At 40.7% G+C, this 144,179-nt stretch overlaps 4 protein-coding genes across 8 annotated transcripts in view; 1 reads left to right on the forward strand and 3 right to left on the reverse strand.

Moving 5' to 3' along the window:
- Positions 1–38,254: 38,254 nt before the first annotated feature.
- On the reverse strand, positions 38,255–69,278 carry LOC124862232 (regulator of G-protein signaling 9-like). Of its 3 annotated transcripts, none has more exons than XM_047356046.1 (17): positions 69,090–69,278; positions 64,323–64,419; positions 54,148–54,198; positions 52,898–53,004; positions 52,292–52,343; positions 51,005–51,063; positions 50,456–50,532; positions 48,558–48,639; positions 47,869–47,931; positions 46,136–46,165; positions 45,879–45,940; positions 44,511–44,624; positions 44,061–44,176; positions 43,165–43,252; positions 40,895–41,033; positions 40,588–40,670; positions 38,255–38,754 (listed from the first exon to the last, which is right to left on the reverse strand). In XM_047356046.1, the coding sequence occupies exons 1-17, from the start codon at positions 69,156–69,158 to the stop codon at positions 38,598–38,600; spliced, it is 1,446 nt and encodes a 481-aa protein (XP_047212002.1). In that variant the 5' UTR covers positions 69,159–69,278; the 3' UTR covers positions 38,255–38,597. The 3 variants fall into 3 exon arrangements, with proteins under 3 accessions (XP_047212002.1, XP_047212004.1, XP_047212003.1); XM_047356048.1 differs by having other exon boundaries at positions 64,323–64,415; positions 69,090–69,268; XM_047356047.1 differs by lacking the exon at positions 47,869–47,931.
- Positions 69,279–70,332: 1,054 nt separating this feature from the next.
- LOC124862732 (guanine nucleotide-binding protein subunit alpha-13) lies at positions 70,333–101,383 on the forward strand. Its single transcript, XM_047356813.1, has 5 exons — positions 70,333–70,656; positions 84,307–84,536; positions 85,270–85,320; positions 95,548–95,748; positions 98,906–101,383. Exons 1-5 carry the CDS (start codon positions 70,374–70,376, stop codon positions 99,275–99,277), a joined length of 1,137 nt encoding a protein of 378 aa, XP_047212769.1. The 5' UTR covers positions 70,333–70,373; the 3' UTR covers positions 99,278–101,383.
- Positions 101,384–109,019: 7,636 nt separating this feature from the next.
- On the reverse strand, positions 109,020–123,540 carry LOC124863402 (monocarboxylate transporter 7-like). 2 transcript variants are annotated; one of them, XM_047357764.1, is made up of 6 exons: positions 123,522–123,540; positions 119,097–119,344; positions 118,657–118,800; positions 112,867–112,995; positions 110,543–111,496; positions 109,020–110,458 (listed from the first exon to the last, which is right to left on the reverse strand). In XM_047357764.1, exons 2-6 carry the CDS (start codon positions 119,326–119,328, stop codon positions 110,205–110,207), a joined length of 1,713 nt encoding a protein of 570 aa, XP_047213720.1. In that variant the 5' UTR covers positions 119,329–119,344; positions 123,522–123,540; the 3' UTR covers positions 109,020–110,204. The 2 variants fall into 2 exon arrangements, with proteins under 2 accessions (XP_047213720.1, XP_047213719.1); XM_047357763.1 differs by lacking the exon at positions 123,522–123,540 and adding an exon at positions 122,236–122,573.
- A 4,916-nt stretch (positions 123,541–128,456) lies between these two features.
- LOC124863408 (WD repeat domain phosphoinositide-interacting protein 1-like) overlaps positions 128,457–144,179 on the reverse strand; it is a 33,762-nt gene continuing 18,039 nt past the window's right edge. The window contains exons 6-13 of one of the 2 annotated variants that reach the window (XM_047357772.1): positions 139,744–139,836; positions 138,569–138,639; positions 136,862–136,969; positions 135,760–135,924; positions 134,232–134,339; positions 133,934–134,073; positions 131,419–131,519; positions 128,457–129,038 (exon numbers count right to left, since the gene is read on the reverse strand). In XM_047357772.1, coding sequence (XP_047213728.1) covers positions 128,997–129,038; positions 131,419–131,519; positions 133,934–134,073; positions 134,232–134,339; positions 135,760–135,924; positions 136,862–136,969; positions 138,569–138,639; positions 139,744–139,836 — 828 coding nt within the window. In that variant the 3' untranslated portion in view covers positions 128,457–128,996. Of the gene's footprint in view, positions 129,039–131,361; positions 131,520–133,933; positions 134,074–134,231; positions 134,340–135,759; positions 135,925–136,861; positions 136,970–138,568; positions 138,640–139,743; positions 139,837–144,179 lie in introns of both variants that reach the window. The other variant, XM_047357773.1, reaches the window with a different exon arrangement.

Here is a 144,179-nt window from a genome sequence, read left to right on the forward strand (position 1 = left end):
GAGAGGTAAACCCGAATGATCAAGTTGAAGGGATCAGCGGCTGGAATCGACAGTCAAAATTGAGAAGGCAAATTATTTCCAAACAAGAAAAACCCCCAACAACATCTGAACTTTCTTCTAACAAAGAAATTAAAGCAGAATTGTTAAATACGCCTCCGCAAATTATCATCATTTCCCCTGAAGACACACCGGATAAGTTTCTTTGAGAGTGAATGTATTTATTTATGTGTTATTAGAGACTTGTTTTAAACCTCAGATAAAACTGTTTACAGATTCGACGGTGAGTGTACTTCTGGAAGAAGCAGCAGCACCAGCTGATCTGATCGATCAGACTAAAGCCGAACTTCGAATACTGCCATCAGCTGTCGAGCAGCAAGGTGGCTAAAAATAAATAAAAAACAACAATATATATATATATATATATGTGTGTGTATTTTAAGCATAGTTCAATAAAATATCATATAAATCTGTTTACAGATACATCCAAAGATGCCACACTGAAACCATCCACCAGAAGGTCGCTTTTCAAAGATCAAGACAGCTATCAACAGAAACGCATCGGTCCTGTACAGCAAGAAGCGAAATCTGGAGGTTTTATCGCACAGACTCGGAGTAAGACAAAAATTTGTTTATAAACCTACAAGTAATAAAGTTATAAGGGTTCACTTCCCCCTTAAAAAACTTGTTTATTTTAAAAACTATTATCGTTTATTTATGAACGCTGTGCTGCGCAGCGTAAGGTCACTTTATTTTATTCTGTTTTTACAGAATATTTAACCCCGGCCAAAAGACAGCAACTCTCTGCTCTGCATACCAGACCAACGCTTGTGAGAGGTTTAATGAGCGGTACGTTTAATTCATACCTGCTGAATTAATTTGAATTCCCCTTTTTTTTTTATCTTAATGTGTTTATTTCAATATATATATATATTTTTGTTGTTGTTCATTCTCCTTATAGAGGTAACGTTGATGGTAGGACAGATTGGTTCCAGACCCGGACAGTGCAGAAAGAAAGGTTCTACAGCCGCACGGATCCATCGAAATAAGGCCTCATCTTTAACGCTTCTGGCTGCATGTCAGATTCTGTTACAGAAGCAGTTTGGTGACATCAAGGTGATTTTAAACTGAACTGATCACTGTGTTTTGTTTTGTTTTTTGCTTGGTTTGTTTGATTTTTCTTATGCTCATATAAATGGATAACCGAATCACACTTGCCCTGGATAAAATAAAAATTTTGGAAATGAGCTTAACGAAATCCCTATAGCTGTACATGTTTCAGAGGATGAAGCATCTCTTGTTAACAGTGAAAATGTAATAAAACAAAATCAGCACGGTGACTTTTTAAACTTAATTGACCAGGCTCTTGAAGATTTAAATAGGCCGTTACCACCTGACCAAAATTTAAACTTATTAGAACAGGCTGTTGAAGATTTAAATAGAACACCATCTCCACCCAGCGTTCAGCAAAATGAATCAGCTGACTTACAAAATCCTTCAACGTCACACGCCGCAGATCATACTAATCAGCATGGGGGTCATTTCAATCCAGAGGTAGCGGTCAGTTCTGATCAAATAGGGCGAGATCCTCTAGCGGTTGTTGAACGTGAACGTTTTAATAACCATGAAATAAGGAGACCTTTTACCATCCCGCCGCCCTGTCCAGAAAATGTTTTCAGATCTATCTGCATTCTATACAAACATCATGTGTATCCTCATTGAATTAGCCGACGCCGCGAGATGTTTAACCAGACATAATGACGTTGTGCAGCTGGAATTAGTGGGTGAAAATCTCAATCGTCACGTCACATTTACTGTTACTGATGATGGAAATATGATCCTGCCTGCTTTTGAGAACTTTCTAGATGATTTAATACAATCGAATGCAGATGTACCTGTAGATAATAACATGGAATTTGTTCTTCAGGTAGTTAATGATCCAGCTGGAGGGTCTAAACGTAAAGCTGCAGGAACGTTAGACTGTGAACTGATTAATAAGAAAATGCGTCACCTGTATGTTGTAGATAATACCGGTAATCAGTTATGTTTTGCAATCAGCCTCGCACACGTCTTTTATCCTGAGCTTACTGATGACCGTGCTGTAGAACTGGGGAGGAAATGGCAGGACCAGGCAGACCTTGATGAGCAAACAGCAGTTACTTTTAGTGATATTGATAAATTTGAAACCATTCTGAAGAGAAAAATTGTAGTGTTTCACAGAACCACGGGCTCTACTGCTCTGTGTAAATTTGACACCAGTTTCCCTGATCGTTCAAACCCTCTGTTTTTGCTGTTATTTCAAGGTCATTACTATGGGATAAAAAATCTCAAAGGTTTTATGGGGTGCAGATATATTTGTAATTACTGTTACGCCAGCTATGATAATGCAAACACACACCATTGTGAAGGTTATTGTCCAGTGTGTCAAACATATAAATGTATGCAAGAGATTAGCAATCCTGTAAACTGTGCAGGCTGTGAAAGAATCTGTCGTAATTCTTCATGTTTCAGCAGACACAGGGAACCGCGCATCAGAAATAGTGCTGAAAAACCTATGAGTGACTGTGAGTTGGTAAAACTGTGTAAAGTATGCAAACGGATATACGTTATTCCAATCAGTAAACCGAATAAACCACACGTGTGTAATGTAAAATGCAGTATTTGCGGTGAAAATGTACCCCCCAGCCTAGACATTACATGCGATGATCATAAGTGTTACATTCAGCCTTGCAGTGCAATTAATCAGCTTGATGATGAACTGATTTTTTATGATTTTGAATGCTTCATCAATGAGAGCGGCGTGCATACCCCCTTTCTGGTCTGTGCTAAAACGTTGAAAGGTGATGAATGGTACGCTTATGGACTGAATTGCACCCAAAAATTTCTCCTGCATTTCAGGAGGCCGAAGTACAGAGGCTTCACCTTAATAGCGCACAATGCGCGGGGGTACGATGGTTACCTGATTCTCAATGCAATGCTGCAGTTAGGGATTAAACATCATCTCATCATGCAGGAAGTAAACTTCTCTGTTTAACCGACCCTGATTACAGGTTAAAATACATTGATAGCCTGTCCTTCATGTGCATGAAGCTTAGTGCCATGCCGAAAGCGTTAGGCTTTACCGATCAAAGCAAGGGTTTTTTCCCCCACCTATTTTCCTCTGAACAACATCTCCAGTATGTGGTGCCTTTTCCTCCTCCATCCTGCTACGCTGTAGAACGCATGAGTCTTCAAGAACAACAGGTGTTTAGCAGCTGGTACAGAGAAGCGAGCAAAGAGGTCTTTGACTTTAAGAAAGAATCTATTTATTATTGTAAAAATGACGTTGAAATTCTTCAAGGATGCTTAAAATTCAGAGACGAGTTCTTTAAGGAGACAAGTGTGGATCCGTTTAAATACATCACGATAGCATCAGCGTGCATGAAGGTTTTTGTAACCAATTTCCTTCCTCCTCAAACCTTAGCCATTCCATCACCTCTGGACTACAGACGTAGCAGTAAAACGTTCTCCAGCGCGTCCATTCAATGGCTCGGCTGGATTGCAGACAGCATAGCCATATTTATCGAGCATGCATTAAATAGGGGTGAAAAGAAAATCGGCCCATATTCAGTGGATGGGTATGCAGAGATTAACGGTGTCAAAGTTGCGTTTGAATTTTACGGCTGTTTTTTCCACGGCTGTAAAAAGTGTTACATGCCTCATGACAAGTGTCCGTTGAGAGGGGTCGCATTTGAACAGTTTTACGCAGCCACTGTTGAGAGAAGCAAGGTGTTACAAACTGTGTACGGCCTTCGCCTCGAGGTCATCTGGGAGCATGAGTGGATTGAAATGAAAAAATCAGACCCAGGGGTGATCAGCTTTCTTGAGAAAGTTAATGCACCCGAACCGCTATCCCCCCGGGATGCTCTGTATGGTGGACGCACCTGTCCTATGAAGTTGAGGTACACAGCGGAACCGGGTGAAACTGTACACTATGTGGATTACACATCTCTGTACCCTTATGTAAACGCCAACTGCGTTTTTCCCCTCGGACACCCCACCATCATTTACAAAGATTTTGATGACCCCAGCAGCTACTTCGGTATAATCAAAGCTGTGGTCTACCCACCACGTAACCTGTTGTTCCCTGTTTTACCTTACAGAACATCCCAAGGTAAACTTGTGTTCACTCTCTGCCGCACATGCGCTGAAATAAATAACCAGTCAGGTCCCTGCATGCATAATGATCAAGAAAGAGCTTTGATGGGAGTTTGGACGAGTGTAGAACTCTGTAAAGCGTTGGAGTGTAGTTATCGTCTTGCCAAAATCACTGAAGTTTGGCATTTTGAAAAGAGCAGTGACACAATCTTCAAAGGGTATATCAACACCTTCCTGAAGAGTAAGCAGGAGGCTTCAGGCTACCCGTCTGAAGCAGTGGATCAGGAGAGCAAGTCAAAGTATGTAGCAGACTACAAACTGCATCAGGGCATCCAATTAGACCCTGAGAAAATCGAGGTGAATCCTGCCAAAAGGCAGGTGGCAAAACTGTGTTTAAACAGTTTTTGGGGGAAATTTGCGCAAAGAAGTGATCTGTCTCAGACCACAGTCATCACTAACCCTGAAGACTTTTTCAGCTTCATGTTCTCGAGTAAATACAGGGTTAACTATTTTCATTTTTTCAACCCTGAAATGTGTGTAGTGCAGTGGAATTTCAGTAAACGTGTCATATATCCACCAAGTAAGACAAATAATGTGTTTATAGCAGCATTCACCACCGCTTATGCACGTTTAAAACTTCTCAGCAGCATGGAGAAGTTACAGGACAGATTGATTTATATTGACACGGACAGTTTGATTTATGTGACAAAAAGTGGTGAAACTCCTCTGGAATTGGGGAATTATCTGGGTGATCTTACTGACGAGTTAGATGGTGACAGCATTTCGGAGTTTGCATCGACAGGACCCAAGAGTTATGCATACCAAACTAAAAACCGTAAAAAAGTAGTGATACGTGCTAAAGGCATCACTCAGACGCATGAATGCAGCGAGAGGGTCAATTTTGACAGCATCAAAGGGCTGGTCGAGGGCTACTTACAGGGGTCAAGTGAGGGTGTCATTGAAATCCCTCAACACACGATCAGGAGGGATAAAAAGAGATTCCGTTTGACAAACGCGACATTTCTTAAAAAGTTTTGATTGGTGTATGATAAGAGACGTCTTTTTTCTGACGGGACAACTCTGCCTTTCGGTTATTGTTCGGATATTGTTCCAGAAAATATTGTATGGATTTACACATCTTTTCAACCCATGTATGCTGAATTGCAGAAGATGAATAAAAATATTACCTTTGTGGAAGGATTGCCTCATTCTTTTGAAGATGAAAACCTGTTTCCTCCTGATCAGAATCATCTGATTATTCTAGACGATGTTATTGCTCAAGCCTCAGATGATGAAAACGTGATGAAAGTCTTTACCCAGTATCGACATCATCGAAATATGAGTGTTATTATGCTGACTCAGAATGTTTTTCATCAGGGGAAGTTCAGTCGCACTATTAGTTTGAACTGTATTTATATGGTGTTGTTTAAGAACCCGAGAGATAAACTCCAGCTGAATATACTGGCCCGCCAAATGTTTCCATCTCAAAAGGGTCTCTTCTTGGAGAGTTTTGAAGACGCAACGAGAGAAGCTCATGGATATTTAATCATCGATTTTACGCCTACCGGCCCAGAACATTTCAGACTGAGAACGGGGATACTTCCTCAGCAGTGGCCTGCTGTGTATGTGCCCAGAACAAAGTAAGTCATCATGTCTGCGCGTATAAAAAGGAATTTACCATTATTCAGAGCTTTGTACCAGGCCTGTCCACAGAAACGTAAAGATATTCTCGCACACTGCTCTCCCGACTTTATTCAGGCTCTGTGCGAGATTGCACTGAATATCCTAAAAGGTAACATTAAACTATCACCCTCTCAACACCGACAATTGAAGAAACAAATAAATATCATCAGATTGTTGGGTGATAAAAGAACCGGGATAAAAACTAAACAGTTGGCTCTCAAAAAGCAACGAGGTGGTTTTATTCTCCCCATCTTAACAGCTCTTGCTCCCTTGATCGGTGATCTAGTGGGTGGAATCATCAGGAGATAATGTCTCTCAGAACATAGCAGAAGATGTTTCTCATTTCACCTCATCAATTCAAGCGTCTGACCCAGTCAGACACGTCCATCAGACAGACGGCGGAGGAGAATTTGGATGCTGAAATGAGAGCGATATTAAACGAGCCCGGTTTGACTTCTTATGAAAAAATCAAGAGATACGATGCTCTTCTCCAGAGGTATCTGACTTTACTTAAGCAAGGTGTCAAAGAAGAAAAACAGCGGGTCAGTTTAACGCTGCAGCGTGACACAGAGGTTCCTGAACATGAGCGGGTCCCAAGAAAAACAAGGCCCAGGGCAGGACGAGGCCCCTAAGGATCAGGTTCTTACGGAAGTACTGAAAAGCCTTCCTAAACACAACCGTAAAAATGCCGAGTACATTTTGAAGAAATTATCCGAAAGAAGTGAGAGTTGGACTTCGCGAGGTGAATTTGTATTTAAAGGAAATGTTATAAAGGGTCCCACATGATTGATTTGTTGAAAAATCTCATCCTTCCGTTTAAAAAATCTGGAGCATCACAAACCCGAGGATGGTCTGATTTTCTACACACCTTGTCAGAAGTAAACATACCTATATCTTCAGTCATTAACCCTTATGCTCGTGAAGAATATAGACGTTTCAAAACAGAGGGTACATCGATTGAAAATGGGGGTACACCCCCCAGCGTTAAGCAGAGAAGAAAAAGAAGAAGAAGGCAGATAACTCATTCTCCCTACTGGTCGAGATCTGAGCTGGAAGATCCAAAAAATGCTGATGGGAGATCAAAAAGGTCTCTTCGTAAGACGACACTACCACCCCCCGATGGATTACATTTTCACCATAAACCGTTATAAGAGAATGAAACATGTAGCCTATTTCTTTTATTCAATAAAATATTTATTGATTATATTTTTCAAGTCTAACTTCGTTCTCTACTTCACACACTAACATATGATATCATTACACAAATATTAAATCATAAGAAGAAAAAAAAAACAAACAATGAAAAAAAAAATAAGACATTTTAAATTCCATAACAATCCAGAAACATCTCCAAAGAGCATGTTCCGTGAGTATAAAATGTACAACTTTGATTAATGACACATTTCTGATATTTTTTCACAAAGTTAGATACCATTAAATCATTCTTAATCACATCTCCGGTGTATTTCGACAACACTTGCTGCATTGATAATCCGCACGCTCTATGACATAGATAAAAAATGCAATGGTGACCGCACACAGTGGACAGAGTGTTTTGAAGCTGATTATTATGATACAATATTTTTGAGGATCTGTCTTCTAAAAATGTTACGATGCTTGACGGGTAGAACTCGAAATCCGGAGAGAATCCATAAGAGTCAAAAAAGCTGGATTGACCATTCTCATCCAAAGTCAGAGCTAGCCAGTGTTCCCCCGGCATGTGTGAAGGATGTGTATTCACGATAAAGTAGGCCGGCCCTGGGAATTTGTCAGCTAGCAGCGGCAGCTGGTCGCACGGCCACACACCGCAAAACAAATCTCCCAGCAGATGACGCATCAGGCTCTCAATTTCATGATTATTCATGTCTGATTAGATTAATAATAATCCACCAGCACACGCCTCTTTGAATCAATCTCTAAAATAGAGTCATAACAAGCGTAGATGATCAGCGTGGTGGTATGAGGCAACGGGTTTCTGAAGCGCATTTCCAATCTTAAATTTCCACTGGAAACTGGAGATAGAGCATCTGTGTCCTCACCCGGGTTAAGATTAAATGTGAATAGAGAGTATCCTTGATTAAATTCCTGACGTGTTATACTCAGTGGAAGATCTTTTAGATGTCGTCCTGTAGCCGTAAACAAGTTGTAATACTCTCTCACTGAATTACCTTGGTTAAAATTGGGCTGGAAGGCTTTAGCAGGAATTTGTCTGCCATCCTTACACAAAGCTAAATATTCCATATCAAAATGATTAAAGTCAAACGGCCCAGGACACGCTGGAGGGACTATGTCTCTCGGCTGGCCTGGGAACGCCTTGGGCTCCCCCTGGAGGAACTGGAGGAGGTGTCTGGAGAGAGGGACGTCTGGGCGTCTCTGCTGAGTCTGCTGCCCCCGCGACCCGGTCCTGGATAAGCGGAAGACGACGAACGAACGAACGAACGGATTGAGATTGCGTGTTCCTGTAAAAGCGTCATGATCCAGTAATGCAATCACCACATACTTGGGAAAGACGCCTAAGAAAAGATTCTCTTGGTTGCATACCCTTGAATTTTCAGGGATGGAATATGTTTTTACATTCACACGTGAAAGTGGATACAGAGCATTTGCTTTCATTAAAGCTGAAGCGTGCCCCAGTCGTACAGCTGGAGAGACAGTAACTTTTTTGATAAAAAGAGATGCTCCTAATATCCTGAGTTTGTAAGTGGAGTCTCTTGCGGCCATGAGACAAAAGGCATCGTTGGCTCTTGTAAGTTTAATTTTAAGGTCAACAGAGTTTAAAAGAAGTCTCTCGCAGAAAAATATGTCGGCATGCAGGGGGCCTAGGAGATGTACCTCCCTGGAATTTGCCGTAAAGCCTGCTCTGCTGTTAAGACCTTGGTTAGGGCCATTAGTTGTAACAATAGAGTTCAGAGCACCTGCAGTGTCTTTATAAAAAAGACCAGAGCTAAACTGGGTTTTTAAAGAATCCTCAGAAAAGTTTAACAATGTCTCAATCATGGCTCTATATGGATGTGTGGTGCTGGATTGTGAAATCAATCGATCTCTGAGAGTGACGTCACACTGACTGAAGATGGTGTTTAACGGGTAGTTGATGAGCCCTACAGGTGCATCATCTGGCAGGTTTGTTCCATCCTCGTTAGTAATTTTCACTCTGAGATGCAACAGCGTATCGTTGAGATCCAGATACTTTTCTCCGTCTCCCGGAATGAAAAACTCGATCGGGCCTCCATCGGTGATTGCTGATAAAGGCTGGATCTCGGTGTAAATTTTATCTTCGATCGATAGCTGCGTCATCGGGGTGAAAAATAAGTCCAACTCTGCCAGCGTGCACTCTGATGATTTGTTATGTAAAAGAGCCATTATTTAAATATATCAAAACTTGCGGATGACTTCCTTCCTCTTCGTTTGTCAGCTGCGACTGATCTCCTTTTTCGCGTTTGTCGTTGTTTTTTAACCGTCCTTAAACGATCACCAGGGGGTCTTGTTCTGGGTCTTTTGGATAAAACCATAATTCCTGAACCTTCTTGACCATCGGTGTGTGTAGAACCACTCATTTTACTCACGGCTCTACCGATGACATCCGAAGCGATATTTGATGCAGCCGTTTTAAGATGGGGTTTTGCAATTGCAAATCCTTTTTAACCAGAGGGGATACGAAGCGGAATAATTTTGAAAATAATGATCCAATTCCACATCCGTACATGACCGGGGCCCCATAAAACCCTGGCAGATTACCGCCTGATTGACTTACATAGTAATTTACAAAGCGATTTGGATCACGTCTCAGACTTAGCTGTGCCATGTTCTCACTTGCCTGCTTGATGCAGTGTTGAATGACCAGCGTAATATGAATGATAACCAATCAGTCTTAGAGGTTATATACATATCTCTGGAATAGTTTATACAAATAAAATTTATCTCAGGCTACGATATCACCGGTCTGAAGTGTAGTCTTATGACGGTCTTTCCATAGACGAAATTTACAGGAACGTTTTGGTCCGATTTAATTTCTATATTGATATTTTCAATATGTCTTCTGGAAACTGGAAGGTAGTGGGCGGGGTTAAACGTCAGAGTAATCATATCACTGAAGTCGCCTTGTACTTTGACGGTCCGCAGTAAAGGTGCAAAAGTGTCGCCTACTATTTGTGGGCTGACCACGTCGCTGTAACAGTATAGGTGATAGAAACCAGCCTTTATATCCGCTGGAAAAGGAGCCAGTTTTGGTTCAGAAACATGAATCCATTCCCCTGATTTCACGCCCATCATATAAGCTAGAGTGCTGAAGAAGAGTATTTCATACGGACTGTTTGCTTGAAATGCAAATCTCTTTTGAACTTTGCTGAATTTAATGCGTAAACCCGATTTCAATTTTTTTGAAAAACAGTTCCATCTCTGTCTCGAGTTGAATAACGTTGTTATAGTAGCCACTTCTGATCCTTTGCGTATTGATCTCCACATCACCAACCTTCCTCCATTCAAAGTAGGCATCATAATCCGGTAAATTATGCCATGTATGAGGGTATGAAATCTCGGCTAATGCAACCATCCATTGGCCTTCTAAATCAATATGTTGAGCTAAATTTACACGGAAACTTGAACTGGTATTATTTTTAAACACTTCCATGCTAGCATTAGATGGAAGAGTAACGTAAAAGCCATCATCCTCTACCTGACGGTTCGTGATGCTGTGTCAACTGTGAGGTTTAGTGCAAACCTTTTTATACGTTTCGAAGTTCATCAAACTTGATCCAACTGTTGAATTTATCAGGCCAGTTTTTCCAGCTTACAAAAACCTGTTTGACTCCCTTGACCGTACGTCGTTTTAATATTTTTTCCACTTGATACATCTTGTCGTTAAATATTTTTACTTTTTGAAGTTCCTCAGCGTAAAAGGAACCCTCGATAGGTTCTCCATCCAAATCTTTGAGTTTGTATACAGGAGGAGATCGGGGTATCCGCTCATACACTGTAAACACTTCATCCGTAAAACTCTGTTCGTATTTTTTGTCAAACACTCCACGGACCTTGGATATTCTGACAAGATCCCCTTGTTTAAACGTTGTCACTGAGTCCTTGCAATATCTGTTGGACTTGACATCATACAGATTCTGAAACACTTGAAAGGCATTTTCTGGGGTCACTTCCATAGGGCTCATTTTAATGCTGGAGTGGTAGGAATGGTTGTAGCTTCTAGCTAGGTTTTGCAGGACATCGACGTACCGCCAGGTGTTGTTACCTGTAAAATATCTCCACATCCTTGTTTTTAATGTGCGGTTAAATCTCTCGACCACTGAAGCTTTTGCTTCACTCACTGTCGCGAAATGTTCAATACCGTGTTTCTCCATTAAAACCTTAAATTTCTTGTTAAAAAATTCTTTACCGGCATCAGTCTGAAGTTTTTTGGGGATCTGACTTTCTGTAAAAACTGATTCAAATGCCTTTACCACCTCAGCGGCTGTTTTCCTCTTCAAAACTCGTACATACGCCCTTTTGAAAAGATGTCAATGACTGTTAATAAATAATTATAACCATCATTTTCCATGGCCAGAGCTTGCATGTCACAGAGATCAGCCTGGAACTGCCTCAATGGTCTGGTGACAAAAACTCTGTTTCTCGGGAATTTTATTCTTGCAGGTTTATGTAGAGTATAGGTATCTTCTCCTGATAAAAAATCTTTAACTTTTTCAACCGCAACCTTCTTTCCCGTTTCATCTTGCATAACCCTCCTCAACCTATCTACACCCCCAAAACTTCCCGGATTTGAAGGGCTATAATATACTTTCTTCAGCAGCCGTCTTCCTGCCATCTCTGCCTTATGCTCACTCTGCCGATTACTTGTTAAATAATGAGAAAAAACACACCGGAGGGTAGATTTATCCCTTTTTTTTTTTTTTTGTATTTAATAGTAAAAACAAAACAACCAAAAACAAAATTAGATAAAATGCAGATTAATGCAGATGAATTCAAACACTACTAGCTTTTAAACAACACTTTTGGGAAAGGTTACTATGTTCCTACTTTAATTGTATTTAATAGTAAAAAGAAAAAAAAAGAAGAAAAATCATATAATGCAGATTAACTAAAGTACTGGAATACTAAAAAAAAAAAAAATGAAACAACAAGTCATCAAACATGTGAGATCAGTTTGTCAGTCCATAGCACTCTGAAACAGAGTTAAGTTGTTTGAGATGTTTCTCATCGACCATGCGATCATAAACGTGCGCTATTGCACTGTGGATGCCTTGTACCGATTTCAGTTCATAGAAAACCGTCTCTGCAATCGTCTTCACTCTGAAGTCATCCGCTTGTATGCGTTGAAGTACCAGAAGATTCTGAATAGCAGGAACGAGTTTGGGGGTTACGAGTCGTCGTACGATGCGTTGAAAGTTGACTTGGTAATAATCCTCCCCCAATACCTCCAGGCAATGGTGTTGACGCTGGCTTGGGTGGTTCGTTATACATCCATAGCAGGTTTCTCTGAGATAGTTCAAAGAGGTTATGTTGAATAAATGAAGTATCGCTGTTTTCACCGTATTGATGAGGGTGGTTGAGAACCAACCATCAATTTCGTCCACCTGGTTACTCTCATCCTCTGCTGAAGGCTGAGGGTCCTCCATCGGTTCCAGGGTTTGTGTAGGGGCTTCGGTAGAGGGTGAGTAGCTGGTAGCTACCTCCTCCTCCACGACCACCTTCTTGTCTTCAGGCAGGACATTCGCGTCTACAGACTCAGCCATGAATAGCGGTGATGGTGAGCAGAGGTCTGGAGAAAGCGGTAGATATTTCATGTTGTATCCTGTAGGTGATGCAGGACTGAAGTGGTTCTCTGAGAATGAGGACGTTGAGGTGGATGGTGAGAAGAAGTCCGGGGAAGGCGGATGATATGGTCCAATATTGAAGCTTTCATCATGCTCAGGAGAGAAGTGGATCTCTGCTCGGTGGTTGTAGAGATCCCTGTATGGTGTCGGTCCACTCATTCTCATGATACGATTCTCAGTGTCTGTGAGCTTGCAGTTATCCCCCCGTATATATATCATAGGAAGGGGCGTGTCCTCAGAAGAGGGTTCGTTCTAAACGTAAAACAGGAAACGTCAGGGTTTTTTTCACTGACATGACATCGATCCAACTGTGTGAGTTGTGGAAAAGGTCGGAAAGACGATGTCCAATTTCACTCATCTTCTCTACCCAAGCTTCAAACGGCAGAGCCAGCATTGTCTTGAATACGCCGCAGTCCTGATTGAAAGCCTCCAACACAAACAGATCTGAGGGGTTCGTCCAGTTGTTCCTGCATCTGCTTGCCCGAAAAGACCAGCGGCCATTTGCTGTGGTTTTTGACCCCCACACTGCGCTAAAGAGAGGTTCTCTCTCAGCTATTTCAACATCGGATGGTATATGAAACATTCTCGCCCGTTTTACAGGTCGAGGAAACAGTTCATTTTCTTCTTCTTCTTCCTCCCTCTCCTGCCTTGAGACTGTTTCAGGGCTATCATTAAGGTGCAGGATTGCAAGCTTTAACACAGCCCAGTCGCTGTGGGTGAGTGTACACAGAGCCAGTGATCCATTAAATACCTCATCTTGATCCAATTGATACAGGCAAAGCTCTCCTATTTCATACATGAAAATATAACCCCAGCTGCCAACCAGGCCATATGGCTCCAAAGACCATTCTTCCTGCAGAGTGTCGAACGGGGGTCTTTGTACCCTGCAGATGTAGTATGTTGATTTCTTAGGAGCATTCAATTCACGGGATGAATGCTGGTAGACGGTCACTGGGGTTTCGCACAGAACTGACGTACCTCTTGGCCGAACCGAGGTCTGATTTTCAACCGTGGTTGTTGAAGTTGATGTTGGATCCTCATCATCGGTAGAGTATGTTATGACGGGAATTCCGATAGGTATCTCAGATGAGGAAGTAGATGATATAGATGATGCAGTTGCTTGTTCATCATCATCTTGGCATGCGTTGCGTTTCTCCTCCGCTTGACGATAAACTCACTTAACTCTAGCCATTGCTGAACGGGTGTTCTTTTCCAACGAATGCTGCATGTAAAGTGCAGAGTTTTATGCCTGTATTTAAAGTAAACACTAAAGCATGCCCCGTTGTTTTCATTGGGTTATTCAAGGTTTAACGATGCTTACAAACACACCCCCTCTATTTTTAATTGGTGCTGATGCCAAACAGTTTCTGATAATACCATATTTGTCTTGTTCTATTTATAACAAACACACCCCTGTGTTTTAATTGGTTCATTTAAGGCCTTCCCCATAACACCCTTAAACACACCCCCTGTGTTTTAATTGGCTCATTTAAGCCCTTCCCCGTAACACCTTTAAACACACCCCTGTGTTTTCATTGGCTCATTTAAGGTATCGCCCCTAATGACGACAACCAGGCCCTGTCCCAATACTCGCACTTCCACCCTTGTGTCCCTGAATTGCGCGTTCCCGTTGATGGGTTCAAGTGCGTAGTGTGTCCCAATTCTCCAGAGTGGTCCTTAGCCCCGCCCCCTTTGTGCCCCACATCTGCCCTTCGGCGAAGCCCGCATCGAAGCGGACTTCGCCGAAGTATATTACCCACAATTCACTGCTGCAGATGACGTTCTAAGCAAAAACCAATCACAACCGTCAACTTAACCAGCCATCAAATCAGAATAATAAGAACTGCGTAAACTTTAGACAGCAAGCCGACAAATATATATTTTTTACTGGTTTTCCAGGCTCAACATTGTAAGAAACCACTGGGTTCAGAGTGAGTCTGGTCAGTTAGTAGATAATAACACTGAAGTTACCTTACAAACAAACACTGGCGCGGCGAGAGTCTGGTGTATAAACCTCCTTCACTTCCTGCACTTTTTTCTCCTCAAAACAATTGCTTGTTGCAGTTTTAAATAGTTTTTATAGCAGCAAGACTGTGAAAACAGCGCTGGTTCACACCCTTTTTGATGTTGCAGTTACGGTGCAGAGGTGCAAGTCGATGACGTAACCCCTACTGTCCCAATTCTCCAATTTTGCACGCTTGTAACCTGCGCACTTCAACCCTTACATGCACTTGTACAAAGTAAACACTTCATAGAGGGGTGTAGTGTGGGAATTGGGACAGGGCCCCAATCAGCATCCACTGTTACGCCCCTCGGACACACCCTGTTGACCCCATGACCTCCCCGCCCCCATGGCGACATGACCCCCCTTAAGATCAAAGGTCACCTGTCAAAACGTTTGATTGAATGGTGTACTTTAGTCTCTCCCAGTCCACAAGGATTTTGCTTCTACAGAGATTTTTAGATTTCTCAGAAGGATTCATAGATTTTTTGATTTCTTAGCATTTGATTTGTTTTTCTGTTCTTTGTGACTGTATTGTAATTGTATGTACAGTGCTTTGAGTGTCTCGTTACTGAAAAGCGCTATATAAATAAACTTACTTTACCTTACAGGCCTCCCTGCTTACCCCTCTCGTCCTGTCACCCTCTTCCTGCCCATCACAGGCTGGTGCGTCAGACAATGACCATTCTAACCTCGATCCCATCAAGCGGTCTCCCAGCTAACGGCCTTGGAAGAGCACCTGCCAAATAATCAGCTCACCCATGGAGGACTCCCGAGAGGAGCTAACATCTCGAGATCCTTCTTCTGGAAAGGAGTCTTCTGTTAAAGCCTAAAGTGAGAACTAAAATATATATTTATGAAGTCTCTTTCTTCTATTAGAGCCTTACTTCAGTCTGGATTTTAGCTAAAAGCTATGCATTATCTCATACTTGAATATTTTAAAGTTAGCAACAGTTATCTATTAATATGCTAGTTTATTGCTGTTTAAGTGACCAAAAATCACAACAAGTACTGGCATTTGTTTTGTTGATAATGTTCTTTACTATTCTAGATTGTATTGTTTACTATGTATGGCAGTAGGTTATAGGCTGCATGGTGGAGCAGTTGTTAGCGCTGTTGTCTTGCAGAAAGAAGGTCCTGAGACTAAATTCCAATCTGAGGTTTCTTTCTAGATAAAGTTTGTTTGTTCTTCCTCTACATGCGTTGGTTTCCTCTGGGTTGTTTGTCCTGTGTGTCTCTGTGATGGACTAGGGACCTGTCCAGGTTGGACATCACCTCTCACTAGTGTCAAACAAACCTTTGAAAAAACCAAACAGTGGATCTCCTGTAAACCAAACTCAGACTATGTCCTCCACAATGCCCACCTGAAAGCTGAGAGAAGTTTAATCATTCTGTGTCTTTCTGTCCAATATAACCCACCTGAGTACTGTCACTCATCTGCAGAGTTTAACTGGTCATTTAACGAACTACTGGGGATCATCTACTCATGGATAATGTCTGGGTTTTTTCTTCGCATGTCTGGACTAAACCCCAACAGGTTGGTCACTCATAAACTGAACAAGGCAATGCTAACCTCTCTGATCTCAGTTACTCACCCACCTCTCTGTGCTCCAGATCTGTGCACGGTTTCTGAGATCTTGAATCCAGAGCTTTTACCTTAATCTCTACAGTCCAGGAAACATGGCTGTTGTCCTCCTGAGTCTTTATAGGGATGATGGAAAAAGCCAGGAATTTATTTTAAGATTTTAAGAGATAACGCCAGCAACATGCACAAAGCCATGGATGAAATGGGAGTGAGGAGCCTGGGCTGCGTTGCCCACACGATTCACCTTATCGTACACGAGGGTCTCCTTTCACAACGCAGCATGGCTGACACTAGTCAAATTGTAGGTCATTTTAAGCATTCCCCCCCTGGCCTACTCACAGCTAGAGGACATTCAGGTTGAGCTTAAAATGCAAGCAAAACACCTGAAGCAGGATGTGCAAGTAAAACGGAACAGCACTCTGTACATGCTGCAAAGCCTCCTGGAGCAAAAACATCCGCTTAGTCTATATGCAAGTGAGCACAACCTTCCTTCTACTCTGACTATAAACCAGTGGATGTTGGCAGAGAAGATTGCATTAGTTTTGGCATCATTTGAAGAGGTCACAAGGGCAGTAAGTGCACAGACTGCAACATGTGCTGATGTGATACCTGCCATCAGTGCTGAAGCGTGCTCTTTCTCGAGATGAAGAGAATGATACGTGGGTCAAGACTATGAAGACCACTCTCCTCGAGGCTGTGAAATGGTGCTTCTCCCATATTGAGACATAGCCATTCTACTGCATCGACACTTTGGATGTGGATCAGGACATTCAGATGTTCAGGCACGTTGTCCCTGCTACACAACCAGTGGTGGCTGTGGGAAAGAGGGGGAACAGGGATATTCACCAGAGTTTTGTACTATAATGTAATTGGGATTCCAGCTGTGACTCTTCCTTCCTGGGGCTGTCCGGAAAGTAGGTTTATGCCGTGCATTCTGGGATTCAGAGTTTTTCCAATCTCTTTGTTTGTGTAGTTCAGATGTTGTTCTCCATCCATGGCTGGACCTAATAACTGTTTCAAGTCAGTCCTTGCATGTTCCGGATGAGGCACTTAATAATACATGTAAATATATACACTAACCAGCCATTAGGTACACCTGTTAAATTGCTTGTGAACACAAGTGACTCAGCCAATCAAATGGCAACAAATTGGTTTAGGCATCTTCATGTGGTGAAGATGACTTGCTGAAGTTCAAACTTAGCATCAGAATGGTAAAGAAAGGGGATTTGAGGGACTGATTGTGGCATGGGGGTTGCTGGATTTCAGAAATTGATTAACAACTGAGACACAAAAACAAGCATCGCTAAGATTAATGAGAATGAGCAAAAGGAGAAAATATCCAGACAGCAGAATTTGAGGCAGCAAAAATGTCTTGTTGATGTCAGAGGAGAAAGGACAGACTGGTTTGAGATGATGGAAAGGTAACGGTAATTTAAAAAAACAATGGCAACAAAAGGCTCCACCAGTTGCTACATTTGTCAGCTAAGAACCATAAACTGAGCCAAGAATCCACAGGCTCACCAAAACTGGATAATTAGGGGTTAAAAAGTTGTCTAGACAGATGAGAGTCTGTTTAAACCTCAACATTCAGATGGTTGGGTCAGAATTTGGAATGAATAACATGAAGGTATGGATTCATCCTGCATGGCATCAACAAGTCAGGCTGGTGGTGGTGGTGATATAATGGTGTGTGTGTATGGGTGGGGGAGGTTCTTGGCACACTTTGGGCCTACTTCCAGCAGGATAATGCAACGTGTCACAAGTCATCTCAAGCTGGTTTCTTGAACATGGCAATGAGTTCACTTTGCTCCAATGGCCTCCACAGTCTCCAGATCTCAGTCTAACTGAGCACCTGCTTTTCACATGGTGCAGCAGGAAATTTTCAGTATGGATGTAAATCTGCAACAAATGTGTAATCCCATTGTGGCAATATGAAGCAACATCTCTGTTCAATCTATACCATGAAGAATCAAGGTAGTTCTGATGGCAGAAAGGAGTCCCGCCTGGAGCTTTAAAAGTGGACACAATAAAGTAGCTAGTTAGTGTATAGATTCCTGAGTGAACATAGGACTATACCTACAAAACATAGTGTAAGTTACAGGAAAAACTGTGTCTTGCAAAACTATTCACACCCCTTTATATTGTGTCATTTCCAACCACAAACATTTAATGGCATTTCATGTGACAGACCAACACAAAATCATTTAAAATTATGAAGTAGAAGGAAACTCATAACATTTTTTAACAAAACAATCTGAAATCTATATTTAACCCTACTCCATAGTCAGTATTATGTAGAGCCACCTTTCTCTGCAGTTCCAGCAGCTTTAACCATCTATATACTTTTTTGTACATTTTTGCTCATTCTTCTTTCAAAATAGCTTAAGCTCAGTCAGACTGGATGGAGATCATCTCTGAAGATCAGTTCTCAAGTCTTGCCACATATTTTCACTTGTATTTAGGCCTGGACTTTGACTGGGCCTTGCTAACAGATAAATATGCTATGACCTAAATCATTCCATCGTAGCTCTAGCTGTATGTTTAGGGTCGTTGTCCTGCTGGAAGGTGAACCTCCACCTGCAGCCTCTAACAGGTTTCATCTGGGATGGTGCATCTTCATTGTCCCTGCTGAAATAAAGCATGATGTTGCATCTCCATGGAGATGGTATTTTCATTGTGGAAAAGTGAACATGAAAAAGTTGATTACCTGTTCTTGGCACTGTAAACAGCTTTCCAGTCCACTGTGGCCCTGACCAGTGCTGGTGTCACTGTCCATGATGATGCAGCCAGCTAGTCTGCCACCATTTTTAAGTAGAAGAAAATCCATGATTCAAAGATGCTACAGCGGAAAATAGTTATTTTTCAAACATGAGTGCTTCAGTAGCTGCTTAACGTAAAAAGTGTTTTGTATAGAACTGACTGAGGTTTTATCACTGAAGTAAACACCATATAGATCAGTAAAACCACCTGGAAACTGTTGCATATGATGTTCAGGAGCTGCTAAAAGAGGCTCTGCTGAAGTTTGCAGATATAAAAAAAGTATTTAATCACTTTAGACTTCAATGTCAATAATGTACCAGCAGATGAATTTTAATTAAGCATGCAGCTATGATACCTGTGGCTACAAAACGCTTTGTAGAAATACAATCCAGTTTTTTAAAGCATGGATGGTGAGCCTGCAGACCACTGAAGCCCCTGATGAACAGCTACTGATGGAGAAACGCATCTGGACACAGCAGCCACCATCCCGCAAACAGCAAACCAGAGTCTTTTTAAACTATGACCTCTAGATGCTACATGTGGTGGGGAATTCAACTCCTGCATCCCGACGATCTGGTCAAACAAATATGTGTCACATCGAACCAAATAATGTCTCCAGAGCCCTGTGAGCCACAAAATGAAAACAACAATAAACCAAATATTTCAAGTGAATTCGCAGACCAGTCTAAATATGATGAAGGAGACCAAGTTTCTTTAACATATCACACTGATTCCTTGACTGTGACACGTAAAATATTTCTCAAAAGGATGTCAACCAGCGATGGGTTTACAGCATCAGGGAATATTTATTTCAGTTGTAATGATGAAATTCAGACTAACATGTCAAATCAGGAGCTGATTTAAAGTGACGTGTCTGAGAACACAGAACTAGAGGAAGGTATGACATTTTTTGTAATGAGTGCAGTTTTAAACTGTTCAAAGAAAAATGGCGGGCCCCTTACGTCCAAAGAGATGGGAAAGATCCTGTGTTATCTGTCAGGAGTGGATGTTGTAGAAAAAGACTTTACTGTCGATATATACAATGAAAACACTAAACAATTTGTTAGAGACATCACCAAAGATCTAAAAACCGAGTTTGGCTCCACTGAAGCAGTGTTGAAGGCTATGATATCAGAAGCTGGCAGTCCTTTTAATGTTTAAAAAGTTACTTTAACATAAAACCCCCAAAATCTGCAGTTCAAAGGTTCTTTTCAGGAATCACAAAACCTTTTAGGAATCTTTTCTGAAAGCAGAGAGGATCTTCTTGCTCCCTGTAGATTATAGACCACAAACATACACAATCTCTGGCATCCTTCTGCAAAACAAACCATTAACATTTTAGTAATAGCTAAACTAACTTTTTATGTGTGTAGATATGATCTGCCATTTGATAACATAGACCAAACAAATTTCAGGAATAACTCCTATTAGCATAATATTTTTCTAGGTCAGGGCAACAAGAGTAAAAATCCCAGCTTACCTTTGATATTTAAAGTTTCTCACTTTGGGTTTTCGCCCACATCACCCCCAGTTATCCAGAAGCTCCATTGGCTCCTTGTCCCCCAACACATTCATTTCAAAGTTCTCCTTCTTACTTACAAATCCCTTCATAACCAAGGCCCTTGCTACCTCACCAATCTGCTCCACCATCACATTCCTTCACGCAGCCTCCGCTCCTCTGATGCCGACCTGCTGTCTCCACCACCCCACTGTGACCTGGGAGGACAGAGCCTTCTCCACAGCTGCTCCCACCCTTTGGAGCTCTCTCCCTGACCATATCCTTGATTGTACAGATCTATGCACATTCTAATCACATCTTAAAACTCACCTTTTCAGAACTGTTTTTAATATGTAATTGTTTTGTCTAATTCTCATTCTGTGTTGTAAATGTCTAGTAAGATGTACTTAAGTGTTTTGATCTTATAATTTTGTTTGATTCCTGTGAAATGTCTTTGAGATCTTTGAAAAGCACTAACCAAATAAAATGTATTATTATAATATAGAAAGATATCAAATTCAATTCTGTTCAATTTGAATCCTAATTCTACATTTTTCTGTCTGTTTCTATTCACAAATACCTCTATAGAACATAAACTCCTCCTCTCTCACCTTTGACTTTCACCTCATTATTTTAGCTCAACTGTCAATAATGATAAAAATGTTTTAAAATAGAAAAATAAATCAAGTAAATGCTGATGAATGTGCAGCATTAAGGTAGGGTTTATATTTAAAAACTAGTAGCTGTTTGCAATAAACTGCTGAAATAATATGAAATAATATTCCTGAGGAATCTTAGCGACATCCTCATGAACAAAGGCCTCCAGGTCATTAATTTTATTGAATTTGTGTGTTGATTAATTGATGTTACTCTTTTTCTGTTGCATATCTCTTTAATATTTATACAGAATAAATGTGACTGGACCAAAGAGGACATGTCAGCAGGTCAAAATTAAATAAAAGAATGTTTTTCAGACTCGTAAAGTTCTGGACAAAATGTTGACTATACAGGTCCTTCTCAAAAAATTAGCATATTGTGATAAAGTTCATTAGTTTCTATAATGTAATGATGAAAATTTAACATTCATATATTTTAGATTCATTGCACACTAACTGAAATATTTCAGGTCTTTTATTGTCTTAATACGGATAATTTTGGCATACAGCTCATGAAAACCCAAAATTCCTATCTCACAAAATTAGCATATTTCATCCAACCAATAAAAGAAAAGTGTTTTTAATACAAAAAACGTCAACCTTCAAATAATCATGTACAGTTATGCACTCAATACTTGGTCGGGAATCCTTTTGCAGAAATGACTGCTTCAATGCGGCGTGGCATGGAGGCAATCAGCCTGTGGCACTGCTGAGGTCTTATGGAGGCCCAGGATGCTTCGATAGCGGCCTTTAGCTCATCCAGAGTGTTGGGTCTTGAGTCTCTCAACGTTCTCTTCACAATATCCCACAGATTCTCCATTGGGGTTCAGGTCAGGAGAGTTGGCAGGCCAATTGAGCACAGCGATACCATGGTCAGTAAACCATTTACCAGTGGTTTTGGCACTGTGAGCAGGTGCCAGGTCATGCTGAAAAACGAAATCTTCATCTCCCTAAAGCTTTTCAGTAGATGGAAGCATGAAGTGCTCCAAAATCTCCTGATAGCTAGCTGCATTGACCCTGCCCTTGATAAAACACAGTGGACCAACACCAGCAGCTGACACGGCACCCCAGACCATCACTGACTGTGGGTACTTGACACTGGACTTCTGGCATTTTGGCATTTCCTTCTCCCCAGTCTTCCTCCAGACTCTGGCACCTTGATTTCTGAATGACATGCAGAATTTGCTTTCATCTGAAAAAAGTACTTTGGACCACTGAGCAACAGTCCAGTGCTGCTTCTCTGTAGCCCAGGTCTGGGGAATGCGGCACCTGTAGCCCATTTCCTGCACACGCCTGTGCACGGTGGCTCTGGATGTTTCTACTCCAGACTCAGTCCACTGCTTCCGCAGGTCCCCCAAGGTCTGGAATCGGCCCTTCTCCATAATCTTCCTCAGGGTCCGGTCACCTCTTCTCGTTATGCAGCGTTTTCTGCCACACTTTTTCCTTCCCACAAACTTCCCACTGAGGTGCCTTGATACAGCACTCTGGGAACAGCCTATTTGTTCTGAAATTTCTTTCTGTGTCTTACCCTCTTGCTTGAGGGTGTCAATAGTGGCCTTCTGGACAGCAGTCAGGTCGGCAGTCTTACCCATGATTGAGGTTTTGAGTGATAAACAAGGCTGGGAGTTTTAAAGGCCTCAGGAATCTTTTGCAGGTGTTTAGAGTTAACTCGTTGATTCAGATGATTAGGTTCATAGCTCGTTTTGAGACCCTTTTAATAATATGCTAATTTTGTGAGATAGGAATTTTGGGTTTTCATGAGCTGTATGCCAAAATCATCCGTATTAAGACAATAAAAGACCTGAAATATTTCAGTTAGTGTGCAATGAATCTAAAATATATGAATGTTAAATTTTCATCATGACATTATGGAAAATAATTAACTTTATCACAATATGCTAATTCTTTGAGAAGGACCTGTAATGTGCTAATGACTTAGAAGGTGCCGGTTCGCATCTTTCAATCTCTTACTGATTTTAGGGTCAGTAAGAGAATGAAAAGGGTCACGTGTCTGGCACAGGGGGTGGGCCACCATCTCCTGAATTCACCCCAGCAGAAGGGCTAGCCCTTGCAGTGAACAAGGGGAGGCCTGTCTTAGAAGGGATCCTTACCATTATGAGTCCCCACTTACCAAACCACTTCCCAAATAATTCAGAGAATGGATTTTTTGTTCCTGAATGTTCCTTCATTTCATTAGACAGGGCTGTCAGCCCCTGTAGTGTTTTTGTCAAAGATCCATCTGAAGCTGTATTGTTGGGGATGAAAGTACAACACAATTCTCCAAACATGCTACAAACACCTCCCTTTTCTGCTAGGACCATATCTACAGCTAACCTATTCTGGTAGGCTACAAGGGAGGTGGCTGACAGTTGTTCATGCACAGCTTCAACTCCTTCTCTAGTGAAATTAGCCAATCTGTGCATTATAATGAATATAATTCATTCTATCTACATTTTTGTTAGGTGTTATCCAAATAAAAATAGATTCAAATCCAGCGGCCACCTGGTTTGCCAATTTGAATTGGTCAGGCACTCCTCTCGGTACACCTATTGCATCCAACCATAAGGGGGAGCCCTCCTCCCATGAAATGGAACGTTTTTCAATTTTATTGGGATGCAGGTGTATATTTACAGGTCCTTCTCAAAAAATTAGCATATTGTGATAAAGTTCATTATTTTCCATAATGTCATGATGAAAATTTAACATTCATATATTTTAGATTCATTGCACACTAACTGAAATATTTCAGGTATTTTATTGTCTTAATATGGATGATTTTGGCATACAGCTCATGAAAACCCAAAATTCCTATCTCACAAAATTAGCATATTTCATCCGACCAATAAAAGAAAAGTATTTTTAATACAAAAAACGTCAACCTTCAAATAATCATGTACAGTTATGCACTCAATACTTGGTCGGGAATCCTTTTGCAGAAATGACTGCTTCAATGCGGCGTGGCATGGAGGCAATCAGCCTGTAGCACTGCTGAGGTCTTATGGAGGCCCAGGATGCTTCGATAGCGGCCTTTAGCTCATCCAGAGTGTTGGGTCTTGAGTCTCTCAACGTTCTCTTCACAATATCCCACAGATTCTCTATGGGGTTCAGGTCAGGAGAGTTGGCAGGCCAATTGAGCACAGTGATACCATGGTCAGTAAACCATTTACCAGTGGTTTTGGCACTGTGAGCAGGTGCCAGGTCATGCTGAAAAATGAAATCTTCATCTCCATAAAGCTTTTCAGCAGATGGAAGCATGAAGTGCTCCAAAATCTCCTGATAGCTAGCTGCATTGACCCTGCCCTTGATAAAACACAGTGGACCAACACCAGCAGCTGACACGGCACCCCAGACCATCACTGACTGTGGGTACCTGACACTGGACTTCTGGCATGTTGGCATTTCCTTCTCCCCAGTCTTCCTCCAGACTCTGGCACCTTGATTTCCGAATGACATGCAGAATTTGCTTTCATCCGAAAAAAGTACTTTGGACCACTGAGCAACAGTCCAGTGCTGCTTCTCTGTAGCCCAGGTCAGGCTGTTCTGCCGCTGTTTCTGGTTCAAAAGTGGCTTGACCTGGGGAATGCGGCACCTGTAGCCCATTTCCTGCACACGCCTGTGCACGGTGGCTCTGGATGTTTCTACTCCAGACTCAGTCCACTGCTTCCGCAGGTCCCCCAAGGTCTGGAATCGGCCCTTCTCCACAATCTTCCTCAGGGTCCGGTCACCTCTTCTCGTTGTGCAGCGTTTTCTGCCACACTTTTTCCTTCCCACAGACTTCCCACTGAGGTGCCTTGATACAGCACTCTGGGAACAGCCTATTCGTTCAGAAATGTCTTTCTGTGTCTTACCCTCTTGCTTGAGGGTGTCAATAGTGGCCTTCTGGACAGCAGTCAGGTCGGCAGTCTTACCCATGATTGGGGTTTTGAGTGATGAACCAGGCTGGGAGTTTTAAAGGCCTCAGGAATCTTTTGCAGGTGTTTAGAGTTAACTCGTTGATTCAGATGATTAGGTTCATAGCTCGTTTAGAGACCCTTTTAATGATATGCTAATTTTGTGAGATAGGAATTTTGGGTTTTCATGAGCTGTATGCCAAAATCATCCGTATTAAGACAATAAAAGACCTGAAATATTTCAGTTAGTGTGCAATGAATCTAAAATATATGAATGTTACATTTTCATCATGACATTATGGAAAATAATGAACTTTATCACAATATGCTAATATTTTGAGAAGGACCTGTATATTCTGGTCTCTGGATGGTATTTTAGGATCCGCTATTGGAATCACCTGGACGGGGGAGAGAAGAGAGAGAAGAGCACATTGTCCTGCCCAGTTGGCAGGTAACCATGCCAACAGTTTATTTCCTCCACAGTACCACCATACATCTGCTCTGTTGACCATTAATTGCCTGGCTATAACAGTACCTGTGAGGGGAATAATGGTCTTGCAGTGTCTGGGGTTTAGCCAACCAGCATTCCACTTACCTGAGGCAGTAATATTATTACAGAAACAGGTTACCTTAGAGACAATTAAAGGCTGAAAAATGGGCGGAGTTGTGCTTTGAGGTGCCACAGGAAAAATGTTATCCCATCCAACACAACTATTATCCAAATAATCCTTAGACATTAGTTGCAGCAAACATGCCATATCACTTTGATTTGTTTTAGATTTAGTTCCATTTACAGAGTTTTCAAATGCTGTTCCTATTAATATGAGATTTGGTCTGGCCTGGGCACATACAATACAGTTACCTTCATTTGCTTGTTTCGCAGCATCCTGGGCTTGTGCCAGCCAGGTGTTCTTTTGAGAATACCCTGTTTCCAGAAGAATCCTTTGGTCTAAGGAAATTCTATCAGTACTAATAGCTTCAACCTTGTGTTGTCCACCAGGAGATTGAAAAGAGCCTTTTGTGGCTGGAGAATGCATATTCATTTTTATTAGTCCCATGGGATCCTTCCCTGACACATCTACTCCTACAATAAGATACCATGTTTTCTTGGGGTCTAGCCGTATGTAACATGAGTTTACACGGGGTACGGGTCGTTGTCCCGTGAATGGACCTGTCTTGAGGTGGGAAAGTGTCAGTAAGAGGGGGTTCGCGTTATTGTTTTTCTGTCCATGTGTGGTTGTCAATCTACCCCTCCTCAGGGTAATGTTCCTTACTATTTCCTGAGTGTCCTGGGATTTTGGTTTCGCAGGACTCCAGTGGCCAGTGTACCACCATACCGCAGACCACTGACCACACCAAAATTTTCCCGTGGGGACTCTCCATGGAGGACTACACATGTACACATCATAATCTTTCCAGGAGGAATCTTGGCCATTACAGGACATAATACAGCACAGATCAAATTGGAATGTTGTCTCAGCTCCTTCAATATAATCAAGTTCAGTTCCACCATAGTTTTGTAAGCATTTGTCTTTAGGTTTTTGTTGTGCATTAATTGTGGATCTTCTGGTTTTCCACATATGGGTGACGGGTTTGGTTATCCTAGCGTTCTTCTTGGCCTGATTTTCCATCCATAATGGGGGAGTAGCAATTGTTATTATTACAATGACACTGAAGCAGGCTAAGATAGACCATGAGATGGGCCAGCAGGTGGCCATTTTGGATCCACTCTATACTGTTGAAGAATAAGTTGCTTTAAGTCTTTTATAGTTATTAATTATTCCTTAAAACCTTTATTAAGTTATAGTTTATTATTAGTTATTCACATGATTAATTACTTTAATTAAAATTGATACTTAAATTAATTGTAGATCTTTCATTGATTTAAAAATTTATAGTTGAATAAATAAGTTGACTTACACTTAAATCCTTCAATCCCTTAATTTGGTTTGATTTAAAGTTTGATTTTGGATTGTTTATTCTTCCTCCTTTTCGTCCACTTCTTCACCTATATCCCTCACGTGCTTTTTGATTTCGCAGAGGTCTCTTTCAGTGGGTGGTTCCCCCCTCCTGCAGTGTGATTTGTGCCAGGGTTTACTAACCTTTTTCTGGTCTTCGTCAAGCCACACTCTGAGACTGTAGGTAGTAGCGGTTACCACCTTGAAGGGGCCGATCCACCTCGGTTCATTCCAGGTTCGGTAGAATATCTTTCTGTATATTCACTCTCCTTCTGCAATCTCCTCTGGTTCCTTTCCTGTTGACGCCTGTTAGTGCGTCCTGGACGTTGTGAGACAGAAAGGTTACAGCAGACTGCAGTTGTTTTAGATATTCATTAAACTCCTCCTTTTGCGAGGCCAGACTGGGCTCACAACCACTACTCAGCTGAGCAGTGAAGGAACAGGGCATTTGTCTCCCTGTCAACAGTTCATGTGGGGTTAACCCCAACTTTTCGCTTGGTGAGGACCTGAGGGTGAACATCCCCAAGGGAAGCGCATCCAGCCACTTCAGGCTAGTATCAGCACAAACCTTTGCCAACTGTTGTTTGATGGTTGCATTAACCCTTTCCACCAGGCCTTGGGATGCAGGGTGGTACGCAGAGCCAAATTTATGCTGGATGCCAAAATACTCCTCAACCCTCTTTAGGCCCTCTGCTGTAAAATGAATGCCGATGTCTGATCTAATGATCCTTGGCAACCCGTACCGAGGGATTAAATCATTAATTAGCCAATTAATGACTTCTTTTGCAGTTTCGGTTTTGGTGGGTTTTGCTTCCACCCATCTTGTGAAAACATCGATGCAAACAAGCAAGTAACTACAACCTTTAACTCTGTTTCCTGCCCCCATGTCAGTGAAATCAATCACTGTCTCTTCCCATGGCTTCTGAGGAACAGGAAAAGCTCCCATTCCCACCTTCAAGGATTATATTTAGAACAAATGGAGCAGGTATTTACAAAATATTTACAAACCTCTGTCAAATAGGGGTGCCACCATTTTTGTGCAATCAATTTTTTTCATTATTTTCCAAGATTGGTGACCCCTGTGGTGTGCCTGTTCACACAGCAAGCTCAGACGTTTTGAGGAACACACAACCTTAGCGTCATGTGATCTCCAGAAGCCAGTTATTGTGCATTTTGTTTCTCCTTTTTCAATCCATGCTTGTTTTTTGTGTGGCGCAGCCGCTGCCTGCATGTCCAAAATTTTAGTTTTGGTTTTGTCCGCGCTGGTCATAGGGTTAACACAGTCCTGCAACATTTCAAACACAGCTTTCTCTTTGTTTTGGTAACCAGCTATTTTCTTGGCTGCTGCGTCCGAGGCGTTATTTCCTAAACTTATTTTCCCTGAACCTGTCTGGTGACCTGCGTATTTGATGACCGCGACCCCTTCTGGTTTTCTTAGGGCCCCTTTAAGTTTTAGCATTTGTGTCATGTGTTTTACAGGTTTCCCTGTAGTAGTAAGAAAGTCAGTTCTCATCCAATGAGCAAGATCCACATGAACAGCTTTGACCAAATAAGCAGAATCTGTTTAAATATTGATGTATTTTCCCTCATTTAGGTCACATGCTCTGGTGACTGCTATGATTTCTGCGAGTTGGGCTGAAGCGGGTGAGGGGACGATGTCATCCTCGACAGTCTTGTAAATAAAACCACAACTGGGACTTGGCTCAGCAACAACAGCATATGATGCTACAGTGCCACCTCCCGGCGTGGCATGACTGTGACCATCTGTAAAGATGTCATCAGCATTTGGTGGGGGTTCTGTTGACACATTGGGAAACACATTCATTTCTTCCCTTGTTAGAGCTTCACATTCATGAGGAACTTCACTGGGAATAGGGGAAGCCATATTTGTATCAGAAGCTTTATAGTGGACATTGGGCTGAAGGAGGATTTCCTGTAGCATAGTAGTTCTTTGTTGACTAAGAGTAAACTTTTTGCTAGATATATCTGGTTACAGCATGATTGTGTGTACTGTAACATCTTGTCCGCTTGTGACATGGGAAGTGCCTTTAAGGGCCTTAGCTATTGCACACAGAGCCTTGGTGCATGTTGGGTGGCGTCTTTCAACAAGGTCTAATCTTGAACTGAAATAACATAACACCTTTTTCCCTAGCATTACAGGATGCCACAAACTGAGCTAAGAAATCCTTCTGTCTCTTTTACATCCAGGTGAAACATGCTGCCTAAATCTGGGGAAGCCGATTCAGTGGCTTCATTCAAAAGTTGTTTCAGTAACACGAATGCTTTTTCAGCTTCTGTGTTCCATGTTATTGGAGCATGGAGGTGAGCGCTCCCTGCAGTGGTGATACGTTTTCTCAAGAGGGCAGCAATGGCTGTGTAATCTGGTACATAATTCTTGTTATAATTTGTCATGCCTAAAAAGACATCAACTGTTTCACTGTTGTGGGTTTCGAGTGATTTAAAATGTTTGTTTTTTGGGACTCTGTTATTCCCAGCCCCTGTGGTGTTATGATTCTTCCTAGAAAGCTCACCATTGGCCTGCAAAGCTGCAGTTTTTCCCTGGAAACTTTGAAACCTTGTTCATTCAGCCAGCAAAGTAATTCTTTTGTCAAACCTACAACTGTTTGTTCTGTTTCACCAGCTATCAATATGTCGTTGACATATTGAAGGTCACAGCAATTGTTTAAATGCTCGCTGCAAAAAGACCTTAATAGGTTTTGTAGAACATTGTTGAACAGCGAGGGGCTGTCATTTAGCCCTTGTTGCAATCTTGTGTAGGTGTACTGTTTTCCCTCAAAGGTAAATGCAAACAATTGTTGGCATTCTGGTTGTATAGGAATACAGAAAAATGCATTTGACAGATCCATAACAGTAAACCACTTAAAATTGTGTCCCTGATTAGACAACATGGTATAAGGATTTGTGGTGTCAGAATTTGAAGCCCTTTTTAAGTTTAGATTTATTCTCCTGAGGTCGTGAACCAGTCTGAAATTTGTCCCTCTGGATTTTGCAAAAGGTGTGATGGACGTGTTATAAGGAGAAGCGCAAGGTTGTAATACTCCACTTTGTACTAACCCAGAAATAGTTCCTCTTATTCCTTCTGTTTTTTCTGTTGAGAGGGGATACTGAGGCTGGTAGATGACATCATATGTTTTCATTTGTAGCAAGAGAGGCTGGATTTGTTTGCAAATCCCAACGTCAAATGGACCCTGCGACCAAACACTGTCAGGGACATCATTCAACAATCTTAGTGCCAAGTCAGAGTCTGTGTTCTCTCTGCCATGTGTTCTGTGATGCGTAACCCTTTCTAAGATTACATCCAAAGTTCCCTCATATTCTAATCTGTAGATGTTTGTTTTTGGGCCGTTTTTCATCAATTTTGTTCCCTGGACGTCCAGCCAATCCCTGGTCTCTGCTGCTCTTTTAAACATTGGACCCAAGTTTTTAGCCTGTCCTCCTTTGGCTATTTTTAGGGTGAGATGGGGTAGCATGACAGTGTCCAATCTGTACAACAGTTGGGAGTTCTTCAGTTAACAAAACGTGGGCAGCCACACCCTCTGTTCCTATGTAGATGTATTTCCAGTTAATCCAAGGTTGTGGGTCATCGCAACCATATCTATCTCTGAGTAGTTTTGCTGTTAGTTTCCACTGTTCCTCATGTGTCTATATCAGCTGTTTGTTCAGGCTCTCTCAGATAGTTTAGTGTTACATGAGGTGGGTCAACTGGAGATTGGTATGATCTCAGATTAGAGATCCAAATTTCCCATCTATTCACAATCTCAGTAAGGTCACTCTCCGTGGGGTGGAGTGTCCTGCCCCGCCAAACATAGGCGTTATCGGCATTTTTCAACAGAAAGTTGTGACATTTGACTGCTAGAATTTAGATAGGACCTTACAATTTTTCCATCAGGAAATATGTCTGTGTAATTGTGTGAACAGATTACTGTGGCTCTCAGGGCTGTAATCAAATCTCTAGCTAAAAGATTGATGGGACACTGCTTTTGAATAAGAAATTTGATATATGGACTGTCCAACATTATTTCACAATGAACTGGCTGAGAAAAATAGCATCTTTGGATTTCGCCCGAGAATCCTATTACTTAGGTGTATTTTGGAGAAAGTGGGAGGTCAAAATTTAGAGAAGAATATCTAGCCCCTGTATCAATCATCACCGACGTCAGTCGATCGCCTACAACGATACCAATAATTGGTGCAGGAAATTCTTCCGTTTTTTCCCCAGGAATGGAGTCCCGGCCCCCCTAATGCTGTGGAAGTTTATTTTGATGTAGAGCAGAATGCGGTCCCGCTGTCTGCTGATTTTTTCCCTGATCCAGAGGATAGGGTGGGAATTGCCTCCAGTCAGTTTGAGAAGACATGTAGTTTTTCCTGGCTCCTCCCCTGTTGTATTCCCTTCTTTTTTGGGGTTTGTGCTGCTGTAGGCAATATTTGGACATATGGCCTGGCTGGCCACAGTTCCAACATATGAACTGTATCGTTTTCCTGTAAGGAGAATAAGTGTAGGGGCTCTGATACATCTGGTAGGGGTCACTGTCACAATATTCAATGGGTGGGGCTTGGGCTCGTTGTTCAGCTACAACCAGTTGCGTAGCAACTTGTTGTTTGTCCTCTTTCTTTTTTTCATTGATTTTGTCCCTAAATTCTCTGAGCTGTTCTTTCATGACTTGTGCTTTTAGTTTCTCTGTCTCTTCCTCTGTTTTCTGTTTTGTCTCATCATATCTGTCAAGATGGTGAACCAAGGTCTCCATCCACAAATCTAATCGCAAAAACCTGACCTCCTACTAATTTTTCCATTTCCTCTTTTACAGGTGGTGGCTGGCCTGAGATCATAGCTTGTTTGAACAGTTTCTGCATGGGATCTGATAGTGGGACCTGGCCAACTTGTTCCTCCCAGGTTTTTAACAACCTGGCCACGTAATTCTTCCCTGTTTCTCCTGGCTGTCTGATTCTGCAATAATGAATAATACGACCAGTGTTAACAGGGTATTGTTCTCTTAAGGTTGCCCAGAAATTTGGAGCATAGGGTGCAAACAACTGTTCTGTTAGGGCTTACTTGATATAGGACCCCAGAATGCAGACGAGCAGGCAGCGTGATGGTAAGTGCAAATGGGCAGGCAAGACAGGCATGGCATGAGCAGAAAACAAGACATGATCTGTGAACAAGACATGATCAGAGAAAAACAAAAACAAAGTTCAGGTGGGCGACCAGGAGGTCGTCCCCAGCAGGCACAGAGTTCTAGCGGGCGACCAAGCAGAGTAGAGGACCCCCCAGAAACTCTGTGGAACTCCGGAGGCGTGGAGCCTGGCAAACCCTCGGAGGCTGAAGCAGAGCCAGGCGAACCCTCGTCTCTGGGTTCAAAGGCCAAAACTAGGACAAACTGTTCCTTGAACCCCTCATGAACAGGGTTTGATGGCGTTTCCTCCTCGAACCCCTCATCTCTGGGTTCAGAAGCCAAAACGAGGACCAGTTCCTCACTGAACCCCTGCAGACTAGGAACAGGAGCTGAGGCGTCAGATGCGAGTTTCCCCATCTATAGTACAGGAAGAACGGTATCTGACGGGGTGTGGAGACCCATCAGATACCGTTTCCCCTGTTTAATACAGGGGAAACGGTATCTGTCTGTCTGTCTGTCTGTCTGTCTGTCTGTCTGTCTGTCTGTCTGTCTGTCTGTCTATCTATCTATCTATCTATCTATCAAAAAAGTGGCACAGCTTCGCCGAAACACGTTGTTTGACCTTTCACGGTGTCCGTAGATCTTCTGCGGCGCAAGCACGACGCGCTGGTTACGAGCGTTGAACAAGCACGCGCCTTTTTTGCCACGTGAGTATGGCAAGTCAACTGTGCCACAAAAGCCACTTTACCACGCGTCTGGTTAAAAGGTCGCGCAAAAAACGCCGTTTTATAAGTCAGAACGCCGTAAAATACGCCGAAAACCCATCAAAACGCCGTTTTTTATTGCGTCTAAAGAGCACCTCAAAACGCCGTAAAATCGGCGTTTTTCTGGTCCCTGAACGCCGCTTTTTACGCGCGATGGCGTTCAATGTCCCGAGAAAACGCCGTTTTTTACGGCGTAAAAAGTGTCACAGAACGCCGTAAAAAACGGCGTTTTCTCAAATTAAGCAATGCCCTGCCCACACTCTTCTTAGCCAGTAAATTTAAACTCCAGCCATCCAATAAGAGAAGTAGAACTGCAGACCCCACTAATTCTTAACAGATCAACTGTGCTGAAATGAGATCTGATGTTTCTTTCTGATAAATGTAATATATTCTGCAGCACTCAGTGTCAGTGTTTGCTTCTGTAATTATCTCAATATTACTTTTAATGTCTTTAAAGTCAAAAGAAGAGAAAAAATACACAATAACTGTCTGAAACAAGTGAAGATCGTCATGCAATTTTGAAATCCGAGTTGTAGCTGTAATACTATTGTTCTCCACCAGATGGCACTCGCACGGGAGCTAGTCTGCAGAAACGCTATCTGTGGACATTTGGTGGTTGTAATGTTATTAAATACAGAAAAATTAATCTTGTATTCCGTGTTTGCTGTTATTTTTCTATGAACAATTACTAGAAAGATTCTTAATCTATGAGTTGGCATGAATAAGAACCCTAAAATAGAAATTCTCTATCGCATTATTTTGTTTTTTATACAACTCAGAAAAGGTCCTAATAAAATGATCAATACAACTATCTGATGTTCAATAACACAACTATTTTTTACATTTTTACTAATATAATGACCAATTCCCATATCTCATTACTGGAATTATCATGTTACAAATTTTCAATCAAAGCAAGACAGCGCAAAAAGGCATGCACCTGCAGTTCCTTCTGCGTGTCACAGTCCTAAATAATTATCCAGGCGCTCTTTAGCTTTACTCATACATGTCTCTCAAAGTGCAAATACAATACTACAGTACAGACATCTTTTCATCTACATATTTATTCCCTCACTTGTACATTAAGTAGGCCTATTCTGTTTTTGGTTGGTTATAATCTGGTTAAATACAGGGAAAGAAATGTGTGTTGTGTTATTATTTTTCTATAAACAACTTTAGAAATATAAAGTTTTTTTGTTTTGCCTTTTTTTTTTTTTACCCACTGTTTATTTCTATGATTTATTCACGTATTTGTATTCATTTCATTTTAGAATGGTAGCCTGCAGCATGTGTACCTAGGAACAGGCTGAGGCTGAGCAGAATATCTAGGCTGAAGTTAGCTGTAAAACACTAAACAGCTGTCTGCTATGAAGCCGTCATCCAGAACCAGTCACGGCTGCAAAAATTCACGAGCACACAAAGATCAGATCCGCTATCAACAGGCAGTCTAAAACACGACTTAATCTATTTATAAATATAGCTTTTTTCCCCTCATTCCAAATAGTTTCTGAACTGTTCTGCTATGCTGGAGCCTCAATGCTCTTGCTTTGCTTCTCTCCCCTCGGAACTCGAGGCTGTTGTGAATGGCCAGCGTCTAAAACGAGCACCGCTACATTTAATGTCTGTCTGCTCGCTGCTAAATACCCCAGTTAAAAGCAAAGGGAGAGAAACTAGTTAAGTTTCAAGTTATTTTCCTGAATTACAACAACACAGTACAGCTCGAAAACACCGCTTACGACCAATTTCACACACTACACGAGAGCACATGTGCGCTTACCTTCAACCCAGAGCGGTTGCCAAGGAGATCGGTGTGTTCGATTTAATGGACTGGGAGATTTTACACAGGTGGTGCACAGACATAAAAAACCGCCGCTTGCATTAGGACAGGGCAAACAATAAATCACTGACCAGCTACAAACTTTTAAATAAAAACCGCGAAAACAACCAAACTGTCAAATATTTTATTTAAAAGAAATCCAAACTTGACCACAATGCAGAGAACAATAACTTATTTGTTCAAAAGAAAAGACAGAAACTGAAGATGAAAAGTTATGCTCCAGAAAATGGTTTATCATTGTTTCATACATGGCAGTTCTTTAACAATTGAGATAGGGATTCTAATTTCTGCCTTATACAGACAGCCTACAGTAAAGTAAAATATTGATACGTTTTAATTAGTTTGAGTTTGGACTTTGTTGAGAGAGAGAGACCTCAAGGGGTCCACAGATGACAATAACAATTAACACACACACACACAATATATATATATATATATATATATATATATATTTATTTGCATGTATATATGCCCCCAATGCCTCTCCAAGAATTTAAAACTACTTTCACCTATTCGTAACAACCCCGCTGATGAGGTGTCATTTTAAGGCACCTCACTCATTTAGATCAGTTAACCCCCAAGGCACTGGGTAGTGGACCACCTGCAACTGGGTACACACCCCCCGAAACAATCATTCAACCCTGTATGTGTGTGTTAATGAGAAGGTGTGTCCAAACTTTTGGTCTGTACTGTATATAGTGCTTAGATTATTGCACTTCATCTTGTCTAGAGTTTATATTTATGTATATATATTTTTTTGAGTTTTCCAAATTTTTTCCAAATTAATTTTTTGAAAGCATTTTAGTCTGTAAATATTTAAATAATTCTGTTCTATATTGTTTGTAATTTTGTTTACGTTTTATTCATCTTTATTTATTATTGTTTCTATTATTTATTCTCCCTAATATAACCTTACTAGAGGTTCACCTTTAACCTGCTGTGGGACGGCATATACTTTATCATGATGAGATAATGAGACCCTGAGAGCAGAATTCTTGTTACAAAGAATAATTACTTTCATAATAATATTAAAGCTCAACATTTTCCTGTGATCTTCTTGTTTAATGAGGTTTAGTTTGGTAAAATGACCAAAACAAAACAGAGGAAAAAAGGTGGAGTAAACCGAACTGAACAGAGGAGCAGAGCCTGCTGGTGGAGGGGAAGAGAGGAGTGTTGAAAGGTAGATTTGGTCCTGTGGTCACGGTGGGAACAAACAGACACTCCCAGCAGATCAATGCTTTGTTCCCTCTGCTTTCAGCAGCGGCCTGGAATGTGAGCAGCTCTGGTACCTGCTGCAATCAGAAGCTAGAGAGGAGATAGCAGAACACCGCAGAACTTCTCCACAGACGGGGAGCGTTGGAGATGATCATTTAGGCTGATGCTGCTGACATCATCATGTACAATACAGCAAATACTTAGTCACCTCATTTACATCTTTTTTCCATGTATATAGTACTTAGATTATTGTACTTCATCTTGTCTAGTTTGTATTTATAGAAATATTTTTTTTTGAGTTTTACAATTTTTGCCAAATGTATCTTTTGAAAGCATTTTAGTCTGTAAATATTTAAATAATTCTGTTCTATATTGTTTGTAATTTTGTTTACTTTTTATTCATCTTTATTTATTATTGTTTCTATTATTTATTCTCCCTAATATAACCTTACTAGAGGTTCACCTTTAACCTGTCCTGCTGCTGAAACCATTTAATTTCCCCCTAGGAGGATGATAAGGTTTATCTTATGTCTATCTTAATAATTGTATGATTGTTATAGAAGTTTATGTTCTAATTTACGCGACTATTAAGGGGGTGGATCCCTGCGTGATTGAGCCGGTAGTGTTTTATCAATTTAGTTATTAATTGTTCGAAGAATAACTCTCCGTCTTTCTACCATCTTCTCTGCTTAAGACGCTCTTAGACTCACTAAAAGTCCTCCTTGCTATTCTTAACATGTTCACTTTAGGAGCTCTCTTAAGGCCTAAGATGCTTTGTGAATAACTTTTATCTTACCAAGGGAAAATTCTAAGAAAAATCTCAGAATTGGAGAAATTTCAAGATTTTTCTTAGAATGACGTCACTAGGAGCTACTTTTAGTCATAGGGGTCTTTGTGAATACGGACCCTGTTGTGCTTATTTTCCAATTTATTTCATTTTCAGGATTCTCCAGATTTATATACTAAACAAGATTATTAACAGGTCAGGTTTCTTCATGCACTAACATGCTGTTATACATATTAGTTATGCAATACAAGAGTACAATAATGAGTGAAAGTCAGTAACAAGCTTCACTAATGATTAAATCACCTCATTTAAAATCACAATGAGGAGTGTTATACATTTGTAACCTGAAATGTCTTAGTTGTTTAGTTTTCTCATACACCGACTTGCAAAAGTATTTGATACCCATGAACTTTCCCACATTTTGTCACTTCACAGCCTCAAACGTCAATCTGCTTTATTTGGGTTTGATATGACACATCAACACAAGTATAACTGGGAGCTGGAAGGAAAGTGATGGTTTTCTTTGCTATATTCCCATTACTCGGATACCCCTAAATAGTTTCCAGTCAAACAAACCGTCTTCAGAAGTCACCTAATCAGTAAGTAGAGCCCAGCTGTGGGCTAAATTTATTAGAGATGTTCTGTTTCTGGCCTCAGAGGTTCTGTCTTTAGAGAACATTTGAGAGCAAACAGCACCATGAAGACCAAGGAACACAGCAGACAGGTCAGGGAGAACATTGTGAAGAGAAGAGTTAGGTTCTAAAACAATATCCCAAGCTTTGAACATCTCCCAGAGCTCTGTTCAATCTATCATCTGAACATAAAGAGAGGATGGACCAACTGCAGACCTAACAAGACATGAATGAACACCTAAAAGATTTGGCAGATGGCCACTCATACAGACAAGGGTTCTGCTAGATGTTTTTCCTGTTAAAAGGGAGTCATTCCTCTCCCCCGCCAACACATGCTTGCTCATGAGCAGTATGTGAATCAGTGTTTTGATGCAACTGGTTGGGCTTCCTTAGATGGACAACATTTTACAAATAGGCACTATATGCTGAATTTGAATGCATTCTATTATATAGGATAAAGGGTATAGTATCCAATTAGAATGGATGGGATTGAATTTGAATCTGTTGTGTTGACTTGATTATGTAGTTCTGTAAAGAAATTGGGTCTTGTCCAGTGAAATGGCTTGAGATGGCATTTGTTGTTAATTGGGGCTATGTAGATAAAGTGAATTGAACTGAAAAGTATATTCATGTGCTGTGATTTAAGTCCAGACTTAAATCTAATTAGGAAACTGTGGCAAGGATGGAAAACTGATGTTCACAGATGTTCTCCATCCAATCTGACTGAGGTTGAGCTGTTTTATAAAGAAGAATGAGCAAAAATATCAGTCTGGGGATGTTCAAAGCTGGAACACATAAAGCCCAAAAGACCTGCAGCTAAAGGTGGTTCTACAGGGTACTGACCTGGGGGATGCATATCACATTTGTATAGACTTTTATTAATAAAAAGCTACACATCTCACCCCCCTTCACAATCATGTTTTATTCTATGACAGGAAATGCAGCTAGGTCTGTGGCTGTAACATTACACAATGTGTTATTAATTGTTTCATTTAGTCTTTATAGTGTACTGCATGAAGAAGTTCTGAACATAGACAAATGGCATTTTAGCACAAACATGAAACATGAACATTTAATACAGTCGCTTCCAAACTCTCTCCTTCCATATGACTTTCTGCTTTGAGCTTTATACTTTAGGCTCAACATTGTCAGTATGTGAATGTGTAATATTTGCTAAGCCATAACTGATAAACCAAGCATCATCTTTAACATTAGATGCAGAAATCAACACACACTTCTAATATCTCTACTTCTTTCTGTCTATTTTGCTCATCACAGCCTTGACATCAACTGGAGCAGCTGCAGCAGCAGCCTTGGCCTTCTCCTCCTCTTCTTGCTGCCACAGGATGATAGGATGAATGCCTGCGCTCCGGTTCCGAGCATTTTCCTCTAGCTGTGCTGAACTGGGGTTGGAACGCCAACATGGGCAAATCAAAGTGCATAAAACAGAGTTAGAGGAATATAACCTTAGGCTAGTGGGCAGTCAGGTAAGAACTTAATGTTTTTTTAAGTAGTCTTGATAAGTTCTCCAGAAACATGGAATGTCTTTCCTTTGGACTTTGGTTCAGTTTTTTTTGTCAGTGTTTCTGAATTCTAGTTCTGGTACTATAAATATGTCAAAGTCCTATATAGCTGTCCACACCAGTAGGGATATGAAAAACGTACAGTAAAAATATAAAATAAAATGCAATAATAATATAATAAAATCATCCTTGTATTGCTGTAATAATAATCTGGTTAAAAAATGTGAGTCCAGCCTTAATTTGAGCACATTTTTTCAGTGGGAAAAAACTTCCTTTTGCCAGTAGGGCAGCACTTCCTCTTCTACAGAGGGATCTTTAGCCATTCCTCTTTGAACAGTCTTTCCACATCATCCAGAGTCCATAGTTGTCTCGATGCTCTTTTCTGTACAACTCACTCTGCAGCTTTTCTGGAGCATTTAGGTCTGGGGACTGAAATAGTCATGGAAGAAGGATGAGGTGTGTCTGGTGAACCGTGTCTGAGTTGATTAGGCCATATATTTTAGATCATTGTTCTGCTGAAAGACACAGTGATCACCAGCAGGGTCATCTATGGTAGAGTCCACATGATTTTTGATTGAAATGGTGTCCATAATGGCATGCACTATAATAAGGTTCCCAGGTACAATGGGGAAAAAAGGCCATTAGCATCACAGATCCTCCACCGTATTCAACAATGGGCGAAGCACTCTGTTCCAGTGAGATTAGGTAACTACATACATTTATGTTTGTGATGGTAGGACATAAAAGACTTTCCCCTGACACCACAATCAGATGGGTTTGCATGTAGATAGTATTGAACGGTTTGTTGCAGAGATTCGTTTACCTCCCTTTTCTTTTTTTTCTTTTTTTACAGCACTATAGGCCTTTATTTTTTCTATTTTTCCTACAGTCGGCAGACAGGAAATAGGGGCAGAGAGAGGGGGAATACATTCGGACTGTAGCCTCTATATATGGTTCGCATGCTTAACCCCTACACAACCAGTGCCGCGCCCGGTTTACCTCCCTTTTCATCCTGCTCACCCTGCATGATGTCAATATAGATATGGATCCTTGTCCTGCCTTGTTTGTCACAGTTCCAGTTTTATTGTATTTATTGTTCTGTCTGTTGGTGCCTGAATCATGGTGCAAGTAGAGCAACTGCATCCCCATTGATCCCAAAATGATCTAATCATTCCCTGCAGTTGGGCAAATTTCCAAAGTTTATGTTAATTGTCACATGTTTTAAACTAACAAACTAAAACTGCATATTAGAAATAATTTCAAATTTGTAGCCCCCAAGAGAAATAGACCCTTGTATCAAGCCATATGTATACCCAAGAAACAGGAAGTCAGGAAGTCAACTTGATCTCTGATCAAGTTAAAAAAGAAAGTGAGAAATGCTTCAGTGACATTTATATTTTCAGTGAGACGTTTTGCTGCTGCAATAACAGATGAACCAGGGTTGGAATGACACAGAACAAGCACCTTGGTAAAGAACAAACTTGGAATCAGATTTTTGTGAACTTTGCTACCAGCAATCTGTCTGCCAAAAAGACACTAGTGATACCACAGTTATACAGAAAAAATGGTTTTTGCACCAACAAGTGATTCTCAAAGTAGCCTAAATGGTAATGCTCTGTCACAGAGATGGATTTGTATTTAAACATGTGATATCTACTATAACCCTATTAGGATTTAGCTCTTACAATTTTACCTTACTGAAATCATACAAACCTGAAGTTATGGGCCTCAGGGTTCAGTGCCTTCTTCTGGGTCTCCTTGTAAGTTGGTGACTTGAGGTAACGGAAGAATGTGTCCTGTAAAATAAAAATATAATGCCTAGCACAATCTGCATGTCAGTGCACTGATTTGAAGCTTCTGATTTGGCACAGAAGATATCATCCCTCCACTGTATTTTCCATATACTCAATATTAATATTATTGTCTTCACATCCTTGTATTGGTCATGGATGCCTGAATGGTACCACCCAGATGCCTGAATTTCAGTTAGAACTGGTAAGATATCTTGAAAAAAACTCACCTTTTTCATGAGCATAAAGACGTGTGTCTGAGCTGCCTCCAGCACATAGCGGTGAGGATGCTCCAAGCCTTTCACTGTCAGGCCCATTGTCCTGCCATCAATGTTGATCCAGCGGGGGGCACCCGGAGCCAGAAAGGTCCTGTTGGTTTTAACACATGATGCATGATGATGAGACCAAGTCTAATAAATACTTAGAACAGGGCTCCCCAACAAAAACCAGCAGGAGGTCCACTACTTCCATTATCAAAACACTTTGGGGTCTGAACATTTTGAATCAACTGACAAAAATATTTTCTTAAATATTTATTTAACATTTAAATTAACAGTGGAGTTTTTGTTTTTTAACTACTGATCAATTATTCATATGCCCATGAAATCATCTGCTGAACAGAAAAGAGCAATCCACTTCAAGTACCAATATTAAACACACTTTGAATGACACAGTTGAGCTTGGTCTGTAAATCTTGATAGAAAAGTTTTGCTCTCCTTGTGCTTGTGGCAGGCATGGCAATTTGCTTAACCTTTTCCTTAACTTGTTGTCCTTCTGTTTCTGCCACAGCTTCCATGCACTCTTTGATCAAACACCAAAGGACCTAAGCTTCCTCAAGAAGTACAGTCTGCTCTGTCCCTTCTTGTAGACGTCTTCACAGTTGCATCTCCACTCTAGTCTGTTGTCCAGGTGAACACTGAGGTACTTACTTATACTCCTTCACCACCTCTTCTCCCATAATGAAAATAGTGTTTGACCTATTCCAGTTTCTCCTAAAATCCACAATCATTTCCTTTGTTTTATTCATGTTCAAGATGAGATAATTGTTTCTACACCATGCCACATAGCGGTTCACCACCTCCCTGTACTCAGCTTCATGTCCACCTCTGATAGTTATTTTCCTCTTTTGCCCGGAGGACATGATGACCATGATTTCCAAAAATAATTTGAAATGTGGACTTGCCAGACCACAGCACACTTTTCCCCTTTCCTTTTCCACTTTCCATCAGTCCATCTCAGCCCACGCGATATCTGTTACAGAATGATGTTGGTTTTCAATGCAGTGCCTTCTGAGGGGTCGAAGGTCACGGGTATTCAATGATGGTTTCTGGCTTTGCTGCTTTCATGCAGAGGTTTTTGCAGATTTTCTGATTCTTTTTATGATATTATGGACTGTAGATTATGAAATCCCTAAATTGTACATTGAGAAAAGTACTTAAACTGTTGGACTACTGCTCACCCAGTTGTTCACAAAGTAACGAACATCGCCCCATCCTTGCTTGTGAATGACTGAGCCTTTGGGGATGCTCCTTTTATACCCAATCATGACACTCGCCTGTTTCCAATTAACCTAAAATTAAAAGTTTATCGAACATTAAATATCTTGTCTTTGTAGTGGATTAAATTGCATGTAGATTAAACAGGATTTGCAAATCATTGTATTCTGTTTTTATTTACGTTTTTCACAACAATCCAACTTCATTGGAATTGGGGTTGTACAATGGGAGCCAGTTGCTCAAGATTTGCCCTAATGTCGAGAAAGCATGCACACCTCTGGCCTCCACTCCAAACTCTGAGGAGCTTTGGAGCAGCAGCAGGAGCCCACTGAGAATAGCCTCACACAAACCTTTCTCTTGGTAAATAATATGGATAAAAAATTACTGCCAACAGTTTAATATCCTGGCTGCAGTGATGACTCTTCACAGTAACATATCCTGGATTACACCATCTGTTTTTGCCAATCTTTTTCAAATGTCAGTCTGGTTGAATGGTCAGAAAGACTGGCAGAGAGACAGGAATATGATCCTGCGGTCACGTCTCCGTGAAACACACGATACTGCATTGTCAGTACTCTGGCAGGGACTTGAAGTTCATCCAGTTTGTTTGCCAAAGATCTCATCTTGTCTGTAATCAATTAAAGTAATCGATTAAAGAGATGGTTAAACTTCCTCCTTTCTCTCCAAAACTAGAGGGAATGATTGCCTATCAAAGTAATGCCTCAACCAAAAATAGGAGGAATAAAAGTCTTTAAAGACAACAAATCAGAATTAATGTCACAGAGCTGCTCCAACATGTTGCCACCTTGAGCGATCCAATGCGAGAATTTTTAGCATTGGTCTGACACCTTCAGTTCGGCGTTGGATACATTTAAGACGCTGTAGATTTTATGAGAAAAGCAAATTAATCACCTGCCTTCTTTTTTTAACATTAAATCATGCCAGGCAAATGAAATCAGGTGTATAACATTACATGGAGATATATAGTCTGTTTTTGCGCTTACTTGAAGATAGTCTCAGCCTTTGCTGTCATGGAAGAGGCAGTGCCCCACTTCAGTTCCTCAGCTGCTTCCCAGAAGGCTAGGTTCTCACCTGGAGTACAGAACAAACCCACAATCAGGCCCCACATCTGTGCCTTCATCTGCTACCTTTTTCAAGGGTTTAGGATCTCAGTAGAGACTGCAGTTGGGCTTTGAAAAGGTCTGTCAGGTGTTGTTGGATTTAAACAACTCTCCTGCTGGGATTGTGACTTATCTAGATCTTCTAAGCACCAACAGAAATTCGTTAAGCATCCCACACCAGTGTGGAAAAATCCTTTACAGCCAACATCTGCCACTAAAGTTGCACCTGGTTACATGTTCACACATACATCCCCTGAACTTTTCTCACATTGTTTGGATTCAATATGATGGATCAACACAAAGTCACTTATAACATGGTTTTATCATTTGTTTAAATCTAAAAAATGTGGTAGACATTTGCAATTGTGTTTCTCTTTATTATGATATCCCTAAATCAAACCCCGTGCAAACAATTGCCCACAGAAGTGACCAAATTAGTAAATGGACTCCATCTTAATGTAACCTACTCTCAGTATTAATACAGCTGCTATGTGAGGGCCTGGAAGTGTCAATTTAAACTGAACACAAAACAGAGTGAGATGGAAACTAAACCTGCACATCACCATCCTCACAGTCAGGTTAGTTTTTTTAATTACTTGCAAAAGACTAAAAACTATCACAGTTCCTCTTGATGACAGCTCTCTTTAGTGTCCAGTAGAAGAACGTCTTAACAGCAAAAATAAACAACGGTTGAGAGAATAATGTGAATACTCATGCAAATATTCATCAGCACAGCTGAAGAAGATTGAATCATTGCATTAAAAGCTGTAGTAACAAACCACTGAACTCCTTCTTCAGGAAGATCTTAAAATCATCTCGGCCTCGCAGGTCAGTCAGCAGCTCAAAAAAGCTGAAGGACCAGCGCTCCACTCGCATCTTAGTAGGAACTTCGACCCTGAGAACAAACAGTCAGGCTTGTGATTACACGGCTTTGAGTACAGCAAGTATGTTGCACTGTATGTGGCAGAATATACCATCTTATACCTACATCCTTTGAACTAGACTGGTGAAAAAGCTAAGAGGAATAATGATTCAATAAAATATTTCAATTTGGTAAAAACATAATGATGTTAGTGATTCTAGGATGTCAGAGCTGTCCATAATGTTCTGCAGAAGCGTAGAATCTTCAAGTTTTGTATAACTGCAACTACATTTAGATAGGTGTCTTTATAAAGACAGAACATCTAAAAACGTTATGAAATGACACAGAAATAAGGTGTGGTGTTTACCTTCTCATGTTAAGAGTCCAGTATGCATCGTGGTCTGTTTCCCAAGGATTGCTGGGTAAACAAGGAGCCAGGAAAGCATCATGGTTTTTGTACGATGTGATGTACTTGACCAACCTGCAAAAAGGTAGTCCTGTTAGACCTTCACCGCTACAGAAACACAAGCCATTTTACATACAAAAATCCATAAACACCTGCTAATATCTGGTTTTTAATGCAAAGAATTTAATGAACATTTGGTGCCTCAATAAATCATTCTGTGTTATTTGTTGAGATTTTTTGTAATGTTTTGAAATGTAACACTTTAAAGCTGAACAAGTGGGCAGAGTTTCTATTTTCTTTGCAGGAACAAACCTAGAACGAATGTGCATTTCTCATGAAACTAACTGTCTGCAGGCCAATCAAAATTGTCTAAACTAGTGTACTGATCTCTTTGATGTTTTAGTGCTCAGTTGTTATATTTTATAAAGAAAAATCAAAACTGAATAATGATGCTGCAAAGCTTTAATTTACAAAGTTACTTTTAGGTGATCCTCTTTGTCATTTGCTGTTGACTAAGAAAATACATAGAAATTTGTGTTTTTATTATGACAGAACCTGAACAGCTACATTGTACATACTTATGGATACCTTAAAAGAGTTAACCAGTATTTCATCTGCATGTGCTCCAGGGATGTTCACAGGTCATTTTTGTTTCTCATGCAGGTCACTTCTATCCCTGCATCGTTGTAGGTTAGATTCCAAACCTGTACTGTTTATTCTCAAGGCCTGAATTACCACCTGAACATTTAATAATTATATTTCAATCTTCTAAGTCTCGGAATTGCTTAGAATCATTGTCCTATTGGAACATTACAATATGTCCATGTTTCGACTATCTATTACTTGATCTGAGGTGAAGATGAGGAATTTAAGATAAAGGGTGGTCTTTCTTCGTTATGATACCATCAACTTTTTGAGATGCACCAGGACCACTGGCAGACAAAGCAAAGCAATGGTGTACCTGCTTGATAGTTAGTGCAGTGCTCCTAGGTTTTAGAGATCTCCATGACTGCACCTTGTAAACTTCAGATCACAGCTGTGTTAAGGAAGTGCCAACCTTTCAGGAAACTAAGAAACTTGTGATTCCCTTAAGTTGCTTCCTGGGATCTTAGTAGGCTTCTTTATCTTAGTAGTTATAGTAATTGCTCTAGAAACTTGGTTCAGTGTTCGGTGACAGCTCCCAAACATTATCTTTAAGTTAAAGCTTGGATTAAGAGATCACTTGTTTGCAATTATGGAATGATTCATTGCTGGTATGTGTTTGCCGCAAAACACAGAATGTTTTATGTTCTATCAAGTTTCCAATAAAACAACACAGAAAGAACTTACGCTCCAAGTGAAACACTAGATTTGACCTTTGATCTCATGATGGCTTGCTGGTAGAAAATTTTCTAAAACACATGAACACAAAATGTTATTACTTATGAGAAATCAAAACTGAGGTATTGTTTTAAAACATTAAACTGCTGTCAGTATCAAATCATCAGCTGCTACGTAAGGAACTATTTCAGTGATTTCTGATGACACATTAAATAAATCAAACTAATGAATCTAAGTGTTTAAATGTGTTAAATGTTGTAACTTACAACCCGTCTGTATTGGTCAAAGGTGATTTTCTGTGAGGAAAAAAGATAAAGATCGTTATGGAATGTTTTGAAATACAGTGCTCTTTAAAAGTATTCAACTTTTCACCTTTGTTGTGCTGCAACTTCAGTGTAATTTAATGGGATTTATGTGACAGACCAACACAAAACGGTGTAGAGTGGCAACTTGAAAGAAAAATGGAACATGGTTTTGAAAATATTTTACAAACAAAAATCTGTAAAGTATGTGGTGGACTGTAATCAGCCCACTTTACTCTGATACCTCTAAATTAAATTCTGGTACAACCGACTGACTTCAGAAATCCCCTCATTAATAAACAGAGCTCAGCTGTGTGTAATTAAATCTGAGTCTAACTGCAGATGTTCTGTTTCTGGTCTCAGAGGTTTGTTAGAGAACAAACAGCATTATGGAACCATCACCAAGGAACATAGCAGACAGGTCAGGGACAAAGTTGTGGAGAAGTTTAAAGCAGGGTTAGGTTCTAAAACAACATCCTAAACTTTAAACATCTCACAGAGCTCTGTTCAGTCCATCATGAAGATAGTAGCAGGTGTGAGAATCTGCCAACAGGACAAAGTTTTGTACCTTTTGCAGTTTTTCACAGACCATGTAGGAGGTGGTAGCATCATGCTAATGGCATGCTCCCTTTTCAATTCCAATTATGGAGCTGATGGGAAGATGAATGGAGATAAAGGCACTGGGGTGGAGGTTCATCTTCCAGCAGGACAACAACCATGAACTAACAGCAAGAGCTCCTATGGGTGGTTTAGATCAGCAGCTGGAACTGCAGCCAAAAGTGGTCCTATAGTTCCTAAAGTATTGACCCAGGGGATTGAATACAAACGTACATTACACTTTATTTGCAAAAATATAAACATGTATCATTATCCTTTTCCTTCATAATTATTCTCCACTTTGTGTTAGTCTATCATATAATAAACCAATGAAATACTACACTGAAGTTGTGTTTGGAATGTGACAACATGAAAGGGAGGAATATATGACACATCATTTACAGTAAAGCACAAACAGACAGCACTAAAACTCAACACAACACATGCTGCTCAATTTTACAATAATAGGTGATTACAACATCTATACTATAGAAACTTCCTGAAACTATTGTCTTTTCTGATGTTAACCAAATCAGGATCATATCATATTCTCTGCAGAAACAATCAAGTTGTTGATAAAAGTTTTACAGCTTTAATATTTTCAGGAGTTTAATAGAACATCATACACCACAGCAACATATCATACACACACAGTGACGTCCCAAAGTTCAAGATTAATGTTGCTTTCAAATACAGCACAATGTTTTTTTAATCCATGTCACCAAACATCGGAATTTAAAAGAAATTCTGTTTTATTTTAGAAAATTTCAGCATTCTTTTTTTTATTTTTCTGCCACTGACTGATTTCTAATCTTATCAAACATTATCTGAAATACGAGTTTCTGGACCTCTATGCCTGTGCTGAGATGTGAATGGAAATAAAACATTTATGGATGCTCTCTGAGACCTCTGGACTACACTGCATGGATACAGTTAAATTTACGCTTTCATCTCATCGTATTAAGATGATCTGTTTGAAAGAAGAAAAAACAAACAAGAAAAGAAGATTTTAGCCAAAATGTTTCCTCACAGTCAGTTCTGGACCTTGTATTTCTGCTCCAAAAACACAGACTGTGTGTGTGTGTGTACTGACCTGTTACCTCTTCTATGTTAGGATTAATTAGGTGTTCTGGGCCACAGTCCAAAGCACTGTGAGTGCGGTGCTGAACATGCACAAGACACGATCATGGTAAATATATGATAATCTCTTCTAAAATTATATTGACCAATCACCCATAACATTGTGACTACTGACAGGTGAAGTAAAAACCACCAAGCAGTGGGGGACATGGGACTGTGTGCCAACCTGTGCTCTGCAGAACTTTAAATGAAGTAAGTGAAAAACCTGAAATGGTGAGTGCTCTGTGGTATATTGGGCTGTATAACTGCAGACCAGTCTTAATCTTTATGACGACTCATTACAAAAATCCATCAACCCCAACCTGCAAAGTGGCACCAGGATGCATTATGGGATGAAGTCCCTCCATCGGACCAAATGCTGTTCTTAATCTTAATCTTAAATAGAGTTTGAGCCTCAAAGATGTTACAGCAGTAGAAGAGGATCCACTCAATTGTAGCAAAGTCTCTACAGAGGCTAATGGTTTTTAGAAGTTATATATACATATATAATACATTTTTGTTTTGCTGAATGTGCAGGAGGCTGGGAGTGTGTTTGGTTGTGTGTGGGGCTGCAGCAGGATGGCACTATTATAAATTAACAATCATTGAGTGGCTGTAATGTAGTGGTTAATTGGTGTTTTTTTATGTATACAGAGTGAGACAAACTGACTGGAGGCCTGTTCGCAATCCAATAAGCCCTCTCCTGGCAGTCGAAGACCACTCGGTCTGCCTTGTTCCTTTCTCTACCAGCCCTGGAATACAAAAGAAGCAAAAAAGACATGGAAGATTTCCGGGGAAATGAAACACCCAATCAGAAAACCATGAGGTGCATGCATGTATCTTCATTTGGAATTGTTAAGCTGTGTATTTACTCCTTCTTTATATATATTGAAAAGGACAACAATGATCAGATTCATGGAAGATCTGAAGATAGATGTTTGCCATGCTTGTCCTTTTATCAGAGCATGGATATGTTCACAACATTACTGTGTATACATATAAATACTGTGTGTATATATATATAGTCAGTCAGTCATTTTCTACTGCTTATTCCATAGTGGGTCGCAGGGGAGCTGGTGTCTATCTCCAGCAGTCTATGGGCGAGAGGCGGGGTTCACCCTGGACAGGTCACCAGTCCATCGCAGGGCAACACACAAACAACCAAACACACACTCATTCATACACCTAAGGGCAATTTAGAGAGACCAATTAACCTAACAGGCATGTCTTTGGACTGTGGGAGGAAGCCGGAGTACCTGGTGAGAACCCACGCATGCACAGGGAGAACATGCAAACTCCATGCAGAAAGACCCCCAGCCGGGAATCGAACCCAGGACCTTCTTGCTGCAAGGCAACAGTGCTACCAACCAACTGCGCCACCGTGCAGCCCTATATATATATATATATATATATATATACAGTCCAAAGACATGCCTGTTAGGTTAATTGGTCTCTCTAAATTGACCTTAGGTGTGTGAATGAGTGTGTGTTTGGTTGTTTGTGTGTTGCCCTGCGATGGACTGGCGATCTGTCCAGGGTGAACCCTGCCTCTCGCCCATAGACTGCTGGAGATAGGCACCAGCTCCCCCGCGACCCACTATGGAATAAGCGGTAGAAAATGACTGACTGACTGACTATACATATATACATATACATATATATATATACATATATACATATATATATATATATATATATATATATATATATATATAAATATATATATACATATATATATTTATATATATATATATATATATATATATATATATGTATATATGTATTTATATATATATATATATATATATATATATATATATATATATATATATATATATATATATATATATATATATATATATATATATATATATATATATATATATATATATATATATATATATATATATAAATACATATATACATATATATATATATATATATATATATATATATATATATATAAATATATATATACATATATATATATATATATATATATATATGTATATACTGTGTGTATATACATATATATGTATGCATATATAATTATTAACAAGCTAACAAATCAAGTATCCTAAGTCAGAAATTCTAATGATTAAAGAAATAAAACATGTGTGTTGCATTTTGTGTTAGCAACTCATGAACCAGAGTGCTACGTAGGTCTAACCTGATATCAAACAAGGATCTAAGAAACAAAGAGAGCAGCTGATGTTGCTGTTTCAGCTACTTTTTGGGTTCTTTTTCGGGGCCTTTTTCACAGAACTTTGTTCTGTTTACCATCATGGCACAAGAAGATTTTTCACCTCCATTGTCATACAGCATCCTTAGACTACGTTTGTGCAGTTTTACAAATATTTAGTTCAGTGGTTTGCCATATTTAAAGCTTCAAACCTACATGGCTAAATGCATTAGCTTATAAGACAGTTTGCGTTCTGGGGAGCTGGACAGACATGACAAGTCTGAAGTCCAGTCATTTAGAACAGGGTGATGTGTTTTTCTATGTGTGACTGTTTTTAAAGCATATACTGATGAAAAAAGCTTTGTTTTAGTTCCCAGGTCACTTACTTGTACTGCTCAGTAGCTTGCATTACAATAAAGTCCCATTTGTGGTTCAGCCATTCATGCAGGTGGTTGTAATGTGCCTGTTTAAAACACAAATGCGGGGACCAGAATGGACCAACATGAGTGTAAAATCATTATGCATTCCTCATAGAATTAAGGAATTTCTCTGTAAATCAAATAAATCTATTTTAACCTCTTTAAAACTCATTTAACTGAACTCCAGTAAATCTGCACCAATTTCAGACACTAAGTCATTGTAGGAAGGAGAATGTGATTGGGGGAAGGGGTTTATTTTCCTTCAACCTGAAAAATCACTGAACCTAAGCATTACTTAGTGTTTCTAGATACATTTTTTGTCAAATCACAATAATCCTGCATAAAGCAACAAAACAAAGGGCGATGTTTTAAACATTTCAAACTAATGAGGTAATGATGACATGGCAGGATGCTAATACACACATTTTATTCATCACTAACATGTTCCCTGAAGCATAGCTTCTTCTAGATGGTCCTGTAATCACAAGCATTGTTTGACCTACACAGCAAAGGTACCTGCTCATAGGGTTCAAGCATTCCTTTCTTGCGAATATTCCTCTTTGCCAGGTAAATGGCTGGACAAAAAGTGAAAACATAAGACTGGTGACTATTTTCATACACTGTAAAAAGGGAAGCTTTTGTCATTTACAGAAATAGAATTTATTCGTTGAACTTTTAAATGATGCAGACTTAGTGCAAATGAATGCATTCTTTAAAGGGATATTTCAGAGGTTTTGGAGTCAATGTCTTAATTCTCCCGGCATCTTCATTTCAAATAAATCCAAGTTAATTGGACTCTGAGGCTGAAGCTCAGGATTATTCCAAGAGGGTCGAAACCCAATGCAGATTTCTACCATCTTGAAATAGCTCCAACCTGAAAATCATCAATGCAGTTTATGCTATGTTATAAACCTTTACACCATTGTCATTTTTGCAATGGACAGTTATTTACTCCAGTGCTGATTGTTCCATGGGAAATCAAAATAAAAGGCTGAGCATCAACACTCTCCCAGGTGAAACATGTACTAAGCATGTCTATATAAAGCATTTCTGGTCAGAGTAACTGTTGAATAGAACGACAATAGTAATGATGTATAAAATCAATAAAATAGGGTTTAGATATAAGATCTTTGCTTTTTACAGCACTTTACTTTTATATCAGACAATAACTCTGACTATAAAGTTCTACATACACTGTTGTTTACATATACCACAATGATACGCTTGAGTCTGAAGTTGAAATAATAGGAAGCGTTTGGTTTTTGATTCAGCTTTTAGATTTGGGGAACATCAAATCTGACCTTACACCAGAAAAAACTGACAAGACTGTGTCATGATGTGAGGTTTGGATCAGGAAGTGAGTCTTTAATACCTAAAAACCAGGGAGAACTTAGAAGCAAAAAACAAGAAGAGCATGACATGAAAACCAGAGGAGCTAGTAGAATCCAGTGGAGAACAATGAAAACCAGGGATCTTAAGCACTGAGGAGATGTGCTCAATGATGAAGAAACCAGGTAAGTCTAACAAAGACAATGTTGAATAGCTGTGAGAGAGGACTGAGCAGGAGAACTGAGGGAAAGAGACCACTTAACACAGCGAACACAGACAGAGCTGAATATAGAAGATCTTCAAATTAAAAAGAGGAAAAGCCTGACACCGACATGGGAGACTACACCAACCAAATCCTGAAATATCCCTTTAATTAATGCCAAATGTTTAGTTTATGCAAGCTAAACAGAGACATGATTTTCTGTACAACTTTCATCATTACTTTTCTACCCTGCAATAAAATATCACACCTACCATAATCAGAGTCCTCTGGAACCCATTGTTGTGTTGGCCAGAAGTAGGGGGTCTGAAAAGGTTAAGCATTAGTACTGGTATCAATAATTTTGAGAATAATAGCATTCGTCCACATTCTATCTCACTTAAGGGCATGGCTGAGATTTTTGTAAGGAGTGGTGGGGTGTTTTCCACTAAGGAATTAATGCAGTTTTCAAAATTGTGATTTTTTTCAAATGTTTTAGAATATATGAGTCAAACAATTTTGTCTTGTTACTCACTTATGTATTTGCCTATAAAGATTAGAGATTAAACCTCAGCATACATTATTCCACTCACAGTCACAACATCTACAGACAGCTGATCAGGATGAGTGAACATGGATGATCAGGATTTATTTCATGTGCCTTAAAGAGATAGTTCAACAGGTATGAGAGGTTCTGTTTAAAGGTTATAAGCAGTTAATATCTTACCAGCAGGATGTAGCTCTGTTGACATCTTTGTTTTAATAGAACCTCACTTTAAAAAATGTGAACTATCCCTTTATTATTCACTGAATCGCTTTAGTGAAAGAATCACCTCTTGTTAACAGTAGGTAGCAGTGAAGAAGCAGTGATTAGGCTGTACCTGGAAGCGGTAAAGGCTGCTGTCGTTACACATCACCAGCTTCCTATGGTTCTGCAGGGGGTAGATGTAGCCATAAGCCACTAACAGTGTGCCAAAGACCTGAGCTTCTGGAGTGTGCATAGTGGGAAGCAAAAATAAAGTTAACAAGATGGTAATTCATGAATATCATATTAATTGTTTATTAATTTAGTCACCGTAATTCAATAAACTGTCATGTTTTACTATAGTCTAATTTTGTGAAAAAATCTGAAAACTATAAGACTGTGAATTAATTTTCCTCTTCATTTAAATATTATATTTGGTGTGAAACAATGCAAGGACAGCATTAGCATGTAAAAACTGAATTTTGTGCATATTCTTCACCAAAACTGTATATTTGTCTATGATTTTCTTTTAAAGTTCAGACAGAGAAAAGGACACCAGTTGAGACATGTCCCTTCCTGGTCAGATCCAAGCCAGGCTGATACTACCACTCTGTTAAACCATGTTAAACAAATTGGGAATAATATTATACAGCATCCAGAGAACATAATGTAATTTAGCAGTTCTGATAAATAGGAGACATAGAAAAGAATAAACATCAATACTCATTTCCGCAGCTCTGTAAAAATGTTTTATCAATAGTAGGCAGGGGCTGAAATAATACAACATTATCATCATTATTATAACAACAATCACGTGTTACAATAATGTCATCAACAACATGTATTTATTGTTTTTTTCATTTTAATACTTATACGAGTAGAAAGACTAAATAAACACCTTTTTAATTTTGTAGTAGTTTTCAAAAAAAGTACACTTTCTCTGGCCTTTCATCCTTTAATCTATCCATTGTCTTCTACTTATCTGAGATCGGGTTAAGGAGTAACAGATAGGGAAACCCAGACATACCCCTAATATTCTATGGCCCCAATGCTTGAGGCAGAGACTGACTCCAACCCTAGAAGGAATCGGTACAACCTTTTCCGGTCAAGAAACACAGCCTCAGACTTAGAGGTAATTACACCTTGAGATTCCTAAAACCAGACGACCACCTCTTCCTGTCCCTGAATACCACAAACAGGATTAGGGACAAGGGGCATCCCTCATGAAGTCCAACTTGTACTGGGAACAAGTTAGAATGTTTGTCAAGAATGGGTACACACCTCTTGCTTTGTTCATACAGGGACTGGAAACCCTTTCATTTTTCAATAGTAAAACCCTGTGCTAAAGTGAGAAAAGAGACAGATTTCAACATTCACAGCTCCTACCTTCTGTTGTGGTCTTCATTTTGTTGCTAATCCAAGCAATTATGTCGCTACCTGGTTGGAAACAGAGAACAACTTGAAATATGAGGCACAATTACGGTAATCAGGCTTATCAAGTTAATGAATCATGTCCTGTCAGTGCCTAACATTTACTTTTGTGACAAATGAAATGCTATGTGATGGTTTTATAGTATCAAACAATACTTAATTTTAGATATCCAGGTAATACGTTAGGGTTCAGCTTTCTCAATCAAACTGGTGTGCTATGTGATATTGATCCAACAAAACTGCAACAGTTGGGTCAAACGTGAAAATACTTTAGGGGAATAAACTTCTTTTGTGTTTGCTTCACAGTTTCCCGTCCTGAACTGGATGTGGCAGATGAAGCTCAGATGTTGTTGAACATATCAGAGACTTCATGAACTGGTTTAAAAATGCATGTTGAACATTTTGGTTTTTGTTTAGATAAATATAAATACCAACCTGATCGCTAAACAAAATATCTAATTCAATCCTGGCTGAAGGTTTATCTGCATGCAGCCACAACTTAATCCTATAGGCTGCAAAGCCATTTTGACCTGTAAAGCACTGTTCAAATCTAATCTACTTATGAGCTGCTTTATTTAGCCACTGTTGGCAGCTTAGGTACTGAGGTAGCCTGCTGTTGTCTTCGCACAGTCTCTCATTTTCATGTTATGCAAAAGAATGAATAAAGATCAACCATTTATAGCAGATAGTGTTTCTGATTATGGTTTAATTCTATTAAATTTAGTTCAGTTCAGTTTATTTATATAGCACTAAGTCACAGCAAATATTGTCTCAAGCCCCAAGAACTCCCCTCAGAAATAAACTTCAAGCGGAACCAGAACCAGTATGAGCGGCCATCTGATACAACTGACTGTGGGTTTGAGAGAACAGACACATAAAACAACACAGAAACACTGATCTAGGAGTACTTTCTATGTTAAAGAAAGTAAAAAGTAAGACACACACAACAAAGTAGATAAGATCTGAGCCCGTTTTGAAGTCTATAGGATGAAAAGGAGCACATCTAGTTAGTCACAGTAGATGCTCAGCCAATAGCTATGCCTAGAAGAGAGAAAAGGTTGAACTCTGAAAGACAGGGCCAAGTGTATCATATATAGGTGCACACAGACTGATATATTTAAATGTTTATTTCTTTTAATTTTGATGATTATAACTGACAACTAATGAAAACCCCAAATTCAGTATACCAGAAAATTGGAACATTGTGAAAAGGTTCAATATTGAAGTCACCTGGTGCCACATTCTAATCAGCTAATTAACTAAGAAGACCAGCAAAGGCCTTTAAATGGTTTCTCAGTCTAGTTCTGTGGGCTACACAATCATGGGGAAGACTGCTGACTTGACAGCTGTCCAAAAGACGACCATTGACACCTTGCACAAGGGGGCAAGACACAAAAGCTCATTACTAAAGAGACTGGCTGTTCACAGAGCTCTGAGTCCAAGCACATTAATAGAGAGGTGAAGGGAAGGAAAAGATGTGGTAGAAAAAAAGTGTACAAATAATAGGGATAACCGCACCCCGGAGCGGATTGTGAAACAAAACCCATTCAACAATGTGGGGGAGATTTACAGAGTGGACTGCAGCTGGAGTCAGTGCTTCCAGAACCACCACAAACAGATGTATGCGAGACATGGGTTTCATTTGTCGCATTCCTTGTGTCAAGCCACTCCTGTACAAGAGACAGCGTCACAAGCGTATTACTTGGGCTAAAGACGAAAAGGACTGGGCTGCTGCTGAGTGGTCCAAAGTTATGTTCTATGATGAAAGTAAATGTTGCATTTCATTTGGAAATCAAGGTCCCAGAGTCTGCAGGAAGAGAGCAGAGGCACAGAATCCACGTTGCTTGAGGTCAGTCGTCTACCAGGATGTTTTAGAGCACTTCATGCTTCCTGCTGCTGACCAACGTTATGGAGATGCAGATTTCATTTTCCAACAGGACTTGAAACCTGCACACAGTGCCAACGCTACCAGTACCTGGTTTAAGGACTACGGTATCCCTGCTCTTAATTGGCCAGCAAACTTGCCAGACCTTAACTCCATAGAAAATCTATGCGGTATTGTGAAGTGGAAGATGCAATACGCCAGACCCAATAATTCAGAAGAGCTGAAGGTCACCATCAGAGCCACCTGGGCTCTCATAACACCTGAGCAGTGCCACAGACTGATTGACTTCATGCACCGCAGTATTGCTGCAGTAATCCAGGCAAAAGGAGCCCCAACTAAGTAATGAGTGCTGTACATGCTCATACTTTTCAGTTGGCCAACATTTCTAAAAATCCTATTTTTGTACTGGTCTTAAGTAATATTCTAATTTTCTGAGATACTGAATTTGGGGTTTTCACGCAATGCACTGCTCTCCTATGCATTGCTATGGCAGGCACCTATTATTATTCACCTGGTCAAAACCTATCCACTTTAATGCGGCCCGAATCGCAGCGCGCACCCCCACAATATATACATTAAAACGTCCGGCTCGGTCCCGGGAGGTGTGCTATTATTTTTATTGGCGTTTAGAGTTACCATGGCGACGTAATTTACGAAAAACCACCCCCCCAAAATCCCCATAGGAATGAATGGAGTCAGGGGCGAAGGAATCTTCAAAATTCACTGTTTTTGAGGCTCTACTGTATCGCCATACTTTCACCTAGAAACACAGTTTGACTTTCAGTTTGTAGAAAAATCCGCCGGTTCTTCAGAAATGAAAACGGTTTGTTGATAACTTCTACGGTTTCTCTAAAATTTGACTCCAAGCGACACAAAGTTTGCGACAAAATCACACTCTAACAGTGGAGATGGCAGTTACTAGAGTGTAGAAAGAGGGGATTTTTTTCAGGAAAAATGATTTTTAACTGGCCTTCACGGCCACAAATTTCGCTCTAAAGTCACAATTTTCGGTCCGTTTGTAGGGCCGGGCCTCTGCTTTCACACAATAACTTTAAAATTGTTCTAGGTTTCATAGATTTCTGTCAAAACCCCCTCGATCGCCAAGACTCACAGGAATTCTGTAGGCCTCCCATGTATTTTCAATGAGAGTTTGACCAGTAATCCATGAGTGACACCATTTCTTTCCATCATCCTATTTTATACTGTGAATGACATAGAGCTATGAAAATCTCCATGATTGGGGACGAGGGATAGCTGTCGCCCACAGTTTAAAAAAATTTCAAATACCATGTACGGATTCCCAGATATTAGACTTTGTTTGGGAGCATGTTCAGGCATTTTTGTCTTTTTCTCCATTTTCCCTCTCTTTTCACCCAGCATTGTGCCTTTATTATTATATTTTCAACAAAAGTGTGTTAATATTCACGTTCCCCTGTCCGTTCTGATAAAAACGGTCCAAGAATGACGTCGATCGCCCCTACGGTTTCAGAGTTATGGCCAGTTGTTCGGGAGCATGCGCCTCCATGTTATAAAGCCTAGACCAGGGGAGACAGAGAGAGAGGTGCTGCGTGAGTGAGAAACAGCAGGTGTCAAGTTACACTGACGCTCTTTGCTGATTGGCTGATTCATTCCTCACTGTTCTATTTATAGCTCTGTGTATCTCCTACTGTATATGTCTGGATGTGATTCTGTCTTTCTTTCTGCCTCTCTGTGTCTCACACACAGACACACACCCACAAACACATGCATGGATTACTATCTTTGTGAGGAATTCCCTTTATTCTCTTCATGTCTATGGCTTAAACATGACCCTACCACTAACTCTTTTCCAGCGGGACACACACACACACCCACCCAAACACACACAGACAAGCACACACACACACATCCATCTATCTTTTTGACGACTTTGCATTGACTTCCATTGATTTTCATTCATTTCTATGGCTTAAACCTGACCCGACCCCTAACCCTTTGACCATCTTCATAGGAGGCAACTACATGGCGGCCATTTTGTGCATGTACTGCTGTTTCAACACCCACACAACTGTGATTAACCCTAAAGGGCAATTTCTTTCATCACCCTTCCATGCTTACTAATGATTTTTTGAAAGCTGATAATAGCATAGAAAATAGCATAGACAATGAATTTCAATAAAAATAGCAACCTCCGGTCCGAGAAGCACGCACCAAGAGGCAGGCCCGGTCTAAATTTCTTCCGAAATTTTCTAGTTGTCAGTCATAATCATCAAAATTAAAATAATAAAAATTTGAAATATATCAGTCTGTGTGCAATGAATGAATATAGTATGTGAGTTTCACTTTTTGAATGGAATTACTGAAATAAATAAAAAAATTTATGATATTCTAATTTTATGACCAGCACCTGTATAGGAGAACATTACGTTATTGGCAGCAGTAGCTCAGCCAATGCCTCCCTCTAGGGAGGTTCCACAAATAATCAATGCCAGATCAGATGTAGCTTCTATGACAGAAAAAAAAGAGAGAGAACATAAAGTTAAAAGCTGCAATAACAGTAAATAATGCTAAACTGGAGAATTGTAGGAAAATGTAGCAGAGTGAGCGAAAGTGGTCATTATGTCCTCCAACAGCCTAAGTCTATAGCAGCATAACTACAGATATAACTCAGGATAAACTAAGCCACTCTAACTATAAACTTTATCAAAAAGGAAAGTTTTAATCCTAGCCTTAAAAGTAGACAGGGTGTCTGCCTCACGGACTAAAACTGGGAGCTGGTTCCACAGGAGAGGAGCCTGATAACTAAAGGGTCTGCCTCCCTTTCTACATTTATTTTTGTATGACTGTGGTAAGAAGTTCTTTCTTCATCATGGATGTGAATGTTAAATTTACTAGTGCATGCTGAATCTAAGAGTGACGGGGAAAAATAATGAAACTCTGACGATCTTTGGCAGGAGTTCTTGGTGGCTTTCCATGTAACTGGGCAAGCCTAGACTCGCTTGGGTAATGTTGGAAGACTGATTTAATGGAATGTGATTACACAGTTTTTACAGTTAAAGCCTCTAGCAGGTTTAAAGCCTCAAAGTAAGGCTTTTAAATCTAAGAACACTGTACTTGCTGTCAATCATGATGGTAGCAGCATCATGCTGTGAAGCCATTTCACTGCCAGTGGTAAAAGTACAATGCACAAAGTGGATTGAGTAACAATGAAAATAAACTATCTCCAAATTCTTGGAGACGGCACAGTCCTTCAAATGTATTGTTCTCATCTGTTCCTCTCTGACTTTCAAAAGACAGCTCTGGACCCTCCCCTCCAAAAAAGCTCGAAAGCCCCAACCTTAAGTCTGTTTACAAACTGGTGGGATATGCTAAAATGCCATGTCATAAAGGGGGAACCAATTCCTCCAAGAAAATTAGTGATTCCTCAAAAATCCCTACATGTAAATTTGACCAAGTGGACTTTAGAAAAATCCACAATACATTGTAATTCAATTCAATTCAAAAATACTTTATAAATCCCAAAGGGAAATTAAATGTTGATTTTGCTCATATTATACAGGTTTCAGTCATAGATTCTGATGACTGTGGGCAAGAAGGCTCTCCTGTAGTGGTCTGTATTGCTGCAGATCTGAAGAAGACTCTGACTGAAGACACTCTGTTGTTGTACATCAGTTTTATGAAGAGGATGCTCAGGGTTCTCCATAATGTTCTCCATTTTATTAAGAATCCTTCTTTGTACAATGATCTCCAGAGGTTTCAGAGGAGTCCCCAGAACAGAGCCAGCCTTCTTTATCAGCTTGTTGAGCTTTTTTAATTCCCCGGCTCTGATGCTGCTACCCCAGCAGATGATGGCAGAAAATATCTCACTCTCCATAACAGACTTATAGAAGATATGGAGCATCTTGCTGCATATTAATTCTTCTTCCTCAAACAAAATCACACAAGTTGCCTTTTATAATAACTTCACCCTTAGAAAAGGATGGTAAAAAACATTAAATGGACAAAATTATTGTTACATTCATGCCCATGATGAGTAATGACATAAACATCTGAATATAAACCATATAAGGTCTGATGAAGAACCTCAATTACTTTAACAATATTTCAACTATTTGAAATTTAAAAACACAGAGACAAATATGATGCTGAGAATAAGAGGAAAATGACCATAAAGAATTTTTACATTGTTTATCATTACAGTTAAAACCAGATAATTACATTCACAGTAGAAAAAGACACATTACAGCTTTATCTCATGGTTACACATTAAATCAAGCTGACAGGAACATGGGGGGAGACATGCAGCAGAGTCGAACCTGTGATGGGCTGTATCAAGGACTGAAGCCTCTTTGGTGGGTCCCGGGGTGACATTTGGTGGCTGCGTGCAATGCTTTTGGGGGGCATGTGCCAGCGGACATAGGTTACTGGCCTGGTGGCAATACTGCTCCTGGGTAGGTCTGGGGTGGGATCAGGGGCTTGGGGTTCGTGTCTTGGGTGCGTGTCACCCCCGGGCTGGGGTTCTGGCTGGGCCTGGGGGATTTTGGTCATGGCTGGTATGTCGCTGCGGTTTTGGGCCAGTGCATGCACTGGCACCCAGCCCTGGCTCGGAGGCCTTCAGTGCATTGGTGGGGTAAAAGGCCTCCTAAGCTGGCGGGGAGGTACCATCTCATTGCAGGTGCTCTCTCCTTCAAGAAATGCATTCTGCTGGTGGGGTGGAGAGTCTGTTGGAGGGGGTGGGGCAAAATTGGGGGTCTAATGTCTTGTTCTGGGAGTTGTTCGGATGTTGGGGTGGGAGGGAGTCGGAGGGGTCTGCATGGTTTGGGCGGGTAGGCTGGTATGTGTTATTCTCGGGGTGGAGTGGTCTCGGCTTCTCGGTGGGTTTTGGTTGTGGCTCTGTGGGCTCTCTGCCTTTTGTGGGCTTTGGTGTGGGTTTTCTCACCGGGCTACATCCGGCAGGGGTATGGGTGTCTGGCATGTGTTCTTGCGTTTGGATGCTGTTGGAAGTCTTTTTTTTTCGCAGGTGGGCTCTATTTTTGGGAGGCTGGTGGGGGCACATCTGTGGGCTTTTTGCACAGCTTTGGGTGCTCTTCCCTACATTCTGTCCTCCGCTGTATGGCGTGCTGTGGTGGTGGGGTGATGGTCCTGTGCGGTGCGGCTATGGCCGTCATGTGTGGGTGCTGCGAGGTGGGCGCCGCTGGGCTTAGCGGTTGCATCGGGCTTCTCAGCCTTGTACTGAGGTGGGGTTTGCTTGTCTGCTAGGTGGATCTCAGTGGGTGGTGTGTGCTTGGGGTTGGTGGTTTTCACAGTGTCCTTACAGATGGAAGGATGTGTGGTGTCGCTGTTTCTGTGGTGTTGGCTCAGGGGGAGCTGCGGCTTGGTTCTATCATTTTTGCTTGACTGGCCTGGATGTTGCTGGCGGTTTCGGTTTGTTTGTCTATGGAGGGGTGCATGTGCCTATACTGGCTGGAAGTTTGCAGTTTCTGTTTTGGGTCGGGTGTGGCTTATTGGCTGCCTCGGTGTTGGTGTGGGGCATGTTTTGTTGCACCGCTCCCCTGGTTGTGGCTGGGATCCGGTGCTGGGCTGGGGTCATTGGGGCCTGGGCACTTTGTTGGCTCTGCACAGTGGGTTCAGCGGTGGTTGAGCATGTTTGTCATGTGCCCTCTTTTGTGTGGCGTATTCTTATTGTGCTGGGCCCGTTGGTCTGCTCTTTGTCTTTGAGTGGGGCCGCACTCTTGGTCATCGCTGCGTGCTTCCAGCTGACTCCTCTTCTATAGTTATTGTGGCTTCTTCGGGTGGGGGACTGGGTGTCGGAGCTGGGGATGTTGGTCCCGGTTTTTGGACGGTTCTCGGGGCCCGGTGCCTTTCCCTAGCCTTGGGCCGGGTGGATGTGCCTGTGCCTTCCTCCGTTGATGTAACTCGGCAAACGGGGATGCTGATTGGGGTCAGCTGGGGAGCTGAATCCCTAGGAGAGCATTTGTCCCCCCCAGTCCTTGCCTCCCAATCCCCGACAACTCCCTCCGCCCGTTGCATCACAGTACCAACTCACGTAGGGCCTTGATGTGTGGGCCATTGGAGTGCCTTGAGGGTTTTCCATCTCCGTGGTCCCATGGCAGCCTGGGCCCCAATTTTAATCTACAACTTAGACACTCTCACTTATAACATTTTCATGACAAGCACATGTACATTACAAATTTCATTGTGGGCTTGTCGCTGCAACTCGCTACGGCTTCTGCACTGTGGCTGCTGGTGGTTCCCCTGGGGCTCTCCTCTGATCTTCTCTGGGTGGGGTTGCGGTAGTCCCGGTGGTGGTGGTAGTCCTAGGGTTCCCATGCTCTGAGGGGCCTTTGGATGTTTGTGGCTCAGATCTCCTCCGTGTCTGTCTCAGGTCCAGGGGGGTAGGTCTCTGGCTCCTCACACTCGCTATTGCAAATTTTTATGAAGAAACCTTTTATATACAAGCGTCCTCACAATCAAACCTATCGGTATCCAGGTATCCAGGGTAATGTCAGCATACCACCAAGAAGGACGAACCACATCCAACAGGATTAACTGTGGACGCAAGAGGAAGCTGTCTGAAAGGGATGTTCGGGTGCTAACTTGGATTGTATCCAAAAAACATAAAACCACGGCTGCCCAAATCACGACAGAATTAAATGTGCACCTCAACTCTCCTGTTTCCACCAGAACTGTCCGTCGGGAGCTCCACAGGGTCAATATACACGGCCGGACTGCTATAGCCAAACCTTTGGTCACTCATGCCAATGCCAAACGTCGGTTTCAATGGTGCAAGAAGCACAAATCTTGGGCTGTGGACAATGTGAAACATGTATTGTTCTCTGATGAGTCCACCTTTACTGTTTTCCCCACATCCGGGAGAGTTAGGGTGTGGAGAAGCCCCAAAGAAGCGTACCACCCAGACTGTTGCATGCCCAGAGTGAAGCATGAGGGTGGATCAGTGATGGTTTGGGCTGCCATATCATGGCATTCCCTTGGCCCAATACTTGTGCTAGATGGGCGCGTCACTGCCAAGGACTACCGAAACATGTGCATCCAATGGTTCAAAGATTGTATCCTGAAGCTGTGTATCAGGATGACAGTGCACCAATACACACAGCAAGACTGGTGAAAGATTGGTTTGATGAACATGAAAGTGAAGTTGAACATCTCCCATGGCCTGCACAGTCACCAGATCTAAATATTGTTGAGACACTTTGGGGTGTTTTGGAGGAGCGAGTCAGGAAACGTTTTCTACCACCAGTATCACGTAGTGACCTGGCCACTATCCTGCAAGAAGAATGGCTTAAAATCCCTCTGACCACCGTGCAGGACTTGTATATGTCATTCCCAAGACGAACTGACGCTGTATTGGCCGCAAAAGGAGGCCCTACACCATCCTAATAAATTATTGTGGTCTAAAACCAGGTGTTTCAGTTTCATTGTCCAACGCTTGTATGTTTCTGCAGGTGCAGAAGCAGTCTTCTGGGGTGTTATTTTGGAATCTCTTCACCCTTCTTTCTCTTCTCCATACTTTTCACCTTCTTTCCCTTTTTCCTTTTTGCCTGATGTCTCTTTCTTGCTTTTATTATCCTTTTCGTTTCCGTCTCTGTGTCCATTGCAATTAAAATAATACCAAAGCAGTTTCTAATAAATAATAAAAGTTTTTTATATATATATATCAAGCAGAGCATTATAGCATTACCTGTAATGCTCCACTTGTGAAAGTAAATCTGTTGGGCTTCTTCCTATCACTCAGACAACAATTCTGAGTGCTACTCTGCCGAACAGGACACGTTAAAAAAAAAAAAAGGACTGAAGCTTCTGAATATGGGTCACATGTTTTACCCCTGCGCCCAGTGAGGGTTTTACACCAAATTTACCAGGGGGGCCGGGGTGGGGCCAGTGTTTTTTCATGGGGGCACAGAACAAAAGACATTTTGTAATTTTTTCTAGGGTCATAGTTTATTTGGAAGCCCCCATTTGTGTGGAATATTTAACCTCCTGGCTTAACAATGGCCATTATGGCCAAACATTTTAAATTTAAATGGGATAGACAAATGGTTATGTGTCTGTTTATGCACTACATCTAAATATCTGGTTTTAGCTGCAAAATAGAATGCATTGTGGTGAAGGTACAAGGCAGTAGCCTACAATAAAATTAGTCTGTTTGTTCAAAAATACATCCTTGGACTTTGGCAGTACCAACAGTTTATTACAATAAGATTGTTATGAACAACACATTGCACGCGTGTGTGTGTATGTGTCTCACCAGTGATGGCATGTGGGATGGTGGTAACATTGAGTTGCTGCTCTGAGCCTTTCACTCCATTTTTTGGGTCCTGCATCTCCATCACAATAGCATCTAGCTGGAAGAAAGAAGCATTCATACACATAAATTGACTGATAAATGCATTTGCAGCCTAAACATTATCAACCTCTTTCGAGTAAACACAATTCATTACACCGTCCTCCAGCACTAGAACCTCTGTGAAGTGCTTGGTTAAATTTTATTTTTCATAAAATGTTCCCACATCAGTGAGGAAATTCCTATTTCCCCCAATTGAAGGATGAGTGCCTTCAGCAACCTCCGCCAGTATCAAGAATTTGCTGAAAGATTTCATCTGATTAAGCAGTAAGTTCCTTCTGTCTTTGGAAACGACGGACAAAGCAAAGTGGTAAGCTGCAAAAAACGTTAAAATGACAACAACCTTAATTTTAGACCTAAATTTATTGCATGTTGATATCCTGGCCATTGTTCTGACAGCAGTAGCATCGTCCCTTTTGCTTATGTTAGTGTCTGTGTGCTGCTATTAGCTCTTTGAGGACAGAACCATACTGTGTGGTCTGAATAATATTATTACATAAATAGTTTTGCATTGTTTTTGCCATTTTTGTCTTGTTTCTGCAACGTTGATATCAAACTACAAAACTACAAAAATGGCCAAATGGGTTAAAGTGGAACCCTCTTTGACCTGAAGTGGAGTGTGAAATGCCTCAGTATCATTCAAAGAGACCGGACCAAAACTAGTTGCTCTTAGACTCACCTCAGAACAGGGGTAAAAGAGGAGCCTGTAGAGCTATAATAACAAGGAATTCAGAACAAAACATTACAGTTCCACTTAATATAGACCACAACTTAATGATTTAGGGTGAAAGGAAGAATTTAAAAGTATTATATGTCGCCTTTAAAGGAATTCTAATTTGAAGTTTGAAACAAACCATGTAGGGACACAGCAAACATGTGGAAGAAGGGGCTCTGGTCAAAAGCAATTAATATTGAACTTTTTGACCATCTGAAACATGATGGTGGCAGCATCATGCTGTGGGGATGCTTTTGTTCAGCAGGGATAGAAAAGCTGGTCAGTTTATGGAAAGATAGATGGAACTGAATCCAGGATAATCCTGTAAGAAAATCTGTTAGAGGCAGCCAAAGACTTGAGAATGGGGTGGAAGTTCACCTTCCAGCAGGACGACAACCCTAAACATCCAGCTACAATAGTTAAAACTTTAGTCCTCGATGACTGATGTGATGCAAGTTTTAGATGTGTCCCTGCTTCAATACACATCCATCCATCCATCCATCCATTGTCTTCTGCCTATGTAAGATCGGGTTGTGGTGGTAACAGGTCCAGGAGGGACCTAAATCCAAACATCTCTTTCTAGTGACCTTAGGTGTGGGTCTGAAGGGGTAAATGGGTAAATCAGTAAATCGAGAACTTTGCTTGAACTCTTTCTTTACCACAACAGATTGGAGCAGCGACTGCAGAACGACAGACAAAGCTCCAGTCTGTTTCTCCTAGAGATGTGAGCTGACAATCCCTCGAACGCCTTGCTCTGCATTGGGACAATGATGCTTTTAAAAGTTGCAGGGCAATGGCTCTAGAGGACTGGAATTTCAGACCTCTGGTTTAGATCAAAACATATTAATGTGTTAGAATGGTCTAGTCAAAGTCCAGACCTACAGTAAATACAACTAAAAATCTTTGGCAAGACTTGAAAACAGATGTTCTCAGATGTTCTCCATCCAGTCTGACAGAGTTTGAGCTTTTTTTGCAAAGAAAAATGAATAGATATTTCTATCTGTAGATGTTTAAAGCTGATAGAGACATACCCCAAATGACTTGGAGCTGTAATTGCAGTAAATGGTGGTTCAAGAAGTATTGACTCAGGGGTCTGTACATAAATGTACACCACACATGCTATTCTACTCAGTGACAAGCACTTATCATTTTCCTTTCACTTCCAAATGATTGGTCTATCACATGCTATACCAATAAAATGTGTGTTTGTTGTTGCAACATCAGACAATTTGATAATGTGCAATACCACATATCATTTCATTCCCTCATATCAGTGTGTGTCTGTTCTGATGGAAAGCAAAAGATAATAAGAAGATCACTGCAACTTATCCAAATAGAGTCACTCTGTAGTTTCAGGTGTGGTCACTTCTTATTTGACAAAGAGCAATACATCCATCCATCCATTTTCTATACCCGCTTCTTCCATAGTGGGTCGTGGGGGAACTAGTGCCCATCTCCAGCAGTCTACGGGTGAGAGGCGGGGTACACCCTGGACAGATCACCAGTCCAACACAGGGAAACATACAGGACAAACAACAATGTACGCAACCATTCACACCTAAGGTCAATTTAGGCAGACCAATTAACCTAACAGTCATGTTTTTGGACTTTGGGAGGAAGCCAGAATATCGGGAGAGAACCCATGCATTCACCGGGAGAACATGTAAACTCTATGCAGAAAGACCCCCTGCTGGGAGTCGAACTACCAACTGCGTCAAAGGGAAAAAAATAAAAGCCTAAAGTTCTTCAGTAAGTAGTTTATTCTTGTTTTTAATGCATGATGAAATAACAAGTACTGCTATCTGAAATCCCCATATACAGGTCCTTCTCAAAATATTAGCATATTGTGATAAAGTTCATTATTTTCCATAATGTAATGATGAAAATTTAACATTCATATATTTTAGATTCATTGCACACTAACTGAAATATTTCAGGTCTTTTATTGTCTTAATACGGATGATTTTGGCATACAGCTCATGAAAACCCAAAATTCCTATCTCACAAAATTAGCATATTTCATCCGACCAATAAAAGAAAAGTGTTTTTTATACAAAAAACATCAACCTTCAAATAATCATGTACAGTTATGCACTCAATACTTGGTCGGGAATCCTTTGGCAGAAATGACTGCTTCAATGCAGCGTGGCATGGAGGCAATCAGCCTGTGGCACTGCTGAGGTCTTATGGAGGCCCAGGATGCTTCGATAGCGGCCTTTAGTTCATCCAGAGTGTTGGGTCTTGAGTCTCTCAACGTTCTCTTCACAATATCCCACAGATTCTCTATGGGGTTCAGGTCAGGAGAGTTGGCAGACCAATTGAGCACAGTGATACCATGGTCAGTAAACCATTTACCAGTGGTTTTGGCACTGTGAGCAGGTGCCAGGTCGTGCTGAAAAATGAAATCTTCATCTCCATAAAGCTTTTCAGCAGATGGAAGCATGAAGTGCTCCAAAATCTCCTGATAGCTAGCTGCATTGACCCTGCCCTTGATAAAACACAGTGGACCAACACCAGCAGCTGACACGGCACCCCAGACCATCACTGACTGTGGGTACTTGACACTGGACTTCTGGCATTTTGGCATTTCCTTCTCCCCAGTCTTCCTCCAGACTCTGGCACCTTGATTTCCGCATGACATGCAGAATTTGCTTTTATCCGAAAAAAGTACTTTGGACCACTGAGCAACAGTCCAGTGCTGCTTCTCTGTAGCCCAGGTCAGGCGCTTCTGCCGCTGTTTCTGGTTCAAAAGTGGCTTGACCTGGGGAATGTGGCACCTGTAGCCCATTTCCTGCACACGCCTGTGCACGGTGGCTCTGGATGTTTCTACTCCAGACTCAGTCCACTGCTTCCGCAGGTCCCCCAAGGTCTGGAATCGGCCCTTCTCCACAATCTTCCTCAGGGTCCGGTCACCTCTTCTCGTTGTGCAGCGTTTTCTGCCACACTTTTTCCTTCCCACAGACTTCCCACTGAGGTGCCTTGATACAGCACTCTGGGAACAGCCTATTCGTTCAGAAATGTCTTTCTGTGTCTTACCCTCTTGCTTGAGGGTGTCAATAGTGGCCTTCTGGACAGCAGTCAGGTCGGCAGTCTTACCCATGATTGGGGTTTTGAGTGATGAACCAGGCTGGGAGTTTTAAAGGCCTCAGGAATCTTTTGCAGGTGTTTAGAGTTAACTCGTTGATTCAGATGATTAGGTTCATAGCTCGTTTAGAGACCCTTTTAATGATATGCTAATTTTGTGAGATATGAATTTTGGGTTTTCATGAGCTGTATGCCAAAATCATCCATATTAAGACAATAAAAGACCTGAAATATTTCAGTTAGTGTGCAATGAATCTAAAATATATGAATGTTAAATTTTCATCATGACATTATGGAAAATAATGAACTTTATCACAATATGCTAATATTTTGAGAAGGACCTGTAGTATTCCAATCAAAGTTATAATTCAGAGTATTTTAACAGAGGAGCTGTTAATGTCACGTTAATCTGCAAAATACTTTCTTTGGCAGAGAACTCTGACTGCAGAGCAACAAAGCTGATTGGCCATAAGTGGAATTAGAGGTTATCTTTAGCAAGCCTCTGCTCTTCTGTTGGCTTACCTAAAAACCTTATGGAAATACACATGCTTTCAGATCCCTACAAAAAACAACAAAAACCATCTAATTTCCTTAAGGGAATGTCTTCCTGCTGAGAAACTGTTGCTTTCTGAAATGTTAGAAAGCATCAAAAGATGTAATCTGGATATTTAAGTATAATACAACCAACTTTAATGGCCAAGTTTGTCAGTACAAACAAGGAATTTGACTTTGGTTTCCATCAGTCCAAATAAAATTAGCTCTGTTGTCTGAAACAAATATTTTACAGCAAGTGTTTAAATTTATTTAAAAAACATTAACACAATCAGTGATAATGCAAAAAATCAAGAACACATTGTTATGCTTTCACCAACCTTTTTGAGGCAGTGTGTACGAGGGTGGAAATGTTGCCCCCGGTTAGGACGCGCTGTTCTGATCGTCATTTTTGCAGCTTGATCAAGACTAAATCAGATTAAATGAAATAAAATACAGGTGTGAAGTGTCCAAGGTGTAATGGTTGTAGCTGAAGGGAAACAAGTGTGTGCATACAGCAGATCTGAGCACACTCCTACTGAATATGGATTACAGGAAAGGAGGGGAACATTTCTCAACCAATCAGCAACCAGAATTCCCCCAGTGATTCCATTGAAAGGCCAGATGGGGTTTTTAATTGGAGAAAAAAGGAACTAAGACGCATGATGGTTGGCTATAGCTTCAAGTTTGAATTATCATAAAAAATGTGATGGTGGTTTTCTTATTCGACCATCCAGGAAGAACATACTCGTGTTGGTGTGAAACCAATATGTGTATAAATTTTTTCATCACAAACATAAATAAAGCAATTTACCATTATTTCCAAAAATAGCTCAAGCTCAGTCATATTAGACAGAGAGTTTTGCACAGACTCTCTACTGGATTGAGGTCTGGACTTTGACTGGACCATTCTAATACATAAAAGGTGTGTTTTCACTTTACAAGCCTTTTCAGGAACCAGGGTAGTGTGGTAGTACCCCCACACCCCCGAGGTACTGAGATACAATCACTCAAAATATGGAATTACAGTCTCTCTCTCTCTCTCTCTCTATTTATTCGTTTATGTATTTCAGAAATCAAAATGTCCAGCTTGTTGATTTTAAATTATTTTGTCATATCTGCCGTGACGTTATTAAAAATGACCGTGCCTCTGTTTCTTTAATGAATGAGTAAATAAATTAATTCATTAAAGTTATATTAAATTTACTCGTGAAGTATCATCCCTAATTTTGTGTCGTACCTTCTGTGACTTCTATAAATTTAAACTATAATGGATCACCACCACTGCTGTTTTTTCAAAAAACAAAAATCAGATGACCCACCCAAACATTGACGCTTGAGCGCGCTCACGCGGCACGCGCCACGTTGTGCTGCGTTCAAAGAGTCTGACACGTGACAAAACGTGTGTGTGTGTGTATATATATATATATATATATATATATATATATATATATATATATATATATATATATATATATATATCGTTTTAGTGGATTTGAGCATCTGTGTCATCCTCTCTTCGTGTAGGCTGAGGAGTGTAGAAATCGGACGACACGTGAAGGCAGCAGCGGTCCGGGTGTGCTCAGCTCTCTCAGCGAAACACTATCGATGAAGTTGTTTCAAAGATGGCGGATTTCCTGCCGTCCCGCTCCCTTTTATCACTATGTTTTCCAAACTGTTTCCTCACGAGTAGGGAGGCAGAACAACTCCGGAAGTCGAAGGAGATAGATAGATGTCTTAGTCGAGAGAAGACCTATGTTAAAAGGTTAGTAAAGATCTTACTGCTCGGAGCGGGTGAAAGCGGCAAGTCCACTTTCCTCAAACAGATGCGCATTATCCATGGGGAGGACTTCGATCGGAAGGCCAAAGAAGAATTCAGAGCTACAATTTTTAGTAATGTTATTAAAGGTAAGGCCACTGCGAAGTTGTGCTTAATGTGATGAAGATGCGTGGTTTAGACGTCTGTTCTGCTTGTTGTGGTGGGTAGGGTGTTGCGTGGGAACTTTGAGCCACGCTAGCTGCACCGATTAGGGTACTTTCTGTGTTCGACAGGCTGCCCTCCCCGGGCTGATTAGTTGGTTAGGGAACTAAGAAACGCCCATGCTGTTTGTGTCATCGTGGGACTGATGAGACCCATTGAGTTTGTGTTGATTTATATTATCCTGAACGCTCAATCTGAAGTATTGATTACACTATAAGTGCTCCTCATGGCTGCTTGATGGCGCTCCACATGCCACTTGGCCGTGCATGAAGAGCCTGACATCAGACTTCTGTGGAAATGTGCGTGTTTACAATAACCGCTGCTATCATAGATCAGATCAGCTCACAGGTATTCCTCTTTGAATGAACTAAAAGCATGACTGACCTCTGAAATCCACGAACCAGGATTAATGGGGCACAACAGCTCTCTCTTTGTATGTAAGACCCGGGAAATCTTTGCTTTCCTTTCCTTAATGCCAGCTGTGAGAATCCCACCACATGGATTTGTATCCAATTAAACTGATACATTTAGTGGAATAGACTGCTCTTGTTTCCTTAGCTTCCACTTGCTTCTAACTAGTTGAAAAGTGCAGCGCATCACATCAGTGCAGTGCTATACACTGAATACATTCAAACACTGTAGAAACACAATCACTGCCAGACGTTGTACAAGACCAGGAATGGTGATCATGATGTTTGAAACAAAGCGTAAGCGGGATGAAGTTTTGTCCACACACAGTTAACTGGAACCGCATTTAGATATATATTACAAGTCAAATTATCAATGAGTTATATCAAAACAGAGAGAAAGCATGCTAATTGTAGCCTAGCACGTTAGCAAACTGGTGCTAGAAACATTGGTAGCAGGACATGGATGGGAATTTATTAAAGACTGAGGGGACAAATATCTGTCACTATCCAGACGAACAGATACAGTGGTGTCAGCGACATATTTGTTGAACCCTGCAGTATATGATAAGCAAATCAGAGGAGAACTGTAAACATGTAGAGCGAAAATGACATGGTATTGTTTAAATAGCTCCTTGTGTTAACATAAGGCAGTTTAGTTTGGTAAATAAAGAGACAAGACAAAGACCTGCTCTTTAAGATAGGTGACCTTAAATCAAATGAACTTGACCTTAACAGTAGATGGGGCTGCAGTTGCAGGATGGGACAGAGTGGTTGCACCCTTTTAAACTAATAAACATATAAACCAGACCACCTGACAAGTTACCTTACTTATCATTTGTTGGAAGGCTCCTGGAGGCAGTGGAAACCTCAAGTCATTTCCTTCTGCATGCAGTGAGGATCAGACATCTTCAAAAATCCTACCTTGTGTAGTTAAAACCGTTTACATTACATCTACATTCAACTTGCACTTCTCTGCTTTCATTCTCTTCTGCTTACATCTGTTTCAATGTGTTTGAGATGCTGTGTTTGAAGGATTTATTGGTCATTTCATTTTAAAACAGTCACATTAACCATAAGACATGATAACCCTTTTTTTTTGGTAACGTTTTGTTCCATCTTACTACACGTATTTTACAATCGTTCCAACTTGTATTTCTTAAAGTACAATCAAACAATCAGCTGCTACAGCGTACTCATAATTTTACATCTTCTTCCTTAGCTCATGTTCATATTTCTACCATTTTCCCCAGTCTTTTTGAAATTGTCCTTCTTCCAGTTTAATTTTGGAGGTTAGTTTCTCTATGTCGTGTATTTCTTCTGTTATTTTCCTCCATTCATTTTCTGCTGGTACATGTGATGTAAGCCATTGTCTGGTGATTCCTGCCCATGGTTAAAACATGTAATCAATTGTCCCTGGTTCAAATTTATCATCCATCCAACAGTAGACCAGTTTTCTTTCCTACTTATTGTTCTTTGGTGATAACATACCAGGTTGTAAGGGTCAATTCTGTGATTGGATCTAGTTCCAGTTTTTTTTTTCCTGAACAGTGAAGAATATCTTTTTCCCTAATATTGGTTGAATGGGATGTTTATTACTTGATATCTCAATACTTTTCTAATGAGTTATAAACTGGATTACACCAGTATACTAAAGTATACACTTGTGTTGCCTTATAATATTCCCCTAGGTTTAGGAGGGCCCTGTCTCCTTTTTCTTTAGGTAGCTAAGAGGGTTGAGTTTGCTGTTCTCTGTCCCTTACCTTAGCATATAAACCGTTTTAAAATTCATTTGTATCACCTTAATCCAATCTTAAAATCCCAACGGGCACGAGGACTGTCTATCCTAAGACATGGTAACATTCTAACCATGCCATATACCATATTAGGGTATTTATGCACATCTCAGTCTTTTACTGGATTTTGAGGTTAGCATTCTGATTTACTCTGGTCCTTCACCTAGCATCTATTAGATCTGTCTAATCTAGGACCCATGTTATTTAGGGTGTATTCACATCTGCCACTTTTTGTCCGCTTTAAACGGACCAGAGTTCATTTCCCCCCTTGGTCCACACCAAACAACCGGACCAAGACCCACTTTTTGAGGTGGTCTCGGTTTGCTTCTAAACGAAGTCTCTTGCGGTTTGCTTGTGGTGTGAATACGAACTGGCCTTGGACAGAGCACACAAAGCATGTCATCTCCTACAGGTTCCAACACATGTTTGCTGACGCCATTCCACATGTACAAATTAATGGGAGCAAATATCGTCACACGCGTGCCTTTGGTTACAAGTTATAGTTCACTTGGGAAGTACAATGTGAAAGCAAACCGCACCAAACAAAAAAAATAAAGTCCGCTTTTGGTCGGGACCAAACTGGTCTTAACGAAATATAGCGTGTTGCTTGGATAAAATGCTGTCTTGGTTTATTGTGACTGGACATGTACAGTACTTTTGGTTTGTAAAGTCATCCATGCCTTTTGACCTTTTCCTCCTTTTCTCATGTTATGGCAACAAACCTGAACGTATTTACTGGAATTTTCTGTGACAGACACAAAGTAAAGCGTCATTGTGAAGTGGAAGGAAAATAATACATAGTCAAAATCTGAAATTTGTGCCATGCATTAGCTTTTAGCGCCTTTATGCGGGTACTTTTAAGCAAAATCCATAGCAGCAAACCTTATCTACAATGCAGCCAGAGTCCAGCTATGACCAATTTAATGAGTCTAGTTCTGTTTCTGGTTAAAAGGTGTTCTGATCAAATGAGACCAAACTTGAACTTTTTGGCCTACATGCAAAATGGTTTGTGTGGTGGAAAACAAACATCGCACATCACCCTCAACAGCTTATGCTCACAGTTAAGCACAGTGGTGGCAGTATCATGCTGTGGGCATAAGGAAGGAAATCTGATCATAGAAGAAGAGATGAGATTGTTTAGATCAAAGCAGGTTAATCTGTTAGTGATTCAGTCAAAGTCCAGACCTAAATCAAGCTAAGAATCCAATAGAGCTACCTTACAAAGAAGAATGGGCAAAAGCTTCATATGTACATAGCTGGTAGAGCCATACCTCTGAAGACTTTGAACTGTAACTACAGTGTAACGTGATTCTACAAAGTATTCACTCAGGGGGCTGAATACAAATGCTTAGTTTCGATTTTTATTTGTAAAAAAGTTTGAAAGCCATGTTTAATTTTTCTTCACTTTTTCAATGATATTCTCATAGTGTTGTGTTCGGATCTGCACTGCAGGATGATATCTGACAGCTGTTCCTTGGCTCTGTCTGCGCTGGTGCAGTGTTTTTAGTTTTGAGTGAGCGCTCCATAGCCTAATTATGTTTAAGGTGAGGGTACCGTGAAATAAATGCTGATTGTCAGATTTTCATTCCAAATATTTCAATAAGCGGCTGAGTTGTTAACTACTATGCTCATTGACCATCTCTGTCTGTTCCAGTGCTGATTGGATTAACATGGTTATGATGTTTGCCAGACCTACTGGAATTAGGCCATCCCCTGCAATATTACATAATGCAGCCTTATAGAAAATCTTTAACATCTTTCCAACAATATCAGAAGTGTTTGTTTCTCTTATATATAAGTATGTGATGCAATTCTAACTTATTTTTTAAACTTGAAATAAAATCTCTTGCCCTAATTCTGTCTAATATAATTTAATATAATATAATTAATGGATCAGATGATTAATGTCTGAAGAAACAAGACATGATGGTAATTTAACAATTTATTCATTTAACACTAGTGTGTGAGAGAACCATGCATGGCCACAATAACCTCCTCATGCCGGTCACTAACTTGGTCACACACTGCTGTGGGACGGCATATACTTTATCATGATGAGATAATGAGACCCTGAGAGCAGAATTCTTGTTACAAAGAATAATTACTTTCATAATAATATTAAAGCTCAACATTTTCCTGTGATCTTCTTGTTTAATGAGGTTTAGTTTGGTAAAATGACCAAAACAAAACAGAGGAAAAAAGGTGGAGTAAACCGAACTGAACAGAGGAGCAGAGCCTGCTGGTGGAGGGGAAGAGAGGAGTGTTGAAAGGTAGATTTGGTCCTGTGGTCACGGTGGGAACAAACAGACACTCCCAGCAGATCAATGCTTTGTTCCCTCTGCTTTCAGCAGCGGCCTGGAATGTGAGCAGCTCTGGTACCTGCTGCAATCAGAAGCTAGAGAGGAGATAGCAGAACACCGCAGAACTTCTCCACAGACGGGGAGCGTTGGAGATGATCATTTAGGCTGATGCTGCTGACATCATCATGTACAATACAGCAAATACTTAGTCACCTCATTTACATCTTTTTTCCATGTATATAGTACTTAGATTATTGTACTTCATCTTGTCTAGTTTGTATTTATAGAAATATTTTTTTTTGAGTTTTACAATTTTTGCCAAATGTATCTTTTGAAAGCATTTTAGTCTGTAAATATTTAAATAATTCTGTTCTATATTGTTTGTAATTTTGTTTACTTTTTATTCATCTTTATTTATTATTGTTTCTATTATTTATTCTCCCTAATATAACCTTACTAGAGGTTCACCTTTAACCTGTCCTGCTGCTGAAACCATTTAATTTCCCCCTAGGAGGATGATAAGGTTTATCTTATGTCTATCTTAATAATTGTATGATTGTTATAGAAGTTTATGTTCTAATTTACGCGACTATTAAGGGGGTGGATCCCTGCGTGATTGAGCCGGTAGTGTTTTATCAATTTAGTTATTAATTGTTCGAAGAATAACTCTCCGTCTTTCTACCATCTTCTCTGCTTAAGACGCTCTTAGACTCACTAAAAGTCCTCCTTGCTATTCTTAACATGTTCACTTTAGGAGCTCTCTTAAGGCCTAAGATGCTTTGTGAATAACTTTTATCTTACCAAGGGAAAATTCTAAGAAAAATCTCAGAATTGGAGAAATTTCAAGATTTTTCTTAGAATGACGTCACTAGGAGCTACTTTTAGTCATAGGGGTCTTTGTGAATACGGACCCTGTTGTGCTTATTTTCCAATTTATTTCATTTTCAGGATTCTCCAGATTTATATACTAAACAAGATTATTAACAGGTCAGGTTTCTTCATGCACTAACATGCTGTTATACATATTAGTTATGCAATACAAGAGTACAATAATGAGTGAAAGTCAGTAACAAGCTTCACTAGTGATTAAATCACCTCATTTAAAATCACAATGAGGAGTGTTATACATTTGTAACCTGAAATGTCTTAGTTGTTTAGTTTTCTCATACACCGACTTGCAAAAGTATTTGATACCCATGAACTTTCCCACATTTTGTCACTTCACAGCCTCAAACGTCAATCTGCTTTATTTGGGTTTGATATGACACATCAACACAAGTATAACTGGGAGCTGGAAGGAAAGTGATGGTTTTCTTTGCTATATTCCCATTACTCGGATACCCCTAAATAGTTTCCAGTCAAACAAACCGTCTTCAGAAGTCACCTAATCAGTAAGTAGAGCCCAGCTGTGGGCTAAATTTATTAGAGATGTTCTGTTTCTGGCCTCAGAGGTTCTGTCTTTAGAGAACATTTGAGAGCAAACAGCACCATGAAGACCAAGGAACACAGCAGACAGGTCAGGGAGAACATTGTGAAGAGAAGAGTTAGGTTCTAAAACAATATCCCAAGCTTTGAACATCTCCCAGAGCTCTGTTCAATCTATCATCTGAACATAAAGAGAGGATGGACCAACTGCAGACCTAACAAGACATGAATGAACACCTAAAAGATTTGGCAGATGGCCACTCATACAGACAAGGGTTCTGCTAGATGTTTTTCCTGTTAAAAGGGAGTCATTCCTCTCCCCCGCCAACACATGCTTGCTCATGAGCAGTATGTGAATCAGTGTTTTGATGCAACTGGTTGGGCTTCCTTAGATGGACAACATTTTACAAATAGGCACTATATGCTGAATTTGAATGCATTCTATTATATAGGATAAAGGGTATAGTATCCAATTAGAATGGATGGGATTGAATTTGAATCTGTTGTGTTGACTTGATTATGTAGTTCTGTAAAGAAATTGGGTCTTGTCCAGTGAAATGGCTTGAGATGGCATTTGTTGTTAATTGGGGCTATGTAGATAAAGTGAATTGAACTGAAAAGTATATTCATGTGCTGTGATTTAAGTCCAGACTTAAATCTAATTAGTCTAGTTTGTATTTATAGAAATATTTTTTTTTTGAGTTTTACAATTTTTGCCAAATGTATCTTTTGAAAGCATTTTAGTCTGTAAATATTTAAATAATTCTGTTCTATATTGTTTGTAATTTTGTTTACTTTTTATTCATCTTTATTTATTATTGTTTCTATTATTTATTCTCCCTAATATAACCTTACTAGAGGTTCACCTTTAACCTGTCCTGCTGCTGAAACCATTTAATTTCCCCCTAGGAGGATGATAAGGTTTATCTTATGTCTATCTTAATAATTGTATGATTGTTATAGAAGTTTATGTTCTAATTTACGCGACTATTAAGGGGGTGGATCCGTGCGTGATTGAGCCGGTAGTGTTTTATCAATTTAGTTATTAATTGTTCGAAGAATAACTCTCCGTCTTTCTACCATCTTCTCTGCCTAAGACGCTCTTAGACTCACTAAAAGTCCTCCTTGCTATTCTTAACATGTTCACTTTAGGAGCTCTCTTAAGGCCTAAGATGCTTTGTGAATAACGTTTATTAGTCTACAGGCCCAGATGTTTTGGAACAACTGTATACCAAGTAGTATCAGTTTTTGTTGGTATGTTAGCAATACATTTTTGAACACTTAAATACATGAATAATAAGTAGCTATAATAGATCACTATCTATGTATGTTTTGGAATTGACTGAGAACTGATCATTGTTCTTGAAGGAGTGTCCCATTTCGCAGTGGAATATATAATCCAGGTTCTGAAGAGAGGTGTTACTATCCTGAAACATATATATACAGGTCCTTCTCAAAATATTAGCATATTGTGATAAAGTTCATTATTTTCCATAATGTAATGATGAAAATGTAACATTCATATATTTTAGATTCATTGCACACTAACTGAAATATTTCAGGTCTTTTATTGTCTTAATACAGATGATTTTGGCATACAGCTCATGAAAACCCAAAATTCCTATCTCACAAAATTAGCATATCATTAAAAGGGTCTCTAAACGAGCTATGAACCTAATCATCTGAATCAACGAGTTAACTCTAAACACCTGCAAAAGATTCCTGAGGCCTTTAAAACTCCCAGCCTGGTTCATCACTCAAAACCCCAATCATGGGTAAGACTGCCGACCTGACTGCTGTCCAGAAGGCCACTATTGACACCCTCAAGCAAGAGGGTAAGACACAGAAAGACATTTCTGAACGAATAGGCTGTTCCCAGAGTGCTGTATCAAGGCACCTCAGTGGGAAGTCTGTGGGAAGGAAAAAGTGTGGCAGAAAACGCTGCACAACGAGAAGAGGTGACCGGACCCTGAGGAAGATTGTGGAGAAGGGCCGATTCCAGACCTTGGGGGACCTGCGGAAGCAGTGGACTGAGTCTGGAGTAGAAACATCCAGAGCCACCGTGCACAGGCGTGTGCAGGAAATGGGCTACAGGTGCCACATTCCCCAGGTCAAGCCACTTTTGAACCAGAAACAGCGGCAGAAGCGCCTGACCTGGGCTACAGAGAAGCAGCACTGGACTGTTGCTCAGTGGTCCAAAGTACTTTTTTCGGATGAAAGCAAATTCTGCATGTCATTCAGAAATCAAGGTGCCAGAGTCTGGAGGAAGACTGGGGAGAAGGAAATGCCAGAAGTCCAGTGTCAAGTACCCACAGTCAGTGATGGTCTGGGGTGCCGTGTCAGCTGCTGGTGTTGGTCCACTGTGTTTTATCAAGGGCAGGGTCAATGCAGCTAGCTATCAGGAGATTTTGGAGCACTTCATGCTTCCATCTGCTGAAAAGCTTTATGGAGATGAACATTTCATTTTTCTGTACGACCTGGCACCTGCTCACAGTGCCAAAACCACTGGTAAATGGTTTACTGACCATGGTATCGCTGTGCTCAATTGGCCTGCCAACTCTCCTGACCTGAACCCCAATGGAGAATCTGTGGGATATTGTGAAGAGAACGTTGAGAGACTCAAGACCCAACACTCTGGATGAGCTAAAGGCCGCTATCGAAGCATCCTGGGCCTCCATAAGACCTCAGCAGTGCCACAGGCTGATTGCCTCCATGCCACGCCGCATTGAAGCAGTCATTTCTGCAAAAGGATTCCCGACCAAGTATTGAGTGCATAACTGTACATGATTATTTGAAGGTTGACGTTTTTTGTATTAAAAACACTTTTCTTTTATTGGTCGGATGAAATATGCTAATTTTGTGAGATAGGAATTTTGGGTTTTCATGAGCTGTATGCCAAAATCATCCGTATTAAGACAATAAAAGATCTGAAATATTTCAGTTAGTGTGCAATGAATCTAAAATATATGAATGTTAAATTTTCATCATGACATTATGGAAAATAATGAACTTTATCACAATATGCTAATTTTTTGAGAAGGACCTGTATATATATTTGAAAAAGTTTTTCAGTTGAAGATGGACAGATCCAATTTACAGAAAAATAGTATTGAGACTGGACAGAAAATTATTGAAAAAACAGCTTAAGACCAATGAAAACCACCACTAGTGTCAGTGGCACTCTGACCCTGGTGACGGATAAAACATTCTAATACCAGTGTGACTGAGACACTTTGAGAACAATCACCAGCTGCATGTGCACTTAAATGCACTGCTGCAGTGCCACATGCGAGCAAATGACCTGTTTTGTTTAGGGGTCGGTTCGTCAATAACATGTTATAATCCCGTATGAGACATTGGGTGTAGGCACTTTATCAGATGCAGTATGGTCTCTATGTTGATCCAGGAGGAGTGATTGCTACAAGTCACTGACTTGTAGCAATCTGCTGGGTTTCCTTAAATAGAAAAATGTTTAACCAATATGAATAATAAACTGAATCTGACTTAAATTGTTTAGTGGGAATTAATTGGAATCTATGTACCTGACTTAAAATGTGTATGATCCGATTGAATTGACTTTGTAAAGTGCCTTGAGACAACGTGTGTTGTGAATTGAAGCTATATAAATAAAACTGAATTGAATTGAATATGAGTTGGGTGGGGGTGGAGGACATATCACCCAGTCTTAATTCATGAGAAACTTTGGGTTAACCATTCTAGCACTTTTATGTCGCTGTACCTGACAGAAAAGAACTTTACTGGCTGTAGGAAAGGACTACAGTACCGGTAGTATTGTCTCTTCTCACTGTGTGTATTGAAGTGTTTGCGCTGACAAACCCATTCCAACAGTTTCCAGTCTGCCAGATAACTTTAAGTGATAGAGATAACTCTGATTGGCTATTCTGTGTATTGTATAATATTTGCAGATAGTCAACATAGTGTTAACTTCTAGGCATGAAGCTTCAAATGCCAGTATAAAATGAGCCACATATTTGTGTTTTTGTTTTCGTACTATTTTGTTCAACAATGATAGATTCATTGAAACTTAAAATCTCACTCACAAAGATGTTTTGGGCAAAATGACGGGAGCTCAAGACGGCACTAAAGTACAACACACCCATATAAGATGTAATGCATTTTAAAACATTAGAGGTCTCTAAACTCTAAGGAACATTAAAACAAGTCAAATAGCATGTTTGGCACTATAACAAATCAATCAGAATATTGGCTCTCACATGTCCAACTACTAAAAATGTTTAATCTGTTTAAACTCACTCACTTTAAATGTAGCGGATTTTAGAGCTGATTTCATGCATGAGACACATCATATTTAAATGCCTTTTTTCCAGCGAGCTCTTGGTGAAACCAATATGGACACATTTTACAAGGGAACATAGTAAGCTCTCACATTTTTACCAAACACATAGGATGTTAAATATTATGGAAGAAGGCCAAGAATTGCATTATTAATGAGGATATACCAGTGTTTTGACACCAACAAAGCAGACACAATCCAGCGCTAGAATACAACATACAATGACTCAAACCTTTAAGGCCCATTGTCAGGAGTATTTAATCACCATGATAAGCTTTCATATAAACTACGTGTCCATTATCAAATGAAAATGGAATAAAATAGCAAAGTAGTTAGATATTCTTTCAGTTGCTCACTTACAACAAAGATTTTAACCAAAATGGACAGTTTGGCTATAGGCCTGTAATTTTCTGCAGGATTGCCCCTCTAAATAACAGTAGAACAAAGGCAGATTTCCAATATGAAGGAATCTCATTTGCATCCAGAGAAAGATAGGAAAGATAAGTACATGGAGGTGCAATAAAACCAGCTGTCTGGTTTAAAGCATATGGCTCCAGGTTGTCTCGGCCAGCAGATTTTCTTATATCCAGATATTTGAGAGCTTTACAGACCACTGAAACTAAAATAATACTAACACTGAAAGACAACTTTAAACATCACAGTGGGTGTGTTACTATCAGAGATATAAATAGAATCATAGTCTAATGGATGTGATGAAATTCTCATTAAAGCACGGAAATGTTTTAACCTTGTTATCAATTTTCCTTTTGTCTCTAATGATGCATGTAGGGAGCTCTGAGCCAATATCACTTCCATCAAGTAATTTAATGGTCATCCAAAATTTGGAAGGGCTATTTAAATATTTTTGAAGTTTTGGAGAAAAAATAATCATTTTCTCCATTTCTTATAGTGTGCATTTGTTACTTTGCTCCATAGAATGTTTCGAGTCTGAGCTAAGTTTTTTTTTGTGTGTGTGTCTTTGGCCCATATCAAATTAATCTGATGAAGTAACTTTGAAAGGTCAATAATAATTCATAAATTGTAAGGGCCTTTAGGGTTGCATGTTTATAAATGACTTTTAGTAAAAAATTTACTTTAGGCAAGAATTACCATGCAGTTTTTACACCTGGAATAAGAAGAGTTTATTGCAGGAAAAGAGATGCAGATTATGAACAAAGCCTGTTCAGAAAAATGTTTCGTTTTACAATAATTTCTGGTTTGGTTTTGAGAGATGTAGTGTTTCTATCTTTAGCACAGACACAGTGGTCACTGATGTCATGGGGAAGCATAGAGACATGTATATTTATGAGGCTGATTTGTCAAAATAAGATCAATTAGGGTCGATTTGAGTGGGCATTTCATAATATTTTGCATTGTTATCGCAATTATGATCTAGTCGCAGACCTAAAAGCACAGTTACCGGAAATATTTATGTTTTTTGCGGCACTAGTGGCGTTTAATTTTCAAATTTTTGCGACTGTAAGCTGACAGAAAATGAGTGGAGGGAGGGGGAAGACATGCAGCAAAGGTTGCCTGGGCAATATACATTATTGCCTTTTAATGTTGTTTTTTAATTATTAATTTTTGTCAGTGATAGATTAGCTACGCCATGTTTCAGATAAGACAATAACATCAGCATCCCCAAATATGAAAGAAAATCCTTCTTGGGTAACAAACTAGAATCATTTAAATGCTTGCAACCACGTCTAGTCCTTGCTTTAAAATCAGCTGAAGTATTTAAACAAATGATGGAGTCAGGGACTGTATTAGATTGTACAATAAAAAGCAACAACCCAATTAAAAACCTGCAGTTCAAAAACAGCCAATCACTAAAAGAATCAACATACTTGTTTTGTAGAATTCTGTTACTAGCAAAAGGAACGAGGTCCTCGGAATTAAATGTCGTGACTAAAGATGAGGTTGGCTCATTAACCTCCTGCACAGAGTCCCCCTCACATGAGCCATCACAGGTTACCTGTGGAGGATGTAATCACTGCATGATCCCGCACATGAGGAGAAGGCAGAACAGGACTGAGAGCAGCCACATGGTTTCTATCAAGAATGAGGCAACAGATCAGACTTCATCTTTGTCCAGTGTCAGACGAATAAGAGCAGGATGCAACAAATAGTAACCTGACTTGTTAACATGGAAAGAAATCAGTTGAGCAGTACTGTGAAGCAAAATACCAATAAATCAAGACTTGTGGATTTCACCACAAAGGTTTCAGAAAGGGTTTTGTCTTGAATTTAGGCCGTTATCATCAAGATGCGTCTCCTCTCCTTTAGCTCGTGAAGTTCACTCTGCTCCTCAGTGGTGCAGAAACAAAAGGTAGACTGGTTGCTAAAGTCAAGAGAAACTGCGTAGAGTAGATCACAGATACTGCAGTGTTCGCTGAGTGCACAGACCATTGGTGTCCACATGACACAATGCAGGTAGTGAAAATAATGGTGGTAATATCATCGCTCATGTGGAAAACACAAACAATAATTTAACAATAAAATGACCTTTTAACTGACCCAGCTTCATGCAACCATTGTTTTGTCTGTGTTAAAGTATGAAGCTTCTGCTTAATGAGCCTTAATGTGCACATTGCTGCCTTCAAACAAGTGTCTCTTGTACTTGACATGTAAATGGACCGCTGATTCTTGACCCGACATGTTGGGTCTTTTGTGTTGGCCCATCCGTTTGCTGTAGCTGCTGTTCTTTCTGCAATGGTGAGAGGTCTGAATATTCCACACTGCACTGGGGGAAGCTGGAAGCTGAAGAAGCCCTGCAAGGTAGCTTTGAGGCTACAGACTGGGATGCACTGTGCCAGCCACATGGAGAGGACATCAATGACTGAATGTGTTACCGACTATATAAACTTTCGTGTGGATCCCCACCAGAATGGTGAGATGCTACCCAAATAACAAAACCTGGATCACCAGTGGCCTGACGGACCTGTCTAACAAGAAAAAAAGAGGGAATTATTGAGGACCATACAGAAGCCACTTAAAGTCAGCATTTAAAATACAATAGATTTGGCACACACTGCAAGAAACACGATCTGTCCTCAAGATGTGTCAAGAACAGGCTGCCAGAACTCCTTAACCAGGGCTGCATCCATAATGATGTCATTGTGTTCTTGCAGCCTTGGGATAGAGAATACATTTCCCTGTTACTGTGCAGTATATATAGGCCTTCAGAGATCGAGGGCAGCATTGAGATCACCAACATACCACTTCCAGTGCTTAACTCATCTCAGCATCTGTTCTTTATTTCCACCCTACTGTAAATTTGCTTAGGGGCCACAGTTCCACAGTATATTCCTAAAACATGTTTTCTCTTCTGTAGGTATCCGAGTGTTGGTGGATGCGCGGGAAAAGCTTCACATCCCGTGGGGCGACCCGTCCAATAAGCAGCATGGTGACAACATGATGGCGTTTGATACCCGCGCTGCAATGGCCCATGGTCATGGCATGGTGCAGACCAAAGTATTCCAGCACTACCTGCCATCTATCCGGGCACTGTGGGCCGACCAAGGCATCCAGAATGCCTACGATCGGCGCAGGGAGTTCCAGCTGGTAAGTGGGAAACACATTGAGCTGGAACAGCTTTTAATTAAGAAAACATTTTTTATTTTTTTTTATTTTTGGAACCTTGTGGAGGGGGGGCAGAGCTGTACAGGGTAACGACGGCACCCTGACTGCTATTTGGTACTGGGATCAAATCCTTAAACCCAATGTTAAATGGTAAATGGACTGAATTTATTTAGTGCTTTTCTAGTTATACTGACCACTGAAAGTGGTTCTACTGAGAACAAATTGGACTAGTCTGATGGAACAGTTCTTCAGTTTATATTTCTCTGTGACTTCAGATTAAGCCCTCTGTGGGTCAATAATTCTCATTTTGATCAAATGATGTTGCATCCTTTTGTTGCTAACACATTATCCATTCCATATCAGTATGGATATCAAGCAGGATATGTTTCTCATCAAAATCTGATGTGTTCTCAAGGTGTTCCTTTAATTTTCTTGAGCGGTATCAAACTGTCCTGAGTCAGACCTGCTCTGTTAGGCTTTTCTGACTTTTTAAATCCTTTATGTAACATTTATATTTATTCTGCTTTCTGTTCCCTACATCCTGGCCCAGACTTTCAGAGCTTTGTTTTTACAGTGAGTTTGTTTTCCCTTTAAGCCAGGCTGGAGGCATGACAAAGTCACATCACCGAAGCCTTCTTTCCTGTAAAGATGAGAGGTTTTTAAAGTTCTGTTTCATTTCGGACTGAACTGTTCTCCTTTCTCTTCCTCTCCTCAGGGCGAGTCAGTCAAGTATTTCCTGGATAATTTAGAAAAGCTCGGACAGTTGGTAAGTCCCACCCACACAACACTAAGAACCCCCCACTCCCACTGAGCAGGATGGCTGATGGAGTAGATGGGTGTGATAAAACTCAACTGCTTTGCTGGAAAGAGAAGTGAAAGTGCTGTCTTCCTGTACTTTGTTTCTGTGTGAACCTTGCTACTACTGCTTAGGGACAGGCCTCTGACTTGTGGGCTTACAGATAGAGGAACCATACACTTACTGGTGTGAAAAATGTGTTGACAATCCCATCAGTCAGGAAGTTTTACATAACAGAATAAGAACAACAGATGCAGTCATGCAGAAAGAGATAACGTGCTCTGTGATGGCTTTTAGGACAAATAATTAACAAACCGTGATGGGGAATCTAGAGCCAGCAGATGTTTCCACGTTCCTGTGATCTATCATTTCCTCTGCTGAGAAATGAATAGGAAGTGGTACACCTCCCAGTAGTTATAATAATGGGGACCTGTCTTTGACTCGTATGGACTCTGCCTGAGTCTGTTTTATGTGACGTTATCAGGAGGTTATTTGGGCACGCTCGCACCATGTTAAGGAGCATTTATTCCCACTAAGCGTTCTGTCGTCAAGTGCTGCTAACTAGGCATCAGCAGGTATCGCTATGACAACCCTTGTAGAAAATATTAGGGTTTCACACTAATTACCCAAACAATTAAAACAAAACAGGTCCAACAGGATTTAAAATCTTTGTTTGAAACTGTAAAGCAGCAAGTATTAATATGGCTGCTAAAATAACATTGATTTTTACAAGCGGGGGCGTTTTTAGGGTCTCAAAACATTGGGGGCTTTAGCCCAATTCCAAAATATTTAGATTTCAATAAGACAATTTATAGGTAATTTAAAATTAAAATAATATAGGACATATTGTACCAGTTCTCTGTCTCGGCTGGTTTTAGACTGAAAACCCAAAACCCATTTTGCTGCCGGTCGTGGCAGATGGCCGCTCACACTGAGCCTGGTTCTGGTTCTGCTGGAGGTTTCTTCCTGTTAAAAGGGAGTTTTTCCTCTCCACTGTCGCTACATGCATGCTCAGTATGAGGGATTGCTGCAAAGTCAACACCAGTGACTGTCCACTGTCTCTACATGCTCATCCAGGAGGAGTGAATGCTGCAAGTCACTGACTGGATGCAATCTGCTGGGTTTCCTTAGATAGAAAAACTTTTTATCCAATTTGAATAAATAACTGAATCTGACTGAACTGTTCAATGATTAGGATTAATTAGAATGTATGAACCTGACTGTTGTGAAGAACCTTGAGACGACATGTGCTGTGAATTGGTGCTATATAAATAAACTGAATTGAATTGAATTGAATTTAATTTAATTTAATTGAAAAAAATAATGACGCATTTTGAGGTATTTCAAAAAGAACTTACTGGTAATCTGAATTTTTGCTGACAAAGGTTTTTTTAAAACTCAGAGATGTTTACTATGGACCAGATAAATATACTTCTTTTGTCATCTACATAAATTACCTTTTTAGACTTTACATTCTCATCAGTGTTCCACTCATGAGGCTCCATTGTCTTTATTCTTCTATTTCAAAAAAGGAAAGTGGTATAAAGCTGATTTTCCTAAATCTTAGTCAAATGGTAAAATCCTAAAACACACTTATTTTATTATGCCAAGAGCTTTTGAAACATTTTATTAAAATTGTTCCTTCTTTTATGAACCTGTTCTCTTTTATCACCATCTTTTCAGCCCTTCATTCCACTTCTAAAGAAATCTGGCTGCCAAAAATAATAAAAGAAACATTTTCCAACACAGTCTTTTGTTCTGCACTGAGCATGTGAGACATTAGTGCAGTTCTTACTATCAAACACTTTGAGAGGAAAGGGTGTTAAGTTGTGTTGTTTAAAATATAGCATAGAGCCTCATCCTGGACCTTATCAGTACTAATATTACAGTTATTAATAACTGTATACATATGGTATGTATGTCTCACCTTCAGTAAAACTGTATCCTTGTTTAATTAGTTTAGTCTATATAATATTACATGTGTAATTCAGAAAAATAAAATAGTTAACAAATCAATGGTCCACCTGTGATTAATTGATATGATTTATTTCTTAATTATACTGTATCTTTAGACCCAGAGCTGTATGTTTAGAATCAGCACATAATATATGAAAGAGAAGAGGGAGGCTTTGTACTTTCTACTACATCTTACTGACAGGAGGAGATAATTTCCTGGTTTATTGAGCACCACTTTTTTCTGTCTACATGTAGAACTGGACTATAAGACCGGCTGCAGCCATGAGATGTAATGTGATGATCTCAAGGACCTTTAAATGTGTTCAGATACGTTGGGATTAAATGCTTTTATTTTGACTGAAGTAAAGGACCAGATATTTTCACATTATGATGCAAATCCAGCTAGAAGCTCACAGAGAAGGTTGCTGCTGTTTTCTATCACAGATCATTTACCTTCACCTGTAGCTCAGGTGAAAGTCCCTCATCATGACCCTGAAGATGCTCATTAGAGTGAACCTCCACCTCATGTCTTGCTGGGTGAATCAGTGATTAGCTGTAACTTACAATTAACCCATTCCGAGTCCGCATTCAGGTTTTACCGTTATCTTCGCCTGGGTTATACCGCTCTGCTTTCGCCTGTTCCTGAACACACATGCACCAGGCTCTCCCGCTCTCCGGTTGGCTCCACGGTTGCTCTGCAATGATCCCTGTTCGAGGCGCTCAGTGTAACTTTTCACGTAATGAAGGAGGCAGGACGACCTGGAATAAACTGCTGTTCCGTCTTGGGCTGTGCGCATAGTTGCACGTTCGTGGTGCCGCGAGTGCGCAAATAGCTATTTTTTGTCTTCTCCTTTTAACTCATTGTCAGGTTAGGTGGAGCAGGACATGATTATATGGAACACAATTGAAAAAATCGGATTGTTTTTGGATAAAAATGTGAAGTCCAATACCATTTTGTGGCTGCATCTTTTTAAAACTTCTAAATTTCTTCTATCAAGAAGTCCGGGGCTATTCAGAAAACATCCGGGGCTTCCGCCCCGGAAGCCCAGGTCTAGCTACGCGCCTGGTTACAAGTATAATAATGTGAATGTTGATCGTCCTTTAAGGCACATTTCCACTGATAAGGAAGACACCCTTTTCAGTCATATATGTTAAAATGACCTGAGGCTTATATTTTCTGCTAACTTGAGCAGTAATAGATTTGACATGTCTGTTTACAGCCATTGTGAGAAAAGAGGGGGGAATATTTTGGGGTTTTAGACAGTTTATGGTGTAAGAAATCTGTGAGAAAAACACCCATCTTGTGAAGGGCTGCTGCTGCTGCTTTGTGTGCCTAATGCACTTTGGGACACATCTCCTGGGCTTTACATGTAAAATATCCGTAATTGCTAGAACCTTCATCTGACTCTGGAAGACTAGGATTTAATCCTGACCTGAGCTGTCTTTCCTCTCACCTCTAAATAGAACATCGAGGTCATCATCAATGAAATCCCTGTAGAATTTGTCAGTTACACCTCTCCATGGACTTAGTGGTGACTCTGTGGAGGGCAAAGTTTGCAGAAGTACGACAGCAGCTGGAATCCCCAGCAGGGTGTGATCGTGGCGCTTCCATGTTCACCTGCTGGTCATCACTACCAGACAAGTGCAAGAACATGGCACAAGACTTATTGACAGTATGGCTCTATATGTCTGTGTGAGTAGATCTTCTCACATGAAGAGTGCCTAGCGCCTCCCATCGTGGTCTGACTGCTGGACACCCAGAGACCTGTGTGCTCCTTAATGTTGCCAAGTTTGGTCCGCAGAGACCAGAATTGGCCAATACAGAGCTGGGGCAGGGATCTCATTAACAGGTATGTCCCTGCATTATCTTCATGTTGGCCCAGTTTATTTTTTCTCATCATTGTTGTGAAGAGAGCATCAATACTATTTGTATTTTCTGTTCTATCGTTCCTTTGCTATTATGGTGGTCTAAAGTGTTCTTTTTTTTTATATCTGATGTGCACTTTGCCAACATCTGTCAATAAATATAGTTCTATAAAGTTGTTGACTATAGTGTATAAATGTTAATATTCAGTCTTATTAAAACATTTATTGTTAATGCAAAGGTTGATTTGGCGCATTGACTTCTGAGAAACATTTTAGATGGCACTTATAATCAGAAAGGTTGCTGACCCTGGATATATATATATTATATACTGTAAATATTTCCCTACCCTTTCTACGCCGTTAAAAAAACAACCACACTGCTGGCATTTCTTCTCTGCCCTAAACATCCCACAATCCTACGTTGCATCACTATCACATTCCTAAACAAATACCACATGGCCAACCCACTCCTCCTCCTAAAACACACACACACACTCAAACGACAACAAGATAGAAATAAACATTAGTTGTTAATATTGGCCCAGCTTTATATATCAGACTGATATCGATATGCTAAATCATGACTCATGTCAGCCAAATCTGATATTATTGCCGATATATGGTGCATCTCTAGTGGAAACACCTAGAGTTTCCACATCCAGATGCTTCATATTTTCTGAATCCAGAAAACTCTTTCTAACAGTTAAATTTGTTTTTGTTGTAAGCAAGGGAAAAATTGGAGCAGTCATCTTTCAACCTGCTGACCAGCAGTGCTCAGCACCAGGTGGGGGGCATGCTTCAAACAGTAAGATAGGAAATTCTTGAGGTTTTGAACCTGTACCTTTTTTAAAACCTTGGTCATAGCTTGCTGGCAGTCCAGTAAACCGTTGGTGATATTTCAGCCTTGGATGTACTAATTACCTGTTACCATAACGATTAGTTGCCTCCTTTCGGTTTCTTTTGAGCTTTATTTTCTTTCCCAGCTGTATTAGTGTCCTGGGGCTTTTCTCTTCAATAGGAACCTGTCTGAGTTTCTGACACCATGTAGCCCAAAGAACAGGATAACTGCAGTGTGTTTTTTTCCATTACTCGGAGTAAAGGGAACATCCTTTGACGAAAGATCAGATTTATTTTTTTGTATTTTCTGGGATTAAAAAGCCATGAAGGAAATGTATATATCCCGTGAAACCCTGTTCCTCTGCATCAGACTTACAATGCTGAGCTAAATCAATCCACCAAAATGGCAGACAGACAACATAGTTAAGCTTTCTGAGGTAGTGGTGGTATTTACAGCATGATCCTGACCTCTGTCCTTTACGACTACAAAGCTAACAGAAAGGGGCTGGGAGTGATTATTGTCCTTTGTTGTTTATTGTAAGGCTGAATGAAAAGACGAATGAATTTACTCGATAACCGTTAGCCAGCCAGTTAAGAGCAGAGCACTGTTCTGGGTCTCCATGCTATTCTCTGCTCTGTCCCTTTCTCCTTGATGTTTGATTCAAGAGTAACATGATGGATTGCTTGTGTCTGATAGAGAAGTTGTAGCATGTTTATCTGCTTATCATAGATTTGCAAGCAAAATAAAAATCTATGATTTATGGATGGTAACTAAAAAACATCCCAACCCCTTCATACATCTCACTGGGCTACCAACATAGGCCTCCTTGCAATGTTATCTCTCATATCTGGTAGGGAGGAGTTTTCACATTCAGGTTAAAAATGCAGCTCTAGATGAGATAAAAATGTGTTTTTATGTTCCTTTGTCCAAATGTAACAATATTTTAGAAGAGTGTTCATTAGATATGATCTTCAACGCGTTCAGTTCCAAAACAAAGCAGGCATTTAGCTGCTCAGTTAAAAAATAAGTACATTTGAATGGCAAACATCTGCAAAACCAAACCATAACTCATAATCTAAGAGAAATAAAAATCCCTCTGACCAATAATCAGACCCCACAGATGCTAAATAGACCCCACAATTACCTGCCAAACACAAACTAAATGAAAACAGTTGATGCAGTATGATGGCGCATATATGAGCCAAGCACCAAAACATCAGACATGTTAAGTAACTGAAAGAGCTGCCTTTTAAACACATGAAGAGTTTGAGAAAGCATTCTTTGTTGGCTACTGTTTGTGTACACTGCAGCATAGAAATGAGAATAAAAGCTGTTTAAAAAACCTCCCAAACACAAACCCACTAAACCAACAGCTGACACAGTAATATCCTACATCACAGATACAAGCCGAACAGAGACACAGGGCAGTGTCCAGAGAAGAGATACTCGAACAGCAGCCTATCAACACGCTACGTTTTGTTACAGAGAGTAGTACGTTTAAGCTTAAATTATATACTGTACTAATGGGAAAGAGAACTTTGATCAATGATCAGTATTAAACCAACTTGATAATGAAAATAAGCAGCAGAAAGAATCAGAGAGATCAGAAAGAAAGCCGTTTAACAGCTGAGCAAATCACTTGGAACCAAATTACTCAGCCTTTGATGATGGCAGTGATAATAAGGTCCATCATCCTTTTATCAGTTTATCAGCAAAACCACAGCATCTATTAAACCTGAGCAGTTTGAATGACCTAACATCTTCTTCAGTTTGACTTTGTGCTAATGCATTTGTGGCCGATGCATTCAGAGGCATTAAGAGCTTTCTGCGAATTGGATCCAGGTGAGCAGAAGTTGCAGTCGAATTTTATACTGGAGTACTGGTGATATTGTCACATGTGGCACAAAGGCAATATATAGCCTAAGCCTCTACACAACAAGGCTCCTTAAACTACGTTACATTTCTTTGTCTGACCTCAGTAACTACGGACCAATGGAACGATCTAATGATCACAGTGTGGCTGAGGGAGGTTCCAACATTTCATTCATTTTTTTAGACCTTTTTTTAAGATGTGGGAAAGCTGGTGGAGCAGCATCAGGTTTAGAATTTGTGGTTTGTACTCCCTTCGCTCATTTAGAATGAGCTTTATGGATTGTTGTTGATTCTATTAAATGGTTAACAAAGCAGGCTGAACAAACCGCATGGACGTTTAAGGAATTTCAGCTGATATTTGGATTCCATTTTTAAAAAATAAGACAAAAACGAGTGCTGATAACGATCACTTATTAAATAGGTAGCACTGGTTTGTTTCCTCTATGAAGAGTAACGTTGAAGCTTTTCTGTGTTGCCCACTGATTTAGAGCTGGTTAGATCAGAATTGAGTTGTATGAACCAGGCCAGTGGGGTGTGTACGAGTGTGAGTGGGTGCTGGTGGGGAGGTGCTGGTTATTCCAGCATTGTGGCTGTTAGGAATAACCTTAATTATTATGCTCAGAGCTGTTTTTCCCATTTATACTATAGTAAAATAAAATATAAGTTCTATTGTTTCCCTTTTGTTACAATACGATAAGAATGCTCATAAACATACAGTACAAGGAGAAATAGCCCAAGGGTTGTTATGAATGACCTGAAGCTGGGGCACTGGGTTTGATAGTAGAGCAGCTGGTATAACTGGGTTGATTAGAAACCTACAGCACAATTAGATTAAATATGGACACCCGCTACTACACAATCTAACAGATAGACACCACAATGGTGACACATAGTCTACTGATAATCACTGAGGGAGGGAACATCCATTACATTAGAGTGCCAGATATAAAACTACATGTGACCTTCTATCGAGGCTCTTCGTCATCCTCTAACAGACGGTGACGGTCCGAGACGGGAGCCTCAGCACTGATCTCTGTAATCATTCCTCTGCCTAATTTAGATTAAAAAGAGCTAAAAGTTAGAAACTGTATTAGAGTCGTTCATTTAAGAGTCTTTAGATAGAAGTGGTGACTGTTTCCGGGGTCCAAGGACCGGTGGAGCTCCATGGCGTCTGACCGCCAGCAGGGTGCGGTAGCTTTGGACACCTGCTGAGGTTGGTATAGCCTTCCTGTTATCTACAGAAATCTCACTCTCTGCAGCAGCAGACATGCCTGTTTAACAGCATTTCCTTTCTAGTAGCTTCTTACACCTCTGTGATCGTTCTTCATGAGAGGGCATTCTTGATATTTATCTGACTGGGAAAGTAGAAACAAAGAAAAGGCACCAGTCTGTAAGTCTTCAGTCCTCATTAACAACCTGATTTTTCAGTTTGATTACCAGTCAAGCTGTAAGGACTTAGTCTGGGCCAAACTGGATCACCAACAGGACAACGGTCCCAAACACAGCAGCAAATCTAAACAAAAAGAATCAAGGTGCTAAAATGGCCCATTCAAAGTCTAAAGTGATCTGATGGGACCATCAGAGGACTGTGCAGAAACTTCAGTGACAATTCCTCCACAATGTAAGAGAGTCAGAACAAGAGCAGTTTGTTTCTGCAATGAGTGTAGCACACAGGTATAAATGGTTACCATGTTGAGGCCACAGCTCATACACACTGTTACTGTGGGACTACATTCTGCATTTGACCTGATCATTTTATAATCGCATAAACAACTTTGTGTGTTTAATGACAGAGCAGATGCAAATTGTAATTTTAAAATATAATTCTAATTGTGTGAAGGTTATGAATTACTGCTTTTATTACCCTTTCATCGTGATGCCTCTGCATTCAGAAGTTGAAGAGAAGCAGTACACACCAAAACATGACATTTGTAACCTAACCTCCTGGAGTCATGCAAACCCACAACATATTAAACTTCATCAAGTGCTTTTATGCTGTCTGCTGCAGCTAGGATGCATCTTCTATCTGCTGACCTTTTCCCACTGTTTGATTCCTATAACACATCAATCCACTCCTGATCCACCTTTTAAACCCCCCAGGAACCTACTCTTGACACAGAAATATAATAGAATTATCCTTTATTGTGCTATTATGGGGAACGTCGGGTGTTCGAGCAGCAAAGGGATGGGCAAATGGACACATGCAGATACCCACAGAGGTAAAAAACATAAAATAATAAAAATAAGAACAAGAGACTGCACAGTTAGGGAAAAAATTGCAGCATAAGTAAAAAATACGGTATATTTATTAAGTAGTAGTTCATGGAGCAGTGTAGAGTGAACAGGAGCGTTACCAGCACAGCTCCCTGCGGGGCCCCTGTGAAGCAGACCAGCCTGTCAGAGACACAGCCCCCGTGTCCTCACATGCTGCAGGTGGCCAGTGAGGTCCCAGTATCCACTGGAACAGATAGTGGTCCACTTCTGACAGCTCCAGCTTGTCCCCCAGAAGCCTAGGCTGGATGGTATTAAAAGCACTGGAGAATTCACGTGTCAGTCAGCATATTTAAACTGCTCTCTCTGTAGCCTCTCTGAAGCTGGGTTCACATTCACTTTGTTGACAAGGGATCTCACATTTCCCATGATGATGGACGTAATGAAGGGCCCGATGCCGGTAAAGGTCCAGCCTCTCTTCCTATCAGCAAAGCAGAGCTAACGAGAGCCAATAGCTGGTCTCTGATGTAAACAGGAGGTATAGCCTCTTATGCAGTCCCCAAACACAAATGCTGTCAAATAAGAAAAAACCAGGTTTTCCACAAAACAGTCTGCTCCATAATGCCTGCAAGATGGTGAACAAACAGGAACATATAAAGATAGATTTAATAAAAAAAACTCTGGAAAGAGTGGGAGCTGTCTGGTTGACGTGGCGCCGGCAGTTTATTGTTTACCATCTCTTTGCAAATGCTGCTGCTGTGTGTAGGGACCCACTGAGATCTAAAGTGGACTACTCCATCCTGGTGCTGGTACTGATCGTTGTCAGTGTTTGCACTGTTTTTTTCCAGACAGATCTTTGTAGACACTGTGAGCCCCTCCAACTGTAGGAATTATGTGGAGAGCGATTTCCATCGTGTTCCGGTCCAACTTACGGAGAACTAGCTGAACGATACTCTTTCTCTGCTCCCGCCTCTCATTTGTTTGTGCTGTGGAATGTCAGGAATGCAGAGCGTCAATTGGGGATGTCCCCAAAGCAGCAGCAGCAGTGTGCATGCTGATTTGGTCTAACTAGCAATGCTCTTCATCGGATGGGTTGTGGTCCTTTAGAAGGTCTTTGTTCAGACGACGTTATGTCTGAGCAGGGTTCATTCTGTATGTGGGCAGCACAGACGAGAGAGATGAGATCAGTGCTCATTTTCAGGCCGTCTCTGGGGGATGAATTAGAAAGACCTCTGATCTGATGTAGAACAGAGTGCAGATTGAGTACTGTTACTGACTGCTTTGGACCAAATGCTGCAGACATTTAATGATCAGTAGAATTAATGGCTCGAGTGGAATGTGTATTTAGCTGCTTGTTATAGTTTTACAGCTGATCATCATCAATCCAACAATAAAAACGACATCATTCATTATTTATATCCATCTCAGGTCTAAGTGCACTAATCTTCTTACAGGAGTACCTCCCCAGCCAACAGGACATCCTACTGGCCAGAAAACCCACCAAGGGTATCCACGAGTACAACTTTGAGATTAAGAATGTGCCCTTCAAAATGGTGGACGTCGGCGGCCAGCGCTCTGAGAGGCGACGCTGGTTCGAATGCTTTGACTCGGTCACTTCAATCCTCTTTCTCGTCTCTTCTTCTGAATATGATCAGGTAAGTGTCTTATTTCAATCAAGTTGAAGGCAGGGTATGGGACATTTTAAGTAAGTGCTTGTCCTGTTATTTCACAGAATGAGCCAAAACTCAAGTTTTTTTAACGTCTCAGTTCAGTGTCACCTAGTATGATTTTAAGGGTCTGTTTGGATGTCTCAATAATGGCATGAATATAGTTTAATCACAGTTGCTGTAATTCATGAAGAGGGGTGATTACTTTTTCACATAGTGCCAGACTGGTTTGGATAACCTTTTACCTGAATAAATGAAATCTGAATTTGAAAACTGCTTTTGTATTTGTCGGAGGTGTGGACTGAGTCATGTGACTCAGAATTGATTCAATGACTTTAGACTCAACTTGATAAAACCACATAAGACTTGGGACCTGAACTGTTTCACTTAAAAAGACTTGAGCTCTTAAAGCAAACAGATGGTGTGTTTCAACAGAACTTTACCAGGTGTGTCCTCCTCCGGTTGCTGCAACTAGCTTGCTGCACGGACCGTGTTTTTTACCTGCTTTTCTCCTGCGTCCTAAGATGAGAACGGAGTCTCTGACCGTCCTGTCATCCATCTATTGGGGAGACGTATGCAAAGTGGGAAAAAAGGCAACATGTTGGCTACTATTCAGCACAGCTCTGCATAATAATGTTATGGCACCTTCAGTAAGATTTTGAATGCAGACAGAACCCAGTTTCTCTGGGTCAGTCCTTAATTACAAGCCTGGAGACAGCTGTCAGCGCCGGTATCTATATTAGGTACGGAATGCCAGAACCTTTGGGGCATGGTGTTGGGTGATGGACCCAAGGCAAAGTTCTCCAAGATACAAGAACCCTTGATGTCTTCCCTGAAGTCATAATGGAAGTGATTTTTCTCAATACTACAGGTCCTTCTCAAAAAATTAGCATATTGTGATAAAGTTCATTATTTTCCATAATGTCATGATGAAAATTTAACATTCCTATATTTTAGATTCATTGCACACTAACTGAAATATTTCAGGTCTTTTATTGTCTTAATACGGATGATTTTGGCATACAGCTCATGAAAACCCGAAATTCCTATCTCACAAAATTAGCATATCATTAAAAGGGTCTCTAAACGAGCTATGAACCTAATCATCTGAATCAACGAGTTAACTCTAAACACCTGCAAAAGATTCCTGAGGCCTTTAAAACTCCCAGCCTGGTTCATCACTCAAAACCCCAATCATGGGTAAGACTGCCGACCTGACTGCTGTCCAGAAGGCCACTATTGACACCCTCAAGCAAGAGGGTAAGACACAGAAAGACATTTCTGAACGAATAGGCTGTTCCCAGAGTGCTGTATCAAGGCACCTCAGTGGGAAGTCTGTGGGAAGGAAAAAGTGTGGCAGAAAACGCTGCACAACGAGAAGAGGTGACCGGAACCTGAGGAAGATTGTGGAGAAGGGCCGATTCCAGACCTTGGGGGACCTGCGGAAGCAGTGGACTGAGTCTGGAGTAGAAACATCCAGAGCCACCGTGCACAGGCGTGTGCAGGAAATGGGCTACAGGTGCCGCATTCCCCAGGTCAAGCCACTTTTGAACCAGAAACAGCGGCAGAAGCGCCTGACCTGAACCCCATAGAGAATCTGTGGGATATTGTGAAGAGAACGTTGAGAGACTCAAGACCCAACACTCTGGATGAGCTAAAGGCCGCTATCGAAGCATCCTGGGCCTCCATAAGACCTCAGCAGTGCCACAGGCTGATTGCCTCCATGCCACGCCGCATTGAAGCAGTCATTTCTGCAAAAGGATTCCCGACCAAGTATTGAGTGCATAACTGTACATGATTATTTGAAGGTTGACGTTTTTTGTATTAAAAACACTTTTCTTTTATTGGTCGGATGAAATATGCTAATTTTGTGAGATAGGAATTTTGGGTTTTCATGAGCTGTATGCCAAAATCATCCGTATTAAGACAATAAAAGACCTGAAATATTTCAGTTAGTGTGCAATGAATCTAAAATATATGAATGTTAAATTTTCATCATGACATTATGGAAAATAATGAACTTTATCACAATATGCTAATATTTTGAGAAGGACCTGTATGTTCAATATACCCGCCTCTCCATCATGTCCAACAGGTGGGTCGCCCACAGAAAATGAGTTGTCAACTTGTGGTTCTGATCCGTTTCAAAGGACGGATTAATCACATCTAAACTGGGGGCGGTAATTAAACGGAACCCTTCCTTACATCATTTGATTGGGATTGGGTCTAACATACAAGTTGAAGGTTTAGATGAATGTAATGTTTTGAGAAAGCTGAACTGGATCAGAACTGTCCAAACACAGATCAGGTTCTAGAGTTTTGTCTAATGCTGTCACTTACTGAAGACAAAGCAATCAATATGACTGCTTTGATCCAACCCATCCCATAGCAGCTTTGGCTGTATGTTTAGGGTGGTTGTCCTGCTGGAAGGTGGACCTCCACCTCAGTCCCAAGTCTTCTGAAGTTTCTAGAAGGTTTCCTGCCAGGATTGTCCTGGATATAGCTCCATCCATATTCCTATCATCTTACCAGCTACCTTGTCCCTGCTGAAGAAAATCACCTCCACAGCATGATGCTGCCACCACCATCATGGGAATTTTGAGTTTTAGTTTTGAAGGGCTGTGTTATCTTGTCTCCACATAAAGCTTTTTGCATGTGGGCCAAATAAGTCCACCATGTTTGTTGTCTCCTTCATGCTTTGTGACAAACTGCCAACAGGACTCTTTGTGGCTTTTTCTATACCACGAGTCTTATTGCCAGAAAAAACTGAAGAGCTCTTATGATTTTCCTTTAATTTCACTGGGATGCACTACCACTGTGTTGTCACATAAAATTCCAATGAGACACATTGAAGTTTGTCATGTAATATAATGGGAATAACTTGATAGGTGTGAGAACTTGTTAGCATCTTGTCAGCAGGTGAAAGAGACAAAAGGTCTGTCTGAAAAAGCAGAACCTGTGAGAAGAGCCAGATTTTTAGCTGTAACGTCCGTTTTGTGTGTTCCTGTTTCCACTGACATGTTCCATAATGGGTCACATTAGGTCATCGCTGATGAAAGGGTTAGTTGTGGTTGAGAAAGTAGCCTTCAGCAGAGCTGATACTCATCATCGCTTTCTATCTTGTTTCCCATTCTGACACCTTCAGGTGCTCATGGAGGACCGGCAGACAAACAGGCTGAGCGAGTCTCTCAACATCTTCGAGACCATCGTCAACAACCGGGTTTTCGGCAACGTCTCCATCATCTTGTTCCTCAACAAGACGGACCTTCTGGAGGAGAAGGTGAAGCAGGTATCCATTAAGGACTACTTCCCTGAGTTCTCAGGAGAACCCAGCAGCCTGGTCGACGTCAAGAGCTTCCTGGTGGAGTGCTTCCGCAGAAAGCGCCGCGACCAGCAGCAGAAGCCGCTCTACTACCACTTCACCACTGCCATCAACACTGAGAACATCCGGCTGGTGTTTCGCGACGTCAAGGACACCATCCTGCATGACAACCTCAAGCAGCTGATGCTGCAGTGAGGGAATGGACCTGGAGCAGGAGGAGGAGGTGGAGAGTCTAGTTGCAGACAGAACCAGGTATCACAGTGCCTTTATGCCTACAGTATCCCTGGATCTTACCTCCCTCCTCCACTCCTGCTTAGTTTTGAACTCAAGCCACCACTACTGCGGCCACCTCCCCACCCTCCACGCCTGCTCTCTGCCTGACTGAGCTTGTTCACTGTGATGTATAACAGCCAGCTGTGGGTGAGAGCTGCAAGCTTCCAGCAGACCCGCTCTGATAGAGACCTCCCTACATTTGCCCCAGTATTACCCCCCCTGTGTTGCTCTGATGCTCTGACCAGTGTTAGTCGGGCGGGGGGGTTTGCCTTCTTCAGCAGAGCTTCCTCAGTGTTCATCTTCTCGCCCTCTGAGAGATCACCGATACAGATAGGAATTCACCTGTAGGGTCTAATCATGTATGTTTTCTCTAATCTCTGAACATACTGTATGTACGTATGAACCTTCCTCTTATGTTTTATAGGAGAGAAACGTTACACGTACGTGACTGCTGATGGACTCTGTTACAGTTACTGAAAGTGCTCCTGTTATTCCCAGAGGCCAGCTCATGCAGGGATAACAGTTCCAGTGTATTCTGCCTTCACTCAGGGCTCATTATGAACCACTTCTCTGTGATTTGAAGCCAATCAGAACCACCAGAACCTGACCCTGACATGGGTTTTCTGTGTGTGAGGAGACTTCCTGTGCTTTAAAAGCAGAAGTCCAGCCACGTTCAACCTGGAGCAAATTTCACCACCTGCTGACATTTTCCATTTTCCCTGTATGTCCCACCTGGACGGTGGTCCCTTACCACAGAGAGCTTTGTCTTTCTGTTGTGGCTGTGTGAGCAGTCCCACAGCTGATTAAAGAAGTGTGAATCAGCACCTAAGGTTTTCCATTTTCACACTCATTTCAGTTTTTCACGTTTAGATTTTAGGTTATTGATTTTCAAGAGAAGCTGGATAATTGTAACAAATTAGAGATGCCCCAGTCAGAGATTGGCTCTGACCTGCTGATTCTTATCTTTTATTGAATTACTTACAAATACATACACCAAAGTACTTTTCTACTTTCTAGATACATTAAATATTGCACTATTTTAATATAATTTCTAGTTCCCTGTTTCTTAACCAGCTAACCCTGTCTCTTTTCTGCAGGAACAACTTCTGCACTGAAGAGAGTTGTTAGCATAACCTGTTAGCACTTGGTGTTGTTGGCCACTAATGGGGAAAAAAAAGATTTTTAGTTTCCAACCAGCCAATCAGTGAACAAAGCTGTTTGTTTTGTGCATCTTCAGGTCAGATTTTCCCAGAATTCCTCCTTAATATTTCATAAATCTCAACAAAAACAAATTCTAAATACATTTTAGTAAAATGAGCTGTCTTTGGGGACAATGTCTGCCTCACAACCAGATGTGGACCATTGAATCCACTAACTCCTGTGTGCCATATGTGTGTTTTCCTGTGTCCAGATAACACAGTGGGGACAGGTGCTGTGGGAGTGCCAGGAGGGAAACTAACGCTTCGCTCTGTTCACTGTTCAGACCTAAGCTACATGTTGGTCACTTTGCCGTCTGAGGCAGCTTCTTGCACATAGTCAAGGCCTCAGTTAAAACGGAGGCTTTTCTGACGTTGGTGGAGCTGCAGACGGAGTTTTGGCCAGAATGATGCACAAAGACCATCTGGAAAGACTGAATGTTAAGCTGTCTAGTTGAGCTGCAGGAAAAAAAAATGTTCTCCGCAGGTTGGGTGGACTTTAAATATTACAGAAGTAAGGATGGAAAGTTTGGTCCAGGTTGAACAGGGTCCCGTACCAAATCTTTCGCTTCACTTCTCCATCAAACTTCTTTTTTTTTTTTTTTTATTGTAACCACTAAAAGTGTTGCGGATCATAGTAAAATGATGCTGTGGCCAGGTATTTCTTTGCTGTCTTAAATCATTGAAATGTTCTGAATGGTACTGGTACCTGACCCTCTTCCACACACCCTGACTTCCAAACAAAAAGGAGGGCTGCTGCCTGTGTGTTGCTGCGGGGGCTCCCCCCTGCAGGTACTTTCTGTAGTTGTGTAAAATAAATGAACAGTTGGCGTTCTGGTAGCCTTAATGTGTCTCACACAACAATGTGGACTACAATACATGTCCTCACAGGCTTCCCTGGTCCAGGAGCTGCAGCATCGCTGCTGTTTAAAGCCCAAAACGCTCCTGTAGAGTCACATTTGATTTACATCCCAGTTTGGCCCAAACCGACAAGTTGTTCTCATCATGTTCCTCACTCCTCCAGCCTGAGTCCAGTTTTACTAACCTAAAATATTGCAATAAGGAAATTTGTGTGATTCCTCCCATTCAAGTGAAATGTGTCGATGCTTTACGGTGTTGGCATCTGTAAATCCTACTGTTATCGGACTCTTTCATCTCTTGTGGAAATTGTTGCTCTGTTGTTTTTCCCATGTTCCTATGTTCTCCAACAGGTACATGAAGGTTCTGGTCCGCTCATTGGTGTTGTTGGGCGGAGAGGGGAGGGCGGGTTGATGTTTTTATTTATGACAGTTATGACATTTATGATCACTAAGCTGTTTGTAGAGATGCAGAAGCGCTCTTTTAAGTGTTGATGATGATGATTTTCTCCATCCTTGAATCAAAAAAATGTTGGGTCGTCCTTCAGAGAGATTCACCAATCAGAATGTTCCTGCCAATTTTTGTAAAGTTTTGACCTGCAGATCACGATTTTTGTTGTTGTTATTTTCTGATGCCACTTTCAAAGGGCTGATGTCACACAGTGTGAGAGAGTAGTCACTGTAAAACAGGCTTTTAAAAGAAAGACAGAAAAATCAGAATTCATGTTTTAAAGCATCTTATAGTAGCGATTACTGGAGTTAGCATTACAAACCCCACAAGATCCATACCTTAACTCTTAAAAATCCACACGGAGGCTGAAAGTTCACAAGTATTACAAAACGATCAACTTTACTGTGCTCCATTCAGCCTTATTGTCATCTGCTGAGGCCTTGCTCTCTCTCACATCCTGAATTATCTGCAGACATGTAGAAAATACAGTTTCATTTAGTGTAGCTTCATCTCACCTTATTCTTACGGATACTGAAAACTGCTAACTTTGAGACCCAGGAACAACTTCCACACTGAAGAGTGTTGTCAGTATTACTTGGTAGTGCTTAAAATGGGCGATTTCACCGATCTGGAAGAGATCATTGGTTGATTGAGCTGGAAATTCTCCAGTTCCAGCTGGTTTCTCTGCACATCTCTAATTCTTTAACTGATAGAAACTTTGTACTGATGATCAGTAGTTTAATCTTGAGAGGTCAGGTTGGGATCTAGAAGTGAAGGAGTCTGAGTAAAGCTTAAAGGGCGGTTTGTGGCAGGTGTTTTGATATCACCTCGGTGAGTGAAAGAAGCTGCAGGTTGATGGACTTTGGCCTGATCCCCTTGAACACATCATGCTGCTCCACTGCTGTCTGAGTCATGATCTGTTCACTCTTTAGGATGGAGTATTAAAGTTTTAGATTAGAAGACTTTTAATTCCGTTTGCAGCTGACTACTACTCATCTGTAGTTTAGGCTTAAAGACCCCTGTGAGGAGGTGGGCTCCTGAGGGCCTACGGTCTTGGTGGGACGCTGAATGTCCGCTATGGACATCAGCAAGGAGCAGTTAGATGAAGCTGCTTTCATTGGTATTTAAAAGGAGCAGGCTGACCAATTGCTGAATTGTGTCAGTGTTGCAGTGCCAGAAAGGAAAGTTGTCAGTCCACCAGTGTGTGTGTGTGTGTGTGTGTGTGTGTGGATGAAACAGTGCTCTGTTTTCACACAGACAGACACTCTGTGTCCAATCTGCTGCTCAGTCAGTACAGACGAGTCTTCTTTGTTCAGACGTGGACCGGTCTGTCTCATCATTACTTCAGACCAAAGGGGAGCTTCTATGTTGGCGCTGTGAGGTCTTCTGGTGTTAGACGGCCTCTGGTGACGCTCACCAAGCCTGCTTCGTTCCTGCAGACGCTGTGTTGTCACGGTGCAGGAGGAGCCGGTGTGCATTTTTTCAGACATATGTGCAGTGTAGGCATTTCTCAGTGCAATAAAACAAAGCATGGGAATTCACCGGGGAATGAAACTTAGAAGGCACGGAGCACTGCAATTCTTCCCCCTGTTATGCAAATCTGGGTTTCATGGCATCTGAATGCAGTGACACGATCGGCTGAAACCGCATGAAAACTGTCCACGTTCAGTTTAAAGCTTGTCTGGGAACAGCAGGTTTGTTAAACAAGTATACACCAGAGGAGGCTCTCAGTATAGTTGTCTCTAAAACCACCTGTCCTGATGGCACTGAGACTACATCCTTTTCAGGGTGGCGGGTTCTTTCCCTTTAAAAGGGTTGGAAAGATTTTTTGAAGTGGGTTTTTGTTGGAGGTTAATATCTTTCCTGCAGTAGATACTCATGGTATCTTTGTTGGTTCTAGAGGCTGAGGCTAACGGCTAGTCTGAGATGGATCGAGGCCAAGGTGGACTTCTACTGACTTAAAACAACTTTCATTTAAAAAAGATCAAAGTGGTTTGGGTTAACGGGTCACTTTTCATTGGGAGGTTGTTTTACATAGCAACCGATGCCCATTTCCACAGGAAGTTGAGTTCAGAGGTGATGCACCACCAATGAGCTTCAACTGTGAAACACCACCTGAAAACAGAACGTTTTAACCAGAATTAGCTAAGATAAAAGTACGGCAAAGTAAAAGGTAATAAAATAGTATAATATTTTTGCTTTTAATACCGTTTTACTTTTATTTCACAGTTACTCTGACCAGAAACACTTTATATGTTCCATTTCTAGGAATGTGTTTCACACAGGAAGGTCATTGATGACGCACCTCCTCCAACCTCAATTTATCTCAGTAAAAATGTCTTCTGTGTGCGTAACCTCCCAGTGTAAAATTGCGACCGATTGAAGGATTTAAAAGGAGCGTCAGCTTAAACCACTTTCATCAATTTTCGATTGGACTAATTTTAGATCAGTAGGACCAACTAATGTGGGGTCACACAATATGAAGACTCACTATGTACCAAAGCTGAGATGTCAGCTGCTCCGTTCAACAGAAGCTTGTCTTGGAAATTCTGAACTATCCTAAATAAGGGACCAGATGCTAGTTAATTTCAAAGTCATGTGGTGCTGGTTTGGATCAGCGGATTTCACAGAACATCTCAGATGTGGGACAGGACAATCTCATGCTGATAGTTGGGACTTATCTGCTCTGTTAGTCTGAGTGGAAGATGAATGGGGAAGGCAGCTTGAACACTTACTGATATAGATTTTTATTATCTTGTGAGGACATGGATGGTACCTTTTCTTGCTGTTCTGACTTAGCAGCCTATATAATAACTTATTATTCTGTCATTTCTTACTTTCAGGATATGTTTGACACTGACTACCCTCCGGGTGCTGCAGCAGAGCCTCTGCACACAGTGGCCTGTAAACACTGCATCTGTTGTGTTGGTATTACAGAAAATATAAATCTGTTTGTTGGTTGTTTATGAGAGAAGTGACAATACTCTAACTGACGTCCAGAGCTCAGTTATCTGCAGTAGGAACAAAACGTCAATCTGAGAGGAAGCTAAGTTAAAGTGGATTGTTGTTCACTACCCATCATCTGAAGCAATTATTGTGCTTTAAATATTTTATAAAGAAACTGGCATGTGAAGTTGGACCAACAGCACCCTCTTGTGGACAGCCTCTCATTTGAAGCATTTTCTGGACTGAGGAACCTGAGGAAGAACTTTAATGCCTACTTTTTCATGTCCACACTTCCTAAACTTATTACCATAGCAACACCATTTCCTCTGCAAAAATGTCTCCCCCCTTTTTTGTTAAATACTGAAGCCTTATGTCTTGCAGCCTTACCCTCTGTAAGAGATGCTGTTCTTTCAAACCTCCAGATGTTGCACAAAATCTGCCTTACCTTCTAAGGTTGCCTTTTAACATGTTCATGTTACTGGTGCTGTATGCTGCATCGTCTCTGATTTGTGAATTCGGACTCTTTCAGCCCCATGACAACAGCTTGAAGCACAGATTTAGATGTTTTTCTGCAGCTCCAGATGTGGAAACAAACATCTGTGCGATTGTCTTTGTAAGGAGGTCAGTCTGTACAAGGTCCAAACTCTGCAGCAGCACTACTCTACACAGACGAGTCTTTTCATGCTGCCGCTGTCTAATGGAACTTATTGAACTTTCAGGTGACATCAGGAAACGTCCTGTCCTAAGCTCTGCATCATTTTTAAAACTATGTTAGTTCATTTCACTTCATTTGTTGACTCACAAAATGCCATGTCTTTGTGTAATGATGTTACCACTAAATACTGTATTTCTCTTCCCAGTTTGGGAAAACAGCTTTTGCTGTAAACTCTAACTTATACTGTCTTAACCGCTGACACTCCTCAATAAATCAGCTGATTTTTAATGGCTCCTGTCAGTGTTGTTGGATTTTACTGCAGATAATATAGGGCCAATTTAACAGTGCAAAATATTCATACGCATAGAACCTTTTTGTTAGTTCGTTAAACTTTCTCAAACGTCAATTTCTCTGTGAAACAAAAAGCAAGGTTTATGGGGGCATAGTTTGGGTGTATTTTACATGATAAAATTTGAGACAAAAGGAAAACTGTCAGCTCAATGTGGAGTTATGGTGAAATAATTTCTTAAAAATCCATGGTCAGTGCTTGTAGGCATTCCCACGCCCATTTCCCATGATTCTTCTGTGATACAATAAAATTTATACTCAAAATTCAACAAAAAGTTGAGACCAGCCTAAACAACAAGAGTACCTGAATAAACCACTTTGAAAGATAACCAGGAAGTTCAGCTGCTTGGATGATAAATATAAAAGAGTAAGCATGATGCACAAGCAGCATCTGTTCAGTGTTGATGTTCAATGAAGTCTTACTGAAAATGAGATTCTTTTCCTCTTGGTGTCTTGACCTCGCTGCATTTATAATTCATTTTAGGCAGTAAATAATTCAAGCAATGAAAATCTCGAGGTTTTCTGGAGCCGAAAGATCCGGTTCTCTTAAAGGAGCTGAAGTTCCTATTGCTGCTGGCCACACCCATTGCCAAATAGTCAGCCAATGTGAATAAGTGTCAACCCTGGAATTGCAGACTGACTAATCACGTGTGGTTTGAAGAAGAAAGAAGCAGGAAGAAATGGCTCCCAATCAGGAGCCAGCTCCTGTTCACTTCAAAGAACCGGCTCTTAGAGCCATTTCCTTCATGGCAGACACATCACTACTATCAAATAAAATACCTTTTAAATGAATTAAGGTCTGTGGTTGTAACATTAAATAAAGTAAAACCACAACCAGGTCAAAGCATATCTACTTACCAACCCTGGCAACCTTTAGCTCCTTCCTATTTAACCAAGTAGAGGAGTTTACATATCTAGAAGTAAAAGTCAAACATTGCTATAAAAATCATTTGGGCGTAATCTTAAATAATCTGCTTGACCATTTAATCCCAAATGTGTCGTGATGGTCCCTGCTTCCCATCAGTGTAGTGGGAAGAGTTAATATAAGATGTCAGTCTAACCCCATTTTCTCTAGTTTGTTAATATGGTCCCTTTTTTACTACTCAAATTTGAATTCAAGTAAATAGTTCATCTTTTATTTGGAACAAATCTGCCCCACGAATATGGAAACCCTTCTTGGAAGTCCCTAAGGCGGCAGGCATGGAAATGCCCAGTTTTATCCATTATTGCTGGGCAACAAATAGCTGACCGACTAATACACTGGTTTACCAAATGGGGAAAAGAATTAAGGCCTTGTCTGGGCCGGTATGAAGCCGGACAGTAGTCCAACAATCTCTCTAGTTTGATTGTTACCAGTGTGTCTCCAATTGCAAACCCTGTAGTCAAACATTCTCTGAAAATCTTGTCCCAGCTAAGAAAACACTTGTTTCTACCATCTCAAACCCACACAGACTTCCAGGTGTGGCGCAAAACTGGCCTGACTGTTCCTTAAAATCAGTTTAAAAAAAGATTTATTTCTGTCTTTCACTTGCAAAAGGATCTGGAGCGCGGGTGTCCAAAGTGCAGCCCGGGGGCCACTTGCGGACCCCTGGACTGATGTGTGGCCCTCGACTGCAATTTAAGAAAGATAGAAATGTGGCCTGTTTGTACAGGTGGTTGATGCAGATGTAGACATTTTTAATTAGAGAAATAACAAATAAAAATCTTCATATAAAGAAACACATTTCGACAACGCACAGTATTTGTCTTTCAATTAAATTCCATAGTAATTGGAACCACATCTATCCAGTGACCTTTACTCAAAAACAGACTTTTGTTCACTCAAATCTCCTTTTACTTTATTATATTAATCTTGGCTAAATACAACAAATGTGTCAAACAGGGTGACCCAAATCCTATCCTGATCACTGAGAATTAGCTAAACTTCGAGCCCAAATTTGTAAACTTGAATGCCTTTCTTTTAATGAGTGCAAACTCCTTTTAAGTTTGGGATCTACAAGGATTTATACATCGCCTTACTACCAAAGAAATTCTGAATACTCAAATTTGTTTTATAAAATAGTTTAGTGTTGAGCCAGTAGAAAAATGCAGAATTTCATTTAATTTAGTTTAATCCTAAGGAATTTCTGGCAGCTCTGTCTAGGAAAAATCCATCTATCATCTTGTTGTATTAGACGATGCCTAATTCAGTTTAAAATATTGCATCACTTACACTAAAATGTGTAAGATGCCATCAAGATCTGGTCATCCTAGGCCATAAGTTCTAAGACTGTGAATCCGAGTCAAAGGTTTGTGTAGCCCTGTCATACATCTGTAATAAACATGATTACAGATGGCCCACATATACATCTGTGGGTGGCCTCCTCCAGATGTCAGGGTTTCGTCATCACAGTTGAGAGCTTTTGCTTCACTTATGGCCTGAAGGCTTTTTCTTCTTCAGCGAAAACCAATGAACCTCCTTCCTTTAACGACTGGGGCGAATGCTTTCTATGTTACAGTTGGAAAAACTGAGATACAGTGTAGCCAATCAGCATGAAACATTCTGAAAAATGTGGTCGTCTAGAGAATATATCAAGCGCCTCAATGTGACATACGAGTACATATTGTGCCTTTTCAATCCGTCATGTTCCTGCGTTTATAGCTTACTGCGCTAATTACTGGGTTTTATTTTGTTGCTACTCTATTATGATTATTATTTATGGTTTTATTTCCCTATCCAAGCATTACAGTCATCAGTCCATGTATTCATTTTCTTGTGTGTCATGGTGTGTGTGTATGTCAGAACATCTGAAACAGAATAAAGTATAAAAACGTGAGGGGTTATGAATACTCAGCAGAGGTTATAGCAGTCTCTTCATGATATGGTAACGTGATGCAAAACATGGAAAAACTGGAACACCTGCTTAACATGTCCAGGTTCAATGATGAGAGGGCTTTATTTTCCAGGGCAACACAATAGGCCTTTAAATACGGTTTTAGACAGTCTGCTTCCCCATATTACTTTCTGTGGGTTGCGTTGGTTTCCTAAAGTCTTCCTGCAACTATTAGTTTTGAAAGTTAGAATATAGTAGATATATGATGCCTCTCTATGGATGAAACCAGTGTCACAGTCCATGGTGCTGAAGCATCATTTTACCACGTCTGAGTGGAGATGCATCAGTACTTTCTGGCACGTTAGCTCCTGAAATAAACTTTACAAAACACCAACATAGTTGTTTTAGAGATTTTATTTAAAAAATCACAAGGTATGTGGTACATCACTTATCAGGAATGTACCTGCCTGACACTTCATTAAAAAAATTACAAAATAAGAAAGACATCAAATAAACATTTTAAATACATTTTCTAAGCTAACCCTTAACTTGGCTCCGAGGCTGCAGAGGAGACAGTTTTGCATACATGACATATGAGACCATGTCAACATCCAGCGTTTTCCAACCAGTCACAAACTAAGCGGTCTGTTGAATGATCATTGCTTTTGAATTTGTCTGGCATCAAGGGGAGTTCTACAGTACAGCAACAGGATCATGAAGAGATAAAAGAATTGTTCTTTTATTCAGAGCAGCACAGAATTAAAGATTCATGCATCCTTTAACCTCCATGATCAGAGCTCTGACTCCATGAGCTCACTCTGGAGGATCAGATGCTGCAGTGATCATGATAGAGATTCTAAGGATAAGATTTGTTGTACAGACTCATCTTCAGATCAACAATCTGCAGAGCTTGTGTCGGTCTCTTGAGCAGCAGAATGTTTGTTCAATTATTGTGAAGCTGGTCCCATTCAGACAAGCTGTGCTTACTGCTCTCACTATTTTATCTAAAGCCTCAAACACAGTTACTCACAGGAACACGTTTCATTTATTTATGAAATGAATTCATTTATTTGTTTATTAATCAAATGTGAACCAACAACCAGCAGAACACGGACAGACAGCAGACTTTGAACCATTTTTACCTGTCTGTTACTGGTCTGGGAAAACATCCGAAAAATAAATAAGTAAGTTACTCCAAATGGTTTTTATTTCTTTATGACAGAAAATCACCCTAAATACTGGTTCAGATGTCTGCTGTCAGTCAGACTATAGTGTTTACTGTAAAAAGAGAGAAGAGGCTAGGGACCAAAAGCATCAGTCAGACATGACCTCCTATCTGTGCTGCTCTATGGTCCACATTCTTAAAGCAAACAGATATGATGACATAGACCCAGCAGCCATGTCTTGGGTCTCCAGCAGAAAACGTTTCCTTTCTGTGAAGAACTGGACTTCAGGCTTGCTTAAAAGTGAGTTAGCAACACCTGAGGTTTGATCAGCAGCAGCTGACGTCACAGACAGCACATGCAGAACTCTGGATTCTACTTTGTTGGTTTCTATGAGGTAAAGTCCTGCTGTGGTCATTCTCAAATAACTGAGCGGTTGTCCTCAGCCTGTTTGACTGAACTGTTCTCAACCAAGTCGACCTCCAGAAAGTCCAATGGGTTACTGTCCTGAGATATATTTTTCTCTTCTTCTGTGTTCTTGTTTCTGTTCATTCTTTGGCACACTCCAGACTTGACCACACCAACCAGAGCCAGGCAGACAGCACTGAGTCCCATTCCTGCTGCACATGAGTAAAAAGCTGCTCCATAGTTCTGAGTGACATCCACCAACACACCTGAAGGCAAAGAGAAGTCAGATGTTAGGATTTAGAGACTATCACAGATGGTTCAAATAAAACAGCAAAAGAAGCTAACTTTACCTCCTAGTGGGGGCCCAGCCAGGCCAGCAAAGCTCTGGATGAAGACGTAGACTCCAACACATGAAGGCAACTTCTGGATGCCAACCACTTCCTCCTCAGCCAGCAGGGGGATGTGTGTGGAGCCAACTGTGCCCATGAAGAAGCCGTAGAGAGCACAGCAGACCAACAGGCCCCAGAACTCCCACACAATAGTGAAGGCCACCAGAACCAGGGACATGAGAATTACACACCCCAGCAGTACATGGGTCTTCTTACAGCGAACTTTGTTTAACACTACGCCAATGGAAAAGCGGCCAAAGATTTCAGCCACAGCCATCACAGACAGCATGTAGGAGGCCATGCTGGGCTCCACGCCCCGGCTTTTGCTCAGTTCAATGATGTAAAGTTGTGGAGCAAAGAAGCCCAACGTTGCAAACAGGCCGAAGAGCGAGTACCATATGAAGGCACCGTCTTTAAGCATAGAGAAGTCCAAGAGTTTGGGGGTGGAGGGCTGGAGGGGACAGGCCTCTCCCTCTGATAGTTCTACATCAAGCTCCTCCTTGACTGGGCTGGGAGGGGTGCTGGGAGGGGTGCTGGGGGGGGTGCTGGGAGGCATGGATGCTGATTTCTCCAGGATCTCTTTGTCCTGATCCCCCCACCGCATCAGAGCCTTTGCCTCTGTTTCAGCGTTTCCGAGGTCTTCGTCAGACGTTGAGAGGGACGTTACACCTGAGTCCCCAGAACCCTGGGAGATGGCTGAGCTGAGGGAGGTTCGTGTTTGTTCGTTCTCCAGCTCATAATCACTTTGGATCTGCTTCAGAGACAGGGAGTCTGAGTCACTGTCCTCCTTTACAGGCTCCGACTCAATTCTGATTGGACGTAGGAGGATGCCAAAGCCAATAACAGATGCCTGCATGACGCCGAGAACAACCAGACAGTAGCGCCAGCCGATGACCTCCTTCAGTCTGGTGAAGGCTGTAGAGACATGTTCACTGTGATTCATATTGTTATTGTTTTTATGTAGAACATAATTACAACTATTATGATACTTTCACGTAAAGGTTTCTACTTCTAGAATGACTCACAACTGTCCTCACATCCTTAAATCCACAAACTTCACTGTTTTATTGGCATTTCATGTGACACACAACAGTCCATCATTTAAGTTCTATTTCTAGCCTCAGATGTTTGTTAGAGAACATCTGAGAACAAGCAGCATCATGAAGACCAAGGACCACAGCAGACAGCTCAGAGAGAAAATTGTGGAGAAGTTTAAAGCAGGTTAGATTCTACAACAATATCTCAAGTTTTGACATCTCTCAGAGCTCATCATCTGAACATGGAGAGATGGAGCAACTGCAGACCAAACAACACGTTGATGTCCACCTAATCAAAGACACAGCCAAGAGGACTATGGTAACTCTAGAGGTGCTGCAGAGATCCACGGGTTAGGTGGAGGAACCTGCCATAGGACAGCTACTTGTCTAGCCTTTGTGAAAGATTGGAAAAAAGAAAGCCACAAGGAAAGTCGGAGACACAGCAAACATGTTGAAGAAGGTGCTCTACTCAGAGGAGTCCAAAACTGAACTTTTTTGGCCTTCATGCCACTGCCATAGTGTATGGCAGAAAAATAATACTGCAAATCTACCTGAGCACACAATCCCTACTGTGACACATGATGGTGGCAACACTATTTGTTTGGCAGGGACAGGAAGAAGCTGGTCAGAGACGATGGAGAGCTGGACAAGATGGATGGAGCTAAATCCAGGACAGACCTGGAAGAAAACTTCTTAGAGGCTGCAGAATACCTTAGACTAGGTTGGAGGTTATCCTTCCATCAGGACAACCACCCTAAACATACAGCCAGAGATACAATGGGGTGATTTAGATCAAAGCAGATTCATGAGTAAGAATGGCCTAGTCAAAGTACAGAATCAGTGACAAGACTTGAAACTTGATTGTTACAGACACTCTCCATCCAATATGGGTGAGTTGAGCTGCTTGCAAAAAAGACTGAAGAAACATTTAGTTGTGTAGAAGCTGGTGGAGACAAATGCCTAAATGATTTACAGCTGGAACTACAACCATATACAAATAATTCAGAAATCTGAAAATCATCTATGATTTTCCTTCCATAGCCAGAAAATCCTAATTAAAGACATGGATGTTTGTGACTGCAACCTGACAAACACGTTGCAACATTAAGGTACTTTACATGTTTGATAGCATCAAAGAACATTTCTCTGACATGAGTTCAATAATAAGTATGTTTCATTCTGTGCTTTTTACATTTTCTATGTTATAACGGGCAGAAAGAGTAAGATTTAGGAGACTGTATAACTCACCAGGTGCAAATGCGAAAATGGCGAAGGATTCTCCAGAGGAAGCGATGGAAGTGACGAGGGCTCGCCGCCTGGAAAAGTACTGGGCTAGGATGGTGACCGTGGGGAGGAAAGCGAGGCAGAAACCAAACCCTAAAAAGAGACGAGAAAAGAAAAAGGGGACATGACAGCCACTGGTCCGATTGATAGGAACACTGCATGGCTAGGGGGGTGGGTCAAAGAGTCAAGCCGCCGGGTCCCTCCTTTGTCAAAGATGGCAGGCTGCTTGAGAGGAGACAGGGTTGCTACAGCCACGGCTGGAAGACAAAATGCATGTAAAGACAACAAGAGACAAAGGGAGAGAGAAGAAGGAATTGTAAAGTTAGCCATGTTCCACTGGAGAGGCAGACATGGTATTCATGGTGGGAGAGCTAGCAGTGCCTTCTGTTAAAAAAAAATAACGTTACTGTTCTCTAATACAAAGATTACTAATTTAGTCATATTCCAAGATATCATTTCCCCCCAGAAATGTTATACTGTTATCTCAGGCTTGTGTTGTTTCTGTCTGTCCCTCCTAGAAAGCTTTTGCCTGGTTCACAAGGCAACGTTTTAAAACTGTTGCTTGATTTCAAAACCTGATGATTCCCTTAGCTCTTAGCAGCCATGACTTTATGGGATTCTTCTTAAATAAAATTGATTCCATTAAAAATAAAATCTTTGACATACTCCTGAAGATGATTACTTCATCCTCAGCAAGTGAGACAACATTGGAAATAACTGCAGAACCTGATCTGTGTTTGGACTGTTCTGATCCTGTGGAGCTTCCTGAGTTATCAGAAATATTAACTTCATCTAAACCTTCAACTTGTATGTTAGACCCAATCCCAACCAAATTATTTAAGGAAGTGTTCCCTCTGATTACCAGCCCTGTTTTAGATATGATTAATCTATCTTTAGTAAATGGATCAGAACCACAGGCTTTTAAGTTAGCTGTAATTAAACCTTTACTTAAGAAACCTTCACTTGATCGAGATGATTTAATAAACTACAGACCTATATCCAATCTTCCATTCTTATCTAAAATTCTTGAGAAAATAGTTTCTAATCAAATGTGTGAACATTTATACAGCAATGACCTGTTTGAAGAGTTTCAGTCAGGTTTCAGAGCTCATCATAGCACTGAAACAGCTCTGCTGAAAGTCACTAATGATATTCTTATGGCCTCAGATAATGGACTTGTGTCTGTTCTGGTTCTGTTAGATCTCAGTGCTGCATTTGATCCAGTCGACCATAATATTCTCTTAGAAAGGCTGGAATATGCTGTAGGGATCAGGAGAACAGGGTTAGGCTGGTTTAAATCTTATCTGTCTGACAGATTCCAGGTTGTTCATGTAAATGATAAATCATCTTTAAACTCCAGGGTTAATTGTGGAGTACCACAGGGTTCAGTACTTGGGCCAATTCTCTTTACTATATGCTTCCAATAGGTCAAATTATCAGGCAGCATAGGATAAATGTTCACTGTTACGCTGATGATACTCAGCTTTACTTATCCATAAATCCTGATGAGCCCAACCAGTTAGATAGACTACAAGCATGTCTTGAAGATATAAAAACTTGGATGACTTTAAATTTTTTGCTTCTAAATTCAGACAAGACAGAAGTTGTCGTCTTTGGACCGGAGTATTTAAAAAAGAAACTGCTTAGTCAGTCAATTAACCTGGATGGCAATAAATTGACCTCCGGTAATAAAGTAAAAAACCTTGGTGTTAACTTTGACTAGGACATGTCATTTACAGTGCCTTGTAAAAGTATTCGGCCCCCTTTAACTTTTCAACCTCTTGCCACATTTCAGGCTTCAAACATAAAGATATAAAATTCAAATTTTTTGTGAAGAATCAACAACAAGTGGGACACAATCATGAAGTGGAATAAAATTTATTGGATGTGTCAAACGTTTTTAACAGATAAAAAACTGAAAAGTGGGGTGTGCAATATTATTCGGCCCCCTTGCATTAATACTTTGTAGCGCCACCCTTTGCTACAATTACAGCTGCAAGTCTCTTGGGGTTTGTCTCTATCAGTTTTCACATTGAGAGACTGAAATTCTTGTCCATTCTTCCTTGTAAAACAGCTGGAGCTCAGTGAGGTTGGATGGAGAGCGTTAGTGAACAACAGTCTTCAGCTCTTTCCACAGATGCTCGATTGGATAGAGGTCTGGACTTTGACTTGGCCATTCCAACACCTGAATACGTTTATTTGTGAACCATTCTATTGTAGACTTGGCTTTATCGTCCCAGTCTCAGGTCTCTTGCAGACTCCAACAGGTTTTCTTCCAGAATGGTCCTGTATTTGGTCCCATCCATCTTCTCATCAATTTTTACCATCTTCTCTGTCCCTGCTGATGAAAAGCAGGCCCAAACCATGATGCTGCCACCACCATGTTTAACAGTGGGGATGGTGTGTTCAGGGTGATGAGCTATGTTGCTTTTACACCAAACATATCGTTTTGCATTGTGGCCAAACAGTTTGATTTTGGTTTCTTCTGACCAGAGCACCTTCTTCCACATGTTTAGTGTGTCTCCCAGGTGGCTTGTGACAAACTTTAAACGAGACTTTTTATGGATATCTTTGAGAAATGGTTTTCTTCTTGCCACTGTTCCATAAAGGCCAGATTTGTGCCGTGTACGACTGATTGTTGTCCTATGGACAGACTCTCCCACCTCAGCTGTAGATCTCTGCAGTTCATCCAGAGTGATCATGGACCTCTTGGCTGCATCTCTGATCAGTCTTCTCCTTGTTTGAGATGAAAGTTTAGAGGGACGGCCGGGTCTTGGTAGATTAGCAGTGGTCTGATACTCCTTCCATTTCAATATGATTGCTTGCACAGTGCTCCTTGGGATGTTTAAAGCTTGGGAAATATTTTTGTATCCAAATCCAGCTTTAAACTTCTCCACAACAGTATCTTGGACCTGCCTGGTGTGTTCCTTGGTCTTCATGATGCTCTCTGTGCTTTGAACAGAACCCTGAGACTATCACAGAGCAGGTGCGTTTATACGGAGACTTGATGACACACAGGTGGATTCTATTTATCATCATCAGTCATTTGGGACAAGATTGGATCATTCAGAGATCCTCACTGAACTTCTGGAGTGAATTTGCTGCACTGAAAGTAAAGGGGCTGAATAATATTGCACGCCCCACTTTTCAGTTTTTTATTTGTTAAAAACGTTTGACACATCCAATAAATTTCATTCCACTTCATAATTGTGTCGCACTTGTTGTTGATTCTTCACAAAAAATTAGAATTTTATATCTTTATGTTTGAAGCCTGAAATGTGGCAAGAGGTTGAAAAGTTCAAGGGGGCTGAATACTTTTGCAAGGCAATGTAAATCCCATATTAAACAGGTTTCTAGGATTTCCTTCTTTCACCTCCAGAACATTGTCAAACTTAGAAATATCCTATCTAGGAGTGACGCTGAAAAACTAGTCCATGCATTTGTTACTTCAAGGCTGGACTATTGTAATTCTTTACTATCAGGATGTCCACAAAATGCAGTTAAAAGCCTTCAGCTGATTCAAAATGCTGCAGCAAGAGTTCTGATGAAAATTAAAAAGAGAGATCATATTTCTCCTATTTTAGCTTCCCTTCATTGGCTCCCTGTTAAATCCAGAATAGAATTTAAAATTCTCCTCCTCACATATAAAGCCCTTAATGATCTAGCTCCATCATACATCAGAGATCTGATTGGTCCATATGTTCCTAACAGAGCACTTTGTTCTCAGACTGCAGGTTTACTGGTGGTTCCTAGATTCTCTAGAAGTAGAATGGGAGGCAGATCCTTTAGTTATCAGGCTCCTCTCCTGTGGAACCAGCTCCCAGTTTTAGTCCGTGAGGCAGACACCCTGTCTACTTTTAAGGCTAGGCTTAAAACTTTCCTTTTTGATAAAGCTTATAGTTAGAGTGGCTTAGTTTATCCTGAACTATCTCTGTAGTTATGCTGCTATAGGCTTAGGCTGCTGGAGGACATAATGACCACTTTCACCCTCTTTGCTACATTCTCATACTACTCTCCAATTTTGCATTATTTGCTGTTATTTCAGCTTTTAACTTTATGTTCTCTCTATTCTCTTCCTAGAAGCTACAACTGGCCTGACTCTGTGTCTACCTGTGACACCTTTCTGGAGAGGGGAATCGTCTGAGCTTCTGCTGGCAACAACTTAATGCTCACCTTCTACAGATGATCCACATGACCCTGTCTTTTAGTGTTTAACCCTTTCTCTCTCCTAGACATGGCTACTGACTGAGCTTCTACTGTAACTAACTCTATGTGCTCTCTTTCAGACTCTAACCTTGAAAACTGGCTCAGAGTTTATCTGTTCTTTCTTTCTAGATGAAACGACTAAAGGAGCTACATCCATTAACATTTACTTCTCCTTCCCATAGAAAGTACTCCTGGATCAGTGCTTATTTGTTCTCTTTGTGTCTCTGCTCTGTTCTCTCAAACCTCCAGTCGGTCGTGGCAGATGGCCGCTCACACTGAGCCTGGTTCTGGTTCTGCTGGAGGTTTCTTCCTGTTAAAAGGGAGTTTTTCCTCTCCACTGTCGCTACATGCATGCTCAGTATGAGGGATTGCTGCAAAGTCAACACCAGTGACTGTCCACTGTCTCTACATGTTCTTCCAGGAGGAGTGAATGCTGCAAGTCACTGACTGGATGCAATCTGCTGGGTTTCCTTAGATAGAAAAACTTTTTATCCAATTTGAATAAATAACTGAATCTGACTGAACTGTTCAATGGTTACGATTAATTTGAATGTATGAACCTGACTGTTGTGAAGAACCTTGAGACGACATGTGTTGTGAATTGGCGCTATATAAATAAACTGAATTGAATTGAAATTGAATGATGATAATAAAATCGTAGGTATAACAGGTTTGGTCTTACAGTGTGAGGTGTCCAGGAACACAGCAAGCACAACACACACCACAAACATTTAGATGTCAGACAGGAAATCTCTAGAGATCAAACGTGAGTTCAGAATAAATAAATATGGCCCATAAGGAAGAAGCAATGGCGATAGTTTGTGGACTAATTTTAACAGAGAAAACAACAATACAAAAAGAAAAGGTGTTGGTTAAAGGAAACACATACTCTGTGTTTACATTGTTCTCTATTTCCTGGATAATTACAGTTCTAACAAACGTGCATAGATTTCTAGTGCACCATGGCAGCTGTCTGTCTCTGTGTTTTTATCACCTCGCTTTTTGATTGGCTACACGTCACATTCAACAGACTCGTTTGTCCTCGGGGAATGCCCCACGCACTAGGATATCGGGCCAAGACGATTCAACATGTTGAATATCTCTCATTTAAGGTCAGAGCGGCTCCAACTAGACCAGATCACTCTTAAAGCACCACACACAGCACGTATATCTCATTAGATTATCTTTAGAGCCATCACAGGGCATCCTTAAGATTGTCGGAAGGGGAAGATAGGGTCAATGGCATAATTATCATGCTGTGTGAACCAGGCATTAGGTAATAGACAGATCTCTCTATGTAGTGTTTCAGAGAAGTTCTTCACCTGTCAGTCATTAGACGATTCTTGAAAGGAATATACTGTTTCAGATTTTATTGACACTGCTAGAAGTCCCTTTAGTTTATAATATGTGGGCGTTAAACAAGATCACGGGGATAAGCAGAGGGAACTCCACTTTATAAAATGACACAAACATAGTCAGACAAACAAGTGTTCTACATAGACAGTCAGGTGGATAGGATGAGATGTTGTTTGTGTGAGTTTCTTGTACCTGAGATGATGCCAATACTGATGTACATCTCATTGATGCCGTTGATAAAGGCAGAGGAGATCATTCCCAGGCTCATGAGGAAGCCCCCCATCATGACCACAGGACGGCAGCCAAAGCGGTTGCTAAGCATCGAAGCCAGAGGGGCTGAGGGTGGAGTTGAAACACCATAATCAATAAATGTTGTGAACGGACGCTGTAGACACTGTGGTCAGATAAGGCTGACATTAAAACAGTGAAAACAATCTATCACTATTCTTCTGATTCACAGTTCTGCACTACTTTGTGTTGGTCTACGACATAAAATCCACATGAAACAGACTGAATGTGTGACAAATGAAGTGCATGAGCTGTACATGTGTTTGGTCTTCCACCTACAACAAAGACAACATTTCAAGTCCTAGTCACTTGTCAGAAATACCAGTAAAAACATAATGACTAACCTGTGAAGGCAAAGACAAACACAGAGATGGAGATGACCCAGGAGACCCGGCTGTTGGTCTCCTTAAACTCCGTCATGAGATCCTCGAGGAACACTCCAAGGGTCTTGAGGACTCCATACGTGTTGACTTCCACCATGAAGAAGGCCACAGCCACGGCCCAGCCCCACCCCCCTTCTGGCACCTCTGGGTAAACATTTGGACTCAAACAACGAGGTACTTTGGGAATCTTCATGGCTACAAGAGGCCTCCTGGTAAGAGAAACAGACATGAACATGAACCATAGCATGGCTCAGCAGAAAGACGAAGCTGCAGACATGGATTCTGTGTCGTCGTTTGAGGGGTGGAAGGATGTGGGGAGCTTCTTTGGTTCTCAAATTGTTCTACAAATAATTGTTGTACGCTGAGTTGCATTTTAGCAGGTATGACCTTCACAGAGGGGATGTTGCCATTATTAATCAGAAGTGACTTGAAGAAAAGGTCATTTGACGGAAACCTGAATGTTCTAATTTAGGTTGGGTCAATAGCTTCAACCATAGTTTTTTTCTTCCCCATATTTAGATATCCTCTGATAGTGACATACAAAATGGCTGAATGTTGAAGCATTGAAAAAGAGGAAATGAATCTTAAATCATTTAGTGTCATTTCATGCTAACAGCTCACACTCTACGGACGGGTCAGTGGTGTTGATGTTCTGCAGTCCGAATGACTTAAGTCCCAGAACAATTAAGCTAATGCATTGGCTCACTTTTTCTTTCTGAAAGACATAAAAGTACCTCCAAAAAAACAAAACAAAACCATTCCAACAACAAACCTTAAGGTTACGTTGATCTTCATTTTGTGTCTAAACATATCAACTATTACTGTGTTAAATGTGGGCTGAAGTTACCAGATGGGACTAAGAATCCCAAGCAGACATGAGGAGATTTGAAAACCTGTTTTCCCTCTGAAATATGATCCATGCATATGCAGCTTTTTAAAGTCTCATCTACTTTAGATTTTGAACCACTGATTCATTTAAATGTTTTTTTTAATGTTATTTTTTATAACTAATTCAGGAGCAGTATGTATTTTGTGTAAAAACTGTTGGCTTTAGGTTCTATGTAAATAGAAACCCTCATCTTTTTGTTCCTGAGCTTCAAATGTATAGAACCAAGTTTTTCTAGAAACGGTTTGACTACCTTTGATTCTTGCACTTTCCATGCATTAGATTAGGAACTCACTGTCCTCAGCCTGTGGTCTCAGTCTTTCAGGTGCAATGTTGGTGCAAATGCTGTGTTCTGTAAACAGTGTTCACTGCAGGGTTAATCTGTTGTTAGGGCTGCATAAAGTAGGGACAGGTGTTTAGGACCACATAAAAACGAGAGCATTACCACTAAGGCCTGATGAGCCATTTTAAATAAAGCTCCTCCACTATAGATAACTGTCCCAACACAAAACATTTTTAGATCATAGGTCATTTTCATAGCTGTAAGCTTATTATCTCAGATGTAAGAGTGAACTGTAGGGGGTCTGATACGTTTATACTGATTAAAAAATGTTTTATTGCAGAGACTTTGACTTGTCGCGTCAGGATCAGCACAGGGTCAACTGGCAACCAGTTCCTCCGAGACACTTAAACACTTTAATGAACAAAGCAGATTCTAGTGAGAGCTTCCAGTGAACTACACACCAGATTTTATTGTGGTTCAATTTCATTTATATTCATATCATAACAACTGAATAGCAGGTATCTAAGACTGTCTCAGGAATCCTGTCAGAAATAAGTTGTGGGCTAGTTTTAGGCAGAAGCAAGAAGCACTGCCAGTTTACATTACCTCACCCTGTTTTAAAGGGTTACATATTTATTTATTGCATAATATTGAGTATGGACATCAGGCAAGCAATGGTGACTATGTCTTTTTATTGAGTCCTCTTATAAGTTGACTGAATATTAACAATAATTTATTACTTAGTAACCACACCCCAGAAAACTGTGAACAGAGATCAGAACATACCCTGGTTCTAGCTTCTGAATGCTGAAAACTTGCTACTTTTCCTCGTGTTGTTATTAAATGTCTGTTTTAGACACAAACTCTCAATCAACAATTTTCACCTTGACTGTCTGGTAGAAAACACAGACTGCTGTTGGTAATGCTGCTTCACTAATAACTAATATGAGATTCTATACTGAGTTATACTCGCAATCTGTACATCTGTGATGGTTAAAATATTTGTGACACATTTGGCGTGATGTCACCTCTACTCCTAACAAATCACTAATGACCACTTAAAACAGGAATATTTCTCTGAGTGAAATCATTTAAATTAAAATCAACTTTTCAAGAACATGGAGATCGAAAGTTAGACGTAATTTTGATTGGTAAATCCTTAGTTTTCCTGCCATCTTTTAAAGCTTCTCAGACCAGTTATCCATTTCAGTACACAATCATCTATGAAATTAATCAATATCCAAAAATGTTATGAGCTCATTCATTTTTGACTTTTTAACTCTTCTACCTCGTTATCAAATTGCATTCAGAGCACTTTCTACGCTATTCATGCTCACGTTTTATCTAAAGAACTTTACGGATTATTTTGAAATGATTTTGTAATTCTAATCCTAAAATGTGTTTTAGCTAGCAGCGCGCACTCCGCGTGGTATTTGGTGAAACTGCTTGTTTTTGACTCAGACCATTTTAACCGGATTGGTCTGGTTTTTATCGGTATGTTTAGCGTAAAAGAACCGTGCTCTCGTCTTGTTTTCTGTGTTTGGGTTGTACGCACTGCAGAGGCAGCGGGATGATGTCAACGTGCCGCATGCGAGAGGTTTCTCCCACACTGATGCAGGCAGTTACCCCCGGGTCTAAATTTGCCCCTGCTTGCCTGGCAGCGCCTCACAACAGGAAGAGCTCTTCAAACATTTCACTTGGACCAGATTTCCCCCTGTTATCTTAACCAAGTTGGAACTGGCTTATAAACGTCTTTTTGAAAAGGAATGATAGTAGACGGAACATTTACGTATCAGTAAAAAAAAAAAACATTATATGTAATAAAAAGTTAAATTTAAAATAAGTAAAGACTTGCATTTGCAATGAAGCGGATAGGAGGCAGGCTGAAGAACGGAGGTTAACCAGCATCTTGGAGCCAAGTTCACACTTACCGGCAGAGCTGAGCAGTGGATGGGAGGCAGTCTTTTGAATCTTGTGGACTTCTTGCTTCCTTTATCTGTTCGTCATTTTGGTATCTTTATGATTTCTAAAGATTGGTGTTTTTCTTAGTTCGACAGAGCAGCAGTTAAACACTTATATTGTTTTAATATTTAAATATCTAAAACGATATTTAAATATTTTTCGCGCTAAAATGGAACTATTTGTTAAATACATCTACTTCCTCAGTGTGTAAGTCTTTTCTGTCAGCGGCAGCATCCTTTGTCTTCAGAGTTATGTCCTGCCTGTCTTCGCAGCCCTTTACCGGCTTCAGCCGGTATATTCAAACGCGGGCACGCGGGTCCCCGGCTTCATGAACGCGCAGCTCTTCACTGCGCCCACGCGTCTGCCGTACACGTGCATCTTCAATGTGCCTCGAGCCGTCGCTGTCTCTCGTCGCGTTTACTGTAACATGAAAAAAAAATGTACCACACTAAAGAAAGGACGATTAACTGTGGCCTTTATCAGACACAAAGGGGGAAAAACTGATATTTTGAATAGTTTGCGTTTCTACGAGAACCAAATCGGGGTTTCCGTTAGGTAGAATGTAATTTGTCAGATTTTACCATGGATCCTGAATGCAGATGCGCCAGTTGGCGCGCGCTACGTATACCTTGCGCATACCGGTCGCGCGGTTGGGATGAGCAGGTTTATTCCGGTCTAGAGGTGGTTTGAAACAGCTTCCCATTCAGCCTGCTGTGGTAGCGTCTATCTGTGTTCTGTTAAATTTTAATGTCACAAATCATTTATAAAAGGAACATTTCAGTGTGGTTATAAAAGATCATAGTTGGCTTTTTCTTTTTCCTTTAGCTGTTCTTTTTCCTGTTTTTCTTTTAGCTTAAAAACTCCATCAACTTGAGAAGTAAACAGCAGAAAGAATAAATATCTATCTAAAATACATGGATTTTATTGCTGTAATTAACCGTATTTTTGCAAATAATAAGTACTTAATTCATCAAGTAAATTAAAAACAGTCATGCTGCAGTTCACTGGTGTAGAAGGCGTGAGAAAGGAGAAGAGGAACATCAGGCTGTCTGGTAAAATATTAAAGATGCGTTTACATAAGTGGAGTTTGTCCTGAAAGTTGACTGCAAAGATTATGTAAGTCCCTGACCGTTTTCTATAGAAAATATTCTCTAAGTTTCTTCATGTGTAATTCAACTTAGCAACATTTAATGTTGATGAATATTTTAGCTAATTTAGCCAGTATTAAAGCATGTGAGATGTAAAGTTGACATACCTTTCTCGCAAGTGTGATGATTTTTCAGACTTCTGTGGCATGTTCTGAAGGCCCTTGGCCTCATATACTTGTATGGAAAAAGCAGGGGTGTGTCTAAGACAAGGCCGGACCAGGTCCTGCCCTAAATTTTGATAGGGCACACTATTCATTCATGAATAAAGTTTGTGGGTGGCTGTTGCACTTGGCAAATAATATTCACCAACAAAATGGTAAATGTTAAAAAGATTGATTTTCTTTTACCTCAAAACCTAATCACAAGTTTTATGTAGTGATATGGTCTATACTAGAAATGTACAAGTGCTCCATGAAATATTGGAGGGCAAATGGATGGACAGACAGATCTATAAAAGCCTCTTTTCTATGTGGCCAAGGATGTCACTAGTTTGCTTGTAATGAAAACACAAATAACACATGTCTGAAGTCTAAGGAGGCTATGGTGTCTGATTAAAGGACATTTGTAATCCAGCAGTCAATCTGTCAGTGAGCATTGGGTAGCTCCTAAAAAATGCAAAAATATTCATCAAATTCTCATCAAACCTGCTTCTTTTAAAGCCAACATTTGCTGTGTTTAGAGGAATTTCTTCACACGTAGTCTTCTTGACTCCCACAAATATATATATTTCATTTCATTTTATGCCAAATAGTACAGGTTCCTTCTGTCAAGTTGTGTCTGAAAATCCAGTCCAGATCAAACAAACAGACTGTACTGTATCAAAATTCACCTCAGAGATGACTTTCAGGGTGCCTCCCTGAGGTGACCCGCTCCAAACAAAGAAAACACCCCTTGTGCAGTAGAAACTCAGGTTTTTCACTCATCCTTTGTTATCAAGATCTTTGTTTTTCCAACCCATTACACGTAAATGTTGGAGGTTCTCTCTGCTAATATCTTCTATCTCCTCTCCCCCCTCTTTGTTCTCAGATCCAATTTGTTTTTGTGTCATCTCAGCAGCATGTAGTCCCTCAAGGTGGATGGTTTCAGCCAACAACAGATTTGTTGTTATTGGTGAAAGGTTGCAAGGTTGAGCGGATGAAGTTTCATCACTGTTTAAGCTGTAGATTGGAGTACACTGTGGTTGAAAGGTTGCTCAAGCATCACAGGATGTGTTGCGACCTTGTAGCTTGCAGTTGAAAGCCAGAAAGCAGAAATGAGAACATTTAAGCCATAAAAGGGGTGGACTTTAGAATGCCTGAACCACAGATGGTGGATAAGAAAACTCACAGCACAGCAAGTAGAAACAGTGCCAAGTCTGGCCTGGCTGTGAAAGTTGGCACAAGTATACCTTTTTAAAATCACTACAGGGAAATGTCTGTAATTGGCTGACCCTTTAGCCACACCCTACACCTGGGAACATGATGTAAAAACACAACAGAACAGCATAAAGAAATCTGAACTACTCAAAAAGTAAGGAGAAGAACTCCAAGGTAGCTGTTGTTGACTCTACTCTGCTGAGGTTTTCATGTTTTAACATGACCAGCTACCATTCTTTCCAAAAGCATAATAGTTTATATTTTTGCAGTTAGAATCTACAAAATAAAGAATTGGTGCAGCAACAATTAACAGTGTGCACAATACTTTGACCCCGCTGATGATAACAAAGACTGGTCAAAGTTAATTTTGAGAGAACACGTCACAAATGTCCAAATTCTGCCTGTCTACATGGAACAAAAACAGCATTTTTAGATTAGTTTTTAAAATGAGCCAATACCTATTAATGAACAATAGCATGTAAATAAGTGAGATTATAGTTAGGTGGTCCCATTATCTGGTTTATGTTAAGCACATAAAACTAAAAAGAAAAATAATCAAATGTAATACTACTAATAAAATGTAGAAGCACAATAACATAGACAAACTTAAATTTTGTTATGTTGACATTTCTGGCTTTCCATGAGCCATAATTTAAGATATTCTCTAAAAGAGGTGATGAGTGAGCGTTCCCATATATATTATTTGGGATTATATTCCAGATAACATATGGATGAAGAGAACAAATAGCTTCACCAAAAGCAGTTTTCCTGAATTAATAAATTGGAGTAAAAGTGGAGGAGGAGCATAACCATGAAATACGGTATAAGCTAATACAGAATTATTTTACAGTGACATTGATGGCAATATTTAGGCTTTTTATTATCTAACACTTTTAAAGATTGTTTATAAACTGGTTCAGTTTTAGTGTTATTTTGCAAGCTGAGATCCAACTTTCTATGCAATATGTCATGTTGCAAAAGGATCATAAACATAAATTTTTCCAGATGTTATTTCGTTCCAACAACAAACTTCAGTTTATTTATTTGGATTTTATGACCGACACAAAGTGATGCATATATTGTGATTTGGATGAAACATGACAATAGTTTTCTAAACTTGTTACATATAATGATTCAAAAAGGATAGTATGCATTTGTACTCTGCTCTCTTTCTGCCGGTACCCTAAAATGAAGTCTAAAGCTACCTGTTGCCTTGAGAAATCACCTAAATATTAAAAAAGGTTAATTTATGTGTAATCTAATCTTAGCTGTTCACTCATCAGACCAAGGAACACAGCAGACAGGTCAGGGAGAAGGTTCTGCTGAAGTGTAAAACCTACCAAGACATGGATGTCCACCTAAACTGACAGGCTGGGCATTAATCACAGAGGCAGCCAAGAGGTCCATGGTAACTCTGGAGAAGCTGCAGAGATCCACAGCTCAGATGGAAGACAGGATGACAGGTGTGAACCTGTGCATGATGTTTGATTCTCCACTTCACTTCACTTCATCCTACACTATAACACAGTTAGGATCTTAGTTTGGTTTACATTTTAAAATCACATGAAAATTTGTTTTCGACAGAATCAATAAATAATACGACTGATCTTTTTTCTGTTGTGTCAAATTGTCTCTCACTTCCTGTATCTGAAAGCACAATGCACATAACATTTTAACACCTAAGCAACAAGACTACTGCATTTGCTATGTGCAAACAACATACATTTCTAGTAGATTTTCCTGACATTTGCGTCCTTTAACAAAACCTGCAGTTAACAGAAAGGTTCCAGGAGATCATAAGGTTCGTATTGCACAAATGTTTTAGTCAGGACAAAAAGTCTTCAGCTGGTTTCGGGAGCAAGGCAATAAGTTCACTGAACTCCAGTGGTAGCCCTAGCCACCAGATCTCAATCTGGCAGAGCACCTTTGGGATATGGTGGAAAAGGAGATTCCCAACATAAATGTTAAGTCAACAAATCTGCAGGAACTTTGTGATGCTATTGTAAAATCTGGAGCAAAATTAGTAATGTAGATTAAGGTAGTTCTGATGGTAAATCAAATGAAGCACTGTGGTGTACCAAAAAAATGACCAGTGAGTGTATGTATTTAACATACAACAGAATGAAGACGTGTTTCTCCCTGAAATGAAAAAACTAAATGTTTGGGAGGGTTTTAAACACCGAGTTGTTAAACGTGAATTGTTCAGTGTATCGAGGTATTCCGTATCCAAACTTAGAGGAGTCAGACTTTTTATAAGAGGAAAACGGGATGCATGGTGACAGACATTCTTTTTTTCATTGGTCTGAAAGTGAGACACCTTTGTTGTTGCAGCTGTTGGTTGCTGTCCTTTCTAGACAATATTATTGGTGCTAGAAATCAGGGATTTTTGGGAGCTACTTGAGTTTATTAATTAGGGATGTTTGAACTCTGTTTGGTCACATTCAGGTTAGAAACACAGAGAATTACTAACAAGCCACAGAAGGAGGACTTCCATCACTTCATTTGTTTTAGGTGGGGAAAATTTGCTCTTCTGTTTTCATTATCTGATAACCTGTTACTTCATGCACCTATCAGTAATCCCACTTGTTTCTACCATTATTAGGTCAGAAATCTACAGTTATCATTGGCATTAATGTCATGAAATTTGGACTTTAAATGATGTTTGAAGACGAACTGTTTTCCAGGGTGCAATGATCATACAACAAGTAGCCTATTAGATTTGAATCTGTATGTATAATTTTGAACATGTGTACATTAAAGTGGAATTAATCCCAATGTAAAAGCATAACCCCACCCTCAGACAGATTTTGAAAAATGCCACCAAAGAGGGCAGTGCCAAGAGTCACTTGGCACTGTGGAGGACAGAATGGGTCCAGTTCTGAGTAGTAAGGTGATGTTAGCAGCATCATAGCTAGCATGGGCTATTGTTCAAAGCAGTAACAAGCTTTCAGAAAGTTTACATTTACATCTAGATTTATATTATCTCCAGTAAAGCATATGACCAAAGGCATAAAGCATAAAAGGATATGATCAATGCTCGCAATTCCAACTCCTGACTCGCTACATAGGGCGCATGTCTGAGTGAGATGGTTTTATACCCCAACACAGGGCTCTGATGCACAGATGTACCAAGATGTACCGTATTAACCAATTGGAAAATGCAACTGCAGTAGCCACCGTTCAACCCAAAGAGGGCACCACTAAGATGCTTTTAGGACCAATATTTACATTAAAATGTAGAAAAATTGCACAATAGCATAAAGATAGCACCTCTAGGGCCCAATTTATACAGTTTATCTCCAAAAAAAGTTGATTTTTGGTTTAGTTCCACTTTAAAGAAAGTCCAGAATAAATTCACACTCATGCACCCAACTCATACCTTTTTAAAATCACTGAAGTTGTAAGTTGTATCACCATTCCACCCCGCAAAAAGCCAGGTTTAAATGCATTTTTAAAAAGTCTAAATGAACATTCGACATTCAGGGCTATAATTATTGGATGTAAACATCTGCCCAGAACTGTACTTCCTGGACTTAAGATATTGACTGTTCTTAGATAGTCCATACAAACCCACATTAAATAAAAAGTTGGAATCCTGGTAGAAAAATTTCATTTGTAAAAGTCACAAATATCTATAAGCTAATACATTATTTTCAAAAATGCATGACACAAAACAGGACATTGATATTGTTTTGCATAGTTTCAGTCTTCTATGAGTTTAATATTTAGTTTCTTCTTTTTTTGGGCTTGTGCAATTGGCAAATTACATTTTACTTTTACAAAACATATGAGGCACAAAGAAACATACAGTACTTATTCACCTTCTGAAAATTCTCCAGGAGGCATATACAGAAACACTGAATGTGATAAAATACTATGTACAATAAAATATATGTGAACTGAAATACTAAGAAAAAACCTAATTGTGCTACAATAATGCATGTCAATAGTATATTTGACAAGTAACAATAAAATAAAAGTTTTGGGTATATTTCGTACCCACGCATGCACCTCATATTTCCAGAAAAGTCATCATGTTGACTTGTTTTGGGTGTTGTATAAAACCAACAGTGATCATTGTCAAATGTTTTTTTGGAAATCACAGACAGCTTGTTTTCCCTACTGTATGACCTTTAAGTGTTTTCTCCTCTTCACTCAGTAATTATTTGACACTTAATTTTTCTGTTCATCTTGCTGGCCGATGCCTGTGTTTGTTCTTCTACAGCCTCACTCCTGGCCACCTCCAGTCCTGCTGCGGCACCAACCGATCTACCAAAACACATCAACACACTTGTTAGTTTTGCCTACAGTATTTTCCACAGCCAAGGTCCCAAATCTTTACAATCAGGACAATTCTGGCATATGTTCTATGGATTTTAGGAGTTTTTTATTGTTATTTATGAATCACTTTTAGAGCATTTTTTTTGAGTTTGATTATCAGTCTCAACAATTGAGCTGGCTGGTTTCGGGACAAAGGGACAGTTCCGATTTTTAAAGTGAGGTTTATGCGAAGTAACTGCCAGTAATAGGTTGTTTTAGTACAGGAGAAAAGATGCTATGTTGCAGTAAGTTTGTAGAAAAATAAAGAATCCTTTAAGAGGAGGAAGGCTAACATTTAATCAGACAGACGTAGCTGATTTTAGCAATTTAAAACAAGTCAAATTGAAAGTGTTCATATCCATGGGATAAAACGCTATCATAGCGCTTATTAACTGTCTACATATTAACAAGAAATTGTTAAGTTTGTCATAATACCCCGGTCAGAATTCTGCACCATTTCTACCAAACAGAGACAGCTTTGTGCCTCATCAGTGAGTGTTTACAACCCCCCAGAGAAAGGCACAGAATCAGTGGACACCTCTGTGATTTAACAAGACAGCTTTAGGTCAATTCACATTCAACAAATTGTACCCCCATTTTGTACCTACATGTTGACATTTGTTCCCTTCACACATCATTGTCCTACCCATGTAACTACACTATTGCATTTCATGTTATTTCCCTTAGTAAATAAGTAATTTTCATGAATTATGGTGATAGAAAAATGCTCATATCACATGTATAATTTACTTCAGGAGTGGCGAACGTGCGGTTCTTCTCCCTGTCCTGTGCTGCTCGCAGCGACTTCACTGATCTGTCAAAGTTCTCTTTTTAACTGCAGTTAGTGAAGTATTTTTATTTTGTTTTTTTGAGAAAAATATTAACTTCCGCCTGCATTCAACTTCTTTGTCTAGTTAGGGCGCTTTATACACGCCTGCAGTTCAGCCGCGCCCTCCTCCACCACACCGAGAAAAAAAAGAAGAAAAAAGACATTTGCAGCCTCAACCTGCTTATCTACTGAGATCTTTAAAGCTAATTTTGTCAGACTGATTTACAGTTAAGGTTGTTTTAAGGCTGGAGTGCAGCTTTTCCCTCTTGCCCGTTGATAAGAGCCAGGAAACACTGCTTGGCTTAAAGTCGAGAAAGGGGGCTATGCTCTAGGTGATCATATGAACGAGTTGTGTTTTAAGCTGTTTTTATTTTCAAGTAATCAGTTCAGGAATAAGAAAATCTGATATGAAAATGTTAAAAAATGTTAAGGGTTATGTTATAAGGCATTTAAATAAAGAATGTGGGGACATTTTGTTGTGCGGCTCTTTGCAGTGCTGCTGGATTATGTACTGGTTCTTGACGCTCAACTGGTGGGCCACCCCGGATTACCTTGAACAGTATATTGTTTTTTGAAAACTTTGGGTCATACCAGTTTCCTCTTGATTTTGGTTCTAATCCTCACTTCTGAAACGATTAGGATCTCTGATCAACCCAAAAAACTCCAAGCGACCTCCTGATGATACGTAATAGACGTAATTTATTGGAGTCACACAAATACATTTTCTTACAGCACCTGTGAGTAGAAGGAAGGAAGGGAGGGAGGGAGGGAGATGGATGGATGGATGGATGGATGGATGGATGGATGGATGGATGGATGGATGGATGGATGGATGGATGGATGGATGGATGGATGGATGGATGGATGGATGGATGGATGGATGGATGGATGGATGAATGAATGAATGAATGAATGAATGAATGGATGGATGGATGGACTGATGGTAATGTGGGTACGACAGGACAGGACAGTATAAAACATACAGCAAGAGGCGGCTCCAGTTTCAACCCCAAAAAGTTAACCAACCAGAAGTACAAAGCTACGCAGGTAAAGGATCATAAAGATAACATCCAATACGGATACATTTGGTTTTGTTTTGGTTGGGAACTCAACGACCAAATCCCTCCTCACCACCTTCAATACAACACATTGATGTCTCAAAATGTGATCCGTAAAAGGGATAGAAGCCGAGCTAAAACAGCTGAATTATCCTTTACCTCACGGCCCTAATCTAATCTGCAAACACCCACAGGATGCATGCCAGATTGACATTACATTAAGTCATTACATTGCTCTTAGAGATAAAACCCCCTTCCTTTAGACCTGGAAATTTTGTGGACTCTGCAGTTGTAAATGCAGGGTCTGGAGAATGTGGTAAAATCATTGGTTCTGAACTCTTGCCAGGAAACTAGCTAGTTTGCATGAAGGTTTGATATTTCTTACAACTAACTGATGGTATCAGGGATCTATGGCTGATATTTAGCACTTCTGGATGCTCACAGGAGGGAACTCATTCATGTCATCCAGACACACAGGCCCAGCGGCAAACTCGTGCTCAGGAATGACTTCCCCCTTTTTTGCCCCGCCATCTTCAGAGTAACCTGGAGGTTGGAGAAAACAAAGGAATCATTAGGCCAAAGGTTTCCAAATCCCCAGATGCTAAATGTCCAAATCACAGTTTTCCTACATTCTCCTCAACATTTTTGCTGTTTGTGTGAAAACAGCAGACTGTATGACAAGCTTTTCAGTAAACTCAAAGGGAAATCTGTTGGTGAGAACACAAAGCAGTGCATCTCTAAATCATATACACATCAGACAGCTAGTTGGCTGATTGAACAGGAAAAACGTTTAGAAATGGAGGGAACTTCACAGTGACATTTTTTACCTATTCTTTTTTGTAAAACAACTCAAGCTCAGTGCGCTTGGATGGAGAACATCTGTGAACATCAGTTTTCAGGTCTTGCCAAAGATTCTCATTTGAATTTAGGTCTGGGCTTGGACTGGGCCATTCTAACACATTACTATGCTTTGATCTAAGCCATCCCACTGTATCTTTGGCTGTATGTTTAGGGTGGTTTTCCTGTCACATTTTCTGCAGCTCTAATAGGTTTTTTTCCAGGATTGTCCTGGATTAAATTCCATACATCCTCCCATCACCTCTGACCAGCTTCTCTGTTACTGCTGATGGAAAAAGATCTCCACAGCATGATGCTGCCACAATCCCTACATGTTTCACTGTGGGGATTGTGTGTTTAGGGTGATGTTCAGTGTTCAGCCACAGATAGCATTTTGCATGTAGGCCAAAACACATTTTGATCTCCTTATTAGATAAACAGTACAATAAACAGAGACCAGTTTTTGGAGGAGACACATGTCACCAAAAGGAATTGATTATTATCTAAATCAAAATGGGCAAACATCCAATCAGATTACTTCAGCCACAGTCAAAAATAGAGGCGGTGGGTTCAAAGTATAAATGCATCGTTTTGTCTAGATGAATAGCGGATTTCCTATTTTACATTTTTATTTTTGCGGTTTGTTCTCCAATGTTCTCAAACAAATCTCTAAGGCCAGAAACAGAACAAAACGAACATAGAAACAGTTTTTTTTTTATTTGTAAAGAAACTTAAAAACCATGTATCATATTTTCCTCATTACCTTTTGCATGGCAGAGTAGGTGACTGCATCAACAATAAATACAGTATTTTCATAACTTAAGTTTAAGCAATCCGATGAACTAAACACCACCAGTGGAGCTGGTTGCTTTGATCAAAGTTTTCACAGAGGAAAAATTGCATATTTTTATTGAGGACGGATGAAGGATCCCTTCAGTGTTTACCACAATTGACGTCACCCATATTAGAAGCTCCCATTTGTCACCATGGTTACAGCTGCCGGTGTATGGTTTAAACCGGTACCACTCAGTTTCAGGGCTAAAAGCCTGACATGAGGGATCCATAACATGTCAGGCTGCTACAGACTTATTAAATATGCATAAACTTTCCTAACGAAATATTAAGTGGCTTTCTAAAATTACTGACTAACCTCTAAACTATCTCAACTATCACTGATCATTTGAAAAATCCACCAAAAAGATTTTATAATGTTTCCACTTACTTTGAAGTACTAATAATTGAATCTGTAATCAATTAAAGCCTAATCATTCATTCATATCCTATACTGCTTATTTCATAGTGGGTCTCGGGGGAGCTGGTGCCTCTCTCCAGCAGTCTACAGGCAAGAGGCAGGGTACACCTTTTCTCATTACCTTTTGCATCGAAGAGTAGGTGTCTATATTATTATGGATATATTATCTATATTATTCCATGATAATATAGATTCTAATATAGATGCTGCCCTGCTTACATGACCTCTGCTCGTACTTTGGTTACTTGCTGCCATCTGATATTATGAGCAACCATGGCAACGAGTAACCATGGCAATGAGATATTATATGCAAAAAGATTGAGCTTTTTAAAAGCAAACCATGATTCGATTGAATTGACTTTATAAAGTGCCTTGAGATGATATGTGTTGTGAATTGGCACTATATAAATAAAACTGAAATCTCCAAGACCTTCAAAAAGCCCTGGGATTTAGGAAGGAAGGAAGGAGGAGGACATTTAAACTTTTTTTATCCTAGATTATCATGTGGAATAAAAGATCTCTTGTAAATACATTAACATTCAGTGGATCACCAAGCTGGAAAATTAAGACTACTAAATTCAACATTTCCATACCGCAGACTATATGGGCAGATGGCTTCACCAGACAGAGTGGTAGGAGTAGAGGTGGGGAGATCAGATCTTCTTTGGCTTCTCTAGGAAGCAACAGTAAGGGACTGTACTGCATATTAAGGTAGCATTACATGACTCCCAATAATGTTCATTGATTTTATTTCTAACATCACAAGAGTGATGTCACTTGGTTAATTAATAAAATATTGTCATTCATGAAAGCTTAGGTTGATGAAAAACTACTGGTCCTTAAATATAAACTGTTGGCTACTACTAACCAGTGAGGGTTGCCGTGGCTTGGCCAGAGGCTGGTAAGGCAGCAGTTTCTGCATAAGATGGAGAGGAGCGAGTTTTCTGTGTGAGCTGCCCTTCCTCTGACTTTGTTCCTCCTCTGTGATTTTCATCAACACCAATGAGCCTGTAACGGAGGGACAAAGTAGCAAACCGTCATATTAAAGGGGTCACCGCATATTAATATCATCTGACTTCTGTCTTGCTTGTAACACTGCTGGAGAACAGACCCTCATCTGACTTGTGAATGTGGCATGCATTCAGGTGTAGCAGAATTAGCCTCACCTGTGTTCGCAAGCCAGCTGGCACTCGCCTCCATCCTGTGGATCCACATTATAGATGAACAGCTGGCCATCGGTAGTGGCCACTAGTAACCGCAGAAGCCTCTGGATTCTGAAACATCACAAGCAGTTTCTACTGGAACATTACTCCATCTAAAATCCTGCAATAATGGAGTCGTCACAAGGATGGTTCACTTCTTGCAGAAAACATCATTTGATGACCTCCATATTGGATTTAAATATGGCTGTTGTGTAGTTTATTAAATGTTAATCATAATATTTATGTATGTCTTCATAGTTTGCAAACATGGTGGTGTTAGAGATGCAGCAAGAAATCAGATGGTGGCCAGAATCAGACAATCAGACAAACCAGCCAGTTAGAAAATCAATAATTTAATCTTGTTAGGGTTAATGAAGCATAACATTTAAGGGATAACGGTCTGCGCTAACAGCACTCTGCATCATCTATTGTGAGTTTGCTGTAAAAATAAAGGAAGCTCACAAGCTTTATGTTGGCATATGAAGGCATGTGTGTTCATTCATTGTGTTATAATAAAGAGCTAGACTTCAGCAGGTGCTGTTCATTTCGATCCTTCACCATTGTGTACTTGACTTTTGCCAACTTTTTTATGCTCTGTGTGAAAATGCTGGGTTTAGAGATCTCAGAGTTAAGGCTATATCCTCTGGAGGGTACACACAGACTGATCTTTTAAAATAGTTACAGCCAGTTTTAAAGCAACTCCACAGTCTATAAATGATCATAACCATTTACTGAAGGAGGGCTAGGAACAAATTCTCTCTTAATTATGGTTCTCAAAGAGACCTAAGAATCAGCTGACACCGGTACCAGCAGGTTAAAGCTTTACGAGATCGGAATGCAGGCACAAAAACATGATCTTATCTCTAGCTGGTGTTGTCAAAATGGTGTCCATTGAGAAATCAAGGTTTTTTTATTTTTCTGTTGAAAGACCACTTATTGCTGATGCTCAGAAAATGCTGATATTAAAGTAAAATCTGTCCTCTACCTGAAGCTATAACTCAGCCATAGGAGGGCAAAGGACATGGTGGTGTTGAACAGTCATTTGCAACATTCAATGAACTGTGCAAACTTCCTGTTATTTTGTAAGAAACTGCTGGACACCAGGTGTGACACATAAAATTTGTTTAGAAAACTAGAAAAAAAAAACTAGTGGTCAACTAGAAATCCAACATGGTGGCCAACTAACATACAATCTGACAAAACAGACAGGTTTGCTGAAAACAAATAACTAGACACCCCAATAACTCCTAGCTAGAAGCTAGCTACAAGCTAGGTGTTATGAGTAAAAATGTTTTTTTCAGAGCGATTTTTAAATCCAATCTGTCAGCCATATTTGAAGACTGTTTACTGGGATCCAGTTTTCTTTATCCCTAGATATTAAACAAACTCATGTGAAATATTGTGCTTTCTACAGTTCAACTACACACCCCAAAGAGCACAAACAATCTAAATCTTTCTGCTTTTGGTTGGTAAGGAAGAGAAAGTAGCTCACGTGACTAAGGTGCAAATGTTCCTCTGACCAGATGAGAAGAGGTGAACGGTAGCGAAAGCCCGGTCCTGGCTCATCATGCCAGAAACCGGATTCGGGAGGTAGCTGCTGGCTGCTGAGAACATCTTCCCCATATAACCTGTCCACGTAGCAGCCTCATCCTCTCCCCTGGAGAAAAGTTAACAGCTACAGTTAGAGGGTTGCTGGGGGGGTTACTCACTGGTGAATACAGTGGTAACATGTCTGAATACAGGCACCTAAAACTGAAAGATTTTCAGAAATGTTAAGCATTGTTCTACAACTAGCTGCTACATTATACTTTTGGAATGCACTGAGCCTGGCCTTAAACAGATTTGGACAAAAAAGAAATTCCAATAGATAGCTGCCTATAATGTGTCTGGTTCTGATTGATGTCTTGAATTTGAACAGAACTGGATTTCCTACTACTGGATATAAATTAAAACTACTTTTTTGTAAAGTGCCCCGAGAAGACATTTGTTGTGAACTGGCACAGTATAAATAATCTGAACTGAACTGAGTTGCAGATTTCCAATATCTCAAGCTAAAGCCCACTAACAATTGATTATTTCCCCAGTCTAAATCTAAGCTACCATGTGATGGCTAATAGTTTTTCAGTTTAGAAACTAGCAACATTATTTGATTACAAAAGAGGTTAACACTTCGAACATGAACCAAAAATGAATCACTCAAGGCTCCCTCAGAATCGGGCATATTGCCTGTGGATGGTTGAGGTCTCATAGTTGAGAGTACCAATTTCCTACATTTCTGGGGTCAAATTCCAACATTTCCCTCACTTTCTGCCATGGCATTGTTGGACAAGGAGGATGACCTTGTAGCTTTGGAAAAACAAAAAGAAAAGAAGGATGCATATAAGTCTATTAAACGAGACTAGGGACGAAGAAGGACGATACACCTGTCAGTGTGACGCAGAGAGGGGATCCTTGTGACTCAGAACAGTGTGTAACATAAAAAACAATGTGAAGACTTTTCCCCCCAGAGGAGTTTACTGTGTAACACTTTGAGTCTGCGGAGTCATGTATGCTCAGCTATGTGGGAGCCTTAAGTCTCTCTGGTGGAGGCTTACCTTGGTCCCACTTGTTCCAGTTTAAATATGTGAACAGTCTCTGTGTTGCTGGATGCACAGAGGAACTGGCCATCAGCACTGAAGGATAAGGAGCTTATGTCGACATACCTGCAGAAAAACACACACACACGAAAACCCGAGTAATCACAAAGTAACTAGATATCAGTCATCAGGGTGTAATAAAGTCTTTGTGCATTGTGTCAGCAAAGCACCACAATAATGCAGCCAAACTTCTTTTATGATATAAAAAAGATGGAAAGGAAAAAACAATAAACATTTAAAATCTTTAAGGTTTGGACACCAAAATGTAATTCAAATAGTCTCTAAATCTTTTTCTTATCTTTGATAAACACTTATAAAGCATTTGAAATAGAATTAATCAGATCTCTTAAAAGGTCAGTCTCAGTAGTTCGTCTGTTTGTAAAAAAAAAAAAAAAAAAAAGAGTATTTTAAAGTTTTTGCCACAAATAAAAACATCATATGTCTTTAAAAGTATGACTTCACTGTTGTTTTCTTATTCATTGAACGGCTCTGTTTAAGTCGGGAAAGTAAACCTCTGCTCCAGTTGGAGGTCTTTTACATCCTCCAACAAGTTTTCTTCCAGGATTGAACTGTATGTTTTTAATCACCTTCTCATCAACTCTGATCAGCTGCTCCTCCTAGAGAAAAGCATCTCCGCAGCATGATACTGCCAATACTATGTTTCATAGCAGGAATGTTGTGTTCAGTTTTTGCTGCTGGGTGTGACTGCATTCTGCCCGACAGCAGACATGCAAAGAAGCCTTTGGGTCAGAGCTTCTTTAGGCAACAAGCATACACAGACTCTGAAGATCTCTATGACTAGAAAATATAGAACTGCAGTCCATTTACCATTCCTAGCTTCTTAGACACACCATAGTAAACAATTCTCACTATTTACCTAGGAGCATGTTTCAAAAGCTGGATTGGAGATCTTGTTGGGTCTACAGATAATGTATTCTTGTTCATTCAGCAGTATGAGGACCATTGATAGATATTACTAGACTGGATATTGCCTATTAGCTGAATCAGTGGAGGCTACGCATTGAGTCATGTTAACAAAACCATGCTGTTCCAATGTGGGATGAGCATACACCTATGACAAAAACTGTGGTATCAGATTTTTATAAAATGTGGCTCATATCAAAGCTGAGAAAATTGCTGATGTTGTGATACATGGAAATATGTACCTTCCCCATATGTGAATCTATAAGCAGTGTGGGAGGTGTGCATTATACTGATGACAGCTATACCTTCTGTGCCATAAAGATTGCCATGCTGTTAATTGATTTTTAACAGCTAAAGCTGCATAGTTGTGATTATGGTATGACAGTTTATTGGTTTCTGGCCTTGATGCTGGAATTTCTAAACTGATATAATAATACAGTGTTTATGCGACTCATATCACCTAGGCCCAGAGGCGGACTAGAACCAGGACATTTCCTGCTGGCTTGGCTCGCTCAGCTATCGCTGAGGGGCAGGACCAAAGGCTTGGCTTGGGCTGCGCTTGATTTTTTAAATAAACAATCCATACTGTCCATACGGCTCACCTGGGTCTCAGCCATCCTGACTAAATGCATAGCAATGGCGCAGGTTTGTCATGAGGTAGTCATCAATGATGAGGACAGTGTTTTAGTGCTTTGCTTGTCAAAGGGCTACGTATCTTAAATAATGTATAACAACACTGACCTCTTCATGCCTCTGCGGAACTCAAACAGACGCTCGCCCTCAGGAATGGAGAAGACTCGGATCACAGTACCCTGCAGAGACAGACAGATGCCAAGTATGTCTTCATTTTGGTTTGCACCAGACATATATACCAAGCTTCAAAATTCTACTTTTCACTTCTTTTTCTAACAACTTTTGGTAACAGGTACAAGTACAAAGGAAACACTTTTTCGTCCAAAAATGAATACATAATTACAGTAAGCTAAAATCTTGAGGTGGAAGAAATTGTTATGGTCTCATGAAACAAAATGAACATTTGGGTCCAGTTTCACATGTATGTTTGACACAAAAACACTACACAGGACCAAATTTAAAGCATAGTTACAATGAAACATGGTGGTGGTTACATCTTGAGTTGGGGTTGCTTTTCTTTATATGGAAATTAGGTTTTTGTCAAACAAGGGAAGTTAATTTCTAGAGCACCAATTAAACACAAGGCAAACCAAAGTACGTTGCATAAAATCAAAGAAAAAAAACATTAAAATAACAAAAAACAATAAAAAATAAAATATAGCAGTTTGTAAAATGAGGCAAAGCCAGAAAATGGTGGTAAACCGTAAAGGTCAGGAGGTCATCACAATAATACCAAAGGTTTATGTCTGCAGAGAGAGCTTCCCTCCATCCAGCACTTCTACAGGTCTAGGGCCACGATGTGTGAGGTCTCTGTCGACCCCACACACCCTGGTCACAGGTTGTTTAGACCTTTACATTCAGGATGGTGCTACAGAGCGCTAACAGCAAAAACCAGTCACCACAGAGACAGCTTCTTCCACCAGGCTGTCTCTGTCTCTGTTGAACACAATTCTACTCTGCTGGAAACATATAAGAAACCTGCTCCACCACAACCTGCCTTCCCTCTTCTAATATATATATATATTCAAAATAATCTTACTTATACATCTGGTCCTTGTCCTTATTTTTTCAGGTGGTTGTTGTTTAGATTAATGTTGATATACAAGTCAAATTCTTTGTTTGTGGACAAACTTAGCCAGTAACGTTGTTTCTGATTATGATTAAAAGGGTGTATAACAGATAGCAGCACCTCCCTCCTACCATGTATCCGACACTCATGGTAAATACAAAGGTCCCCATCTATCTCAGAGATCTGAATGTGGTGTTAGTTAAGTTTGTCTCACCCTCTCAGAGGCGCTGGCAAGTTTGGTAGCTGATGCGTTGAAGGCGAGCGCTGCCAGAGGACTGTCATGGGCCGGGATCATTGCCACTGTGCTCTGAAATTACACAAAACATGTTACCTTACAGGAACAAAAAGAGTTGGGACCTCCAAACCTGCACCTAGACATTTAGATGCAGGTAAGGAATAAGCCTGAAAATAAATACATTTTTATTGCAGCAGCATAATCTCACACAAAAAATGAAAGATTAATGCAGATAACAGTATCAGGTAAACGGAAAGCTTGTGACGGTTTTTATATGAAAAATAAAAATGGGGTGCCAGCTAGGTATCCCCCTGACAATTTGGAAAGCAAAATTGTTGTATTATTGTAACATGGGTTCCAGAACCCATGCACAGCAGAGTACCCGGCCTTCTTGGCGTCCCGGTCGGCAGTGCTGGATAGTGCCCCTCCCGGGGACTCCATTATTCTGCTGGGGGACTTCAATGCCCAGGTGGGCAACGACAGTGACACGTGATTGGGGAGGAATGGCCTCCCTGATCTGAATCTGAGTGGTGTTTCATTATTGGACTTCTGTGCTAGTCATGGATTGTCCATAATGAACACCATGTTCAAGCGTAAGGGTGTCCATCAGTGCACTTGGCACCAGGACACCCTAGGCAGGAGGTCGATGATCGACTTTGTTGTCGCATCATCAGAGCTTCGTCTGCGTGTTTTGGACACTCGGGTGAAGAGAGGGGCTGAGCTGTCCACTGATCACCACCTGGTGGTGAGTTGGATCCGCTGGAGGAGGAGAAAGCTGGACAGACTTGGCAGGCCCAAGCATATAGTGATGGTCTGCTGGGAATGTCTGGCAGAGGCCTCGGCCAGGGATGTATTCAACTCCCACCTCCGGGAGAGCTTTGACCAGATTCCGGGAATGTTGGAGACATAGAGTCTGAGTGGACCATGTTCTCCGCATCTATTGTCGATGCTGCTGCCCGTAGCTGCGGCCGTAAGGTCTGCGGTGCCTGTCGCGGCAGCAATCCCCGAACCCGGTGGTGGACACCGGCAGTAAGGGATGCTGTTAAGCTGAAGAAGGAGTCCTATCGGCTGTGGTTGGCTTGTGATACTCCTTAGGCCAGTTGGCCTCGAAGCGATTCTGGCAAACCGTCCGGCGCCTCAGGAAGGGGAAGCAGTGATTTGCCAACACTGTTTACAGTGGGGTTGGGAGGCTGCTGACCTCGACTGGGGACATTATCGGGCGGTGGAAGGAGTCCTTCGAGGATCTCCTCAATCCTGCCATCACGCATTCCCTGGTGGAAACAGAGGCTGGGGACTCGGGGTTGGACTCTTTCATCACCTAGGCTGAAGTCACCGAGGTGGTTAAAAAGTTCTGCGGTGGCAGGGCTTCGGGGGTGGATGAGATCCGCCCTGAGTGCCTCAAGTCTCTGGATGTTGTTGGGCTGTCATGGTTGACACGCCTCTTCAACATTGCGTGGCGGTCGGTGACAGTGCCTCTGGACTGGCAGACTGGGGTGGTGGTCCCCCTTCATAAAAAGGGTGACCGGAGAGTGTGTTCCAACTACAGGGGGATCACACTTCTCAGCCTCCCTGGTAAGGCCTACGCCGGGGTATTGCAGAGAGTCCAGCCGATGGTCAAACCTCGACTTCAGGAGGAGCAGTGTGGTTTTCGTCCCGGCCGTGGAACACTGGACCAGCTCTATACCCTCTACAGGGTACTCGAGGGTTCATGGGAGTTTGCCCAATCGGTCCACATGTGTTTTGTGGACGTGGAGAAGGCATTCGACTGTGTCCCTCGTGATGCCCTGTGGGGGTGCTCCAGGAGTATGGAAGCGGGGGCCCTTTATTAGGGGACATCGGGTTTCTGTACAAGCGGAGCAGGAGTTTGGTCCGCATCGCTGACACTGAGACGGACCTGTTCCCGGTGCATGTTGGACTCCTGCAGGGCTGCCCTTTGTCACCGGTCCTGTTCATAACTTTTATGGACAGGATTTCTAGGTGCAGCCAAGGGCCCGAGGGGGTCTGGTTTGGGAACCAGTGGATTCCGTCTCTTCTTTTTGCGGATGACTTGGCCCTGCTGGCCCCCTCTAGCCAAGACCTACAGCATGCGCTGGGGCGGTTCGCAGCCGAGTGTGAAGCGGCTGGGATGAAGATCAGCTCCTCCATGTCCGAGGCCATGGTTCTCGACCGGAAAATGGTGGCTTGCTCTCTTCAGGTTGGAGGGGAGTTCCTGCCTCAAGTGGAGGAGTTTAAGTATCTCCTGGTCTTGTTCACGAGTGAGGGAAGAATGGAGCGGGAGATCAACAGACGGATCGGTGCGGCTGCCGCAGTAATGGGGTCACTGTGCCGGTCTGTTGTGGTGAAGAGAGAGCTGAGCCGAAAAGCAAAGCTCTCAATTTACCGGTCGGTCTACGTTCCTACCCTCACCTATGGCCATGAACTTTGGGTCATGACCGAAAGAACGAGATCCCGGATACAAGCGGCTGAAATGAGCTTCCTCCGTAGGGTGGCCGGGCACACCCTTAGAGATAGGGTGAGGAGCTCGGCCATCCGGGAGGGGCTCGGAGTAGAGCCGCTGCTCCTCCACATTGAGAGGAGCCAGTTGAGGTGGTTCGGGCATCTATACCGGATGCCTCCTGGACGCCTTCCTCAGGAGGTGTTCCAGGCACCTCCCACCGGGAGGAGGCCCAGGGGACGGCCCAGGAGACGCTGGAGGGACTATGTCTCTCGGCTGGCCTGAGAATGCCTTTGGCTCCCCCCGAAGGAGCTGGAGGAGGTGTCTGGGGAGAGGGACGTCTGGGCGTCTCTGCTGAGTCTGTTGCCCCCGCGACCCGGTCCCGGATAAAGTGGAAGACGACGAGACGAGATTGTAACATTTCCCTTAACCGTCACATAAGGATCATACCTACTAATGAAGTTGACCCCTTAACAGCTTTGAATGACAATAAAGATTGCTTCTTTTTTGTTTTGTTTTTTGTTTTTCACACACACACACGATACATCCCCCCCCCCCCATAAAAACAAAACATATTCACATATTCAGTTTTGTATTTTTTAAATGTCCATAAGAAAATTAAATGTTCAATGGTCTTGTCTTCTCTTCCACAATTACGTGGGAAAAGGCTCCCATACATATAATGCCCCCCACAGCAAATAGAAGTCTCATATACTTCTCAGTCAAGCAGAATCAGGAATCCATGACCTGTCCACCCAGGTCTCGTGAGAATCTCAAACAAGCATAGCCCCACACCCCCAGGATCCCTGGCACCCAGTCAGCGAGAGCAATGAAGCAGGCCCGCCCACAATCAGATCCAACCTGCGATTGCAGCTTCGCACATGAAGTAGAACTATTAGCCGATTAGCACAGGTGAGAGATTACACAGCCTCAACTTTAACCTCAATGGCTCCAACTCAGACTCGCAACGGTGGCAGAACCGGGACAGATATTGTTTTGTTTTTTCTTCACCGCTCTCCAGCAAACCGCCACTTCCTTTTTGAATGAGAAGAGGAAACGAGCATGAACGGTGGACCAATCCAGTGAGTCAACGGCCAAGTTCAGGGCGTGACTTTGCATACTCAGTGACAGCAGGACTGGAGGGGCTGAGGAAAGAAACAAAACAAAACAAAAAAAACTAGGGAAACACAGCTCTAGAAACGAGCAGTTTTATAGATGCTAAGGCCAGTTTATAATATCCAATCCAAAATCATTTTGTCTTTGTTTAACACCAACTGTTTTACACCAACTCCTCGCTGAAATAATTAATGACCGCTGAAGGCAGGAAGGCTACAAAAAATTATTTTGAATGCTGCCCATTACAGTTCTTACTAGAAAATAAGAATCAGCTGAAATCGGTAACAGTAGATCTATTCTTCACAAAAACTGAAGATAAGAAATTGGCCACAAATCTACGTTTTATCAGTGTGTCTCTGGTAATAAACCCAACTTATTGTAAATCTCTGAGCATAACAGACCGTACAATACAGGTCCTTCTCAAAAAATTAGCATATTGTGATAAAGTTCATTATTTTCTATAATGTAATGATGAAAATTTAACATTCATATATTTTAGATTCATTGCACACTAACTGAAATATTTCAGGTCTTTTATTGTCTTAATACGGATGATTGTGGCATACAGCTCATGAAAACCCAAAATTCCTATCTCACAAAATTAGCATATTTCATCCGACCAATAAAAGAAAAGTGTTTTTAATACAAAAAACGTCAACCTTCAAATAATCATGTACAGTTATGCACTCAATACTTGGTCGGGAATCCTTTGGCAGAAATGACTGCTTCAATGCGGCGTGGCATGGAGGCAATCAGCCTGTGGCACTGCTGAGGTCTTATGGAGGCCCAGGATGCTTCGATAGCGGCCTTTAGCTCATCCAGAGTGTTGGGTCTTGAGTCTCTCAACGTTCTCTTCACAATATCC

Source organism: Girardinichthys multiradiatus, chromosome X (assembly GCF_021462225.1).
Source record: "Girardinichthys multiradiatus isolate DD_20200921_A chromosome X, DD_fGirMul_XY1, whole genome shotgun sequence".
NCBI classification, from domain to species: Eukaryota; Metazoa; Chordata; class Actinopteri; order Cyprinodontiformes; family Goodeidae; genus Girardinichthys; species Girardinichthys multiradiatus.

Coding starts and splice junctions, on each gene's coding strand:
- LOC124862232 (XM_047356046.1), bottom strand. CDS start 69,158: ATGACGATCAGAACAGCGCGTCCTAACCGGGGGCAACATTTCCACCCT. Junction 54,199..64,322: donor CATCCCACATGCCATCACTG/GTGAGACACATA, acceptor GTTTCCAACCAG/GTAGCGACATAATTGCTTGG. Junction 41,034..43,164: donor AAGGCTGAGACTATCTTCAA/GTAAGCGCAAAA, acceptor TAAAACCAACAG/GACCTTTCTGGCTCCGGGTG.
- LOC124862732 (XM_047356813.1), top strand. CDS start 70,374: ATGGCGGATTTCCTGCCGTCCCGCTCCCTTTTATCACTATGTTTTCCA. Junction 85,321..95,547: donor TAGAAAAGCTCGGACAGTTG/GTAAGTCCCACC, acceptor ATCTTCTTACAG/GAGTACCTCCCCAGCCAACA. Junction 95,749..98,905: donor CTTCTTCTGAATATGATCAG/GTAAGTGTCTTA, acceptor TGACACCTTCAG/GTGCTCATGGAGGACCGGCA.
- LOC124863402 (XM_047357764.1), bottom strand. CDS start 119,328: ATGAAGATTCCCAAAGTACCTCGTTGTTTGAGTCCAAATGTTTACCCA. Junction 118,801..119,096: donor GTTTGTCTTTGCCTTCACAG/GTTAGTCATTAT, acceptor CTCCACCCTCAG/CCCCTCTGGCTTCGATGCTT. Junction 110,459..110,542: donor GGCTGGGCCCCCACTAGGAG/GTAAAGTTAGCT, acceptor CTTTGCCTTCAG/GTGTGTTGGTGGATGTCACT.